At 41.3% G+C, this 144,179-nt stretch overlaps 3 protein-coding genes across 4 annotated transcripts; 1 reads left to right on the top strand and 2 right to left on the bottom strand.

The window, feature by feature from the left end:
* Window positions 1-1,947: 1,947 nt before the first annotated feature.
* Window positions 1,948-39,840, bottom strand: tmem44 (transmembrane protein 44). 2 transcript variants are annotated; one of them, XM_080185666.1, is made up of 11 exons: window positions 39,199-39,840; window positions 33,659-33,785; window positions 30,892-30,985; window positions 27,604-27,755; window positions 24,750-24,836; window positions 23,067-23,237; window positions 20,066-20,209; window positions 15,320-15,424; window positions 12,744-12,920; window positions 5,545-5,577; window positions 1,948-2,972 (listed from the first exon to the last, which is right to left on the bottom strand). In XM_080185666.1, exons 1-11 carry the CDS (start codon window positions 39,381-39,383, stop codon window positions 2,733-2,735), a joined length of 1,515 nt encoding a protein of 504 aa, XP_080041792.1. In that variant the 5' UTR covers window positions 39,384-39,840; the 3' UTR covers window positions 1,948-2,732. The 2 variants fall into 2 exon arrangements, with proteins under 2 accessions (XP_080041792.1, XP_080041794.1); XM_080185668.1 differs by lacking the exon at window positions 5,545-5,577.
* A 1,772-nt stretch (window positions 39,841-41,612) lies between these two features.
* Window positions 41,613-70,364, bottom strand: lsg1 (large 60S subunit nuclear export GTPase 1). The gene is made up of 14 exons (XM_080185669.1): window positions 70,235-70,364; window positions 68,402-68,528; window positions 65,065-65,185; window positions 63,803-63,889; window positions 62,189-62,275; window positions 61,418-61,478; window positions 57,022-57,198; window positions 55,787-56,227; window positions 54,732-54,833; window positions 54,057-54,200; window positions 47,729-47,852; window positions 46,528-46,607; window positions 44,567-44,743; window positions 41,613-43,495 (listed from the first exon to the last, which is right to left on the bottom strand). Exons 1-14 carry the CDS (start codon window positions 70,328-70,330, stop codon window positions 43,316-43,318), a joined length of 2,004 nt encoding a protein of 667 aa, XP_080041795.1. The 5' UTR covers window positions 70,331-70,364; the 3' UTR covers window positions 41,613-43,315.
* A 12,656-nt stretch (window positions 70,365-83,020) lies between these two features.
* Window positions 83,021-87,065, top strand: fam43a (family with sequence similarity 43 member A). Its single transcript, XM_080185670.1, has one exon. It carries the CDS (start codon window positions 83,081-83,083, stop codon window positions 84,146-84,148), a length of 1,068 nt encoding a protein of 355 aa, XP_080041796.1. The 5' UTR covers window positions 83,021-83,080; the 3' UTR covers window positions 84,149-87,065.
* The last annotated feature ends 57,114 nt before the right edge of the window (window positions 87,066-144,179 follow it).

Raw genomic sequence — 144,179 nt, forward strand, 5'->3', positions numbered from 1 at the left:
AACTGCAGCCTAATGTTGCAATATATTGGCTGACCATGACTGGACAAGTAGTGGAAAGCTTACTGGTAATCTATGCTAATTGTGTAACTTTAAATTGAACTCCAATTAGACCTCTTCCGCTATTAGCTTTCTTAGCATTGTTTCTAACATACACCAAGATCTTAAGGTTTAGTTACCTACAAGGAGAGATATGGATTCAGAACTTTTTAAAGTGGAAATTTTACATATGTGCAATGTAATGCTTTAAAAGTATTTAAACATATTAATAAACATAGGGAATGGCAAAGCAAGTACTTTTCACTGATAACCAGCTATAGTTCATAAAGGACTATAGGCATCTCTCTCCATTAGAGAGAATTGGTTATTTATATTTGATAGGGGTACCACTCTGCCAGAATGCAACAATACAAAGAGACAGGTGTCTATGATCTGCCACAGTCAATATGGGGATTGAACCCTCACTATTGAGATTAAACCTGCATCCTTGCCATCATTCCATCTGAGCTCACCTATCCTATCACAGGAAATGAAGACCAAATCAAAATATCAGAAATAGAGGAGATAACAGAACCAAATCAGCAGTGGAGATATTTATTTACCAAGTGGAGCGTCAGAAGTTTTTTCCTAAGGTCGAAGAGTCAATTACGAGGGGACATAGGTTTAAGGTGTGAGGGGCAAGGTTTGAAGATGTACGAGGCAGATTTTTTATACAGAGTGTAGTGGGTGCCTGTAACTTGTTGCCGGGGGAGGTAGTGGAAGCAGATACCGTAGTAACTTTTAAGGGGCGTCTTGACAAGTACATGAATAGGATGGGAATAAAGGGATATGGTCCCCAGAAGGGTAGGGGGTTTTAGTTAAGTCAGGCACATGGTCAGTGCAGGTTTGGAGGACCGAAGGACCTGTTCCTGTGCTGTAATTTTCTTTGTTCTAGTTACTAAAAATCTTATCTATCAATGCATTTCTTGTTCAGGGACCTTGGGTGAGATTTTACAGCCTCGCTCATCCTGAAACCATGAAATCTCATCTAAGGTCAATGGACCTTTCCATGGTCCATCCCTTGCCCACTCCGATTCCCATAGCAAAAGTAAAATTCTGGCCTCATTTCGTATGTCAATATTTTATGTAAACATTTATAATGGTGAAATTCTACCTTAAAATGTTAGCATTTTGGTAGTCACAGGTTTTTAATGATCAATTGAACAATTTTTGAAAATATTTTCATCCGGCAATATGGTCACAATGACTGACATTTTGAATGACTTCAGTTTCAAACGAAAATAAATGCTTGATTTAATAATAGCATGACATGGTGGCTCAGTGGTTAGCACTGCTACCTTACAGCGCCAGGGATCTGGGTTCGATTCCTGGCTTAGGTCACTATCTGTGCGCAGTCTGCATGTTCCCTCCATGTCTACATGGGTTTCCTTTGGGTGCTCTGAATTCCTCCCACAGTCTGAAAGACATGCTGGTTAGATGCATTGGCTATGCTAAATTCTCCTTCAGTGTACCCTAACAGGTGCCTGAGTGTGGTGACTAGGGTTTTTACAGTAACTTCATTGCAGTGTTAATGTATCCTACTTGTGACACTAATAAAAAAAACTTGGCAGTTAAATTGTCTCCTGTCATTTTCTACCTTAATTGATGTTTTTTTTGAAGACCTCAGCCTCTCCGAGAAGTCTAATCTTGGACTTGATATGTTTGTTCCAGCATCCTATCCTCCATGCACACGAAGTATGTACAACTCTCCTGAAATTAGCCTTTAAACCTGGGCAGATGATAAAATACTTCTTGCTTAGAATCTAGCAAAATCTATTTGGGTCATTTTTCAGAATAAGCAAATGGACAAATTTTATCCACATATAATTTGTTGAACTGTTTTTGAAATGGCAAGACTATGTGCATGAGTGAATAATGACCAGAATCATGGAATTACATTCTCAGAGCATCAAATGTCCAAAGATACCATTTAATTGCAATGGAATTCAATTTATTCAATCATTTGAATCAGTGATCCAGATGAGATCACCTGTATGTTATAGGCACTCCTTTGTTGTAAACAGGAAAGAATCCATATCATCATGAACAACACAAATCAGAAATCTGCAGGAAAATGTTTTTTCAGCTGCAAATGCTGTAATCCTGATGGATAAAGAAAAAAAAGATGCAAAAGTACAAAAGACTCAGTGTCTGAAGAAAACGCTTCTGTTAATACTTTAAATAAAACCCTTCATCTGCTTGTTGAGATGAAAGATCACGTCCAAACATTAATTCACAGATAATAACAATTAACCTCAGTATTCTTGGATAAGGGAGGAGGACAATAATCCAGTAAAGGCTTATACTTTTTATTATCCAGTGATCTTGCTTAGAATGTCTATAATTCATTGCTAGATGAGAACAGGATCATGCTCAGTTGTGACATCTTCAAGGTTGAACAGTCAACCAACTCAGAGAGCTGGACCATCCTTCGGAGCAATGTGGCATTTAGAGATTGCAATAAATATACATTGAGCATACACTTTACCAATATTTCTCTCTCAGAAATCAGTCACACAAGAAATATAAAAAGGTTTTTCAAAGATCTGTTTTTGTCTAAATATCAGTCATACATGTCTATTATATTGTACATCATAAGTTAAACACAATAAATCATAATACACATTTTTAACACAGACTTTTATTTAAAAATGTAAAAAAAAGCTTCACATTTACATTAAGAGAATAAAGACTCTTCATCGTCGAGTCCGATTCACTTCTTCCTCATATTGAGCCAAAATTGCCGAGGTTCTTTCTTCAGTCATCATAGTTTCAGTGTCAGAGAGCCAAAAGTCAGCTGTTGATGCACCTGAGGCAATGCTTGTAGGAAAGGATTGCATGTTGATTATTGCAGAATGATCTGAACTATGATTTAAAGTCTGTTCTTGTTGCCTTCTAGTCATTTTCCATTCTTGAGGAATGTCTTCAAAGTCCCACTGTGAACAGGAAAGACAACCATAGTTTAGGAAGCTTTATCAGTAATGTGGTTCTGTTATTTGATATTAGCAGAAAGTATTTTATAAGCCCCTATTGCTTTAATGTTAACGATGTACATATATATTTATTTATAAATTTATTTCTGAAATTTATGGAGCATACAGAGCCCAGTACTTAAAGGGGGAAATTTTAACCAAAAGAAACAATGGACAGGTATGGGTTAGGTGGGGATAAAATCATGTTCAGATTCCCAACACAAGTCCGTCTCCAACCAAGCCATTTAAAGCTGAACGGATGGGTGAGCAACCAGCTCCAGGAAAGCAGGTCCATGCTTGCCATATAATAGTGAGATTGTATTAACTGCTAATTTCCTTTCCAACTTTAATCATGGTCAGCTGGATTTCCCAAGATTACAAATGGGTGAGGGCTCATCAAATCCAGGAATCTCCTCTTCCACCAAGCATCCAACATGGACTCCCATATCCGATTCCACCCAGGATTCTGATCCCCTTCGAGGCCTTTGACCTACCATCACCTCCAGGTTTTTAGGATCGGCATGCTGTTGAGGTTCCACAGCATTTGACATAATCCCGACATCTGGGTTCCCCATTCCTCCCCAACTCTGTCACTATCTTACACATCATTCCTGGTGTATCAAATGAATAAAAATCCTGATCAAGAAGGCCAGATTTAAAACAGACAATATATAAAAAAAAACAGTCAAAATACAATGTCACTACCCATTTACATTAAGGTCAATTTAAAAGTTTTCTGATTAGAGTGCCTAAAGTACTCTGTTTATTTTGTATAGAAGCAGCTATATCTATGTACAAGCTTTTTCAACCAGCCACATTAGTTTAAACTAGAGCAGGAGTGTTCGCTGCTCAATGGTTGAAGGAACAAATAAAATAGTTAGTGTTAAAGCAGTGGAGCTACAGGTACAATTTGAAATTGATGGCACTGATTTTTTTTAACGTGGGAAATAAAACACCACTTCCAAGTTTCCAACCATTCTGAGATGTCAGATTAATCTGGTGGAAATACAAACGGCCAAATGACTGCAGGGACTAATGAATTTAAAATGTCTGTTCATTATTTTCACCTTTTGAACAGACATTCTTCAACAAATAGCCAGACACCTCAATGGTCTGAATTCACTAGCTTCAAAAATAAACTCTACCCAGACTTAATGTAGTTTCATGTGCAATATCAGGTTGCAGTCGTGAGGCACATTTTGTATTTGAAATTAATGTAAAATTCCTCGGTACTTTGTCAAACATATATCAAAAATTGGGAAGCTATAACCAGGGCACATTAATTATGATCGTTATGTGTAAGAGTCAAATATAAAGACTTGATAGGCAAGGGAAATAGTATCGTTGGCTCAAAAACTGCCCTTGTTACATCTTAACTTGAACAAACAAGCTCACTATAAACAGTGGGCTCTGTACTAATAGACTGGACAATTCTTGGACTGAACACAGACCTCGTAAATAAACAAATTGATGGATACTTTCGGACAGCTGCCTTAATTGTGCTTATTTACAGATTTAATTTTGTAAATGTCTCTGGAGAGAATATAATACAAATCAAATGTGGGTCACTGATCAGAAAGTCTAAGGCTCATCAAGCAGTCAAAAATCTTTAGGTAACGAAGTTTCCAGAAGTTTCGCGTTTTGCCTTTTTGTCACCAATAGACGATTTAGAGTTTTTCAACGTTGGTGGGGTTGACTTGAAAGGACTAATTTGATTTACCATTAGCTTTCATACATGTAGTCATCATATGAAACATTTTCAAGCGTGTTTGTACTCGCTGACATTGCAGCACTAATATCTGCATAGACTGAAATGATTCTACATACAAATATTTATAAACTAATATGTGGAACACAATTTTAAATCAAACACATATAAAATGAAAACATGACATACAACTGAATGAAACTGTGCCGAGTATGCCAATCAATGAACAGCCCACAACCCTGATTTTAATGTGCAACAATTTGAAGGGCTGTTATAAGTTGCAGTTGTTAAAAGGTACATTTCTGCCCTGATCCTTTCTAGCTAATAAAGTTATTTGAGCTCAAGTACATTACTTAACAAGATTCCAAATTTAATTTTAATAAAATTCCTGTATATAATCTATTAAAATAGATGAAACATACTAATTCAATTTAAAATTCTGCATTTTGTCTCAGTTGAAACACTAACTTTCACACATTTTTATATTGTAAATCTTGCTGCTGTCATGGTTACAGAGCTAATAGATTTACAATTAACTTGAAGCAATATGGTCAATGCGGGACCACAGAGCAGTATCCCTTTATCTGGGCTGCAAAAATTCTACCCAAAATAATGAGGTTATACACAATAAGAAGAAGTCTGATATCATTAAATTTTTATATTCCCTTGAAATATCTAGCTTTTCCCAAATCAATAATATTTAAAAATGAGACATATTAAAAAATGAATCAACTTTATTTTAAAGTCAAAGGGATGCTTTCTCATGAACAAACAACTGCCCCAGCCCTTTGTTAGATTAGTATCAAGTGAAGTAGCATCAGTTCATACCTGTTCTGAGTTTAAGGCTTCCAAGTACTTTTGCTGCAGAGTAAAAACACAGATCAACAGAACTAAACAACAGTGTTCAACAATTTAACCCAGAATCAGAGTCTCACATTGTCACCGCAGTCCAGTTACTTATTAAAAAATATAAAATCAATACTGTAATTTCAAATGTAAACAATGAAAACAGCTGAAACCAAGTTTACATCACATCTCGAGGGCACAATGAGTTTTCATGCTGACAATCTGGATCAAATATTTTTAGATTTTATCCTCAGGGATACCTGTTCAACCAGCAGAAAACTGCCCATACTTCATCCTTTCGTCAGTAAATTAACAGGTATTTTTAATGAATACACACTCTTCACATAGACTACTGCTCACCAGAAATGCACAGAAATGAGCGGGATGTTAAAACAGAAAACTTGTTCAATTTCTGATGTGCTCTCCTACAATCAAGCCTTGAAGCAATAGCATACAAAGAACAAAGAACAGTACAGCACAGGAACAGGCTCTTTGGCACACAAAGCCTGCACCGATCACCAACCACCTGTATCCCCCTAATCCCCACCTGTTCATCTGTCTATTCCTAGAAGCCTTAAATGTCACTAATGTGTCTGCCTCAACCACCTCATTTGGCAGTGCGTTCCAGGCCCTCACCACACTGAGAAATTTTCCCCACACATCTCTACTGAACCTTCCCCCCAACCCTTACCTTGAACTTCTGCCCCCTTATAATTATCATTTCTGCCCTGAGAAAAAGCTTCCAACTGTTCATCTTATCTATGCCCCTCATAATTTTATAAATTTCTATCAGGTCACCCTTCAATCATCACCTTCTCATGGAAAACAATCCGAATTTATTTAATCCCTCCTCGTAGCCAATACCCTCCATACCAGGCAACATTCCAATAAAACCATTTCTGTACTCCCTCCAAAGCTTCTACGTCCTTCTGGTAGTGTGGCGACCAGAATTGAACACAGTATTCCAAATGTGGCCTAACCAACATTTTATATAACTATAACATAGTTTGCCAACTTTTAAACTCAATGCCCAGCTGATGAAGGCAAGCAGGCCAAATGCTTTGTTCACTGCCTTCTCCATCTGTGTTGCCACTTTTAAGAATCAATGGATCTGTACTCCCAGATCTCTCTGTGTGTCTATGATCCTGATGGTTCTCCCATTTATTTTGTAGCTCCCACCTGAATCAGATCTACCAAGATGCATCATCTCACATTTGTCTCTGCCTAGTTTTCCAGGCTACCTATATCCTGCTGTATTCTCTGACAATCTTCATCACTATCTGCAACTCCACCAATTTTCATATCATCCACAAACTTGCTAATCAAACCAGCTATGTTTTCTTCCAAGTCATTTATGTATATTACAAACAGCAGAGGTCCCAGCACTGACCCCTGCAGAACACCACTAGTTACAGATCTCCATTCAGAAAAACACCCTTCCAACGCTACCCTCAGTCTTCTATGGCTAAGCCAGTTCTGAATCCATCTAGCTAGTTCACCATTGATCCTGTGTGATTTAACCTTTTCACCAGCCTGCCATGAGGGACCTTGTCAAATGCTTTACCAAAGTCCATGTAAACAACATCTACAGCCTTTCCCTCATCAATCGTTTTTGTTACCTCCTCAAAAGCTCAAATTAGTGAGACATGACCACCCTTGTATAAAATCATGCTGTCTGTCGCAAATAAGACCATTCAGTTACAAATGTGTATAGATTCTATCCCTAAGAATCTTTTCCAACAATTTCACTATCACTGACATCATATAATTACTCAGATTATCCTTCCTACCCTTCTTTAATAATGGGACAACATTAGCTAATCTCTGGGACCTCATCTGTGGCCAAGGAAACAAACATTTTTGTTAGAGGCCTAGTAATTTCCTCTCATCTCCTTCAGTGATCTGGGATAGATGCCATCTGGCCCTGGGGATTTGTCTATCTTAATGCTTTTTAATGCACCTAATACTTCTTCCCTTGAAATGATGACTTGCTCTAAAGGGTTTACTTACCCCTCCAAGACATCATCAATCAACGTTTGTAAATACTGATGCAAAGTACTCATTACGGATCTCATCTCATTAAGGAACTAAAGAAGTTCCTTTGGTTCTACTCATAATTTCTACCTCCTCAGTATTATCTCCAATTACTTCACAGCCAATGGTTTGTTTTGAAACTTTAGCACGCCATTTTGTAGGCAAGCTCAAAATTCAGTTCAAACCAATTACAGGAAATAACTGCATAGTTAATAGCTGACCATTTGTGATCAGATGATACATCTACAGGTTTAGATTAAATGCGATTTTATATCACATTTGGCTACATCAAAAGATCAAATAGTATTGAATGAAAATCCTATTTCTTTATGTTATTATAAAAATGTCCATGGGACTTGCTAAGGAGTAGAAATAGCATTTTCCTACTGGCTCTATGAAATTTATCTTCAGATTCTGACCATTTACTGAAGTTCAAGATAACTTGTATTTTAAATCTTTTTATTTGCACGTAAACTTCTGTCATTTCCTCCTTCATCCTAGAAAGATGTTCATCTATTTAACATCATTGCAGGTTCTAAAAATGGTACATTTTTAAGTTGCGGGAGTGTGAAAAGGCAGTTCAGATTTACTGTCTTCAGAGAGTGGTGAATATATGGGTAAGAGGAAATGGGGGATTGACTGTACCAGCAACCAGCACAGTAGAGGAGGAGGCCATTCACCCTACTGTGCCTCCGTTGGTTCATGAACGAGCTATCCAATCAGTCTAGTTCTCCTGTCCTCTCCCCATAGCGCTGCAGCTCTCCACTCATCACCACCCCCCTCCACTAATCCAAATATTTAAGCAATTTCTTTTTTCATGTTATTACTGAAATTGCTTCAAGCACTCTTTCAGCAATCCATCCCAGATCATGTGCAGACAGTATCATCATGGTAATGTTACTAGAATAGCAATCCAGAAGCCCGAACTAATAATGCGCTGGAGACAGGCATTCAAATCCCACCATGGCAGCTGTGGGGACATTTAAAGACTATTAATAAATCTGCAACAAAATAATCCATTTGCTACTCTGTGGCCCACTCACTTAACTGGGTCTTTGCAGGTTCTTCATGTTCTTACGTTATCACCTAGCTTTGAACCATCAACAAACTTGGCTACATTTTCCTGAGTCTCTTCTTCCAAGTCATATATAGACTGCAAACAGCTGAGGCCCCATCACTGATCCTTGGAGCATTCCACTGGCTACAGCCTACCAACTTGAAAATGCCCCATTTATCTGGTTGTTCACCCAACCCGTCCCTGCCGAGAATGCTCTGCAGCCATGACATTCCTACCCTGGCACCAGGGAGCCAAGATACTATCCTAAAGTCACATCTACAGCTGAGAATGTTCTGTTGGATCCCCTACTATTGAATTTTCTATGACTATCTCTTAGCTCTTCTTCCTCCCTGGTTCCTACCCCCCTCCCCTCTTCCTCTCTTCCCCCTCCTCCCCCCCACCCCGCTCCAAACCACGGCTTGGCTATTCACCCTGGAGCATCAGGAAGTAGATGAAGTCCCATAGGTCAGATGTCCCGGAAGACAGACAACGGACGGGTACATTCACCACAAATGCTCCTAGGTGTCTGAGGATTTTAAGCACATGAGCTCCTCCGTAGAGGAGTGGTGAACTTTTTGAGAGGGCCATACGCAGTACCAAATTGAGAGGATGCATGAGCAGCATGCTAACATACACAAAACATAACTCTCTGGAGCACTGACCACTCAATATCGCTGACAGCGCAGCACATGGTTGCCAGCTGCAGTTCCAGTATGCAAGGGCACCACGAAAGTGAAGAGATTGTTGAAGAGCACTGGGGTGGGATGGGGTGAGAGGTCACCCCTCAGGGCACACCAACCTCATCCTTCACCTCCTTGGCTCCTTTGACTAAGGAACTGATCATGCAGCACAGACGTGTGACAGAGATTGCCCCTGCAATAACACAGGTGAAGCAGCCTGTAGATCATGCCATGCACGGGCAGTCAAGAATCATCATTGCTTGATGACAGCAAGGCCTTACAGAGTATGCTACTGGAGGGATGGGGTGGTGGGGATTGGATTTCATAGTGCAAAGGCTGGGGAAAAAAAAAACAAAAGATGCAGGAAATACGCAAGCACATCAGGCACCATTTATGGAGAGAGAAACAGTATGAACGCTTTAGGTCAATGACCTTCCATCAGAACTAACCAAAAATGTTATATCGCCTCTCTCCACACTTGCTGGTGATGTGCCAAGTGTTTCCAATATTTTCTTTTTTATTTCAAATTTGAAGTGTTTTGCTTCTCTGTGTCGGGCAGAGAATATTGTTGGTGGAGACCAGAGTTTCATTCAATGTGAGCATCAATGGGATTCCTTGGTAATTTCATTCTCTAAGGGAAGGGGAGTGACAGAACCATTTGGCATTAGGGCTGATAGCCAATAGGTGAAATGTTGCTGAACCAACATGGCCTGGAGTTGTGTCAGTCTGCTGCTCACCAGGAGGCCTGGGATGGACACAGCAGATTTCCTCCAGTACCAGGGCACTAGATTCCTCTGGACCATCTTTCTTTTCCAAGGAACAGCAGCATTCCAAGTCCTCCTCATCATCCAGTTTCAGTCTTCTTTACATAATGTTGTGCAGCATGCAGCAAATGACCTCAATTCAATACCCTAATTGTTCATACTGGAAGGCAGGATTGGACTGGTCATAGTTGCAGAAACATAACTTTAATCATAAAATAATAGAAACCTACAGAGCATAAGGAGGCTACTCAGCCCATTGAGCCTGCATCAATAACAACCCCACCCTGACCCTATCCCCATAACCCCAGGACCTTGCTGGTCCCGCTGACACTAAAAAGCAATTTACCATGGCCAATTAATATCTTTGGACTGTGGAAGGAAACTGCAGCAACCTGAGAATACCCACACAGACAGGGGAGAATGTGCAGACTCCATACAGACAATAGCCCGAGAGCGGAATTGAACGCAGGTCCCTTGGGCTGTGAGGGAGCAGCGCTATCCACTGTGCCACCCTAAGATGCCAATGTTCTGTTCAATATTGCTTCAAGTTATTAAGTGGCTCTGGTTGTAGTGTCTTGGGTACTGGAGGTGTCAGAAGCCATCTCTTCAAGGGATAAGCTTTACGCCCTGGAGACACTCATAAAAGTCTGACTCTTGGTCTGAAGAAGTCCGGCACCTGGGATACTTGGAGAATAAAGGCATCAAACAGAATTTCGTCAATTGAGTTGGAGGTCCCAACCATGGCCAGAGAAGAAAATCAGCAACATACACAGCTGGCTGGTGGGACTTCCCTCTTAATTTTACCAAGGACAGCTGACAAATAAGCTGCTCCTGGGGTTCTTGCCCTGTTCTACCCATCTAAGTGACATTCATGTCTCTCAAGAGTTCAAACACACATCCTCACAAAGACAAGTCTCTCAGCACCAGCAATTTCAACTTGGTGTCACTACATAAACCACAGAGTTTAAATCTCCTATTTTTAACTCAACTTTTTCACACTGCAATCATTAGCACTAATGGCTCATTGATATGTCACTGCGCTTTTCAACTGAATTAGTGGTATGGTGGCAAGGTGGTTAGCATTGCTGCTTCACAGCGCCAGGGACCCGGGTTCAATTCTGGCCTCAGGTGACTGTCCGTGTGGAGTTTGCACATTCTCCCCGTGTCTGTATGGGTTTCCTCCGGGTGCTCTGGTTTCCTCCCACACTCCAAAGGTGTGCGGGTTAGATTGAGTGACCATGCTAAATTCAGCCTAGTGTCAATGGGATTAGCAGGGTGAATACGTGGGATGATGGGAATAGGGCCTGGGTGGGATTGTGGTCAGTAAAGACTTGATGGGCTGAATGGCCTCCTTCTGCATTGTAGGGATTCTATGATTCTATGAAAATTCCTATTGTTCCCCAGATTCCAAAAGATCTGTACAAGGAGACACAGGTTTCCAGTTCCCCAACCCATCGAAAACTCAAGGTGTCAGGATCTAGTGAGTCTTATCATGGGCGTGATTTTCCAAGTCCATCCTTTGCACCGGTGGGGCGACTGAGAATTTAGCCCAAGAAGTGCATGCAGGCAAACAACACTGTTTCGATCTGCTAATGCCACTGGTTGTACCTAAAAATGGGCACTATCCATCAAAAATTAAACATTATCTCCACAAAGATGAAATGGGGGACAAATGCTGTGTTTTCTTCCAGAATGTTATACAGCCATAATTATTACATTGTGCTGAAAATTAAAACTGTTCCGTTTTTATTTCAGTTAATTCCTTAACAGGAAAAGCATTCTTACTGTCGCAATAAAATAGCATTATTTGAAGTTGAGGTTGAGAGGAACTGGTCTCATTCACAATTGCCAATTTCACCCAAATTGCACAACTAATTTTTAATATGAATTGTTAAATAATCAAATGATCTGTGTGAATTACTGAATATCTGTGTGAATTACTGAATATCTCTGTGCATTACTGAATATATCTGTGTAATACTATTAAACAAATTTGCATCCGAGCATTAAATTCAGAAAATGAGAATAAAATTTTAAAAATCCAAAAGACCCTTTGCAAATTAGATGCAGGCTTATCGGAATCAATTTATAGTTTGGAATATTGCATTTTATTTTTGTTTACTTAGAAAATCGAGCAAATATTGCAACAAATGTGAAAATGTAAAGCTAAGTTAACTGAAGATAAAGTAAAATGACTTAACAGTTCAAGAAGGAATATAAAATGACGCTTGGAGTTACATGACAGTTAGAATTAAAGTTAAACATGATGCTTCAAGGACAAAGCAAGATAGGCAAAATAGTTGGTTATAATTTCATGCTGATGCAAAGCGATGTAGCAAGTTATGCTGGTTAGCTATTAAGGCCAAATAATATAAATTCTACTTAACTATCACTTTCAATATCTCCAACAATCAAGGAAGTTCGAAGTTCACTGATAAAGTAAAACAATATATTGGCTTCCACACACCCTACCAATGAGACTTCCAGCACTAAACTGCCTTCAGCACTTGATAAGATGAATAACTGAACCATGACTGTGGGAAACCTCATCCATAAAAAGATATGTATGTCAAAGGATCAGTGATGATGATTAAGTAGAATTTATTTCTCCAGTGGCCTTAAAATGGGAACACACATGCAGCTTACCTCTAGTTCAGAGTTTATGGAAGTAGCATCTGACGAGCTACACGAGGACACATTTGCATGGATAACCTGTTTTGGAGGGTACATTGGGGGGTCGTGGGCAAACAGGGTATCCACTCTTTTTCCTCTCTCTGTACAAGTCTGTCCATCTCCAGGTAATCTTTTAACACCAAATCCAATCTATAATTACAAATAGGTACAGTATACACAGCTGAAGACCATTGTGAAGACAATGAAAACAAGTAGTCCATATTCATGTAGCATTGGGAGTGCTGACTAGCCAGGGAATTCCTGCAGACCGCACAGGTTAAAAGCTGCTAATAGAACCACCTATTCATAACGGTACAGATCCATTTAACAATCTTAGATAATTCAAATTCTACTAAATAATTTTCAAAACCCACACACAGATGAACAAAGACATTTGTCATTTATTTGAATATGTTGCATTCCAATTCCATTGACACCTGCTACAAAACTCATTAACAATGATCAACCATTAATTGAGTTGGTTAAATAAGACAAAAACAATTTTTGAAAACAAAAACAACACAACATAATGCTTAATAAAAGATTATTGGGATTGAGACAATTCCCAAACAATAGAAAGTAAAGAAAACATGTAGCTATAGTGTACAAAAATAGATGAAAATTTGTTCCATTCCCAGTGTTATCTTGATTATAATGCTATTCATTTATGGAGTCCACATTTACACTTAGAACACAAGTTTCAATAATACAGCAGTAGTGACATACATAATCTTCTGCTACAATTTTTCCTTGTCCAGGGATCTACCAGCAATCTTCTATTCAAGTTAAATTCCAATAACAATATTATTTAAGATTTCTTCTCAACAAACTATATAAACTAATTATAAGCCATAACATATTTTAAATCTCCATGAATGCTTCCATTGAGAAGGACAACGGCAGCAGATGCATAGGAACTCCACTATCTGGTAGATCCCCTCCAAGCCATTCACCATCCAAATTTGGAAATTTAGCCCTGTTCCTTCACTGTCGTTTGATCATAATCTTGGAACACCCTCCCTAATAGCATTGTGGTTGTATCTGCACCACATGGGCTGCAGCAGTTCAAAAAGGCAGCTCACTACCACCTTCCTGAGGGCAATAAATGCTGGCCAGAAAATTCTTCCCTTCATGTTGAATTTGCAGAAATTATAACAATTTAATTACCAAAATTTCTAAGCATTAGCTTCATAACTTATTTGATAGTTTGCTAACACAATTTAACAGATTGTTAATATTCACTATTCAATACTCACTATCAAAACGTAAGGATATGTGATGGTAAAATGCTGTCTGTACTGGACTGACTTTTTCTAGTTCACAAAGATCATTAACATTTCAAGATTTACATACAATTCCTTTTTTTTAAGATTATTCAAAATCAAAATAAATACATTTAATTCTTCAAAAATAGTCAAGACTATAAACACTATAAACAAGACTATAACAAAAGATTGGCCCAGGTTTTTCTGCAGCAGCGAGATTGGCAACTGAAGACTATAAATTTAGTTGTCCAACACACCAAACTAATTTCCACCATATTTTTCCACATTTATAATCTCAAAGAATACTTAGACCTAATGTAAACACTCGCCGTGCCCCAAGTGATTCTACAAATATATTAACAGGATGGTACATTACAACTGAAAAGTGTTTCTTAATCCGAATCTGAAATTTAGTATTCATGTAAAGTGCTACTCCCAACAACCTGGTCTCTTCAGTAGTATGGGTTAGCCTGTTTTCATTTAGAATATATCACAAATTTGAGCAGAGGTATTTTGGGTGACACAGTAGCACAGTGGTTAGTACTGCTGCCTCACAGCTTCAGGGACCCAGGTTTGATTCCGGCTTGGGTCACTGTGCGGAGTCTGCGTGTTCTCCCCCATGTCTGCATGAGTTTCCTCCGCGTGCTCCGGTTTCCTCCTACAGTCTGAAAGACTTGTTGGTCTTGCTAAATTTTCCCTCAGTGTACCTGAACAGGCACCGGAGTGCAGCGACTAGGGGATTTTCACAGTAACTTCATTGCAGTGTTAATGTAAGCCTACTTGTGACACTAATAAATGAACTTTAGCTCTTTCTCTAGCCACAGGTTGAATCATGTATAATCGTGTGATTTTAAAAAATGGAGTTATCAAACGCACCACTGTCAGTCCACCAATGACAGTATTTTTAAATCGAAGTGACAGCTGTGAGAAAGATGGCAAGATTTCAGCAGAATCCCCCTTACCATTGTCTGCAGTTCTGAAAATAACTTTCAACTATTTTCATTATGGAATAATGGCAGAGCAATACAAAAGTCACGGGATAATATGTATTAGTGATGGGATAACATGGATTGGTGATGGCCTAAGTCATCTTTCTCTTTCTTTTGAACTGCTCAAGGATTCCAATTTGATCGATCTGCTATTACAAAGACTCGCCTGTCCTTGAAAATCTGGGCCAATGTCATTACAAGAACATCTCAACCAGAAACAACAAATCGATTGGCTGACAGAAGTCAGTAACTGAAATAGTAATGTTTACGTTTTGGCATTAGTTTATCGTTTTACCTCTTGTACTGGTTCAATGCTTAAGTCCATATAGTGGCCTATTTCCACCATCTTGCGTAAATATCGGTTGTTCTGAGGTATGTTCAGGGGCACCCAATCCGAACTCTAAAAAGCAATAAGTAATATATTTTAATTCCACTGCAACCAATCACCTTGCTGAAATATAATCATTGGACAAGTTAAATCATACCTAAAAGTTACAGAATATCTATTTATATTGCTGAAGTGCAAGTCTGATAACGCAGCAATATATTTTCATGTGAAGACAATGTGTGGTCTGTAAGTGGTGGTTTTCCCATGTGGCTGCTGCCCTTGTCCTAGGTGATAATAATTGTGGATTTTGAAAGAGCATCAAGGCTGAAATGTATCTTACAGATGATGCATACTACAGTCACATGCACAAATTGTAGAGGAGTGATACAAGGGGTACTGATTAAACAGGCTACTTTGTTTTCGATAGTGTTGAGTTTCCTACATGTTGTTGCAGTTGTACTCATCCAGGCAAGTGAAGAATATTCCATCACACTCCTCTGACTTGCGTATTGTAGATAGTAAAACAAAGAACAAAGAAAAGTACAGCAAAGGAACAGAATCCTTCGGCCCTCCAAGCCTGTGTCAATCATGATGCCCTAACTAAACTAAACAAAAACCTTCTGCCCTTATTCAGTCCATATCCCTCTGTTCCCTTCCTAGTCATGTATCCATTCAGATGCCTCTTAAACGTTGCTAAAGTGCTTGCTTCCATCACCTCCTCTGGCACGGTGTTCCAGGCACTCATCACTCTCTGCGTGAAAAATTTCCCCCTCACATCTCTCTAAAACTTTACCCCTCTCACCCTGAACCTGTGCCCCCTTGTACTTTGCGCTTCCACCCTGGGAAAAAGCCTTTGACTATCCATCCTAACAAAGCTGTTGGTTAAAACGAGGTCGGCCACTATCTGAAAATGGAACTGGAGATAACTTTGTAAGCCGAGTGAATCATTTTGTGGCAAAAATAGTTTAAGGGGGCAGAACAGTCGAACTGGACAGCTGGTCTATGAGCAGCTCTAAGAATAAGCAACAGATATTCGACAGAAATTAATAATGGGGATGTTGATTGAGTAAGTTTGAAGGCTGGTGTAACCTGAGAGAACTGTGAAACTGATTATGGAACTAGCACACAGTATGAGACGTTGGAAACAATCCTCAGTGTGCTGTAAGGACATAATAAGGGTACGCACCTCTCCATGGTTTGAACAAAGAACTCTGGATATTACTGAGCATCTTTGTAATAAAGGGGAACTTCAATAGGGCATGGAGGCCTTGACAATAGGAACATAGGAGCAGCAGTAGGCTGTTTGGCCCTTCGAGTCTGCTCTGCCATTCATTATGATCATGGCTGATCTGGATGTGTTCTCAGCTTCACTTTCCTTTCTGCCCCACATAACAACAAACTCCAGGTCCATCCCAAGTAAAGGATACTGTTTGGAAGGACTCTACTGCAACAGAACTTTCCTTTCATCAATATTGAGACTAAAATTCGGCACAATACTCCAGATGTTGCATCATCCAAATCCTGTACAATAAGATTTCATTATTCCTGCACTCTAATCCCCCTACAGTAAAGGCCAGCATGTTTTTTGCCTTCCCAATTCCTTGCTGTATCTGCACGCTAACTTTGTGTTCCTTGTACACCCAAGTCTTTCTGAATCTTCACCCTTTTAATAGTCTGTGTTGCCACTCTTGCTACCAAAGCAACCAATCTCACAATTCCTCACATTATAATCCATCTGTCACCTTTTATCCCCACTTGCCTTTTTACATCCTCCTCACAACTTACCATTTCCAGCATTTTGCATCACTGGTAAAAGTGGATGTATTACTCTCGGTTTCTTCATTTAAATAATTAATGTGGATTGGAAACAGTTGAGACCCCAAAACTAATCTTCACAGCACTCCACTAGTTACAGCTCGCCAACTTGAAAATGTCTCATTTGCTTCTTGTTAACCAACCCTCTATCGGTGCTAATATATTACCCAATTCCATGAGCCTTCATCTTGCATATTAAATTTGTAGCACTTTAACCAATGCCTTTTGGAAATTGACGTACACTGCTTTCACTGACTCCCCCTCATATACCAGACCAGTTACCTCCTCAAAAATCTAATGGATTCGTCAAATATGATTTCCTTCTCGTAAAACCACATTGGATATAGTCAATGATACTATGATTTTATAAATGCTTCTAAGATTTCTTTTATAATACGGTTAAGCATTTTCCCAAAGGCTGAGGTTGGGCTAACTGGCCTAAAGTTCACCATTTTCTCTCCCCTTCCTTTTTTGAGTAGAGGTTCCACAATTGCTAATTTCCAATCCGGTGGGACCATTCTGAAATCCAGTGAAGTTTGAAAAATCACAAATCGTGCATTCAGTATCTCTGCAAATATTTTCTTTGGAATCTTTAAGATGTTAGCCATAAGGGATTTAATCCCTTCGATTTCTACAATACCTTTCCCCTGCTGATAATCCCTTACTTTCCTCATTAATATTTCCTCCTCTAGTCCTCATTATGCTTGGTGTCTTCTATTGTGAAAACTGATGCAAAATACTTGCTCATATTTCTGCCATTTCTTCGTTACCCATGATAATTTCTCTTGTCTCGGTATCTAAGAGACCAACGATTATTTTACTCTTCACTTTCACTTAACCGCTTACTCCAATTCAGTGTTGCGGGGAGTCAGACCCGACAGACACCGTGTGCTTGGCAAAATGCACAACAGAATGGGATGCCAGTTCATCACAGAGCACACACTCGTACACAAACAAACTGAGGGGCAATTTAGCATGGCCAATCAACCTAGCCTGCACATCTTTAGACTGTGGTAGGAAACTGGAGCACTCACAGGGAACTTTTACAGACATCGGGAGAGTGTACAAACTCGGCACAGACCGACATCCGATACCAGAATCAAACCTGGGTCCCTAGAGCTGTGAGGCAGCAGCACTAACTACTGTGTCACTGTGCTGCAAACATTTTAGCTACTCTCCTCCCCTTTTATATATTTGAAGTTCCTACAATCTGTTTTTATATTCTGGTTAGTTTACTCAGATATTCTATTTTACCCCCTTTTTACCCCCTTTTTGCGGCTGTATAGGGCATTAGGGCATTGGTGAGGCCGCAGCTGGAGTACTGTGTGCAGTTTTGGGCGCCGTACTTACGCAAGGATATTTTGGCCTTGGAGGGAGTGCAGAGGAGGTTTACTAGGCTGATACCGGAGTTGAGGGGGTTGAGCTATGAGGAGAGGCTGAATAAACTAGGCTTGTACTCGTTAGAGTTTAGAAGAATGATGGGAGATCTCATTGAGACGTATAAGATGATGAATGGGATGGATAGGATAGAGGTGGAGAGACTCTTCCCGCTCAGAAAGGACAGTAGGACTAGGGGGCACAGCCTCAAGATAAAGGGGTGGCGGTTTAGAACAGAGTTGAGGAGGAACTTCTTCAGTCAAAGGGTGGTGAATCTCTGGAATTCTCTGCCCGTTGAAGTGGTGGAGGCTACCTCGCTAAATATTTTTAAGATGCGGGTTGATGGGTTTTTGATAAGAGAGGGGATTAAGGGTTATGGGGAGAGGGCGGGAATGTGGAACTGAGCCACGACAGATCAGCCATGATCTTATTGAATGGCGGGGCAGGCTCGAAGGGCTAGATGGCCTACTCCTGCTCCTATTTCTTATGTTCTTAATCAACTTTTTGTAACCCTTGCTGCTTTCTGAAGTTTTCCTTATCCTCAGGCTTAAAACTATTCTTTGCAATTATAAGCCTCTTTTTAAAATCTAACACTATCCTTAACTTCCTTTATAAGCCACTGATGGATTTTTCTCACTGATACTTGTTTTTTTTCCCAAATGAAATGTATGGGTATTTTTGTTGTTTCCCATGGTTTATTTCCAGCCATACCTTTTCAGTCTATTTATCCAAGCAACCACACCCAGCTCTCTCCTCATGGCTGTGTGATTGGCTTTGTTTAAATTCAGGTTTCTTGTTTGAGAAGGAAGTATGACACTCTCAACCTTAATATGGAATTCAATTGTATTATCATCACATCTGATCAGGGGACCTTACCAATGAGGCTACTAATTAAACCTGCCTCTTTGCACAATTCTAGATCTAAAATAGGTTTGTCCCACACACAGAGGCCTGGCTCGGAATGAAGCAAACTAATTTCTGTGAGCTCAATCGAAGTGATAGACAACTACTCGAAGGAGGTGACTTCATGACAATTTAGTCAGCGGTCACCACTTTGATCAACTGGATTGAAATATTACTAGATGTAAAACTGATGTAGAATTGGCAACTGATTTTTCATGCAATCTCATATCTTTTTGAAATAAATGAATAATTAACAGAAGTTCAGTTTGATATATTAAAGTAAGTCTATAACACCTTTAACATGCTATAACATTTCCACAGCACCTTAAACACTGATCATTTTGTGACCAAGGTAAAAGCAAAATACTGCGAACACTGGAATCGGAAACAAAAACAGAAAATGCTGGAAAATCTCAACAGGTCTGACAGTGTCTGTGGAGAAAGAATAGAGCTAATATTTTGAGCATTAAGACTTGAAACATTGGCTCTATTCTCTCTCCACAGATGCTGTCAGACCTGATAAGATTTTCCAGCATTTTCTGTTTTTATTTTGTAACTATCGCCTCTAAACAACAGGATGGGAGCAATTACGTTCCTTATTATTGACTTCTATATTACCTGTGTTTCTCCTTGAACAACTTCTTCTTCCATCTCGTGTCCAGGAGATTCCAGCAAAGAGATAGTATCCGATTCTATTACCATCTCCAGACCCCAATGTTGGCGAGTAGATTTATCTTTCAGTAAACATGATAAAAACAGTATCTGGTTGTATGCAGTTAAATAAAAGTGACATTTGAATTTTTTGTGTAAATGGTTTTTTATAGTTATTATTCACCAGTTTGCAGGAGGCCTTGTGACTCACTAGGTGGCGCTTTTGCCTCTGAAGCAGAAGCTCCGAGTTCCAAGTCCTACTTCAGGTCTTGTTGGTCACGGAAGGAATGGGCAACAGGTTGATACTCAACCTGCTAATCCTTCCAACATATCCATGGTAGACAATAAGGGGAGAAATTCCTGGTTAGCCATGCTTAATGCAAAGTCGTGTCCCTCAGACTATACCGCTTTTCTCTTTCTAACCAACAGAAACATATGGCCTGTTTCTGTTGGTTAGTCTGACCATGGGTTACAGATAGAAAGATTCACTCACCCACCCACCACTCTGCAACTGGGTCTGGCTCCTCCCAACTCCCATTCACCCTGTGGTCTGACCCCACCCACCCCCTAATCTGATGTCCGAACCCCCATCCCCATTTATCTTTGAAACTTCCCTTCTCCCTTTCACATTCCCTTTAAGCACCTTCTTCATGGCAACTGGTGCCACAGGAAAGGGACATGTTCTTCCCTCACTGCGCTTCAGTTACACCACGCCGATGCACTTCGCTGCTCCTGTCTCACCCTGCCAGGGTGAGCAAGATTGGGCAACACAGAGGCTTTGGCATTCCGGTGAAGGGAAATCCTTCCGGAGAGGCAATCCACCGGCGATCGCCATTCCGAGGAAGCCACAGCTGCTGTTTAATTGACCAATCAATATTCCACTGGGAATTTTCATGTGACAAAACATGACCCCTTCCACAATGCTGAAGGGTTAGTGTTAGGAAAGGGCCCTGGGAGGAAATCTCAGAAAGGTACTTTACAAATATCTAGCCAGCACTTTTTAAGAAATTACTTGTTATGTGTTGAGATTTTTTTTCAGTGGATGCTAAAACTAATGGTTTGTTATATTACGTGCTTTGGAGAGTGGGTAAGCCCAAACAAACTCAGAATGTTTTTGAGGGCGTCTCCAATTGTGCTTCCTTGTAGGTGACTGGGGGAAGGAGTACTGTATAAACTACAGTGACAGCAACAGGTTCTGCATTCCATTCAGCATGAGCTGCATTTGTACTTCATACACTAAACACTCCCAAGTTGGGTTGTGTCAGAGGTCAAAGTCAGAATAATCATTCCACACATTTCTCAAACATATGATCTAACCACAAAATCAGAAGAATCTGGGGCAATTACATGGAGGGGTATTATTTCATTTATTTAAAAAAAATGATGTACACTATATCTGAAAATAAACAAAGGACCATAACTTCCAGGGTCCCCAGTGTCGGATTTGGGGGGCTGGGGAGTTCCCCTTCACTCCTTCCCAGATAAGCATTTTAACAGCAATTGTCTAGACGTGATAATTTTCCCCCGGCAATTCTGCTGTACTGGGAACTATCCAAAAATGCAAATTAAATCATTAATTTCAGATGGTTCCATTAGGATTATGTTAATACTTACTCTGAAATAAAATATCTTATAACTTCTGCGTCTATTTAAACACACTCCTCCTTCATCAGGTAAGTGGGAGTTCAGAACTCACAATTACCTGATGAAGGAGCAGCGCTCCGAAAGCTTGTGCTACCAAATAAACCTGTTGGCCTTTAACCTGCTGTTGTGAGACTTCTTATTGTGTTTACCCCAGTCCAATGTCGGCATCTCCACATCATGGCTGCCATCTATTTAAACACCCAGGCCGATCTCTCACATCCCCAACCCCACAGGGGACATCCCCACTCTTCACGCCTATGGACTCAAACCTGCCCCTCCCCATGACCCAGTTGGACACCCCCCTGAACCCTGACCCAGCTGGATTATGTCCCACAACCTGACCCAACTAGATCTCCCCAACCCCATGATCTGATCCCCACTCCGTGGACCCGACCCGAATACCAAGCACTGCCACTCATGTATTAGCACCACATCTTCAATTGTCCATTTTCCACATTAAATAGACAAAGTGCGGTTTCCAAATTAACAGAAAGAATCAGGTTGCAACAGGTGGCCACACAGTTCATTTGTTTCTACTGAGAGTTATACCAAAAACCTAAAAACACAACACGATCCTGTTTCATTAGATTATTAAAATATGGCACTTAAACTTTTGGAAGAACAAAATTAATTATAATTTTGGCTAATTTGAAACATCATATTATTGTGTTAAACTAAAAATATCATCAGACCATAAGGTATAGGAGCAGAATTAGGCCATTCCGCCCATCAAGTCTGCTCTGTCATTCAATCACGGCTGATGTAATTCTCATCCCCTTCCTTCTTCCCATAACCCTTGAATCCCCTTATTGATCTAAAACCTATCTCTGTCTTAAAGACACTCATCAGCCTGGCTTCCCTTTGTGGCAATGAGTTCCACAGATCCACCACTCTCTGGTTGAAGAAATTCCTCCTCATCTCAGTTTTAAAGGAGCCTCTCTTCACTCTAAGGTTGTGCCCTCGAGTTCTCATCTCTCTCACTAGTTGAAACATTCTCTCCATGTCCATTTTATCTAGGCCTCTTAGTATTCTTTAAGTTTCAATTAGATCCCCTTTCGTCCTTCTAAACTCCATCAAGTATAGGCTCAGATACCTCAACCGCTCCCGATATGACAAACTCTTCATTCTTGGGATAAATCTTGTGAAGCTCCTCTGGACCCCCTCCAAGGCCAGCACATCCTTCCTTAAGTATGGGATCCAAAACTGCTCACAATATTCCAAATGGAGTCTGACCAAAGATGTGTAATATATCCATTTCTAAGAATGCATTCTCTCTAATATTCCTGGGTCTTAAGAAAAGCTATCAAACACTTGAAAAGGATACAGAAATATCTAGGGCTGCGCCACCAAGAAAGAGAAGCAGCCAGGGTAAAACTTGCAGGATGAACTCGGGAGTTTTCTCATGTGTCAAAATGGCAGCAGCATACAGTACACCTCCCAGAACTGAAAGGATCAGAGCCCATTTCTGGAAACTGCTAGCAATCTTCCCCCTAGACTGTAAATTAGAGAAAAAATATCATAAAACATTTCAAGCTTCAATGAACATAGAACATGGATTAGTACAGCACAGGAACATACCCTTTGGCCTACCATGTTTTGCCAAACATGACATCAAATTAAACTAATCCCTTCTGCCTGTCCTTGGTTCATATCCCTCTATTCCTGTGCTTCTTTACAAGCCTCTTAAACATCCCCATCATATTTGCCCACCCCTGGCAGTGCAATCACTACCACTCTGTGTTAAAAAACTTGCCCCTTACATCGCCTTTGAAATTTCCTCCTTTCACCATAAATGTCTAATGCTAGGATGCATACATTTCAACTCTGGGAAAAAGATTTTGTTACCTTTGCCATCTTTAAACATGACTACTCCAAAACACTCCTACCAACCTCCAAAAACAAGAGGTCACCCAAATTTCTGCTTCCTGTGCCTTTACTTACACCAAAACCCATTCACCCATCATCCATGTGTTTGCTAATCTACACTGACTCTCAGCAATATCCCAATTTTAAAATTCTCATCTTGGTTTTCAAATCCCTCCCTAGCCTTATTCTTCCCTACCTATGCAATCTCTTCCAGTCCCACAATCCACAGTGGTATCTATACCTCTACTGTGGCCCTTTAAGTCTGGCCTCTTTAAGTGTTCCCAATTTTAACTGCTCCACAATTGGCAAGCATGCCTTCAGATGCTAGGACCACAGGCTCCAGAACTCCCTCTCTAAACCGCTCTTTCTTCAGTTAAAACACTCCTTAAAATCTATTGCTTTGATCAAGCCTTTGGTTGTATGCTTTAACATCTCCTTACATGTCTGTGTCAAGTTTTGCTTTATACACATTCCTGTGAAGTACCTTGGAATGTGCCATTAATGGCACTAGATCAATGCAAATTGTCAGTGCTCAGTAGACTGAAACTCAGGCAGGATATACGATGGGGTGACCAATCCATCTAGAATGAACTTCTCAAGTCAGAGAGATTGACCATCCATCAACAAGCATTGACCCAAGTAGCTGCTGGATTCCAAACAGGCAAGCCACTCTCATTGAAACTGGAAGAATCAAGATAATTTTAAATATTGTGGAGAGAGAACAGAGCTAACATTTTGAGTCTGGATGACTGACAGAGAGTAATCCAGATTTGAAATGCTCGTTCTATTCTCTTTCCAGAGCTGCTGTCAGACCTGCTGAGATTTTCCAGCATTTTCTGTTTTTGTTTTCAGATTCCAGCATCCCCATTGATTTGCTTTTTAGCAACTTTAAATATTGACCATGCCCCAACATTGACAGGGAGATATTTGTCTCACAGCAGTTAATTGAACAGATCGGTAAATCACCCTTTACCCTTTCTACCCGAATTATATAAAAAGATACAACAGCCGCCACCTCCTGCACATTAGGGATAGTAAAGATATTGCTTCATAACCAGAGCTATATGCAGAAATTCTAGTATTCATCAGAAATGAGGAGTTTCCTCAGTATTCTTACACTCAGACTGACAGTTCATCTTACCGCCTTTAAAATCAGTGGAAACTTTGATGTCCAGCCAATGAAAACTGCAACCACCCCCAGTGCATAGCCAATGATTTCTGTGTTGTCCTATAAAAACAACAATTTTAAAACTGAATCAAACAATAAACAGTAGTTAGATTCACAGATGAAGATCATGCCATAGCCAAAACTCAAGTAAAATGTTTTCACACGAGTTGCAGACAAACTTCAAAAATATAGAGAAACACCCTCCAGGAAACAACAAAAAGAAACGTGGCCATGTCAGAGATAGTTACTGCTCTGATGAAGGCATATCTGATAATAAACAAAAAAAACTTCCTTCTCATATCAATCTGATATCAGATTCAGAATAAGTGCTGTGAACATAACAAAGTTGGCTTGTCTGTGAATTCATCATAAATCTTGTAGGTCTTACAGAAATCACAATATTAACATTGCAATGATCTAGAAATAAATGTAATCATCTCAGAGGAAATGTCACCTTTTCTATAGTTGGTAGGGAAGAAACTTTCTCTAAAACAAAAGTACAGCCAGACTGAACATTGACAAACATATTGTCATAAAACTCCTAAATATAAGGAGCCAAGGTCCAGGTGATTACATCAACTCTAAAGTTTAAACTCTTGGAGTTTAATGCGGAGAAGTGTGAGGTAATTCACTTTGGCAGGAATAACAGATGTGTAGAGTATAGGGCTAACTGTAGGACTCTGAATAGTGTGGATGAGCAAAGGGATCTAGGTGTATGTGTACATAGATCCCTGAAAGTTGGGAATCAAGTAGATAAGACATATGGTGTCTTGGCGCTTATTGGTAGGGGGATTGAATTTAGGAGCCGCAGCGTCATGTTGCAACTGTACAAAACTCTGGTGCGGCCGCACTTGGAGTATTGTGTGCAGTTCTGGTCCCCACATTATAGGAAGGATGTGGAGGCTTTGGAGAGGGTGCAGAGGAGGTTTACCAGGATGTTGCCTGGTATGGAGGGGAGGTCCTATGAGGAGAGACTGAGGGATTTGAGGTTGTTTTTGTTAGAAAGAAGGTGGCTAAGAGGGGACCTTATTGAAACATATACGATGATTAGAGGTTTAGATAGGGTGGACAGTGATAGCCTTTTTCCTCGGATGGAGAAAGCTAGCACGAGGGGGCATAGCTTTAAATTAAGGGATGGTAGTTATAGGACGGATGTCAGAAGTAGGTTCTTTATCCAGAGGGTGGTGAGGGATTGGAATGCCCTGCCTGCTGCAGTTGTAAATGTGCCTAGTTTGGGGGCGTTTAAGAGATCCGTGGATAGGTTTATGGACGAAAAGGGATTGGTTTAGGTTAGAGGGTCATTGCTTTTTAACTGGTCGGCGCAACATCGTGGGCCGAAGGGCCTGTTCTGCGCTGTAATGTTCTATGTTCTATGAATCTTTTGGAGTGACCATGCCTATCCCTACTGACAAGTTGCTCCATCACACATACATACAAACGCACATATGATGAAGCTGGTTAAACTGCATACGATATGTGATCATATGTACACTCGTTTGATGAACTGCTAAAATAGTTTAACCATTATTAACTACAAATGTTGTTTATTCTTACAATTTAAAAGTCAGCACAATGTTGTCTACTGCCCAGTTTATATAACATGTACCAATTCACACCTGCTGTGAATTTTCAGTCTCCACATAAACAGTGTTTCAGTTTAGTTATGTTCATGGTGAACAACAACCTGGACTTGGGATTCTGAAGTACAAGTGCAATGTTTGCAAGCAATATCCAATTAGAGAGTGTAGTTAACACAGAGTGGACCTGCAACATATAGGGAAACATTAATAAACTTGCAGAAAGGGTGGGTAATTGGTAGATGAACTGCAATGTTTAAATGTAAACAAATTCATTTTGTTCGATAGACAAGGAACTGGGGGATCTCAGCATACAGATAAATATACCATTAAAAATAGCAATGCAGGTGAGTAAGATCAAAAAAGCAAACAAAACACTGGTGGTCATTTCTAGAGGAACAGAATTTAAAAGTAGAGAAGGTATATCAAACTGGTATAGGACTTTCTTTTGGGCCACACTGAACAATTCTGGTCTCCATTTCATAAAAACTATGTAAAGGCACTGGAGAAGGGAGCAAAGAAGATTCACAAGAATGGTACCAGAACCCAGAATGTTTACCTGGTAGGAAATCTGAACAAGGGAAGGCTTTGGTCTCTATAAAAAGAGTGAGGGGGGGATTTAAGATTATGTTAGGATAAACACAGATGTTTTCACCTGCAAGTGGGACAAAACTAGCACTCATAATTGTATGATAGTTACCATTAAATCCAATGGGGAATGCAGGAAAAAATTCTTTACTCAATGAATTAAATACTAGCACAAGGAGTGATTGCATTTAAGGGGAGGCTAAGTGAAAAATATGGGAGAAAGGACTACATTGATCTGTCTGTATAAAGAAAATGGAGAATGGAATATAAACTTTAGCAAGAACCAGCAGTGCTGTAAAAACTTTGTAATCATTAGTAGAGTTTTCTGAGAGCTCATTTTAATCAAATACAAAAAGTGGACCGAGATAACAAATTAGGACATTCATATTGACATGATAGCAAAGACTCATTCATGTGAGATTAATAGAAAACAGAACTTCAAGCCTGGAATAGATAATTTAATATCTCCAAGTACAACAATTGAGGCAATTCAGGTAAATCTGCAAAAGCTGATGGGCTTAATTCACATTAGAAACTGGAAAACTGGACAAGGCCGAAAACACAGGAATTAATTCAAACATTTCTCTGAACTTGTAAATTGTCCCGATTGATTTATGCTTGGGTTAATGAGTAGCTGGTGGGCCACCTCAGTACCATCTTACCTGAAGTAAGGTGGTAAGCAGTTTCCTCCTTGGTCCACGAATATCCACTTGGACGGCAGGAGAAGCCCAGAAATAGTAACTCGTACCCAGTGCGAAAGGTAGGCAAACCATGAACATGGCACTTCTTCTTTTACTTCTATGTCTTAGCTGATCTGATTATATGATACAAACAGTATGACAAATTGGTAGATGTCCTTATACAATTGTATCCCTCAATATAAAATATGAGAAAAAGAAGCATGATGTTGGGTGATGTGCCTCCTGCTTACTGCTTTTTTAGGAGCTCATTTTGATTGCCTTCATGGGCTGGAAACTAATTTCCCAAAATTTGGTTGTCCCTGAATTGGCCTGAGTTTTTCTTTAAAGCAGTGGGGCTTACGATGCTTAATTTGCAACATAAAACAGTACAGGGGCAAGTCTGATAGACTAGCTAGATTTCCCTGTGCATCAATTTTGTATGTTCATAAAGGGTATGTGTATGGTTTGTATATTATGCAAATTTTTTTCTTCATGCTTGGTCAATGGGCCTCGCTGGCTGGCCAGCAGTTACTGCCCATCCCTAGTGGCCCAAAAGCAGTTGAGGGTCAACCACATTGCTATGACTCTGGAGTCACATGTTGGCCAGACCAGGTAAGGATGGCAGATTTTCTTCCCCAAAGGGCATTAGTGAATCAGAGGAGTTTTTCCAACAATCGGCAATGGTTTCATGCTCATCAGTAGATTCTTAATTCCAGATTTTTTTTTAAACTGAGTTCAAGTTCCATCATCTGCCATGGTGGGATTCAAACCTGGATCTCCGGAACATTAGCTGAGTTTCTGGATTAATAGTCTAGCGATAATATCACTAGGCCATAGCATCCCCTAATTACACAACAAAATTAATCGTGATATTAAAACATTTCATAGGGTACAAATGTTCCCCAACATGTTTCTCTCCTTGCTCATCAAAGGTGGAGAATAAGTTTACAAAAAGGGCGGTTGCCCTTAAGTGACTCAAAATAAAAATCAGAAAAAAGGTGTTCAGATTTAATTTTTCAGGATTCAGCATCTCCTACAAAGCCATTATAATTTTCAAATATCATCCTAAATTTCACCTTTTCTAATTGCACACAGCATTCCAATATTAAGTCTATCCCATAACTATACACCGTGGGTGGAATAAAAGATTATTAACAATTTCTTGACAATTACAAGTAAAAGTACTCATTTACAATTGTAAAAGTATGACTATGGAAATGTAATAAACTTTAGCATTTCATAACTTTACAGAGTATGCATTTACTACTGTAGAAATGCTGCATTCTAAAGCAATAGGCTATATGGAAGCTTCAGCCCTTAAGCAAAATGAAACCTAGCCATTAACATCAAAATCCAGAACAATGGTGTATGAATGATCAGTGGAGTGGCAACAACAAAACTGTAGCTGACAAATCCTTCACTTTAGATTCAATCAATCCAATGTTTAGAAGTTTACTCGATGAGTTTTTAAGAAGTGTACAAAACACTGCAATGAAATTTTGCATAACATTCACCTCATCCATTACACGTGGCAGCGATTTCCACATTCCTACCACTCTGGAGTGAAGAGCTTTCTTCTGAGTTATGTTTTGGACATGATGGTGAAAATCATATTCATCACCCCTAGAATTTGACTCCCTCACTAGTGCAAACATTTCTTTTTAACCCCTTAATATTAAATTCCTTACAAATTTAAAGACTCTTATCAAGTCATATCTCAGTTTTCGCTTTACTAAATAGCTGCAACCAGTTCAGTCTTTCCTACTAGTTGCAACCTCTTAATTCTGGCATTAACCTCATGGCGCCAGGGTCCTAGGTTCAATTCCGGCCTTGAGTGACTGTCTGTGTGGAGTTGGCTCATTCTCCCCATGTCTGCGAGGGCTTCCTCTGGGTGCTCCGGGTTTCTCCCACAGACCAACAACGTGCAAGTTAGGTGGGTTGGCCATGCTGAATTGCCCCTTAGTGTCCCAAGATGTGTAAGGTAAATGGATTAGCCATTGTAAATGTGTGGGGTTTCAGGGATATGGCAGGGGAAAGGGCTTGGGTAAGATGTTCAGTCAAAGAGTCAGCGCAGACCTGGTGGGCTAAGTGGCCTCTTTGGCACTGTAGGTAACTCTACGATCAGAAAGACCATCTATTTCCACCTCGGATCATCACCTGTCTCAAGTTCAACACATCTGCTTGTGGAAGTCTCATCCAAGCTTTCCCACTCCAGAATCAACTATTCCAAACACCTTCTGGCCTCTCTCCTAACCTATATAATTTCTTCAGCCCCTACATCCCTGAGAACCCCATGTTATTTCAACAATGGGTTCTTGGCATTCCCTACTATCTTCACCTCACCTTTGGCAGCTGTGATTTCAGCTGTCTGGGCCTAAAGCTCTGGATTTTCTTTCCTAAACCTCTGTGCCTATCAGACCTTGCTTAAACCCTGTCTCTGACAAAATTTTGTTACCCATCCTAATGCCAGTCATCATCTTTGGTTTGGTATCCATTTTGGTCCTATCAGACTTCTACAAAGAACCTTAGCATGTTTTCCTATGTTCAGATCTGGACTTCAACATTTGAGGCACATTCAAAATTACCAATGGAACAAAAACGGGCAGCATAATTTTACCGTATGTGATTTCAAGAAGAGATGGATGGGTAGATGCCAAATTAATATATTGAAATATGAGGTTTATATTTTGGAGAAAGAATAGTTACACTTAAGATGATTAAAAACTTTAAATTGTAGGAGAGACATTGAATTATAAATCTTTAAAGATTGGCAGACAAGTTGTGAAAAGTAAATAAAGGAGTTAAGATTTTATCAATTGGACCACGAAGCAGGAAATAGATGATAGTAACCTAAACACTGGGTATGCAGGAATTACAATATTTAGTTTAAGAAGGATTCAGAGGTTGTGGGGAGGGTGTAGAAGAAATGAATTAAGATAACAGGAAAGATAAGAGAAAATAGGCCCAATTCATTACAGTACACAAGGTTATGAAGAGTTCAAAGTGAGCAATTTGAAACTATGAAAAATTTAGGGAAGAGGCAGGAAAATGAGACCCAGACATTGCAGCTATCTCTGAGAGACAGTGGGAACGGGCTGTGGTCATTTTTGTGTTCTATAATGTATAGACAACCAGGAGAAAAAGCAATAATCACCAATCTATTGATGAACGGATTTAAATTTCTATCATAGCAGAACAATAAACAATTTGATAAAAGTGGTCAACAATGCAGGCAACGTAATCATAATGCTATTCTGGATTTTTTTCTACCTGTTTTCGATCTGGATCTTGAACCACAAACAGGAAATAGGATGAATACAAACTGGAGAATATCCACTGCTGCCATGTAAGCTGCTGTGAAAACCTGAAAACAGACAAAGATATCAAATGTGTATTCCTCACTGTTGATTTCTATCCAAAAAAGAAATGCCTAAAGCTTTGTAAGTGACAAAACCATGTGAAGTGACCAAGCTTGCATAATGGTAAAATCTTTCCAATTTAGTTTGGCTAACCTTTTAAAGATGTTTTTGCCACCAGAGTGGAAATGGCACACACAGAGATTCCCTACATTCACAGTTATGGCATCAATCAGAATTACAGGATGAGAATGGGTGGATTGGTCATGGTAAATTGCTCCTTATTGTCCAAGATGTCTCAGGTTTAGGGGGATTAGCAGGGTAAGTATATGGGGTTATAGGGATAGGGCAGATGGTGAAGCTGGGTGGGATGCTGAGTCAGTGCAGACTTGTTGTGCTGAATGGCTTCCATCTGCATTGTAGGGATTCGAGAAACACTGAAAACAGTGCAATGGGTACTCATGCCAAACTTAACATTGTAAACCTGAAAAACGTCATTCTGAATATTCTAACAATGTTATTGTGCCACTGGGTTAATATCAAAGCTTTACTGTCTGTCGAAGTCTGCAACTCACAACAGATAAAAATATAACAAATTGTTGGCATCCAAGGTGTTTCCTTTATGGAAAGGATATTTTGATTTGAATCAGGGAGCAAAAAAAGCCTTTTTAGTACCTGACTATATCAGGAATTAACTCCCAATACAGAAAATCAAAATGTTTTAAATTCTCCCATTTTAATACCAGCAACACAATGGTCATCATTTTTTACAGCTTTTACCAGTAATTAAGGCCTTGTGACCATTTTTCTATGTCCAGTGGTGTACACCACAGCAACAAGCAAGACTCCCTATTCAGATTTAATTAGTAACCAATGCCATTCTCTTTCATCACCTTGACCTATCCAAGACCAAAGCTAACAGTTTAATACACATCCACATCATTATGGGAACCTACTATTTCAACACTCTTCTTCCACAAAGAACTCAGTCAAGATGTAGGGACCGATGTCCCCACTTATAAAAATGCCCCCATTCCAATTACACTCATCATTGTCAAGCTCCATTGGTTCCGCACACCCAAGAAAATACATTTTAACATCCTCAATTTTAAATCTATTCCTTCTCTATTCTATCCTAATTCAGCAATTGCCTCCAGTGCTCCGGCAGCACGTCATCATTATTCTGTTCCACTATCAATAATTTTGCTCCTACAGCCACTGCACTGCTGTCTTCTCCAAATCCCTCTGCAGCCTTGCAAAAACACTTCTCGACAATTGTACTTTTGTTCCTCCTCGCTCACATCTTGGTATCAACATTGTTTCACACAAGACACTCCAAGATGTCTTCACAAAGGAAGCAGCTCCAACAGGAAAATTTCTGCATTATGTAAATCACTTCCGATAGACATTTTAGTTGAAAGATATTGGTAAATGTTACTAATATCTTGTACTCCCCCACCCGCCACCAAGATTTTGTTCCATGCAAGTCAAATATTATACTGCTTTCTATCTGTATTGCGTCCAATTGTCATGTGTAAATTAATGATACGTTTTAACACAGGTTCAATATTCTGACAGGGTTATGTTACAGACAGAGGGGATTATTTAAATCTGGCTAATTTCTCTCCTCATCACCTATCTATAAACAGAAAGATGATTGTGATTTGTTTTCCCAACCCCCCAGTTTTGCTGTGATCCAATTTTTTATTAATAATCCCACAGTAAATTCAAGATAGGCTGAACTCAAAGAGTTAGTTTATTTGCGCACACCCAAAATGCAGGCGGGAGGGTTGCAATGTTTTATAATTTAAAAAAAATACAGGGTAAGGTCTTAGTGCCTCACAATAATATTGCCAGCTACCCAAGTGGACAGGAGAACATGGTAGACAGCACAAATGATATGTCATGCAATAGCTTTACAAAAGTATAATTGTGCCCGTGGCATACTAGCCTATTCATGTCCATACATAACAGGCAGATTTTTGTTTTTGGCAGACACAGATAAGCTTATGGAGGCTCTCTACTCGCTGAAAACACAAGTTTGAATTGATGCAAAAAGTCCAAACTTGTACATTTTACATACATAAGGAAGTTATTATGGTTGTAAAAGATGCATTGTGTATTACCATACTAAATTATATTTAGCTTAAATCCAAAACAAACAATGTAGTAATGTATGATTTCTCACTGATTAAATAAAAAGCATTCAATGTTATGCAATATTTACTTAAGATGAATAATGCACGTATAAGGCATTTGAACAAATCATTTCTGTACTTCAGTATCCAAAACATGTAACAGAATGTAACAGGGCTGGAACATTCAAAAGATGAAATGAGTAAGTTTTAGATAACAAGATGGCTCAGGAAAACTCAAACAGTCGACAGAACCAGAGGAGGAAATGATGGATGAATTGATGAGGATCCATAAATAATTAGATTTTCAAAAGTAAACAAGATGAAAATAAAATCAATCATGGCTGGTACAAAATCAGAAAAAGGGAAAATTAAACAATAGTGATGCTGATTCTGTGGAAATTAGGGAACAAGGAAACAAAGCCTTTTGAGAAACTAGCAAGTTAAAAGCTGGCATGAGGGCCAATGAGAAATTCTGACTCTTGGTTCCTGGTAATAAGAAACCAACTGCAGTATAATGAGATTCATTGAACCATAACCACTAACCTGAATGCTCAGTTGCTTTGCTAGAAGTGCCCCAAACATGTTGCATATATTCCCCAGAAAAGCGTAGACGTTACAAGGCAAAGATTCTTCTCTCCAAGTTCTCCGTTTGCAACGGAAATAAAAGAGTCTGAAAACAAAAGTGAACAAAGGGAATATTGAATCAACAACACTGATCTTTCTGAGAATCAGGGCTGAATTTTGACTGCCAAAATGCAAAAGTTAAAAGCTTATTTATTAGTCACAAGTAGGTTTGTATTAACACTGCAATGAAGTTACTGTGAAATTCCCCTAGTCGCCACACTCCTGCGCCTGTTCAGATACACTGAGGGAGAATTTAGCATGGCCAACTCACCTAACCTGCACATCTTTGGACTGTGAGAGGAAACCGGAGCACCAATAGAAACCCATGCAGACACGGAGAGAATGTGCAAATTCCACACAGACAGTGAGTGACCCAAGCCAGGAATTGAACCCGGGTCCCTGGCACTATGAGGCAGCAGCACTAACCATTGTGCCGCAAGTTGATTATGGTCATATCAGGGTTAAAGTACAAAGAAATCTGGATCCAGATCCAAACCTGCACACCTCCAGTCTGAACTGAAGTGGAACAAGGAGTGGCTGACTAATCTGCTGGCAAGAAGCGGGCTGATTATTTAAATGTTAGGATGAAAACAAACAGCTTAATTGCACCAAATTTCCTAAGCTCAACAAAAATGGGTGTATGTGTGAGTTTAATGTTTTTAAGTCACTACTTGTGAGTCAGGAAGATCGGGAGTTTTTTTCTCCAGTTCCAACCAAGTACCCAGTAGACAGTTTTCCTGCAATCTGTCAGCTTCGCCCAGTCCTGACCATTATTGGACCGCCCCTTCCCCACCCCCTCCAATTGCCATTATGCACACCACCTGCCCTCCCCCACTGCTTTTGATTCTTTGAAGCAGGTTTCCTGTCCAAAAGAGCTATAGCTGGTCAGGCAATGGTAGAAACCCTAGAGAAAAGAGCAGGCCTCCTTTTAAATATTACAGCTCATTTGGGAAACCTATCCTTTTGGGATTCCTGACTTGACTATAGCCTTTGTTCACTTCTGGGCTAGAATCAGGCCTTTGATTCAGAAATAAAATCACAAGCAGATTAATCACAAAAAGTAAGAAGTCTGTAACCCTTTAAACCAGGCCTTTTAAAAAAATATATCACACAGAGAAATAACTTCGCAATTCCTGTAAAGGTTTTGGGAGATGAGTTTAAGTAGCTGTCATGGTCACTCAGATTATAACCAGAATGCTCTCTAAAAATTCTTTCTGATATATCCATAGTCATTAAATGGAGAGTCAACCACTCTGTTCAGTCCTCTGGTTAACATTTCACTTTATAGCTAATTAGAATTAATTAACAGCAAATTGATTGAATAATTACCATAGATCGTTGCCAACATACATCTACCAAATGATACGAAATGTGAAGCCATAAAACAGATCAAGCTGTGCAGAGCTTAAACATGGGTGTGTTACAGGATATCCTGGCAAAAGACAATGTAATATTTTTGACTAAATCATTTTCTTGCCATAGGACACAAGGCTCATAGGACACAACTGTCATTTAGTACACGCATGATGGTAACAGAACCCAGAATTTCTCCATTCCCTCATAATATTTGGCTTCATGGAAAAGATATGCACACATAACAGCAGAAGCTGTAACAGACACAACATTAACAATATAAACCTGAGTGGCAAAATTCAGATGCTGAACTCCATTTACACCAGACCTGGACGTCAGGATTAATGGTTTGCTGCAAACAGAAATCAGTAACTATTTGCAGTTTGCCTACATAACAGCAATGATTGAACTTCAAAAGCAATGCAATGATTGGTTGTACAACACTTTGGGAGATTGTGGGACAAGCACTATATCATTCTTAATTTAGTTTACATGTTGTTAAATGTCTCTCAAATTTTTAAGCACAGTTACTCTTACCGGTGGTTTAAGTGAGGAAAAAAATGTTGGTTTGTTACTAGAGTATTCTCATATTTTCCAATAATTTGCAAACATATTTAACTGGCAAATAGACTTCAGATTATGAGGTTATATTGAGGTTATCCGAGACTCAAAAAGAGCAGATTGTTATTTAAATGGAAAGGCAGATTGCAGAATATTGTGGCACAGAGGGATTTAGGTGCACTCATACATGACTCATAAGAAGTTAGCATGCAAATAATTAGGAAGACAAATGGAATGTTGGCCATTATTGCAAGGGGGCCATTATTGGCAATTGGAGGGGGTGGGGAAGGGGCGGTCCAATAATGGTCAGGACTGGGCGAAGCTGACAGATTGCAGGAATACTGTCTACTGGGTTGGAACTGGAGAAAAAAACTCCCAATCTTCCTGACTCACAAGTAGTGACTTAAAAACATTAAAAAAGTGCAGATTGCAGAACATTGTGGCACAGAGGGATTTAGGTGCACTCATACATGACTCATAAGAAGTTAACATGCAAATAATTAGGAAGACAAATGGAATGTTGGCCATTATTGCAAGGGGCTGGTGTATGACAGCAGAGAAGTCTTGTTAAAACTATAGAAGGCGTTGGCAAGGCAACACCTAGAGAACTGTCTACAGTTTTTGTCTCTTATATAAAGAAGGCATATACTTACATTGGAGCCAGTTTAGGGAAGATTTACTAGACTGATTCCTGAGATGAAGTGCCTGTGTTGTGAGGAAAGGCTGAGCAGTTTGGGCCCATACTTGTTGGCGTTTAGAAGAACGAGAGGTGATCTTATTGAAACATGTTTCCAAGGGGGCTTGATAAGGCAGATGATGAGAGGACGTTTCCACTTATGGGGGAAATCTAGAACTAGGGGGCACAATTTCAGAATAAGGGGGTGTCCATTAAGATGGATCAAGGAAGAATTTCTTCTCTTGGAGGGTTGTTAATCTTTGGAATTCTAAGCAGCAGTGAGGTTGGGGCATTGCGCAAACTGAGTGAGAGAAATTATGATCTCCAAGGACTGAAGAATAATGGGGCAAGCAGGAAAGTTGAGACCACAATCAGGTTTGTGAAATTTAGTAATATAGCCCGATTTGTCAAAATAGAAGAGGAGTTATATATGTACAGAATGCCTAACAAGATCTATTGATTATTTTTGAAGTACAATTATTGTTGTGTTACAGAGAAATGTAGATACTCTAATGAAAAAAATGTCTTGCAATCAGCAAATGAATACAATCAGAAATCTGTTTTTTTTTTAAGTGAAAAGCATTCATCTGGATACCAGATCTACTTGCTTTTCAAATAGTTCCATGTGATATCTTAACACCCAAATAGCCAAGACATTGGTTAAGCACCTATCTGAAAGATGTACCCAGGGACAGGCTAATTCATCCAAAACAACATGGCATTATTTAGGACTCCCACAGAAAATAGGAGACATCGAGGAAATATTCATTCAAGGTGGCACTCAGGAAAATTCCCAGTTTTCTACTTGGCCAATCTCTGTCTGTACTTTCAATAGGAATTCAGGGGCCAGTCGAGATGATTTTCTCAAGTTTATAATGGGGCTTGATTCGCTTTCAAAAGTTAAAACTCTTTAGTTGAAATCTTTAAAAAAGTGCTGGAAATACATAGCAGAAAACCTCTCAAATCTTCTGAATTCCATAGGTGAGGTGAAAGTCATTGCCCTTGCCATCACGGCAGCACTTGACTGAGTGTCGCATCTCGGACCCCTAGCAAAACTGGAGTCAATGGGAATCAGGGGGAAAAGATCTCCACAAGTTGGAGTCATACTGGCACAATGGATGATGGTTGTAATGGTTGGAGATCAATCACTTCAGTTCCAAGACATCTCTACAGGACTCCCTCGTCAGAGTACCGTAGGCCCAAGAATCTTCAGTTGCTTAATCAATGACCTTCCTTCCATCATAAGGTCAAAAATGGAGATATTTGTTGATGACTGTACATTGTTCAGCACCATTCACAATTTCTCAGATATTGAAACAGTCCAAGTCTAATTGCAGCAAGATCAGGTTTGGGCCAACAAATGGCAACTAACATCATGCTATACAAATGCCAGGCAATGACCAATTCCAACAAGAAAAAAACAAACAATTTTCCCTTACATTCAATGACATTATCATCACTAAATCCCCCACTATCAACATCTGGGCAGTAACAACTGACCAGAAACTGAAATGGACCAGCCACAGGACAGCAAATCAGAGGCTAGGAATTCAGCAGCAATTAATTCACTTCCTGACTCCCCAGAGTCTGTCCGAGGAGCAAGTCATGGAATATTCTTCACTTCTCTGGATGTGTGCAGTTCTAACAGCACTCAAGAAGATTGACACTATCTGGGACAAAGGACCCCACTTGATTTGTACCCATCCACAAACAGTCACTCCTCCACCATCAATGAACAGTGTATATCATCTACAAGATGTGCTGCAGGGACTCAACAATGTTCCTTAAGCAGCACAGTCCAAATCCACGAACACTACCATCTAGAAGGGCAAAGGCAACAGACACTGAAGTTATCACCACCTGGTGAAGTTCCCCTCCACGCCACTCACCATCTGGATTTGGAAATATATTGCCTTTCTTTCAGTGTCGCTGGGTCAAAATCCTGGATCTCCCTTCCTAACCTACACCTACGTCCTAACCTATATGTACCTACACCACATGGACTGCAGCAGTTCAAGAAGGTGGCTCACCACAACCTTCTTAAGGGCAATTAGGAAAAGATGGCCTAGCCCGTGATGCCCACATTCCATGAATGAATTAAAAAAACTGATACATGATCCCATCTTAGCTTGACAGACTTGCCAAGTACTTTCAGCATTATTTGTTTTTAATATCAAAATGTTTGGCCTGTAACTAATTGTTGACTTTTCTTGTTACAATTGTAAGTAGAAACAAAAATAGATGCTTAAGTTTAAATTTTTAAAATTTATTTATTAGTGTCACAAGTCGGTTTACATTAACACCACAATGAGGTTACTGTGAAAATCCCCTAGTCGCTACACTCTGGCACCTGTTTGGGTACACAGAGGGAGAATTTAACATGGCCAATGCACCTAACCCACGCGTATTCAGACTGCAGGAGGAAACCGGAGTACCCAGAGGAAACCCACGCAGACACGGGAGAACGTGCAGACTCTGCACAGTAAGTGACCCAAGCTGGGAATCGAACCCAGGTCCCTGGCGCTGTGAGGTAGCAGTGCTAACCACTGTGCCACAATGAAGCCCCTCCTGCCAGTGCCCCTATCTTTCCCAGGCTCAATTCATTTCGTAAGCTCTGAAATGCGTGCTCTCTGATCTGGCTGCTGGATTATGCATATATTTATTAACTCTTGACTACACCAGCCTATTGTACTGAGCCACACAGTAACTCCATTTCTTATCCAGTATGGAGCACTCTTGGAGCTATGATATTCCTCTCCTTCCTCACTCTGGAGATGGAGGTAAATGAGAATGGCAAAAGGCTTTAGAAAATTCTCCCTTCCTGTTTACTTGGTTACTAATTCAGAAGTGAAATGTTAGATACACTTACACAATGTGAGTGATGACCCAGAATAGCAGTGATAAAAGCCAGACTGCGAAGGAAATGCAAACTTTCTCCTGTATGAAGCAGTTGATCCAGTAATTCCAGTTCCATAGGGGAGATGATGCCGTCGGCGTCCCACTGCCCTGAGTTGTTCCTGCTGTCTGCTGCTCGCTGTCGGCGGCTGATCCCATCCCCACTCCAGGAAATTCCTTCGCTCAGAAAGTCATTGCCCTCAACGTGAGCAGCTCTCATTCACCACACCTTCCTCAATCCGCCTTCAGAATAAAACCCAACCTCTGAGCACAGGCCAATGTGGATTGTTCAAATGGCCTAACTGGGTACAGAGTGGCCCCCCAGGTTGACGCTGAGCTGGTTTAATTGCCACGGCTCGCTCGCTGGGGAGTTACCGCCGCCTCTTCCTGGTGACTCGGAGCTTTCCTCAAGGCAACTTGTGGAGGCGCAGAGTGAGTACCGAGCACTGGGCACAGCATTTCCTCGCTGCAAAACCCCCCTCCCACCTCTATCACTGCCCAAATCACAAAGCAACCATCCTAATGCTGCCCGTACAAAACACCCCCTCCACTCAACAGTCCCTTCCACTCTGAACAAACTTCTCCACTGAAAACGGGCAAGTTCCGGGAAGAAACCAGGCGCTTAATCAAAGCTCTTAAAGGCACCTCCCAGTTCAAACATCCTTCCAAATTTTCAACTTGTAATCTTCCACCCCCACTTTGTTTCTGGAAGGTAATCAGCAAGGAATCTTCCTGCGCTTCACCCAAGAGACTGACTCCTGTTATTGCAACCACACTTCGAAGGGGGTAAGAAACAGTATAATCGAGTATGGGAGACCATTCGGCCCACATGGTTCTGTGCCAGTTTTTCTCAAAGTAGTAACAATTACTTCCAATATAGTAAAAGCAAATAACTGCAGATACTGGAATCTGAAACAAAAATAGAAAATGCTGGAAAATCTCAACAGTCTGACAGCTGTGGGCAGAGAAAAGAGCCAGGGTGACTCTTAGTCAGGGCTGCTCCCAATTTTTTTTTGTTCTTCTCAAAGGTTTATCGAATTGCCTTTTGGAGTGCATTAATCAGGCACCACATTCTTGACTTTAACAACGATGCATTGTATATTTTTTTCTCGCAATCACCCCTCGTTCTTTTGCCAAATATCGTAAAACTGATTGCTGATCTTTCAGTTCCTGGCATAGATCCTCCTTATTTACTCCACCAAAAGCCTTCAAAGTTTTGAAAACTTGTACCAAATCTCGTCTCAACCTTCTCTACTCCAAGGAAAACAGCGCCAGTTTCTCTGGTCATTTCCAATAACTGAAGACTTTCATTCCTGATATCAGTCTAGGATATATCTGCCCTCTCTCTGAATCCTTGACATCTGTACTATGCCCAAAAATTGCCACAGTAGCCCAGCTGGGGACTAATTCATATTTTATTTCTATTTAGCATAACTTCTTTTCTTTCATACTTCACAGTATTTATAAAGCCACGGATTCCAGGTCTTTTACCAGCCTTCTCAACTCGTTCTGTTATCTTCAAAGACTTGAGAATGGAAACTTCCAAATATTGCTGTTTCTGCCCCCCTCCCATTACAATAATTGTATTCTCTCTTTTCAATCTTCCAACCAAAAAAACCCTTTTTGAATTAAATTTCATCTGCCATCATATAATCACAGCATGATAGGACAGTATGCTGCCTCAGTGCCAGGGACCCAGGTTCAACTCCTGCCTCAGGTCACTGTCTGTGTGGAGTTTGCACATTCTCAAGTCTGCATGGATTTCCTCTGGGTGCTCCAATTTCCTCCCAGAATCCAAAGAGGTGTGGGTTGGTTATGGTAGTGTTGGGGGAATTAGCAAATTGGTAAATATGAGGGGTTACAGAAATAGAGCCCGGGTGGAATTGTGGTGGTGCCGACTTGGTGGACCAATTGGCCTCCCTCTGCAGTGTAGGGATTCTATGCAATACAGGAAATCATTCAGTCCATCATGCCCCTGAGTGTTATCCAATAAATCTGACTCATGTCCTTTCCCCATAACCCAGCAAAATTTCCCATGAGCACTTATTCACTCCATGCTCACAGCTCAGGAAGTATCATATTTTTTGAAATACCGGTCACACTTTCCCAGAGTAGAAATTAATTACTAGGACTACTATCCTGCAGTCTAGAACACAAAAAATGCACCACTAATATAATTAAGCTAACAAACAAGAATAGGAATAAAATCTGGAACCTTTCATGATTTTTTATCTTTTAATCAATAATGTGAAGATTTTAGGAACTAAATGATCCAGGAAAGTAATCTTGAGAATTTTGAATTTAAAAATTGAATTCACAATCCAAATGCTGGAGAAATGAAATTTGCTCAGTTCCAACTGAAGGAAAAGATATAAGACTCCACTAGTCTGATATTGATTTGTCAAAGCTTCTTTCACTGTAATTTTCTGTTTATTTAATAGGAAACCACAAACCTAAGTTGAATGCAGCATTCTAACCAATTAAATATGAACACTGTAAAATAAACATCGTAGAAATCAATCATGGCTAAATGATGCAATGCTTGTATTTTTGTATTACAAATAAGTCAGGAATCATATTGCACTTCAGCGACTGCAAGTGAACTAACAATATACCACCAATATTTCTATTCATTCATGGGATGTGAGCATCACTGGCTAGGCCAGCATTACTACCCATCCCTAATTGTCCTTGAGGAGGGAGTGGTAAGCTGCCTTTTTGAGCCACTGCTATCCATGTGGTTCAGGAGAGAGGTCCAGGATTTTTGATCCAGTGACAGTGAAAGAATGGTGCTAGATTTTCCAAATTCAGAAATATATTGTAAATATCTAGACTAAAGACTATACAAGGCATAAATACTAAACACACAAGAAGCAAAATAACTACAGTTCAGCTTCACATAGCTACTTTTCCAACCAAGAGTCATATAGTGCATTCAAACCAAAGACGGTGATGCTCCTGTGCCTTTTTCAGCATACACAATTAGCAAGTTTCAGTTAATAATAATTATTTAACAACTATATCGTTTGTGGGGTTTCACAAATCTGCATCATCACAATTTCCTACTTCCACCACAGCAGCGAAACTCAACTAAACCCAGCCTTAGCTCATCAGCCACTGAAACCGTTACCCACGTTTTTATTACTGCTAGGCTTGATGATTCTAATACTGTTCTGGCCTGCTTCCCATGTTCATCTAAGAACCAAATAGAGTTTTTTAAGGTTATGTGGATATTGTGTTGCCTCTCGAGGTGAAGAGCATAATCAGAGACCATACAATATAGTCGCTAAGAAATCCAATTGTGAATTTACGAGGTGTCAGGAAGTTCGAGTACAGCATAAACTCCATATGGGCAAGTTGGGCCTAACTTGTCTGTGTCTGTACTGCATGTCTTATGTAATTCTTGGTAAACTCTACTGCCCATATCTTAACTTGCTCCAAGCTTTACCCATGATCCTTACCCTCACTAACCTTTACTGGCTCCCCATTTGATAATGCCTCAATTTTGAAATTCTCATCCTTGTTTTCTGGACCAGCCACATAAATACAGTGGCTACAAGAGCAAGTAAATATCAACCAAATCTGACATTCAATAGCATGAACTCCAAAATATCTTACTCATCCAGCACAGCCAGTTTAAGAAGTAGTGAAACTCCATTCCATTACTAATTGCAAAATATGGAGATTAGGTCTTCTTCAGCGCTTTTTACACTGCAAGTGTACGTAACCATTTTTAAGAAGATATTTCATATATCAAACACAGGTCAAAATAACAGAAGCCAAGTGATACATGCACATTTATTTTGTATTCTTTACTGCTGTATTCAACAGCAGGATCATATATTCACACCTTTGGAAAAGATTTAAAAAACAATATTGTAACAAATTCTGCATAGAAGATAGATTGGAAATTCCAAGTGAATCACAATGAATTACTTCAAGATGAATTTCATAAGGTTGTCTCTTTTATTCAGCATGTATTGTATAACACATTACTTTTCCTCATGACATGCTGCATATTCTCCAATTATCTAACGTCCATGTTATGTTCAGCTAATTAGGGTAAGTACCCAAATGATAGCAAGTGAAGTTCACCCATCCAGGTGTTTACAAAGTCTCCGTAATTTTTCCTTCTTGTTCCTGTTGCCATGCCTTTTCCATGGTTTTGCTGTTACATTTTCCACACTTGTTCCAGTCATCGGTGTTGGGTTAATGCCAAACTTTAATCCCATTGCTGTTTGAACTCCTTTTGTCAAAGCACGTATGTTCTCCTTTTACAAGCACACAATATATATCTTATTAGTCAATTTCAAGAATTTTGAGAATGTAACCAAAACTGGTTCAATTTACACGACTAAAGCGCTGTCACACAAAGATGAAGAATAAAGTCCAAGTTTGAGGATTTCATTGATGAAAGGATCCTGCAAATGGGGAACCAAGCACCTCAATCTTGAAACCATCTTAATCTGGTTACAGTAAAACTTGCAAGGAGATATTTTTTAAAGTCAGAACTACATGAAACATATCAGTTCTGTAGGTGGCAATCTGGGTACTTAGTCAGAAAAGGTTTTAAATTCTAACTTTTTCTGGGTAATTATTGGTATAAGACACAGTATGGTGGTTTAGTGGTTAACAACATTGCCTCACAGCTCCAGGGACCTGGACTGCATTCTAGTCTTGGGTGTTTGTGTGCATTTTGCATGTTCTCCCCCATATCTTCGTGTGTTTTGCCAGGTGTTCACACCCCAAAGATGTGCAAGATGGATTACCCATGGTGTGCGCATGTGCCCTCTGATGGAGCATATTCCAGCAGCTCCTTCAGCCAAACTGGTGCCAAATGTCATGCTTTGCACTTCTTTGGACCCCATTAAGACCGGGAAGGGGTTCTGAAGGGCATCCTAGAATGCCCATTTATATATTCTGCCCAATCATGCTCCACGGAGAGGTTACTCCAGTGACCCACTGGCACGTACCCATTGTCTCTCGAGACAGGCCAAGTATTGGTATAGTTCTGGTGGAACCATCTGAAATTAGTGATTTTAAATTACATTTTTGGATGGTTCCCAGCGCAAGGTCACTATCCTGGGGAAGTTGGCAGTTCTGAGCAATTACCATGCAAACTCATTTTTGGGAATTTTTGAGGATTCCTTGGTTCATCATTGGGTTCAACACTGGAGCCCAATATAAACAGTGCTTTGTCAAAATGTAAGGAACATGCAAATCATTTGATCAACAAGCTCAGAATCATTTCTTGCATTTTTGTTTTTACTCACATCAGGCTCTTGGCAATTGAAATCCATTCCACATTCATGGTATGCATCATATTTGCTGTATTTTCTTACCTGATGAAAGAAGTTTTTGTCCACATAATTTTCAATTTGTTTCACTTTAGGTTGTTTCCCTTTGAGCTGTGTACCATTTTCATCACCTAAAACAGCACATTCTTCTACTTTAGAATGCTGGTATTGGAAAAGAGCAGGATCAATGCCTGGTGGAGAGTGGCAGTACAACAGCTTGCCCTGGAATTTAAAGCAGAAAAAGTAGAAAATTTCTTCATATTTGGTTAGACTTTACTGCCAGATGCAAAACGACTGCTGTATTTGGTGACATATCAAAAGCAAATAATTTCACATGAAGCACATTTGGAGATTTGAGATGTGGCAAGGAAAACCATTCTCTTTTTGGATGACCATTTGCCAACTATCATACTTCTTGTGTAGCCTTCATTTCAGAATTAAACCACGATGAGAACTGAACACTTCTGTAGAAATTTAAGCTTTGGAAAAATTTTCCATCATTGCAAACAGACAAGAATGGGATTACAAAATATAATTATGTGCAACTTAATGCTCAGTAGGTTTTAACCTAACTCATGACCGCTACCATCCTGAAGGACAATGGCAGCAGACACATGGGAACATCACAACTTGGAAGTTCCCCTCCAAGTCACTCACCGTCCTGACTTTGAAATATATCACCGTTCCTTCACTGTTACTGGGTCAAAATTCTGCAACTCCCTCCCTAATAGCACTGTGGGTATACCTACACCTCAGGACTGCAACAGTTCAAAAAGGCAGCTCACCAGCACATCTTCTCAAAGGCAATTCAGGATGGGAAGTAAGTGCTGGCCTAGCCAGCAAAGTCCACATCCCGTAAATACATTTTTAAAACTCTCTGGAAAATTGGGGAATAACAGTGGCACAGTGGTTAGCACTGCTGCCTCAGGGCCAGGGACCAACTGGAACCAATTCCAGCCTCGGGTACTTGTCTGTGTGGAGTTTGCACATTCTCCTTGTGTCTGCATGGGTTTCCTCCAGGTGCTCTGATTTCCTCCCACAGTCTAAAGACAAGGAGGTTAGGTTGAATGGCCAAGCTAAATTGTCACTTAGTGTCGGGGGACTTGCAGGATTAACACGTGGGGCTACAGGCTGGGTGGGATTGCGATTGGTGCGGACTTGATGGGCAGAATGGCCTCCTCCTGCACTGTAGGGATTCTATGAATTATACTTCACTTCAATTAGAAGCAAGTTAAAATTACTTTCAAATTGTTCTTTTCCAAATGTAAGTCCAGTAATGACTGAATACATTTCCACCATCTTTTCAGGCAGTGATTTCCAGATCAAGTTACTTCACATCACAATTTCCCCCCCCCCACCTCATCTTACCCCCGACTTTTTTAAATTACCTTAAATCTGTCCTCCTGCCATTGGAAGTAGATTCTTTTTATTTACTTCATCAAAATCACTCAATTTTGAACACCTCTTTCAACCTTATTACAATGTCCTTCTGACTTCAAAGATCAGTCTACATAAACTCCCAGGTGTTGCTGCGTCTACATACCCTTTAAAACAGTACATTTAATTTATATTGCACCCCTCATTTTTCCTTCAAAAATGCACAATTTCACACGTCTGTGCATTAAATTCCATCAACCCATTCCTTCAGTATTGCATCGCCTGAAGTCTGTTACCATCCTCCTCACTGTTTACTACATTTCCAAGCTTTGTGTCACCTGCTAACATTAAATTCTGTAATAACCAAGTCCAGGTTGTTATCTTTATGAAAAATTAGTCTTAATACTGATTCCTGGAGAAATATATTTCCTCTAAATCTAATAACCCTGTTCATCAGTCCACTTAACAGTTCAACTAGTTTTGCAACTTAGTGTGCAAGAAAATACCCAGTAAACTAGGCATGATCATCTCAGCACTTTTTTTTTTACAATATGACAGCAAAAGTAGATCCATTTGCATGTATTCATTCATGACTGTAAACATTAACACTATACAGTCAGTTTACTTACTGTCACATAATCTTTCAAGATATAACGAGCTGCTCTAGGTTGATCTGGTTGTCCATGGGCAGTCATGAAACCTCTCATGTCTGTAAGATAGTAATATGTTGTTTAATGGAATGACTGAATTCTTTATTGGACTTTTCCTGTATTAGGAGTATTATGCTCTTAATAACATTACACTCCAGCCTAATTAAGATGTCCAACTAAAATAAAAATGTTTCGAGAATATGGCATTTAAGTGTTGACAATATTTTTAGCCAAGAGACTTGATTAAATTCTCTTCTCCCTTCAGGTAGAATAGAGAAGACGAACGGCACCCAGGAACTCAGTATGTAAATCTATGGTTCAAGAGGCAGGTCTGAGTTTATTATATGACAACCTCAACAGTAATACATTCTCTTTTCCCTCAAATGAGACATTGGGAGGTACGAGGTCGTTATTAAGAAAATGAAGTGGTAACTTGAGCTTACTCACATTCTACAGCAAAACAAGGTACAGTCTTTACGTATAAACAAAAAAAAAATGATTAGTACAAAGGACAAGTTCATTAGTATTAGAAATAAGAGTCACGTTAATAATTTGGGTACAGGTTTTTTGTTAGAACTAGAAATGAGTCCCTCAGCAGCACAGAGCCAAATCATAAGAGGAAAGAACGGGCAGAAGTCAAGAATATACTGTTTTAGGAGCAGAGATTTTGGGAATGAGGCCAATATGAGAAATTTCAATTGTGCCCACAAATGTGATTCTAGTCTATGACTCATCACTTAAATTTTAACTCATGACCTCTCAGTCTACTCACATACATACATAGCACATGTTGTACATAGCATGCACTGACCTTTACAATCAGTTCCTGATTTGAAAGTGGGAAGCATGGGGAATGAGAAAAATATTTCCCACAAAGGGAAATGGAATGGCATCAAATACTGATAAGTAGCCCCACTCTTGCATTTTCCCTAATAGTCTATTGCAGATGAGGCAGCACCCTGTCCCAAACCTTTCAGTGAAAGAAAATGAACAAAGGGGATGTTCAAAAGGGTGCAACAAATATAAATAAATATTTCAAAATTCTAGAAGATATGGCTTTCTGCTAAATTAAAATCAAGACTACTAATAGTCTTATAAAGCCAGACAATGAGTTAAAGTGATCATTTTCCACAATATAAATGCAACGTGAATAAAAATTGAAAATTTATTGCATACTTACATCCATAGGCATTTAATAATTCCTCAGAAGTAGGTTGCCTGTCTGGATCTTCATCCTCTCTGGGTCGGATGATGTTAATTCCATATGTGTTTTCCAAAACATGTCTTGGAATATGCTGGCAGACGTAGCCCGATTAAGGAACTCAATGTACACATGATTTAAAAATTGATGGGAATAGCTACAACCCACAAAATGTAGCAAGGCACTTTGGCAATTATTTTAACCAATTTAAAAACAAATATATAGGTAATGGGGGTGGGCGGGGAGAGAGAATTCAGTGCAGTGGGAATGATTTACACTTTAGGGTTTACAAACACCCATTTTTTCAAAGGTTTTTCTTTCACAGCAGCGATCAGGCCTCAAAAGATCTATCCATCGGGCCACATCCACCACTAGAAACAGAGGTGATTTAAAGGGACCTCACAGCTGTTTCCACATTTCCCATACTCCATAGTAGTCATTGCTGCCTCAGAGCTCACAAACCCAAAATCTCATCTCGTGACTCCCAGTTTGGAAAGCCCTGATATACTGTCTGCACAATAAAGGCTGCAGATAAAGTAAAAATATTTTTAAAAGTTTGTGCTCACTGCTATTAACCAAATTAAAGCCAAACCTTTCTGTGAAGGATTTATTTTCAGTTCTGGCTGCTTAAATCAACAGCTCTAAGCGTCAAACTACAAAGTCATTAATGTATAATGCTTAGTCAGGTCCACTCTGACTTGCAGCCAAAAAGAAAGTTGGCAGGCTTTTGAAAAATAAAATGGGTTCAGTATTGCTTCTTTATCAGAATGGTGCTAAAGGGTCAACACCCAAATTATTGAGCTGTATTTTCCCTATGGTAATGTTGATGTTCTGCTACGTCAATCCAATAATTTCTATTTGTGTAATTACATCAGAAACAGAAGTGTTTCAGTGTAATAGGCAAAAGTTTAATAAATTTTAATTGTAGTAGATAACTCATACTTGCACTTCAAAACGAACTATGTGACAGCTGAGTATAATGATCACTTAGTTTCTGAAGACTGGCAATACTGACATTTTATTCATTTGAATAGGATAGGTAAAAGGTAACATCATTTTGACAAGGGTTTATTATTTGAGAGGTTTCCTATGCTGCTCAAGTATAGTTCCATACTTTTTAAAGCATTATCAGGAAATTACCTTGTTCCCTCACAAAACGTAATGAGCGACAACAGCAGTAACATCATTTGGAGGGTCTGGAGATGTTATCACCAAGTTTTGTTGCAGGACAGGGGGTGAGAATTCCCATTAAACCAAAAGTAAACAATGAAAGCATTAAAGTACTCGAGCAATATTAATTTTCCATATTAATTTTCCCTCATGACATTTCACAACTAGCCTGTAAGATGTAAACTTGTCCAAACTAGATTTCTTGCCATCAATGGCTCACAGCTACATAAACAGAACTCTTACTTCCATTTCTTGAGTGATGTTGTCAATTGCATGAAAATAAATATACAGAGATAGAAATAAATGAACTTTTATTGCATTATTATACAGCAGGTAAGAGAAGGCTAAGTCTATCCTGGCGTTAGAAACAACTTAATTTGAGTCACTGGATTTTTAAATCATCAACATATACCAATCAGGATAGCCGGACACAGACAATTACAGTGACCATCAAGTGATCTTTGACATCCATTGTCTGAACAGAGTTCTTTGGACTTGCTAGTGATTCTGCAAAGACTTTATTTGAAAAGGTTTTATGACAATAAGAAACTCATTTACCACAGTAAAATTTCTAACATTAGCATATAGCGGAAGTAGAAGGTGCAAGTTAATTAAAAATGCCAGCTAACCAAGATGCAGGACAAGGTACACTATTTCATCCAATCTGAAAACTCCTGATATCATCTAGTTAGTGGCTGGGTGATCTTGCAGTATTGTGGATGATAAGGTGTTGCAAGAGCTGCAGGAGCACTTGAGTGAGTGGTGCTGAGGGAACATGGTGTTGCAGAACACCAGGAGAGTGAGACCAGAGTGAGGGCAGACTGCTGATAGCTACTAATGAGTTTCACAACTACGAAAGATTGTGACTGTTGGGGAGTGGTGAACATAACCACGGAGTAAATGTGTTGGTGCCAGTTTCTGAAGGAAGAGATACATCTTCAATCATAAAATGCATAATGACTTGTTATTAATTGTTTTGATGGATAGTCTGATGACAAGACTGACATGACCAATATTATTAGAATTTACATGAACATCTCTAGGTGTAAAATCAGAAATAGTAAATGAACCTATTGTGTAAGGCATGCTTTTTCGTTATACACTCTGTCATACTTCACTTTAGAAGAAGAAATTGTCTGTAGGAATTGGCCTTTGCATTGAGCACTAGAAAAATCTGAAGAAACTCAAATTATAGCAATAGTTGTCCCATTGAAGTATTTTTGTATTATTCCTGTGAACACATTTATTGTATGAAATCGCTATTGTATGTTAGTCCATGTTGAGTTGGAATCCTCCTTTAGGACTTATTGGTTTGGAGCACTGATCTATGTAAGGATACACTTCACTGCCAAATGTAAACTAATCCATGATTACATTGACATTCATAGCAAAATACAAACTAGAAGGAGTAGGCCATTCAGTCTGTCGAGGCTGCTTTGCCATTCATTTTGATCATGGCTGATCAAATTCAATATCCTGATCCCCACTTCCCCCCCAAGTCAATGGTGTTAACATCATTGAATCCCCCACCGTCAACATTATTGGGGTTACCACTGATGAGAAATTCAACTGGACTCACCACATAAACATAGTGGCTACAAAAGGAGGTCAGAGGCTGGGAATACTGCAGTAAGGGACGCGCCTCCCCATACCCCAAAGCCTGTCCATCATCTACAAGACACAAGTCAGGAGTGTGATGGAATACTCTCCATTTGTCTGGAATTATGCAGCTCCAACAATACTCAAGAAGCTTGACACCATCCAGGACAAAGCCCATGTGATTGCTACCCCTTCCACAAACATTCACTCCCTCCACCACCGATGCTCAGTAGCAGCAGTGTGTACTATCTACAAGATGCACTGCAGCAACTCACCAAAGATCCTTAGACAAACACAACCAATTCCAGCTAGAAGGACAAGGGCAACAGAAACATGGGGACAATATCACCTATAAGTTTCTCTCCCCCAAAACACCCAACATCCTGACATGGAAACGTACCACTGTTCCTTTGCTGTTGCTGGATCAAAATCCTGGAACTAGCTCCCTAACAGCATTTTGTGTCAACCCACAGCATGTGATTCAAGAAGGCAGTTCACCACCACCTTTGAGGGCAACTAGGGTTGGGCCATAAATGCTGGCCAGCCAGTGACACTCATGTCCCACGAATGAATAAAAAAAAGTGCAAGAAATGCAGTTATTAACGGATAAAGCAAAAATGCAGTTTTCCAAATTTTCTTTAGTGGGGAACCCCATCACTTCCAAATCAAAAGAATCACTTCTTTCAATCACTGAAGATTACTAATGTGCATAAAGCATTTACACACTCTTCAAAAGTGGTGAAATCAGGAATTATAGGTATCACATCTCTCAATTATAAAAAAAACAAATGAGACATAACTACTGAGAAGGAAAAGACAAGGCAATTATTTCAGAAATCTAATTTATATTGCTCGAGAAAAGCAGAATTTTAGGAACAGAGAGAATATGCCTCATCCTTTTGAAAAAGTTGGACTGGCACTTAAAAGAACCCAACACCTATGGTTTCCATTTCAATTAGTTATGAGAATAGAGTCTAAAGCAGCACAGATCTGTTCCTCCTGTTTCGCTCTCATTGTTCAACCCATTGTTGTGAGGGAGGAGAGGAAGAAACTATTGAAAGTCACACACTTACTCAAGATGATAAAAGGAAATGTCTCATCTGATTACAATAGCCTGAGCTCAGGAAGCACCTTAGAAGAAGGCAACAACATTTCGAGATTTTGAACATCCAGCCTCCAATTTTTATGGAGTGGAATCACTCCAGAGCATCATGGCTGAGATCAGAAACTCACGATGAACAATCAGCATTGTGTCTGTTCCCATAGTACGGTCACAAAGTAGTGATCCAAAAAATAAAGTCCTCATCCAACATTTCTACTTTTACCAGCTCTCTCAGCTTTGCTCTTCACTTCATGTTGCACACCACAATTTAATTTGCAACTGTTCATGAACAATATCTCACTGCAGAACTACAATCAACATGTCCATTCCTATATTCTTCAGTATTCCAGGTCAATTTCTGAGGGGCTATGATCACCATTAACTGTACATTTTACAGAGTAAAGCATTTTTCCACAATATACAATTCATATTTTAGTACAGCTTGATTTTTCTGGATGTATGATGACCAAACAGTCAGTGCCCACTGTCATTACTCTGCCAAACTAACAGCAACGTCTGGTGGCTGCACATGTGAAGTTAAGTGTCACAATACCCCGTTTCTCCATTGAGAGCACTGCTGAAGTCCTCACAGTTGAAGATCAATTATAAATCGCTGAAGTGATATGAACATCCAGTTTTTGTATGTCGAAAAATCGTTAAACCTTGTTAAATGCAGTGTAACCAAGTTTTTGATGGTGAGCCACTTATAATTATTGCTGAAACACCTCACTGGCTGTAAAAAGCTAAATCTTATATTTGCGGAATATCAAATTTTTCTGTTCCACGATAAATTTTTAGAAGATTTTTTAAAAAAGTTAATGACATTTCATCTTCCAACTTAACCCCATATAGATGTTCCAGCTTGTTTAGTTTTGTGAAATTATTAGAGCTCATGCTAAGCCTGTCTGTTACTTCTCAGAAATTCTATAATGATGGCTGCTTAGCCTGCTTAATGAAACTTGTTGGAAACTAGACTCTCCCTATAGCTGGTAAGATCAAATAAAAGGTTAGCAAAGATGAAATCCAGGTCACAGAGTTCATTAGGACTCTGTGGGCAGCTTTCTTCAAGCTTTGCTGCTGACTGCAAAATCTTGTAAAAAGTCTGACAACACCAGGTTTTAGTCCAACCTATTTGTTTGATAATATACTCACAAGCTTTCGGGGTTAGTCCCTTCGTCAGGTGAATGGAGAGTTCTGGCCTCAGACAGAGCATATAAAGCACAGACAGTTTAGAGATTACTGATTAGAATGCGAATCCTTACACCTAACCTGCTGTTCAAGACCTGAAGTGGCTGATAATGTGAGTGGAAGGAGCACTGATCACAGTTTAAAGAGATGTGTATTGTCTCCAGACAGTACAGTAAGTGAGGTTTTGCAAACCCAGGCAAGTCACGGGGGTTACAGATAGTGCAACATGAACCCAAGATCCCTGTTGAGACCATCCTCATGTGTACATTATCAGCCACTTCAGGTCTTGAACAGCAGGTTAGGTGTAAGGATTCGCATTCTAATCAGTAATCTCTAAACTGTCTGTGCTTTATATGCTCTGTCTGAGGCCAGAACTCTCCATTCACCTGACGAAGGGACTAACCCCGAAAGCTTGTGAGTATATTATCAAATAAATAGGTTGGACTAAAACCTGGTGTTGTCAGACTTTTTACTGTGTTTACGCCAGTCCAACGCCGGCATACCCACATCATGCAAAATCTTGGCCAGCATTATCAGCATTAAAGGAACAAATACAAGAATATTTTCCTCAATCCTCAGACCTTATTCAAAAATTTATTAACATCTTCAATACACTGAAATCAAGTTTAATTAGGCAAAGATGATTTGGGAAAGACTTATACACACAGCATCTCACATACTTTAAAGACAAAGGTACAGTGTTAAGGTAAATGGACTCTAAAAATACTGAGGGGGAGGGGAAGAATCTATTCAAATTCCTTTGCCAGTGCTCATCTTTCTCCTCCAACATAAATAAATAAGCTAAGGATACTTCCTTTTTGGTGAAAGCTATTGTTTTTGTCAGCTGAAACGCAGTCTCATGGAAACTATAGATGTTACATATCAAGTATGAAAAGATATACTTAAACTATCAATTGGGTGATTAGGATGAGTTCAATGCCCATCCAGCAACACACGTAAATTAATTCCCTCTGTTTGCACGTATAAAAAATGTTCAAGCACAATATTTTGCCAGCTAAGAGCCCCCATTACACAAGCCTGTGAGGTTGCAGTTTTAACTAAAAAGAAAGCTCTTCTCAGAAAAGGGAAAGGGGAATATATCTGGTTATTTCTTGTTAAAATTCTTCCCAAGTATATTGGTCCCTTTAATAATACTGTTTGCAAAAGACAGAATATTATTTCTTGGTTAATATATTAATACTTAGTAAATTCAACAAATTTGGATATTAAACTTTCTAGAAAGGATATTAAGGAAACTGGTGGTACATGATCTCTCATCTGGTCTATGGGTAATATTCCACTGCAGACCATTTCTGCTTTGGTCGAGACAAAGGATGGCATCACAAGGCCCGGACAGTCACACAAGCATAAACCTGGCTCCACGTACAGTGTCTGAAAGAAAATTATTCAGTGGAAATTTGCCGAACCCTTTAAGCTTGGATTCAGGATACTACCCAAATGTTTGATACATTAACTGCTCATACTTAGTCAGAAAACTATTTAATTACAAATATAATTACACATCTGCATTGTTTCAGAAAAGTTGCCGTTCACTCCAAATGTATGCAGCCTTGACAGATGGATTGAAAATTACCCCCCCCAAGATGGTTATAAAGCTACTCATCGAATCAAGATAGCATCAGTTCAATTCTTTGTGGACACAAGTCCACTTTAACATTTTTAGCAAACATACATGCACAGCAGCAAATCTTACAACTGAAAATGTCACAATGGTGCATTCAGCATCTTCTAAAGCATAGATAAGAGGAGCTTTACTCTGCATTTAACGTGTATTATAACTGATCTAGAAATGCTTATGTTAATTTTGACATGAAAAGATATCGAATTTCCAATCTTCACTATTGCTTAGAATCATTCAGTAAATAAATTCAACTGAGCACTAAAGCTTATCAACAAAGTTACCTGAAAATGTTTTGTATGGCCTGGAGTTGCAGATACAGAAACTTTTTTGTTTTGAAGAATGGTATTGATTGTTGAACTTTTGCCTACGTTTGGATAGCCTACCTATTAAACACAAAACACAAATATCAATACGAACAATGCAGTAATCAAACATTCCCAATTTACATTATACATCTCCCAAATGGAAGCACATTGAAATGTACAATGGATCATTATGTATTAAAAAAAGACAGTTGACTACTGAAAGTAGATGCTTAAAAGATACCTAGTATGCAAGTTTGCATTATAGAGATTGAGGCAAATGCCTAGAAAAAAAACCAGCTGAATACATCAAACTTCAACATTGCAGGTCTTAGACTGACTTCAACTAAACTGAGGCACCCATCAGAGAATGGAATTATAACAGCCAGCATTTGGAATGTGACTATTAATAATGGATTTAAAATAAAATACTATTAATACTTGAAAAAAACATTGTTTGCCAATATTAACAATTTTATTCCACAGCTTTTTGTAAAGCTACCCACTGAATAGTTGAAATTCTGTGCACATGCACTGACTTCATTTGACCCATCAGCTAACTCCCAAGTAGCTGGCTTTACCAGGTATCTATCCCCTTCCCGACACTACACATTCTTCAAAAAGCTATATAATTGACACTGAACATATTTTCCAACTTAAATTAGCCACCCACCCTGGTTACCTCGTGACCTACCCTGAATAACCAAATTCCTGATGTTCCCACCTCATCAACTGGAAGGCAGTCTGTTTTATTTTACTTTTGCCCAGTCTCTTTTTTATCTCGAGAGCTCTGTTCCATTTTTCCTTCAAGCAACAAATAAATATATATTTAAAACAAAAAGGAGAATTAAAAAAGTACGAAAATAGAAACAGAGGAATAAATGTATAAATTGAAGTAGGAAATTAAAATAATTTCTAGAAAGGAAAGAAAAAAATGAAACAGGATCTGAAATGCCATCTGGACGGACTAAATGCTACCGCCCCCTTGCCTGTCATGTTACAAACAATAACCAGAACAAAGTTCCTTCACTCACTAATCCCACTGTGATTTCATCGTCTTTCACACGATTTCCTTTGTGCAAAGTTTTAAAAATTTCCAATAGTTCATTGCGCTGCATCAAATGGCTCGAGTTACTGATGCAATTTTTTGCAAACTGTGTTGCATTGGAGCTTGAAGTACATGCAGTCCTGTCATTATCATTGCTGTCCACACAGCTATCAGTGGAGGTAAGATTTATATTAGTAAGGTCAGTCAAGGTCTCAATATCAGACTGGCTTATATTATTTTTCTTCTCATCTTCCGAACATGTTTCCCAAAATTCATCATCTTCGCAATCTTCATATTCTGCAGAGTCATCTTCATCTGTGTCACAAGTAGGCCACAAGTCTTCAGTATCAGAATGACTGCAAGGTTTGCTGGAGTTTTCTGCATCCCTTTCACTCTCTTTACTTCTCTCTCTTTCTGGTTCTTCTCCCTAAATATTATGAAATCAGAAGCATTTAGGGTGGAACATTACATTAAAGGCTAACTGCATAAAACAGTACTGAGATCAAGTTTTTTAGCCCAATGAAATACCCATGTTTAATAGAAGATAATATTAAAACAAGATGTGGAGTGGGCACAGTAAGAAGTCTCACAACAGGTTAAAGTCCAACAGTTTTACTTGAAATCATGAGCTTTCGGAGCACTGCTTCTTCCTCAGGTGACACCACTCACCTGAGGAAGGAGGAAGCTCCGAAAGCTCGTAATGATGTAAGTGAGGTGGTAAGCAAAGAATGATTTTCATACATCAATAGAATAAAAAACTTGATTGTCAATAAATCTGAAGGCTGTGATACAATAGTTAGGATACAAGAGGGATGATATTCAGGTGGCACGGTGGTTAGCACCGCTGCCTTCAACTCCAGGGACCTGGGTTCGATTCCCAGCTTGGGTCACTGCTTGGAGTTTCTTCCGGGTGCTCTGGTTTCCTCCCACAGTCCAAAGATGCACAGGTTAGATGAATTGGCTAAATTGCCCCTTAGTATTCTGGAATGTGTTGTCAAAGAGATTAACAGGGTAAATATGTAGGGGTTTCAGAGACAGGGCTTGAGTGGGATTGTTGCCGGTACAGATTCAATGGGTTGAACAGCCTTCTTCTGCACTGGAAAGTATCTATGATTTCTATGTTTGTTGAGCTAAATGCTCTCCATTCATTATTATATCTCTCATTCATTTTCTTACATTCCTCTTTCATAAGCATTAAATTAAATTCCATTAATACCTTACCTTTGCTTCGGCATCTAATCTTTTCCCTTCTGCAGTGGCTGACCAGAAGACGACCCGCAAACCTTCTTTGTCAAAATACCTTGCCCAAGCTTTACGCTGCTCACATGTCAAGAGATCAGCTTTATTCAGAAGGATCATGTTGTCTTTATCCTTCTGGACCTCCTTCACATAGCACTCCTAGGAACAGGTATCACAAAGTTTGGAAAAAAATAAATGAAATTAACAATTAAAACAGGCTGTGTCAGGAGATTTCAATACACAAGGATGAATAGCACCATTGTGGCTTTTATAACTTATCACTTAATATAACATGTACGGATGTTTTTTTAAAAATTGCACATCCCTCTCTGCTTGTGATCACTAATCGATTCACTCTCCTTACGTTTTTTCTTTCATTCTGAATATTTTTCTGTTTATGTTGTATTGTCTAAAAAGTGCAAGTAAAATATTCCCACATCTTACAGAGAGTACAGTTTCTCAGTCTGGAATCAAACACTACAACCTGTTAGACCAGTAAAAGGTTGAAGCCAGTGCTCTATGAGATTAGAGATAAGGGCTGCAACCTGAGTGCTGAGAGCTGCTGGAAGTGTAGAGTATTGCTGGAGCACCAGCAGACCTGGAGAGGCAACTGAGGCTTGAACTCAAAGTGAAGGGGCTGCAGCTGAAAGCAAAGAGTAACTGCCAAGCCAGCTGGATGGGATGTGATCTCTAAGGGTAGCTTTTTTTTAAAATAGCTGCATTGAGCCAGAAAACAATTGGGATTGTACCAGATCAGCAGAGACAGCTGCAGATGGTGCTGAATCATAGAATTGTTAGTGTAGAAGGCCAATTGATTCATCACGTCCACACCAACTCTCTGAACGAGCACCTCATCCAATGCCACAATGTTTCAATTGACCCTGCCGCCATCACACACTCAGACAGCACATTCCAAATCCTGCAAGAAAAATCTTTCATCTCAATTTTGCTTAATTTACTGATTACTTTTAGTTTGTGCCATCTCATTCTTAAACTTTTCACGAGATCCCTCATGACTTTGAGAGCAACGATCTTGAAAGTTGTATGGAATGTGATTTTGAATGATAATCTTTCTTGGAATGCAAGATGGAATAATAAAAACAGAAAGTATGCAATGAAAATAAGTAGAGAAGCAAGAAAAAATGCACTGTTTTCAATTTACCAAGAATGTGGCAAATGCCAATAAGATGTAGTAATTCAATGAAGTTAATTATCTAAGCTTTACAATAATATGGTTTTAATGCATTTTAAACAGGAAGATTTCCAAGTGTAGTCTTCAGACGAATCCAATTCCTTATGGGTGCAACTCATTAGGAAGGAGCTGATAGGCCTGGGTCTGAGTTCAAATCCCACCACGGAGACGGTGGAATCTGAATTCAATAAGTATCTGAAGACCACAAAACCATTGCTGACTATTGCAAAACCCATCTGGTTCAATTAGGAAATCTGCAACCTCACTTGATTTGAGAGTCCAGACCCACAACAATGTCTTATTGACTTTTAAATGCCTTCTTTAGGACAGAAGGGCAACTGTACAGGAGGGGTGGGAAGAATTTGAATGGGAGGGGAACTAGTGTCTTAGTGGGGAGGTTAGCTGGGGTGGTTAGGAATGGTTTAAACTAATAGGGAGGGGGGGGGGGTGGGGATGTGGCTGGGAGAGAGTCGGGTGAAAGGAAAATTATCAGGGAGAAGGAGGTTCCGAGGGACACTCGTGGGTTGAACTGTGTCTGTTTCAATGCTAGGAGTGTGACAGGGAAAACGGATGAGCTTAGGGCCTTGATGTTTGTGAGGAAGTTAGATGTGGTGGCTGTAACGGAGACGTGGTTACGGGAAGGGCAGGACTGGCAGCTGAATGTTCCTGGGTACAAGTGTTTTAGGTGTGACAGAGGAGGGTTGAAGAGAGGTGGAGGGGTGGCACTGTTAGTAAAGGAGAACATCACAGTAGTGCAGAGGGAGGACAATATGGAAGAGATAGGGATTGAGTCACTGTGGGTGGAGCTGAGAAATAAAAAGGGAGAGATTACGTTGCTAGGGGTGTACTATAGGCCACCCAACAGCCCGAGGTCAGTGGAGGAAGGCATTTGCAGGGGCATTTTGGATAGGTGCGGGAAGAATAGGGTGGTTGTAGTGGGTGACTTTAATCTACCTGGAGTGAATTGGAGGGGGCCTAGAGCTGGGGGTACGGAGGGAGAGGAGTTTGTGAAATGTGTTTTGGAAGGGTCTCTAGAGCAGTATGTAACTAGCCCGACTAGGGGAGGGGCTATACTGGATTTAGTGTTGGGTAATGAGCCAGGGCAGGTGGTTGAGGTAGAGGTAGGCGAACATGTGGCTAACAGTGACCACAAGTCCGTCTACTTTAGGATACAAAATGGAAAGGGATGAGTGCCGGCCGAACGGGAGTGTGCTGAACTGGGGAAAGGCGAGCTATAGCAGGATTAGGAGGGAGTTGCAGGACACTGATTGGAAGGGACTGTTAGCTGGAAAGTCCACGGTTGGCTTTTAATGGCAAAATGAAATGGTTGCAGGGGAGGTATGTTCCGGTTAAGCGGAAGGATGGGAAAGGTAGGATTAGAGAGCTGTGGATTACAGGGGGTATTGAAGACTTGGTCAGGAAGAAGAGGGGGGCGTATGTTAGGTCGAAACAACTGGGTACGGAGAGTGAGCTGGAGGAATATAGAGAGAGTAGGAGGGAGCTAAAAAGGGGGATTAGAAGGGCGAAGAGAGGGCATGAAATGGCTTTGGCTGGTAGGATTAAGGAAAATCCAAAGGCATTTTATTCCTGTATTAGGAGCAATAGAGTAATTAGAGGGAAAATTGGTCCTCTTAGGGACAAAAACGGTTGCATGGGTTTCCTCCCACACCCCAAAGATGTGCTCTTAGGCTGATTGGTTTACCAAATTGACACTATTCTCCCCTGAATCTGGCTAAGTTAGGGGTTCCGTTCGTAGACACGCAGGGTAGAATAGGTGTAGGGTGATGCGGCGGCGCAGGCTCGTTGGGCCGAAGGGCCTGTTTCCCGTGCTGTGTTGTTCTTTGTTTGTTCTTTGTTCAATGGCTTAGCGAGCCGCTCAGTTGTATTAAACCTCTACAAAGTCTACCAAAGGGAACATAAACAGATGAACCACTTTGTATCGACTGAGCCACCAGAGACAACAACTGCAAATCCAGCCTTGTCAATCCTGCAAAGTCATCCTTATTAACACCTGGGGCTTGAGCCAAAATTGGGAGAGCTGTTTCACAGACTAGTCAAGCAACAGCCTGACAGAATCTCCCAGTTACAAGCAACATCATTCCTGGGTATGTTCAGTCTCACCAGCAGACCTAGAGGTGGTGACACAGTCGAATACCATCGGGGGGAGTTGCCCCGTGAATCCTCCACGTCAACTCTGGACCCCACAGGCATCAGGTCAAATATGAGTATGGTAACCTCCAGCTGTTACCACATACCTCACCCCCTCAGCTAATGCATCAGTATTTTCTGCAAGTGGTGTTGAACATGGGTGGTCTATCACCAAGAGTGGCTCGACAGCATTATCACAGATCTAGGTGGCCAAGTCCTAAAAGACATAGCAGCTAACTGGTGAGGGAACCAACAAGATGGAAAAATGTGTCCAAAAAAAAAAAAGCTGAACTCCAGAGGTGAGGTGAGAATGACTGTCAATGACATCAAGGCACATTATGGAGCCCTAGTAAAACTAGAGTCAATGAAAATCAGGGGGGGGGAAACCCTCGCAGGCTGGAATCATAGCTAGCATAAAGGATGATGGTTGTGGCTCAGTTATCTCATCTTCAGAGTCCCTTAGCTTCTCTGGATTTGCTTCCTTGTCCATTACTCCATGGTATGGCTTCCCTTTTTCTAGCAGAGCTGAGAGCCATTCACTCGCTAGCTTCCTTGCGCCAACTGCTTTTTGCATTCAATTAAATGCACTGAAAAAGGTTCAGTTAAACACATTCAAAAAGGTTTTTTCTTAAAGGGGGCCTCTGGTTGCTAAGCAACTGCTCATTCTTTCCTGTTATAAACACACTCATCACAATAGTTTGAACTGAAACCAAAAACCCCCATACGTGCAACCACTTTTGTTTAACATGAATCCAACTAGACTATTCCTTTCCTCCACAAAAAACACTAAATTCTCACTTAAATCTGTGTCTTACCTCTAAAATGTAGCAATTTAAACATAGGTCACTTAAAACTCTCTGCTTCCTGACAACATTTCAAGTGAAGCAATATAACTACACCGCTATCTGTAGCTGGGTTTTACAAGGACTATTATGCTTTTGGTCTCAATTTGAAACAATATCTGTATTGTAAATTGAGATGAAACTGTTTACTACTGCCAAAAAACAAGCAAGAATCAATAATCAAATTTTTACTCACCAAGTCTTCACACCGAAAAAGCAGTGGGTTTCTAGCATCAACAATCTGAACAATGATATCACTGCAGAAACAAAATGAAGAATCAAGTGGTACAACATTACATACAAATTCCAAGTTTACAACCACACTGTACACCAACCAGCTGTACCTATGAAATTCATAATGATCTTTTGTAACTAACTTTGACAACATGCATTCAATACCTATCCCTAACATCACGCAACTCACACGAGGAGTTCAGTCTCAGCTGGGAAACTTGAAGACGGTGTCAAGCAGAGTTACACCAGAATAAAGTACACAATACCAGTGAGAGCTTTCCATGTTACATATTATCAGGGAGAAAAATACAGCTTACAACTATTGTATACTTCACTTTCATCACACCTGGGGGGTGGGGGGGGACATAAAATGCCCAAGATCTACCAAAACAGCTTTCTGATTCCAACAGAATTCATATTCCCTAAATAACAAAGTAGGGATTACTACACAACACATAGCAATAAATTTAGAGTTCAATTCAAATTTAACAAAATTCACAACGGTAGAAACACACAGCAAAACTAAAATACATTCAAAACAAATATCCATCCAATTTAAAATATTCTGCTTAGAATTCCGAGTTTTTGAAAGTAATAATATCTGGATATACTGGAAGTGAGTCCCTATAAGTGCAGAAGGAGGTCATTCAGCCCATCGAGCATACACCACCAACAACAATCCCACCCAGTTCTTATCTGCGTAACACCAGGTAGTTGCCCTACTAGTCCATACCTTCTCTCAATTACTCTCCAGAGTTGGCGCCAAAAGTCCAAATTCCTTTCAAATGGAGTCAGGATCAAGTTCTTGTCTTCCTCCAGCCTGGACACAAAGTGATAATAATAAGTGAATGTGTTCAAAAATAGTTATTAAAATTTTTAGGTTATTCTTGGAAGATATAATGCAAAACAAATGCATTTTTCCACAAATTCAACATATATATCAATAAAAGTGGTGCCAAAACACTATGACTATGACTTTTACCAATTAAATTCAAGAAGTCTGGAAGTTGGCTCATTGTCACGATCATTTAACTCAAATAGGAGGACTACACCAAGCAAAGTTTTCATATGGAGGAAATTTCATACGTGCTTATAACTTGAAAGCAACATAGCAGTATAGTGGCTTTCATGTTAACATTTGTACACCAGATAACAGCAAAAGGGACAGAGACCTGTGACAATAGGACACTATTACTTCTTAGAGTTTACTACTATTTCACTGCAGTTTTGGATCAGCAGAAGTTACACCTAAAATGGGCAGGTGCTTCTTGACATGGTGCTGCCATTTTTATGCCTTTTGCAGTATTTTCCTCACCCTCATATCAAGTCCATAAAACTTCCAAATCTTGTTCATATACTACAGGTATTCAGGGTTGTTTGGAATTAATTGCAAGTGAAAGTTTGTTTAGCAGCAAAGTAAGATCTTTGTTTAAGACCTTTGTTCAGTAAACCAGCTGTCATCTTCATTCCAGGAAGCTTTCCCTTTCTGCCTTAAACAAAGCTTTAAAGAAAGTTTTAAGACTTTTCTTTTCGTTTGAGAGATTTTTGGAAGAGGTTGTGAGATGCTAGACTACAGTGATATTCTGTACCCATTTACTAATACCCCAACCCTCATATACACCATTTCACTAAGGTTTCATTCAATTTTCAGTCAAAGGTACAGAGAGAAATCAGGAAAATCATGGCACAAATTCCAAATATACATTTATAAAGGAGTATATATTTTTCTGCTTAAAATTTCAAGATTCTAAGTTCAAATCAATACAGTAATTGAAACAAAATGGTCTTTAGTTATTCAAAAGTTATTTAAGTTTTTTAAAATTTATTTATTAGTGTCACAACTAGGCTTACACTCATACTGCAATGAAGTTACTTAGAAAACCCCGAGTCGCCACACTCCGACACCTATTCGGGCACACTGAGGGAGAACTTAGCATGGTCAATTCACCTAGCCTGCACATCTTTAGACTGTGGGAGAAAACCAGAGTACCTGGAGGAAACTCAGGCAGACATAGGGAGAAAGTGCAAACTCCACACAGACAGTGACCCAAGCCCGGAATCAAAGTTGGGTCCCTGGCACTGTGAGGCAGCAGTATTATTGTCCAATTAGAAAGTCCACCGAATCTGACATGGAATTAATGTTGTTAAATGTTTAAAAAAGACAACAGGACACTAGTAATTAACAGTCACCATCGTGTATTTCAAGTACTTGGATATCAGAAGTAGTGAGACTGGTAGTTTTCAGGTTTAAGTAATTTTCATATACAAAGTTAGTATTTAACTTATTAAAACTTCTAATCACAATCACATCAGCCAAATTACAGTTAGTACAATCTACAACACTCACTGAGCCAGCTGTCGTCTCCATTCCAGGAAGCTTTCCCTTTCTGCCTGTTGCAGCTCTTCAGGCGCTGTATTTTCATCCCAATGAGGTCTACATACAAGGCAATCAATTAAGAGAGGATCAAAATAGAACTTCAACAACTTTTAATTTGGCCAACTACATGCATGATTTGAGTGGTAAATTTTGTAAAACTCTACTGAATAGAGCAATCAAGCACTCTTGGGAAATGCAGGTCTGAAAATCAATCAGCCATAATTCATGATTTTCCACAGGTGTCAACATAGCTCAGCAAGGAAAGGAGTAATTAGACGAGATGGTCTTGATGTCAGATAAGATACGGGCAACAGAATTTGATACGTCAAGTTTTCAGAGACGTGAGGATGGGAGGCAACTTGTGAGCATTGGAATAACTTGAGTTTGGAAAGGATAAAGGAATGAGGATTTCAAAAGCAGAATGCTGAGGCTGAGATAATGTTATGCAGGTATGCATGATAGTTGATATTGGTCAGATTGGAAGAAATTAAAACTAATGTAAAACTGGATGTTTGACATTCAAGGTTTCATTCAATGTATGAAACTGATCTTAGATCTGCAGATGATGTTGTCAAGCTGAAGATTGGCTTAACACCAGAAAACCGAAGGAGTGGAAAAAGAAGCTATTTTTAATTTAAAGCAATAATAAAATTAATTTTACATTTGACTAAAATTTCAGTAAAATAAAGTTTATTACACAAACACTACATTTTAGTTTAAATCAATATTATTTAAAGGTTTTTATAATACATAAGTTAATATTTGTACACCTTAAATCAGTTAAGATCTTATGAAGTATATCATCCTTATTGAAGCAAAATCAATATTGCAATCAAAAACACAATACTCTGCAAATTCAAAAGCTTAAAAATATCACAACGAATACAAAAAATAAACATTAAAGTATTAAAAAGCAACTATTTAAAAGACCTGGAAGTAAACATTACTTAAATGAACATGACCGCAAAGGAGGGCTGTATCCACTCTATTGGGACATAAGCATAAAGGTAATTTTAATACTGAAACATTAACAATCTGTCAGAAAACAGAGCAAAAAATCACTTCAGGTGCATTTTGAAACAGGATTGTTGAGAGGAAAGGATACAAGGGTCAAAGGAAAAATTGATTGGAAGAAGAAATTAAACCAAACTTTTAAAATAATTTCTGTTCTATTTTTGATTATTTTCACAAATCAAAATCTCTCAAGGATAAATATTTGAACACCTGCCCACCTTCTGGGAATGCACAGAAATTGCTTATTTTCTTCTTGGAGCTTCTTAATTTTTTTACTTTCCTCAGTTGTCAGCAAACCACTTCTGTCCTCAGCAGAAATAATCTTAACATTCAGCTTCTCTATCAAGAGATAAATTTAAACTTTCAGTTGAAATGCATGTTAAAACTGCTCTCAGATAAGCATCACCAGGCCATCAACAAAACAATAATTTGCATAAACACTGCTGCTTCAATCAAGTACAAGTACACAGCAATGATAAATGAATAGCACAACTGCCACAAAATGCTGATGTAGAAAAAGAATTCTTACATACTGTATTACATAAGAACATAAGAAATAGGAGCAGGAGTAGGCCATCTAGCCCTTCGAGCCTGCCCCGCCATTCAATAAGATCATGGCTGATCTGTCGTGGCTCAGTTCCACCTTCCCGCCCTCTCCCCATAACCCTTAATCCCCTCTCTTATCAAAAACCCATCAACCCGCATCTTAAAAATATTTAGCGAGGCAGCCTCCACCACTTCAACGGGCAGAGAATTCCAGAGTTTCACCACCCTTTGAGTGAAGAAGTTCCTCCTCAACTCCGTTCTAAACCGCCCCCCCCCCTTTATCTTGAGGCTGTGCCCCCTAGTCCTACTGTCTTTTTTGAGCGGGAAGAGTCTCTCCACCTCTATCCTACCCATCCCATTCATCATCTTATACGTCTCAATGAGATCTCCCCTCATTCTTCTAAACTCCAACGAGTACAAGCCTAGTTTATTCAGCCTCTCCTCATAGCTCAACCCCCTCAACTCCGGTATCAGCCTAGTAAACCTCCTCTGCACTCCCTCCAAGGCCAAAATATCTTTGTGCAGGTGCGGCGCCCAAAACTGCACACAGTACTCCAGCTGCGGCCTCACCAATGCCCCATACAGCTGCAGCAAGACCTCCCTACTTTTATATTCAATCCCCCTCGCGATGAAGGCCAGCATCCCATTCGCCTTCCTGACCACCTGCTGCACCTGCAAGCTGGGTTTTTGCGACTCATGCACAAGGACCCCGAGGTCCCTCTGCACCGTCGCCTGCTGCAGTTTTTCGCCACGTAAGTAATAGTCCTTCCTACCATTATTCCTACCAAAGTGGACCACCTCACACTTGCCAACATTAAATTCCATTTGCCAGTTCCTGGCCCATTCGCCCAGCCTATCTAGATCCTTCTGCAGACTCTCCACACCCTCCGCACAATTTGCCGTTCCCCCAATCTTGGTGTCATCAGCAAATTTCGACACCCTACACTCGGTTTACCTACAAAATCACATCAAAAATCATACATCTAGATGCACGGTTAACAAAACCCTCCCTTTTGTCACTCATTTAATCACATTCTTGTTCAAACACTAGCGGATTGCACATAGTACTTGCAGAAAATTTGGGGCAAAGCATATTTTCCTGAAATGCATTAATAAAGCTGCAAGAATTGAACCAGGATTAAAACCAATTTTATGAAGATTCACCTCGTGGTAGCAAGTTCTGGATGAGGTAATGGGAACAGTATGTAGAAAAAAATCTCTTTTCCCAGAGAAAGACATGCAGCCTGTCAAAAGCACTGGCGAAAGCTTACAAGCTGGGTAATCATGGCAGTAAAAGCATTTTAACAAGGCAAAAGGAGCATAAAGACTTTTAAGGTGGAAAGCAGATCCCATAAAGTCGGAGAAGTGACGAGAACAGTTTGCAGAATCAGAAAGAGTCTAAACATATTAATAAACTGTTTATTTGACCAGAGACAAAGCACTTAACCAAGGGAGGAAGGAACGTAGAACAGTTGATCCAAAATTATCTGAAAGTCAGGAATGTTAACAATACACAGAAGTACAAGCCTGTGAGAAGTATGTTTCTACTCTTAGTGTTAATGCCTATTAAAAAGCAGAATTACATCTATAAATTGGGCAGAAGAAAATGAAAAAAAATGAAGAAAATGCATCTTAATTGGAGGGAGAGAACATAGGACAACACATAAATGGAACTGGTCATGGATTTGTCTGTTAACAAGAATTAATAAGAAATGATGAAATGTAATCTACCTAACAACAGGGTGACTCTGTCTGACAATAACAGTAACTCACATTCAAAGAGGTTGATGACGATCATCCTTTTCCCAGTAATGAGATTAGCAAATATCTAGATAAGATCAGATATAAATAGCCCCACCATTAGGAAGTAGTTTACCGAGATGAGGGGTCAGGGGAGCATACAGCTGTTTGTCAAGGAATGTAGGAGAGACAGACAGTCTAATTTACAGAGAACAGAATCAAAGACAGCCTGGGATACAGTTTGGTTTATTGTCACATGCATCAGTATACAGCAAGATGTATTGTTTCTTGCACGTTACATAGACAAAGCATACTGTTCGGAGAGAAGGAAAAGAGACAATGCAGAATGTAGTGTTACAGTCATAGCTAGTATGTAGAGAAAAGTCAACTGAACGCGAGGTAGGATTATTCAAAACTCTGATGGCAGCAGGGAAGAAGCTGTTCTTTAGTCGATTGATACATGTCCTCAGACTTTTGCATCTTTTTCCTGATGGAAGAAAGTATGTCTGGGGTGCTTGGGGTCCTTAATTATGCTGGATAAAAGCAAATTACTGTTGGTGCTGGAACCTGAAACCAAAAGAGAAAATGCTGGAACGTCTCAGCTGAGGCTTTCCAGTGTTTTCTCTTTGGGTCCTTAATTATACAGGCTGCTTTTCCAAGGCAGCAGGAACTAATTGTCAACTCCTGCAGAAGCAGATGGGCCAGTTTATTGTCTCACTGCAAGCCAGCTAACAGCAAACATCCTTTGTAAAGTCTAACAGCTAAATTAATGAAGAAATCTTCGTAAACACAGTTTAGCTATCTTTGGTTAACTGGGGAAAGATGCTTCTCAGACTGGATCATCCTCCTGGCATTGTGTGGTAACTATAAGCGGGATTTGACTTGAATTTTTGTTTAAGGTGGATGTTGTTTCAGGAATGGGGAAATCTTACTACGTTCAGGTATCAGGGATATAATTTGGAACACGGGGTTATTTCTAGAGAAAACTGTGTATATATGTATTACTCTGGGGTTTACATCCTTATAGCATTATAGTTCTGTTCATTTGTATTTATCTTTGCTTTCATTTAATAAACAGCCTTTGTAATTGGTACACTAATGGGCTGTTTATTCTTGTTTCATGTGACTCCTCACACCATTTCAAAAACAAAACAATATTATACACCACGAACTGGTGTCTCACTTTTGAGATGCCCTCACAGATAACATCAGCGCAATTTGTGATAAACTCCATGTTTAGAGTTCTGAATTAAATTCAACATGTCTTACCAGCTACGAACTCTGTGCCTGCCAATTCTGCAGTTGCCAGGAATTCATCTAAAGTACTTTGCTCTGTTACCGATTGTAGGTTGAGCCGACCCCAATTATATCCATCATTCAGCTCACTTGTATGAAGCTACACAATAGAAGAATTAGATTCAATTATTAAAACATCATCAATAACAACATTGAGTCAAGGTGAGCATACAGGAATTTGAGAGATAGTTTCTTTGGATTACTGGTAACAAAATCGTAAGTGCAAGTATAAAGCATGCTTCCCTGCTTACACTTACGCTAACTTTTCCACGAATAAAAGCTCAGAACTAGTCCAGGTTACCTTAAATTCAAAAATTGCCATAAGTACAATTCTAAAACACAAGTTTGAAAATCACAATGCCCCAATACATTATAAATAATACACTGCATTATCAAAAATCCAGGCACAAATTATTTTTTCTGGACAACAACTTGCTATAGTGTCTTGAAATATGGCAAAACAGTGCAATGGCCATCGAGGCATAAACAAACAGAATTATACGTCATACAAGGAGATATTAGGTGACCAAAAGCTTGGTTAAAGACAGGAATCCGAAAGCAGCCCTCAAAGGATTAGAGGGAGATGGAAGTGTAAAGAAATTCAGGGAAAAGGTTCCAGAACATAGAGCCTAGACAGTGATGGCCAGAAATAGGAAGAGAGGATTATGACAGGGATTTAAACACAAAGGTGAGAGCGTTAAAATAAAGACACTGGGAGACTCAAGAAAGCATTAGGCAGCAAGGAAATGCGTGATGAATGAACAGGATTTGGTATAAGAAGGACAATGGGGTGCAGTGCTTTGCTCCAGTTTCTGAACCATGAGACATCATTGATCACCAGGATAGTTGAACCTGGATGCAAGGAAGTCACAGATGAGTGCTTGAGGAGCAGATGGATAGAAGTCATGCACATGGAAGGTGGCAGTCTTGATGAATCATAGAATCCTCAAGTGCAGATAGAGACCATTCAGCCCATCAAATCTGCACTGGCAACAACTCCACCTAGACCCTAACCCCATAAACCCTTGTATTTACCCTGCTAAGTGGGGCAAATGGGATCAAAAGTTATGGGAAAAAGTAGGATTACGCTATTGAGTTGGACGATCAGCTATGATTGCAATAAATGGCAGAGCAGGCTAAAGGGCCAAATGGCCTCCTCCTGCTCCTATCCCATATGTTTCTACATTTAATCCTCTGACAATAAGGATCAATTTACCGTGGCCGGTCAATGTAACACGCACGTTTCTGAGCTGTTGTAGTCATGATGTGGAGATGCCAGCACTGGACTGGAGCAAGCACAGTAAGAAATCTCACAACCCTCCCGCTTACAGAACAGGACTCCCACTCACTTAACAAAGGAGCAGCGCTCCGAAAGCTAGTGGCTTTTGCTACCAAACAAACCTGCTGGACTTTAACCTGGTGTTGTGAGACTTCTTACTGTGGGAGGAAACCAGAACACAGGGGGAACCTGCAAACTCCACACCATACCGAGAGTCGGAATTGAGCCCGGGACTGTGAGGCAGCCGAGCTGATACTGTGTTAACTGTCCAACCTGAGACAATGGCACCCCGCCCCCACTCTCTCATTCAGGGGAATGAAACTGGTCTGATGGAGCTAGAGGCCGAAGATCAAACGTCTGAGGAAATATCGAGCTATCCAAATAGTCTGACAGCAGAACTGAGAGAGATGATGGACGAGGGTGAGCGTGGGGAGAGGGGTGACTGTGTGCGGGGTGGGGGGGTGAGAATTGGGGGGGAAAGTGCGGGGAGGCTACCCAGGGGAGGAGGTGAGTGTGAGGCCGCTCACCCAGCAGTCCGTTTTCCGCAGCCTCCTCCCGGCCTGGTTCTTGTCTCTGATCAGCGCTCGGCCCAGGCCGCCGCCGCCACCTTTCCTCTTGCCCATCACCCCGGCTCTGCGCAACCGCAGCGGCTCGTGGCCGCGTTCCCCCCCTCCCACGTGACGTGGTGACGGGCTATGCAAACAAATGCTTCCGGCGGCTCCAGCAGCTCCGACACAAAGGTTCCGGCTGCTCGGTTCGCAGTCCCTCAGCAAAGTGCTCCCTTCTCCAGCCTTTCAAATTCCTTTCTCCTCTGTCAGTTTGTTCTGTCTTAAAGAAATATTATCAGGAAATTTCAAATTGAATCAGTATGTTCCTGTTCAGAAAGTTCTGCAGGGATGTTTGGGTGGATCACATTACTTGATGCAATACAAATGTCTCTTTGCAGGGTTAAAATCATAATGAATTGTTGGGCAGCTCGAGGGTGGGTAGAGAAATAGACCATTCATTGTCTGATCTGTATATAGATTTCCTCATCTTAGATTCATATCCTTTGATATCCTGACCTCAGAAAAAAATGACTCAATCTTGAAAACATCAAATCAATCAACGCCCACAAGCTTTAGGGCGAGGAGTCCAGATTTTTCACTGTGCAACGAGTGTTCACTGACTTTACAATGGATTTCTTTAAAGTTAGTGTCCCCAATTTCTGCTGATTTCCACCATCACGCCTGTTTCGACCTTATCAAATCTCTTTAATATTTTGAACAGTACAGCCTATTGATCCATGGTTCGCAAGCAATCTGTCCAGTTGTAGTGGTTTACAAATGATGTGACTGCAGAAAGATATTCATAGAAACATAAAAGTAGGAGCTGGAAAAGGCCATTCAGCCCTTCAAGACTACTCTACTATTCATTACAATCATGGCTGATCATCTAACTCAGTAGCCTGTTCCCACATTTCCCCCATGTCCTTTGATCCCTTTAACCCCAATGGCACAGTGGTTAGCACTGCTGCCTCACAGTGCCAGGGATCCGGGTTCAATTCATCAGCTTGAATTGAACTGATGAATTCATCAGTGTGGTATTTGCATGTTCTCCCTGTGTCTGCGTGGGTTGCCCCGGGTGCTCTGGTTCCCTTTCACAGTCCAAAAGACGTGCTGGTTAAGTGTATTGGCCATGCTAAATTCTCCCTCAATATACCAGAACAGGTGCCGGAGTGTGAGGGTTTTCACAGTAACTCAAACTTAATTTCACATGCTTTTTTTTTAATGTGCGATTTTGTCAAAAGACTTCTGAAAGTCCTGATAACCCTCATCCATTGCCCCACATCAACTCTATGATCCACATCTTCAAAGAATTCCAGTAGGCAAGCATAATTTCCCTTTCGTTAATCTAGCTGATTCTGTTGGATTCTACCACTGTTTTCCAATAAACACTTAATGTTCAGCCTTACAAGCCTTTGAACCTCTTCATGAAACCTACTGAACAAAGCATACAACATGATGGCAGTTAATGAAAGCCAGAACTCCAGAGATGCTGGTGAAGGAGTCCAGAATCTGAGACACTAAAGGAACAGCATCCTGACCTGAATGGAATGCACCTGAACCGAAGACACATGTGGAGATCATAAAAGGAAGTTCCACTGCAGATGTGGAGGCCGAAGGGCAGAATAAAAATCCATTGTGCAACCAAAGGGCAACAGCCAAGCACATGGAGGTCCATTGTGAATCCCCATCAGTTCAGTCAAAGAACCTAGTAAGGATGAGCAAACATTGAGTACCATGGCTCTCTGTAAAAATCAAGTCAGAACAGTCCGTTTCACTGATCACTTTAACACAATTTTTAAGGCTGGTAATAAGATAAAGTTTTTAAAATTCAATCAAAGTCAGGTATCACCTATAATTAAAATACACCAAAAACATTCTAAAGGGCCCTAAGCTTTGATTTCAAGAATCACTACAGAAAACCCCTCGAGTTTGAATGGAGCGTAGGAAGAAGTGAAAAAAGTTACTGCAGGACCATCTTAAAAAATGCAACAGCATTTAACGTTGTTTTACCCCAAGCTAAAATGTGACCATGGGTGACAATTCAATCCTACCAGATCAATTTGAGCTGACCCAAAGGCCAAAGTTGGGCATGTTGGAGAAGACATTTTCTTAATTTACCAGAGCGCATGGGGATTAAAATAGGAAATCAGATCAAGTCCAAATTAATATGTTTTTAGACTCGTTTGGAGAATTTGCAGATGGCATAATCCTAATGCATGGCATTGATCGACTTTCAGCTAGTTTTGATGAAATATTAAAAGCCTTTGATAAATATTTTAATTTTGAAATTGTGGAGTGCACGGAGCTTAGAAAAGAGCATCCCCAATGAAGCAATGCAAGATAAAGAGACAATACCAGGCAAACTACATGAGAACGGCAGACCACGCCAGCACATGCAGAAGACAGAAAGTCTTAGAAATAGATCTTCTTGATGATGCCAATACATTACCCAAATTTCAACAGCAGGTGGCAGTAACAGCTGATTCTGACTGAAGGCAAAGCCTGAGCACGTTCCAAGCTGCGAACGGACAATGAAGCCACAAGGAGCACAATTACCAAACTGAAACAAGCTAAGACTCTGCAGGATCTAGACCTGTCTAACAGTGAATCCGAGATGAAGGACAAGGACGATGATCTGCTGCAGGTGGAGAAATAAAAGACAGAAATAGGATCGACAAATGTTCATATCAAAACTGAATTACAGGACTTGAAACACAAGATTCAAGCAGGATTTGTAGCTTTGAACATGCATGATAACCTGAAGCGTTCAATTAACCGAACTGTTCAAGATCTGCACAGTCAACTTTGTGAGACTCACTATGTTACAGGGAGACGTCAAAAGAAACACAGAGGCTGAATGTTGAGAAGATTAGAATCATTAAGAATCTACGCAGTGTGAAGACTCAGTACATAACAGTTCTGAAGGGAGGCAGGATAGGCTGGGTTTTTTTCTATAGAGCCTAGAGGCTGAGGGGACATGTCATTGAGGTGTATAAATTTATGAGGGATAAAGGTACAGTATATAGGAAGAAACCTTTCCCCTTGATAGAGGGGTCAGTAACCAAGGGACATAAATTTACGGTAAGGAGTAGGAGATTTAGAAAGGATTTGAGGAAAAGTTTTTTCACCCAGAAGGTGTTGGGAATCTGGAATTCCCTGTCCAAAAGGGTGGTAGACATTCAAGAAGCATTTAGATGGGCACTTGAAACACGATTGCAAACAAAGTGCTGGAAAATGGGATAAAAATAGGTAGGTGGTTGATAGCTGGCACAGACACGATGGGCCAAAGGGACTCTTTGGCTGTAAAACTATGACTCCATATCTCCAAAAGAAGAAAGTAGCAACTCTGAATTTCATTATTGCCAAACCGAACAGAGAATTGGCAGAACTCAACAAGAAGTACAGCCAAGCAGAACAGCAGACAGAAAATATACTCAATTAAATTGCTGCCTTAAAAAAATTTTAGAAGATTCGATACAAGTCCCTGGAAAAATATGAGGAGTTTAAAAAAGTGTTGGAGATTACTTCAGAAAAAACTTCACTAGAACTATCAGTAGTGACAAAACAATGCATGGAAGTGCAGAGTGATCAGATGAGCCGAGCTGTGTAAGAAATGAACAGTTGAAAAAAATAGCTAATTGTCCTTCATGATTAAATGTAAAAAGAATGCATAACAGTCCAATAGCATGGATAAATGAAAATGCTTTAAACAGTAAGATTGAGGAACAGCAGAACAAAACTGAGGATACTCTGTTAAATGACAAGATAATCCAAGAGGAAACAATTGAGCTTTGCAAAGAAAAGAGTTTCACGTGCTCTGAAGATTCCTCAGGTCAAAACTTATTCCTCTGGAAAAATTATGGAGAAGCAACCTGAATTTAATGCTACTCTGATAGAGCTGAAGAGCCAATTCACAGAGAAGATGTGGCAAAGTTTGATGTTTCAGGAGAAAGCCAAGAGGTAAGAGGTAAGCAGAGCTGAAGAAAACAGTCAGAGAGTTGGGAGGAAATTTGGAAAAACATTACTGGCAGAATTTTTCGGCTGAGCTTGCTCTGAAACTGGAAAATCCTGTCTGAGGTCAAGAGACATTTCCATGTTCTGCTCCTCACCCACTATGGACAGAATGGGAAAATGGGAAAATTTGCCACTACATTTCCAAAGAGATTACTGAAGAAATGGAAAGCAAATTTGAAAATTAAATGGACGTGAGGGTGAGCACCTGGATAAAGTGATGAGGAAGTATGCAGAGGTCAAACAGCAAAGTGGAAGAGTACAGGAGGAAAGTGCTAGCCTGCAATCAGGCATTGAGTGAGGGATTATGGTTACAGTAGATTCCTGTTAAAAGTGTTTGAGACAATGAAAACATTGCTGAATAACAGAGTTCGGGAACTGCAGGAGGAAAAGGAGAAGCTGAAGATTTCAGTGTGTAGGAGCAATAGACAGATTAAAACTTGCAGCTCTAATTCAACAATCAAAAAATAGAGTTCCTACCACTTATGCCACATACCCAATTGAAAGCTGAAGTTCTCACAAAGGAGTGTAATGACACTCAGAACCAATTAGCAGAAGTAAGCTTACAGAACGAGAGCTTGGAGGATAGTATGAGGGAACCAGGCTTGGCTAAAGAAAAACTGTTCAGTGCAGAAAACCAATATTCACGGATGAAAGGTGATTTTTTATTTAAAATGTAAAATAACACCTGATGAGAGCACTGAAATGATGCTTAAAGGAAGTAGAACACTTGAAAGAGGACTTGAAACACCTAAATTATAAACATGCACAAACATTAATAAGTCTTCAATTAGAACTCGGTAAACTTCAAGAGCAGGATGCGCTCGCTCCAAGTCCAGAAAATCCTGCCCAAGGTCAATGGATCTTTTCATGGTCCATGTCCTACCCACCTTGATGGATGAGATGGCAAAATTCCACCTCTGGTATCAGATGTCTATTAAGTATCATGACAAATTCCTGGAGCAGAAGAAGGAATTATGGATGAATCAGAACAATTAGTTGAATGCAGCTTGAACAACCAACACCCAAGAAATGGTGGCAACTCGATCCAATCTGAAGAACATGATAGAGGAGATCAGCAGTACATAAAACCAACCCAGACTTTAAAAGCAGGCAAAGAAAATTCTACGAAATGGATTGTGGATTACTGAATGAACAAGTCTAAGGAGCAGTCAATGATCATGGAATAAAGATTCTGAAAGAAACTGAATTGAGAAACAGGTGGAAATGAAGATTCCGTTTTTATACAGGACTCTTTTGCTGTACAGGCTGCTTCCAGGAACACACACTAAGAAAACATCTACTTCTGCAGAAGGACCATCAACACCATGAAAGACACTCTTTATCTGAAAGTTGCCGGTCTTCCAGTGAATGGACCGAATTTGCAGCCTGCCACATTCCAAGGTTCAGGACTGAATGCTGAGAGATGCACTAAAGCTAAATGGGAACAGCCATGTGAATAGCCACTGTCTAAGGCCTTTCAACCATAGTACACATAGGGACAAGAAATTGTGTGAAACCCTTTGGACCATATGTTTGACATGAAACGAAGACTGCAAATATGAACTGTAATTGTAAGTGTATGAAGTACCTCAGAGTACACACACCATACGGTGTGTTAAAATAAATTGATATGGTTTTCATTTTATGCAATGTCAACTTTGAACTGATATCCAAAATATTTTTACAAATTTTATGAATAAAATATATTTTTGAAAAGAAATGGAGTGTGGGGAAGAGATCAAAAATAATGACTTTAGTCTTCTCAATGTTTAATTGAAATGATAATCTATACACAAATCGTTTCACCTGCCATCCCTGACAGCACAAAACTCGCAGTGGATAGGAGATGAAAACAGATTCTGAATTCATACTTCATGTTCTTCGGGTGTGCTCACCCCTATTGAACTGTACTCTCTCAATCGGCTACTATCTTAAGTATATAGAATAACTTCATCTGACTGTCAGAATCATCAAGTAGATTGAGCCGTAAAATGGGATCATGGAATGGTTACAGCACAGGAGGCCACTCAACTCACCATGTTCATGCTGGCTCTCTGTAAGAACACCCAAATGAATCCCACAACACTACCATTTCCCTATAGCCCTGCAAATTTTTTTTTGTTCAGGTGCTTCTCTGATTTCCTCTTGAAAGCTCCACTGTTTCCGCTTCCACACACTCTAAGCTAGTACATTCCAGATCCTAAACACTAGTTGCACTAAAAGGATTCCTTCACATCACTGTTGATTCCTTTGCCAATTACCTTGAATTGATATCCTTTGGTTCTCAATCCTTCCGCTGAAGGGAACTGTTTCTCTCCATCTAATCAGTTAAGACAACTCATTATTTTGAACTCCTCCATCAAATCCCCACCCCCCATGTTCTCCTCTCTAAGGCGCACAGTACCAATTTCTCTAATCCATCCATGTTAGTGAAGTCCTTCATTTGTGGCACTATTGTTGTAAATATTTTTTGCACTCTTTCTAAAGCCTTCGCATTCTTTCTCAATCATGGTGCAAGCTGAACGAGTGTTTTATGAAGGTTCACAATAACTTCTTTGCTTTTGTACTCTATGCCTTTATTTGTAATGTCCAGGATCCCTGATTACTTTTTGACCGCTTTCTGCTCTACTGCCTTCAATGATTTGTGCACAAATACCCCAGGTCTGTCTGTTCTTGTACCCAAACCCCCTTCAAAATTGTGCCATTTTACATTGCACCTCCTTGTTCCTTCTACCAAAGTGCATCACTTCACACTTCTGTACATTAAATTTCATCTGTCACATGTCCACCCATTCCACCAGCCTATGATCCTTGTGAAGTCTATCACTATGCCCCTCACAGGTCACAATACTTCCAGGTTTTTGGGGCATCTGGAAATTTTGAATCTGTGCCCAATGTACCTATGTTTAGGCCATTAAGAAAGATCAAGAAAAGGAGTGGTCCTAATACTGACTGCTGCAAAATTTGACTATATACATACCTCTTGTCCTTTTATTTTTACTTTATTTTACTGTTTTGTTCATAAAATAATTGTTCACAACTATTGTTTCCTGTCATTCCATACTGCCACTTTTATTCCACTAATTCCTACTTAGCTGACAAGCCAACTACATAACACTTTATCAAATGCCTTTTGGAAGCCTGTGTATTACAAAATTGCATTGTGCTCACCAACCCTCCCCATTATCTGACCAAAAAAACTCAATCAAGTTAGTTAAACACGGGTTTCCTTTAACAAATCTATGCTGGCTTTCCATAATGAATCCACACTTGTTCAAGTCATTATTAATTTGGTCCTGGATTATCAGAAAGATTTTCCAACCACCATTGTTGAAATAACTGTTGGGGTTATCCTTACGCACTTACTTGGACAAGGATGTGACATTTGAAATTCTCCACCTTTTCTGTATTAATGGAGGATTGGAAGATTATGGTTAGATCCTCTACAATTTCCACCATTATTTTTCTCCCATCTAGTTTTTGTGGCTTCTCAACTTTGAATGCAGACAATTTCTCCGATACCTCCGCCTCATCGATTTTTAGCCCATCCAGTATGTTATCATCCTTGGCCAGAACCTAAATTGTTGGTAAGATCTGGGTTGAACTAATTCGGTGGTACAGTCGTTAACACTGCTGCCTCACACAGCCAGGGACCCGAGTTCAATTCCCAGCTTGGGTCACTGTGTGGAGTTTGCACATTCTCCCCATGTCTGTGTGGGTTTCCTCCAGGCGCTCTGGTTTCCTCCCACAGTCTGAAAGACGTGCTGGTTAGATGCATTGACCCAAACAGGCGCTGGAGTGTGACAACTAGAGGAATTTCACAATAACTTAATTGCAGTGTTAATGTCAGCCTTACTTGTGACTAATTAAATAAAACTCAGTTAAAGTAAAGTTTATTTAACTAAACAAAGTTTGAGAATCAAGACACTCACTGAATGAATAAAGTCAAAAGATTCCAAGGGTTTACAACAATGACTGTGCTTTAAAAATACTTCATTGGCTGTGAAACACTTTGGGGCATTTTCTTGTCAAAAAAAAAGGCCATTTATAAATGCAAATTATTTCTTATTTTTGGAAGCCAATGATAATTACATAATTAGCAGGTTTGTGAATAATAAAATGAAATATTTTAAGGGCAAATTTGTTGATAAAGGACAGCTTGATCTAAACATAGTGCTGGAAATTCTACTTTGATGATTTAAAAGCTGTTTATTTCAGACTCAGCATGATTTGCATAGAATCTGAAACAGGTGAAAATGATTTTAACAGCTCTTTGTGTGCTATTACCCTCATTAACAAGCTGCATATTCTTTTAAATGTGGTCCTCATTATTATGTATGTTCAGATTCTTAAAAATATCTAAATGGATCAGGTTAGCATAAAATGACAAACTGCACCAAATTGCCATTTAATTCACTCACCTAATTGCTCAAAATAGGAATTACACATTACTTCTGTTTACCATCTTTTGACATGCACCTCAATCACACCAGCTATCATAATGACTAAACAGGTCCACAGTTTGAAGAGTCTGCAAAATGTAAATAAATGATTGAAGGCGTCAACAGGTGGCGCTCTTTCACCACATCCTAAGTGTTCAGAAACTAGTGTTAAGCCATTGGTATATCCTCCTTCTCCTTTCCGATATAAACCGAACAATAAATCATTTAACTTCACACACCGATCTTTCTTATTGATTGTAGATCTGGCAACTCTGGAGATTTGTATGGTCAGATGTCTTCAATCAGCAGAAGATGCAATATACAATAACGGTGAAAATAAAAGTCAATACAATAAACTCATAGAATCACAGAATGGTTACAGCACAGAAAGAGGCCAATCAGTCTGTCATATCTGTGTTGGCTCTCCAAAGCAGCAATTCATCCAGTGCCAATCCTTGTAGCCTTGTCCACTCTTGCTTTTCAAGTAATAGTCCAATTCTCACTTGAATGTTTCGACTGAACCTGTCTCCATCACATTCTCAGGCAGTATATTCCAGATCTTAACCAAGCATGTTACTGTTGCTTCTTTTGTTAATTATCTTATATCCTCTGATTCTTGATCCTTCCAATAATGGGAACAGTTTTTTTCCAATCTACTCCAGAATCCACATGATTTTGAATACCTCAATCAAATCTCCGCTCACTCTTCTCTTCTCCAAGGAGAACAGTGCCAAGCTTTCTAACCTACTTATGTAATGCCTAGAACCATGCTCATGAATTTTTTCTGCACCCTGTCTAATGTCTTCACATCCTTCCTAATATATGGTTCTCAGGAATGGATATCGTACTCCTCTTTAGATCAAATCCATATCTTATATAGATTTAACACAACTTCCTTGCTTTTGTACTGTATGCTCCTGTTGATAAAGTCCAGGATGTTGTCTACTTTATTTATTACACTCTCAATCTGTCATGCCACTTTCAGAGATTTATGTACATAAACACCCAGTTTCTTTTGCTCCTGCACTCTCTTTATAACTATATCCTTTATATTCTATTGTCTTTCTTTGTTCTTCCAACCAAAATGAATCACTTCACACTTTGTGTTAAATTCCATATGCTTGTTGTTTGCCATCCCACTAACCTATTCATGTTCTTTTGAAGTTCTACTATTCTTCTCACAGTTCATAATATTTTAAAGTTTTGTATCATCCACAAATTTTGACGTTGTGTCCTGTACACCAAGGTCCAGGGGATTACAGAACACGTGGAAAGCATTAACAGGATTGGACAAAGCTGTTAGTTTATTGGTTTATGAAAGGCAAAGAGGCAAAGAACAGGGATCCTAACATGGATCTGCAGAGGATACCATTGCAAACACTCCACCAGTCCAAAAAACGTTTGCAAACCACCACTCTTTACTTCGTGTCACCCAGCCAATTTTGTAATAATGTTGCTACTGTCCCTTTTATCCCTTGAGCTCTAACTTTGCTCACAAATCTGTCGTATCTTTTATGAAATGCCTTTTGGAAGTCCATGTACACCACATCAGCAGCATTACCCTCATCAACCTTCCCTGTTACTTCATTAAAAAAAAAACTCAAGCTAGTTAGCTAAACACAATTTTCTCCTAGCAATCCTGTGCTAGCTTTCTCCTGTTTTGTGTGAAGTAAAAGAACAGATGTCTTCATCAGAGGATCGATGTTGTAATGAAGGCTGCCATTCGGAGATGTCAGGGGTAAGTTTTTCACTCAGAGGGTGGTGGGTGCGTGGAATCGGCTGCCGGCAGTGGTAGTGGAGGCGGATTTGATAGGGTCTTTTAAGACACTTTTGGATAAGTACATGGGACTTAGTAAGATAGAGGTTTATAGGTAAGCCTAGTAGGTAGGGACATGTTCGGCGCAACTTGTGGACTGAATGGCCTGTTTGTGCTGTAGTTTTTTTCTATGTTCTATCAATGGAGCTATAGATTTATCTGCAAGTTTACTGTTATTCGATTGCAGTAGAAATAGTTCAGTTCAAAATGTTGTTCAATAAAAATAAAATTGATTTGTTGCCAATTTCCGAATATTGTCACAAAAAAATCAATAATTCTGAAGAATATCTGAAAAATATATCTGAGGAAGCAGCGAGAGAGAGAACCCCCTTTCACATGCATCTTCATAGAATAAGCAACTGGTAAGAGAAAATTCAACGAAAGTAATACTGGCTGGAATTTTAACACAGTAAAAAGTCTGACAACACCAGGTTTTAGTCCAACCGATTTATTTGATAATAGACTCACAAGCTTTCGGGGTTAGTCCCTTCGTCAGGTGAATGGAGAGTTCTGGCCTCAGACAGAGCATATAAAGCACAGACAGTTTAGAGATTACTGATTAGAATGCGAATCCTTACACCTAACCTGCTGTTCAAGACCTGAAGTGGCTGACAATGTGAGTGGAAGGAGCACTGATCACAGATTAAAGAGATGTGTATTGTCTCCAGACAGTACAGTGAGTGAGGTTTTGCAAACCCAGGCAGGTCACAGGGGTTACAGATAGTGCGTCGCACTATTGTCAGCCACTTCAAGTCTTGAACAGCAGGTTAGGTGTAAGGATTCGCATTCCAATCAGTAATCTCTAAACTGTCTGTGCTTTATATGCTCTGTGAGGCCAGAACTCTCCATTCACCTGACGAAGGGACTAACCCCGAAAGCTTGTGAGTCTATTATCAAATAAATCGGTTGGACTAAAACCTGGTGTTGTCAGACTTTTTACTGTGTTTATGCCAGTCCAACGCCGGCATACCCACATCATGGAATTTTAACACCACGCCCACCTCCGCTCGCAGAACAGAATTCGCCATTGGCCTTGGGCGGGATTTTATGAGCCTTGCCCGAGCAAGGTTTGTGTCATTGTGTCTGAAAACCAGATTCGTAAAAGCAGAATATTGCGGCACAGTGGCCTCACAGTTCCAGGGACCCATGACCAATTCCCAGCTTGGGTGACTGCGCAGGATCACCCTGTGTGGGTTTTCTCCAGGTGCTGTGGTTTCCTCCCACAATCTGATAGGTGTACTGGTTAGGTGCCTTGACCATGCTAAATTCTCCCTCAGTATACCCGAACAGGCGCCAGAATGTGGCGACTACGGGCTCTTCACAGCAACTTCATTGCAGTGCTAATGTGAGCCTTCTTGTGACTTAAACTGAGCTCCCACTTTTCGTAAACCTTATCGGTCTAATACATCTCAAATCTTCTAAAGCCACTTTGTGCAATAGTCGCATCAACGATGGTCCCTTTTCTTCGCTTCTTCTCTGAAGTCAGTGACTCAAGTCGGAATTCCGCAGACAGTGAGTTCTCCGGCAGCCTGTTACTGTGTTTACCCCAGTCCAACGCCGGCACATCCACATCATGACTGTTTGTTTGAACCAGAGGGAGCGGCTGCCGATAAGAGTTCCTGACTGCAGGCGGCAGTGCAGACACAATTCTTGAGCTTGACATCTCATCTTCAGCAGAGCTCATTGGAAAGAGATCAGGACGAAAACGGCTCATCCCGTGCATGGTTTACAGCGATGCAGCGTTTGATTGTTGCTGCTCCGGGCGAACTCAGCTCAACTTGTCCATCTCACTGCTTCTCACTCCCTCGAACCTCGAGCTGTATTTCCCCACTGTTAACCCATTCCCCATTCCTGTGCAACCTGGTATCTGAATGCATGAAAACCACCTCCCCGTTTTAGCCCAGATTAGGACTACAGCAATTTTTTAAAAAAATGACAATTTAAATTCCAATTAATCCTACCCCCATTCAAACATTTCCTCTTGTCTTGGGTCCCGGGCAAGATCTCCGGTTCTATTTAATGGTCGGTGATTTAGATTTAGGGACATAATTAAGAAGGTTTGCAGATAATACAAAACTCTGTATAGTCGATAGTAAGAAAGAAAGCTGTGGAGTGGAGGGTGATATCAAGTAACTGGGGTAGATGGATAGAGCAGTGACAAATGGAACTCAGTTCAGTGAAATGGAAGGTAATGCATTGGGGAGGGAAAATGTCATGTTCACAGTGTTTAAGGGGTTTTAATTGGTTAACTGAGTTCTATCCTCTCTCTCTAAGGGAATATTTCATTGCGATAACTTCCTATAAGTGAGTCGGTGTGGCTCCTCCCCGTTCCAGTGACTGGATGGTTCACTCCAGTCTATATTTACATCTCTCAGCCCGGGACTGTATCAACTTAAACACGAGTCAGTGTCAGCAACATGAGAAGTACAGGAGGGCTGGAGGCAGTGAGCCCAGGGCGAGCCCGGACAGAGACAAGGATGGGGTGGCGGGTGGCGGGGGGCGGCGCAGATTTCCCCAACATTTTAACCGTCTAAAATCTTACCCGTCTCAGCGATGTTACCCTGGAAGAAAAATAAATTTGACTTGATCGAAAAGCAGCAGCCGAAGCAGCTGGGTTACTCGGTGGCTCTGAACTGTAACACCATCACTTCCTTCACCCGTGCCTGTCCAGACGTGGTGACCGAGGGGGCCCTCAACCGGGTGTGCAGCATGTTCAAATCCAGGAGGAAGAAGATCAGGATCACCGGGGAAGACCCCACCTACACCGTCCTGTACCTGGGCAATGCCACCACCATCCAGTCCAAGGGGGAAGGCTGCGCCGAGGTGGCCGTCACCAAAATCTGGTCCAAGAGCGAGCAGGGCAAGAACGGCACCAAGATGAAGCTGACCATCAGCTCGCAGGGGATCCGCATGGTCCATGTGGACGGCAAGGCGAAGAGACCGGGCCACCTCTACCTCCTGCACCGGATCACCTACTGCGTGGCGGAGCCCAGCTCGCCCCGGATCTTCGCCTGGATCTACCGGCACGAACTCAAGCACAAGGCGGTCATGCTGCGCTGCCACGCCGTGCTGGTGTCCAAAGCCGAGAAGGCGAAGGCCATGGCGCTGCTCCTCTACCAGACCTCCAGCAACGCCCTGGCCGAGTTCAAGCGGCTGAAGCGGCGCGACGACGCCCGGCACCAGCAGCAGAGGCTGATCGGCGAGCAGACCATCCCGCTGGTGCCGCTGCGGAAGCTGCTGAACGGCCAGTGCAGCTACAAGCCGCCGGTGGAGAGGAGCCGCAGCGCCCCCAAGCTGGGCTCCATCACCGAGGACCTGCTGGGCGAGGAGGAGGAGGAGAGAGCCGAGCTGGAGCTCAGCCTGGAGTACGAGGACATCCTGGAGGGAGCCGAGCCCTCGGGCAGGAGCCAGCAGCGAGACCTGTCCGAGATCATCACCAACCTGGGGGAGCTCAGCATCGGCAACGACGTCCAGTCGCTGAGGGCTGACCTGAGGGTCACCAGGTTACTGTCCGGGGAGAGTACCAGCAGCGAGTCCTCCTTGGGCAGTGGGGCCAGTGACCAGGAGCCAGTGCCCGCCACCGATGGCACCGAGGAGGGGGACTTGCAAGGGATGGGATAACTCTACCATTGCTTCAGGTTTACTTTGCAATCGGCCTCCCTTCACACCACCGACTGTCGGTGCAGCCACCCCTCCTCCTCCTCCTCCTCCCCAACCCAGAACCTCCCCGTTACACTAACTAGATGCTAAAAGAGGGAGAATAACTGCGAGCAATTTGAGGAACGCACAGAACAGACTTTTAACCACCTCCCGGCTCTCTCATTTATGTCAACTCAATTGGCTCTCTCGATCAATCATTAAGTGAGGGGATTTAATGCGTAAAGGGGAGGTTGCGATTTGTGCGAGGCGTTTTGTTCCCTGTTTACAATGAACTCCCTAAGAGGAGGTGGCGACACTTGTCGCTTGGGACACGCTGACCAGCTCCTCCCCCCCCCCTCCCTTCACTGCAATCGCACCATGGCTGCTATTGACCATTTTAGCATCAATCTCCCTCACCCTTCCGTCCCCTCTCCAACCCCCAACTCAACCCAACACAAGTGCAGCTTTTAAAAAGACGGGAAGCAAAGTTCCACCAGTGTTATACCAGTGCAGTGCTCTGTGGTGTGACTGGCTGACGGGATAGAACTAAATGGGTCGCTGTTATCAAAGGTCCAACCAGGCTTGGATAGAGTCAGTTGCTGACCTTGACTGTACAATTTTATAACGCCAAGCTGTGGCAAATACATCTCTCCAAAGCACCCACACCAGGGAATGTACCATGTGAATCTGATCAACCACACTTCATTTTGAGAACTTCTAAATGTCCTTTGGTGTGAAAACTGCCTCTCTTTTGCTGTTTCTCAAAATCCCATTTTGTGGGGCTACATCCATGGGGCCTGAAGTAGATCCAGCAAGGCAATATCGTGCAGCCATCTGAAGCCTGACTTAGCCCTTGCATATTGAGAGGCCATTATGCTTGTTTAATAATCCTGTTCTGAAATTGGTCAAGAACTGGGCCGAGTTTGAACTGCGGAAGTTCTTCAGTTTTAGCTGAACTATTGTTACATAAGCAACACTCCTTGAAGGGACCCATGTAGGTCGCGAATGTCAAGGCAAGCAAACTTGTTTTCAGTTACCTTAATGAGGAACAGGAGTGTAACTCCTCCACAACAGTACTGGGAGATTCTATCTCATCACTTTGCCCCATCCTTTTCAGCTCCACCCTTGGATCAAATGGAAAGCAGCACCTGACTGTAGAGCTGGCCAAACCTGCTCTGGCCCAGGCTGTTGAGCCATATCATGATGCTCAGTTGTCACTTGCAGATCACTAGTTTTGTGAGTAATGAGATCCAAGGACTAATTACAGGTGAATCTTCTGCTTTCTTCTTGGAGCTTGTGTTACATTCACATTACATGTCCTGTGTCCAGGCGCAAACCAATTTTTCCCCAAAGATTATGTTTGAGCCTTTATAGTAGCTATACCCAGTGTAATGCCGTTTTGTTATTTTCATTTACAATGGTCTTATTTGTTCAAGAAACTCATAACAACAATTCAATTTATTTTCCATCAGTTCTGTTTTTCAAGTTTGTTTCTTTCTTTATTCAGTTCTTCATGTTTAACTTTATTGCCCTTCATAATGGTTTGCTCCTTTTAAAATATTAGTGAGTTTTTTTTCATATTTCCTTGTCTTTCATCTATTTTCCCTTAAGTGCTGATGGAAGAAATTGCTGGCTTGTGTTTTCAAAATCTCAAGCTTCCCTCAGGTACAAACAGAAGTTATACATTAAGAAGCATGTTCTTGCTTTTCTTATTTGGAAACAATTTGTTTTGAGACTACTGGCGAGTCCCAGTAAAGGCTATTTATTTGATTTAAAATGGGAATTCTGAAATATCTTGAACGATATTTGGTGTAAAATGCACTTTTAGTCGACTGAACAAAATGTTTATACACATTAAAGCTTCTTACCCAATCCACCCACATAGATTTGAGAAATCCAGAATAAAGTTTAACATCAAAAGGTAAGCCAAATCATGCCTTTTGAAAGATTACACCTCTGGTACCTTATACAGGCTTTGTATATGAACAATTATAAATCTAAAGCTATGAGATATTCTATATTATAGTATCTCAGTCTAAACATAAGGGTCAGCACTGTGAAAAATAACTACTGCACTGTTAGGAACTTTTGCCATTTAGATTACCGACTCGACAAAATTATTTCGGTGGTCAAAGTTATTGGGTTGAAACACAAATTTATTTTGACAGAGGTACACTATGGCGGTTAGATGAACTTCGGATGAGGCTGAGAGTCACACTGACGCTACTAAAGTATGTAACGCCTCCTTAACAGATTGTTGAGGTAATGTTGACTCTGGGTGATAGTGTAAGATGGCCAAAAATGAATCAGCTTTTAATTGGCTGTAAAATCAATGGAAATCAAAATTTGAAAAGATGTAAGTCAGGGTGCCAATTTGTTATCATCTGTTTTACACTTTCAACTTCATCAGAGTGTGTTAAGATAAGCTGAAACAATATATATTACATTACAATTGACATCAGATTTGATTGGATAAGTTCCCATCAGTGTATAGAATGGATTCATTACATTTGTCATTTCTCATTATGGAATGGATGCAGTTTCTCACATTCAGTTAAATACCCTGGTTATTTGTCTTAAATTAAGTATTTGTTTACAATCCCTTGATGAGTCACAGAATTTATTCTTGCCTGTTACACTCTGTGGTTTGTATATTGCACTGTTGTGATTTCTTAATCAGTGTTTTATTGTTGTAAATAGTTTTGTCATCAGATATAATATCATTTCTTTGCTGTGCAAAAGAAAGATGCAGCAAGTATTGGATGTCCTGACTGTACTGTACATACTAAATGTAAATCTGTACAAGCAAGATAGATGTTATTTTTTAAATATTTGATGAAGAAGTGTCCATAATTTTTTTGTTGGCACAAACTGAAACAATAAAGTCAATGTAAAAGTGGCTTGTACTGTAATTTTAAAGCATAGAATCAGTGTGCACGATTCTATCAAGATGTAAGAATAATAACCTCAGCATGTACCATTCAACTCTAAAGTAAGAATTAGATTTGCAAGCTAAATTTCACAAGCTTACATATGCACCCATGGTTATTTCTTATGGACCTCTTCTAAGCTCAGGGCCCAAAGATCCTTTGATCTTAAAAAAATGTGTACTTAAAACAGCTGGGAATGTTAGCCAAATACAAATGGAAGCGATTTATGCCATCCACATGTTTTTATTAATGATTAGTTTTGGTGTTGATGATATCAGAATCTTTGCCTATCATGAATTTATACAATGTCTGAAAAACATACCCCAGGAATGTGATATTGTGCCTAGCTGAGTGACAAAACTTTACAAAAGGTTTTATTGTACTTGTAAAAATCAATAGCAGTGTTATAGAGATCAATAGGGTGCAAGTTGAACTTGTTTCCTAACACTCCAAGTAGTGATCGATATGTTTTAGTTATTTTAATCTGCATTCAAATAATTTTACATGATACGTTTGATGAAAAGCATGCTTAATTGAAAATCACATCTTCAGCTTTTTGAAATCTTTCAGGCAAAACATGGCTGCTCACATTAACTAGTTAAATGTAGCTTATCGTGACTCAGCCCAGCCTACAGTATGGGCACTTAAAGTATTCTGTCAATTGGATCACCGGTCAAAAGTGGCATCCAGATACACACAGATTAATTCGTGAGACCTCAAAGTCTGAAAAAAAATAGGATTAAAGATAATAGCTCATTCATGCTTCATGTCACGGTAACAGATGGTACTTCAAACTCAACAATTTAGTTCTGAGAAAACATGCCATCAGTGTTTTTACAAGTATTTAAAGTGTTTTTGTGCACTAGCAATGTGTGCACTCAAACCTCTTTGTTTCTGCAGTGGTTTAGTGGGTTATGTATGTGAGTTCTCTGATCTTCACAATGGTCTACCTCAAGGCTTAGATGTCAGAATATTTTGTACCAAACACATTCAGGAGATAAGCACAATGCTCATGTTAAGCAGCACAAAGGGAAGGGAAGTGGAGACAATGATTCATTTGCTAATTCCCCTTTTTCTTTTCCAGTATGGAGAAGGATGTGCCTTTTGTTGAATGTTTCCTTACAAAGGTAACGTGGAGGATGTAGACTCAGTCCTATATTGTACATTCCTGTAACATTTCCCGTACATGTTATGCATTTTTCAGTCAGGTTTGGTGAAATCTGCATCCGAGCTCAAAGCAATGAAAATATTTATTTTAATTAATGTGCCAAGTCTGGCTGTTTGCCGCAGCTTTTGACCTTTCAGAGACAATAACATCACCCTCACCAAGAATGATGCCAAAGTGAAATGTGCAATTTCACATGATGACCTAAATTTGATTTACTCCCAGGCAAGTATAAAAATGCTCGATTGTACAATGTCAAGACTTTGAATTACAAAACTTTTTTGTTGTTTTGACAGAGGACATTATCAGCTAACCTTCTGTTTGGTTGACCAGATAAAACCACCCTGGCCTCTTGCTGCCTCTGTTAGGAGGGACATCAACTCACTGAGACAGTTTCCCACAGAAAAGCTGCCTTGAGTTAATATTTGCTTCATTATTTCCCCAAACCCCGAATATACACATTCTATCTTTGTGTTCTATTTAGCAAAATTTATTCTCTAGCTAATGGTACAAACGAAGAAAATGGCATTTGAGAGTGAAATTAATTGCAACAGAATTATATTTAGCTAAAAAAACTGAGACAGGGATCTAAACATTTAAAAAAAATATATACTAAATAGATACTTATGAACAAATTTAAAAATTAAAGATCAAAGCTTTTGTCAATTCAATTCCAAAGAATGGCTCATTACCCCCAAATGAGGAACAGCGGGCAATTTTCACTTCCATTACACTTAAATTTTGACTTTGTTTTTCTCTCGTAAACATTTGATAACCATTAGATTCTCAATATTTAAGCACATTAAAGACAATGTAGATTAGTCTTGAGGAAGTTTAACATTCTGCCAAAGCTTTAATTTGTTTTTTTTGCCCATGACCATGAAATCAATTTGACCTTGAAAAAATTTGAGTCCGATACAGATGTTTCCCATTCAGTCTATAGAAATTCTTGTTAAGTGCAAGGTGTCGCTTTAAATATTGTTCTGGTGTCCACTTCACACCATTCATCAGATATCAGTGCTGTTAATTCCTCCTAAAAGCAAGCAAAATTTTTCCATCAAGAGGGCTCATAGCTGAAATTGCTCCTATTAGGAATTCAGCTTTCTAAATACTCTTAAACACAGTATTGGAGGATGGGTTCACTTGCTTTTATAGAGGGAGTTTCAGTATCAGGACTCCTTTTAAAAATGCAACATAAATAGAATTATACTGAGTTCAATTATTTTTAAGAGATTCATTGAGAAACAATAATCAACAAAAAATCAGTAGGCATTTCGAGTAGCTTCAGTTAATTAAAGAGAGCCAGCATGAATTTATAAAAGGCAGAACGTGCTTGACTAATCGTTTTGATTTTTTTTTCAGAAGGGTCATGTTGTGGATGTTATCCATATTGATTTTAAGGAAGTCTTTGACAAAGTACCGCATAAAAGGCAAGTTAACAAATTTGAGACTCTTGTAATATAGGAAGGATTAAAAATTAGTCTCAGGACTGTAAACAGTAAGTCTTGATAATTTCCTTTGAGACTGGAGGATGGTAGACAGTGGTGTTTGCCAAGATCAGTGCTTGTGTATAATATATATAAATAACTTGGGTATTGGAATCCTCCTCCTTAAAGTATCATGCCCTAAGAGGACAATGGTAACCACAGACATCCATTAGAATGCTCTATCATTATGCTTGGCAAATTATTGCACTAGTTTGCCATTGCTTTCTGCCATATGGTTGAGCAGGAAGCTCACCCACTCTTAGCATTTAAAGGCTGATAGCTTGTTTGGCCAAATTATGAACACACCTTCCATGGCTGCCATGTCCTGAAGTGGGACTTGAATCCAGAGCTTCTGACTCAGAGGTAGGATGCCCCCACTGTGCTACAAGACCTCCTTCATCGATATCGGGATACAAAATAAATTTCCAAAATGGTTGATAATTCCATACGTGGAGGTGTGGTTGACAGAATGTTGCCAATAGACTGCAACAAGACATGGATAGGCTAGCAGAATGGGCAGACAAGTGGGAGATAGAATTTAATGCAGAAAAGTGTCAGGTGATGCACTTTGACAGAAAGGATAAGGAGTGGCATTATAGACTAAATGGCACAGTTATAAAGGGACAGAGGATCCTGGGGTTCATGTGCATATATCTTTGAAGGCAGCAGGACATATTGAGATAGCAGTTAGTAAAACATATGGGATTGCAGGCTTCATAACAAAAGCAGGGAAGTTACGCTGAAACTGTGTAAAGCTCTGGTTTTGGCCACAACTAGAGTATTGAGTAAACTTCTGGTCACCGCTTTTTGGAAGCATGTGAAGGGTCCGAGAGACATTGCAGAAGAGATTTACCAGAATAGGCCATTCTAGTTATAGGGGTAAGTTGGAGAAGTTGGGGCTGTTCTTAGTGTGAAAGAGATTGAGGGGAATTTGATGTGTAAGCAATCGTGACATTCTTAGATAAGATAGAGAAGGAAGAGTTGTTCCCATTCACTGATGGTGCAAGGAGTAGGGAACATAGGTTTAAGATTTTGGCAAAAGGCGCAGAGGAGATGTAAGGAGGAATATTTTTATACAGCAAATGGTAATGACTGGAACTCACTGCCTACAAGGCTGGTTGAAGCAGAGACAATGAATAATTTCAAAAGAAATTGGATGGATGTTTGTCAAATTAAACATATAAGGTTATGGGGATACAGAGCAGAAATGATTGCTGCACACAGAACCGTCATGGACTCTATGAACAGAATGTCCTATTTCTGTGTTTGATGACTCTTTCACTTTTGGAATAATAAATGCAGGCAACAACAGCACGAGGACTCAATGGAAGAAGTTACGGAGCCCATCAGCATGAGAGAACTGAATTAACACTGATAGATGAAGTTATTAACCTGGCGTACTTCCACAATATAAACATGTCTACTTTGTGTTTATTCAGCACCCTCACACTGTTGGGATTTAGAATTTCTCACTACTTAGTTCCCTTGAATGTATCATTAGGGGTTAGTGTTTGAATTCAAGGAGGCGATTTTCCAACCTCGTCACACCTGGTGTAGCTCACACCGATCTGGGAAAATAGTGTGTGAGCCTAGAAAATGGCTGCGTGCCCAGCGCTGAACAGTTTGCATTCAGCCTGGTTGGTTTCTCATGGTGCAAACCAGATCACCCCAAAAGCAGTGTGAGGCTGACTAGTATATTTAAAGTAAAATTTCAATATGCATAGCCCATTCGATTCCCCGCTCACAGCATCTTCCAACCTTCGGGCACAGTGCGAGAACAACGAGAATCGCTACTGCTCTCCACAAGCAGAGACCTGGCACGATGGCCACACCAGGTGCTTGGAGGCCAGTGAAGCCACTAAGTTGTCAGGGAATATGACTGGGCAGTGCCCATCTGGCAGCACCCACCTGCCACACTGACAGTACCCACCGGGTATCTCGGCAGTGCTACCAAGCATTGTGGCAGTGCCTGTTGGGCATTGCCAGTGTGCCAGGAGTCAGGCCAAGGGAATGGAGCCTCACTGGGGGTTATAACAGGAGGCTATGATGAGGGGGACTGTGTAGGTGGGGCCATGTGGGTGGGGGAGGTCATGCAGGAGTGAAAGGGTCATGATGTGGGGCATGTCGGGGATCAGATAGGAAGACGGATTGGGAGGACCCAGATGCTGTTGACTCTCATTGGGCAAGGAATGGGGGAACATACATGCCACAGCCGAATGAGAGGGGGAGTGGCTTGGGAGGTTCTTGATGCCTATGGAGGGAGGCAGAGTGTCTCCCAGTGCACTGTGAGATTCGGGCGCCTTTACAAAATGACACCCAAGCCCTCTGAAGCCAGGCTCACCAGCGTGTTTAGATTCCAACCCCTACCCAGTACCAGCGTGCACCTCGCCACTCTCCCATAAAGTGCCTGAGTATGAGACAATTGCTGTCAGAAGCACGTCTGAGAGATTGGCACAGGCCGCTTCGATATTCTTGCCGTGGCGACACTTTAGGAAAATTCTGCCCAATATATTCACAAAACAGCTGAAATAAATCACAAGAAAGGTAGATATTGAGAATTAATTAAATTCACTTTAAGTAGTGGGAGAATTGCTCAATTAAGGATTGTAAAAAGTTATACTGCAATAACAGCAGCAAAAGGGACATAGACAACTGACTTGTGGAAGAATAATACCATAAATGACACATTCAAAGTTCTGTGTTGCAATCTTCCAGTGAGTTATTACCAAAAGTGTCTTCTGTTTTTTATTTCTTTTGGACTGCTACCAAATATATTCTAACAGTCATGTGTACATTCTTAAAATTCTTCATATGACCCCACAAATCAAACTGATCTGATTGCTTTAATATGTTTTATCCATTGTCATAATACAGTTTTACTTGCAGGAAATAGTCTCCCAGGATTTTCTTAATAGAAAAGCTATACATTGCAGAATCCATTTTGTTGTCTGATTTCCTTGGACAGATCTTGTTAACAGACTTTGTAAGTAAAATCCCTCAATCCTGGATCCATTCTGGTAAATCTCCTATGGTTTGTGATCAAAGCTACTTATTTCTCCTTATGTTTCCATGTAACCCATTCTAGAAATAACCCAGGGTCACCAGACGGTGAGTGCAACTTTTGTCAGCATAAATTCAAGGGTGAAGTCTGGCATTACTGATTATATTCGTTCTGACACTGAAACAGCAAGGAACATTGTTAACTTGCACATAAATGAGATGTAAATGTGATATGCACTTTTTGCACAGCTAATTGCCAGAAGGAGCACTGAGAGGAATAGAAACTGTATGTAAAACAAAGGGATAATAATTTCTCTCACCCAGTAATTTTTTTAAACTGTCCACCCCTTCCCTATTGAACATAGACACCTGGTTATAAAAGAGTCTGCAGGAAAATGTGCAAAATGGCTTGATGGCTGAGCTATCATACTATATTCATTTAAGTTGTATTATGCTACATGAAATAATTCTCAGTTCATTGGAGCAAAATGAATGATCATGGATCAGAGCACAGGCAAATTCAAGGCCTTCCCCTTATCTGCACGCAGTCCATTAAAGTAGGGAGAATCAGAAGTCCTCTTCCACCCCATCCAATTAGTGTAGGTTGAACCATAATGAACAACCTCACTATTTCTGAACTAATACCAATGACAGAATGACACATTGATAACATTCCTGCAGAGCTCAGGAACATACAGCAACGTTCATATAATTTTAGAGATTTGCTAAGTCATTACACACTATGATAACATATCTCTGATACTGTGGAGAATTGCAACATATACGCAGGTATTCTTGTTCTTAGCCTTTTCACTCCCTGATGGAGCATTGGCCATGGACAAAATTCTCTCCATCTAACCCTGATTTGGGCAAAACTCTCTGATTGGCACCATGTAAAGCCCTCAGCTGTCATCTCTTTTTCTGTATCTTACCTCCATGTGTTTCTTGGTTTACCTTGCTTCCTCTTTCCTTGCGGGTCCAATGTGAAAGCTTGCTGTGGAATGTTATTCTGTAGTTTCCTCAAAATATGGCCTATTCAATTTCACTATTGCCTTTTGAAAGATCATTGAGTCTTGTTTTGTCTCCTCCCAAAGCCGAATATTATTGATAGTATTTGGACAGCGCATCCTAAGGATCCTTCTAAGGCCACTGTTGGTGAAGGATTGGATTTTCATCAATACTGTTTGGGTGGTCTTTCATGTTTGAAAACCATAATGGAGGGCAGACTTCATGTTGGAGTTGAAGATTTTTAACTCTGTGGTCTTGAAGATCTCTCTTGATTCCTAGTTGTTGGAGAGAGTGATAAATGCTGTCCTAACCTTCCCAATTCTGATCTTTACATCATCGCCTGTCCCACTAGTAGCACTTACAACACTATCAGATATGTAAAAAATGTTGCTTAATTGAGCCCAGCATTCCTTATCTTAATGGAGTTGTTACTTCTGATGTTTATTCACATTATCTTTATTTTCTCTATATTGATGTTAAGGCTGAGTTTGGCTGATATTTACATCAAGTGACAGGTTTTATACTGGACTCCTGAGGAAAGTAAGGGAGAAATAAAGGATACCATCAGATTGGAAGGCAGGCTATGTGGTGAAGTTTCCAAAGAAGGGTGACCTCAGTCTTTGCAACAAATATTGTGGGATAATTTTGTTCTCCGTACATGGGGAAGTGCTGACCTGCATCATATGGATAGAATGAAAGAGGCAGTAGATGATGTTTCAAGAGACAACCGGGCAGGATTTTGCCAAGCAAGATCATGTGTGGATCAGATAGAAGTCCTATGAATTGTAATTGAAAAATCATTGGAATGGAACTCATGAATCCACATTAATTTTGTAGACTATGAGAAGACATTTGACAGCATGACCAAAACACTTTGTGGATGCGATAGTGAGCTATGGCATTCCAGGGAAAATAATCTCCCTCGTGAAGAATATCTTTGAGAAAATGAGCTGTCAAGACTTGCATAGAGGAGCCTTTGATAAATTTAACGTACAAACTGGCATGAGACAAAGCTTTTTTAATGTCACTATCCCTATTTTTCTTGTGATTGATTGGATTTTGAGACAAGCAACATCAGGCAGAAGAAATGATATACACTGGACCCTCACAGAACAACCAAAAGATTTAGACTTTGTGGATAACTTGGCTTTATTATCACACAGCCACATACAGATGCAAGATACACAGGTACAGCTACCATTTATCAGAGCTGGCTGCCAGAATTGTCACTCTTAAATTCATACTATCTGTTCCATTTGATCATGGGTATCATGAAAAGACAGCATGATTATGTACAATAGCTCAACAATAATATGTTGAGTTAGCTGGTTCAGAATTACAGGAGTAAGAAATATTTTATGCCATAACATGGAATGGACAAAAAATAATCTAATGATCTGTACAAATGGCTTGCTAATGAAAATGATGTAGTTTTTACTTTTAAAATTTATATTCTGAAATTACCGCAACACAGATTCTGCTTTGATTGAATATTAACGGCTAAATCATATCATTGGCCATTCATTGTGTCAAAGCAAAGCTTAAAAAAACACAAAAGCAATATCACACTGTGTAATAACTAGTTGGAATTGCTAGGTTTTGCTTGTCGTTTATAAGCACGACTCTTATTTTAGCTGACATTGTTCTGCTGCAAACTCAGCACTGCAAGGTAGGCTGCTTAAATCAGCAAATTAGCTTGCGGGAGAACCGCAAGGATTCTAATTCAGGAAAAGGGGGCTACGGTTCATAGCAGAAAATGAGCTGATGCTGATTAGTACATTTCCTATCACTTATCACAATGCAGCTATCGTGGTGCCAGTTCTATGGAGTACAATAAATAAAAATCATCTTTCAAGGCCATTATCTCTAACCCTCTGAGCGAGTCTATAATGAACAGTTAAGGTGCGGCTCCAACACCGATGCCTCTGCTTTTTGTCATTCCGATTGGTCTTTAATATGTTTTTAATACATAAATTGGCTTTTTAACAGTTACAAATAAATTAACAGCTTACAGTTGGCATTTGATTAACCTGACTGAAACTTCGGTTGATAGAGTTCCACAGATCAATTGTTCTGAGCGGGTCTGTGCTGATCCTGACTGGAATTTTGATCAGGGTAAAAGGGTGTTTTTGTCAATAATTTCAGAGCTGCAATCTAGAAATGACAGCTTATTAAACAAAACAGGCTGAACTCACGATCTACTGCAACCCTTAATGTAATGGTGTTTTATTTGTCTCAGTGGTGCACTCCACGGCTCTGTGGAGCAGAGTTTATTTCTGACTAGTGCTGATCCAATCTTGTCACTATAGTAACAGCTTATCCTCTTCCAATCTGTTATCATTACCGTACTATCTTTCTGATGGGATACTGATGTCCTTTGGAAGAGGTACCAGATTTTGACTTATGTTACACTGCATTCATGTCTACCACAACCTGGCGGAACAAATTCCTCCTTTAAAGGTCATCAGCACTCCTTTAGGAGTTTTGCGGCACGTCCAGTTTCTGGGACAGCCTGCTGTGAAAGCTCAATTTCATAGCCAAGGACCACCCCCCACCCCCGCCCCTTCTCCCCGGTCTCACACTAACCACTGGGAACGTAATCAATTACAACATGAGAAGTCATACGACACCAGGTTATAGTCCAACAGGTTTATTTGAAATCCTCTGTGACTATAACCTGGTGTCGTGTGACCTTTCATCTTATCCATCCCAGCTCAAAATCGGCATCTCCACGCAACATGAACACTCTTAAATACATTTCATGCTTGTCCTTTTTTGCCTGTAATTTTCTCCCCTCCCCATTCTGCTTGAAGGTGTTGACACTTTGCTTTTTACTAGTCCAGAGCGACCCATGGAGCCACCCACGTTGGCACAGTGGTTAGCACTGCTGCTTCACAGTGCCAGAGACCCGGGTTTGATTCCTGGCTTGGGAGTTTGCCCATTCTCCCTGTGTCTGCCTGAGTTTCCTCTGGGTGTTCTGGTTTCCTCCCACATTCCAAAGCTGTGCAGGTTAGGTGAATTAGCCATGCTAAATTCTCCCTCAGTGTACCCAAACAGGCACCGGAATGTAGCAACTGGGGGATTTTCACAGTAATTTCATTACAGTATGAATGTAAGCATACTTGTGACTAATAAATAAACTTTACACTAGCCCTTCGACCACCAGTTCACCTGGTTTCCTGGCCAATATGTATCCCTCAACCCATGTTATTGAAACAGGCTACCTGGTCAGGTATCACGTTGTTGTTTGTGAGACTCTGCTATATGCACTCACTAGTTGTGCTTTTCCCCACGTTAAAGTTGCAACTACACCTCAAAACTATTGAACTGCCTGTGAAGCTTTTTAGGATGTTATGAGATCATAAATGACACTGCATAACTTTAAAACCTTACCTTTGTTGCCTCATGCCCCCTTCTATATCATTGAAAGAAACTGATGAAGAGAAATAGGTTTAACATGGAATTCTCAGTACCCGTCCTCTATGCGGAGCTGTTATCATTAATAATTACCTCCTGTCCATGTGAGTGATTGAGACAGAGGAGTAATTTTGTATTCTCACAAATATATGCTGAGGAGCCAGATAATTCCTTAACACTCTTGATAGCATCTGTCTGGGGTTTACCTCCTACCATAGACCTAGAAATGAGTATTCTGTGAGTCAGCTTGTCAAATGCTCCTTACATCAACATGTTTAGGTTACATTACATTTTAGATCAAGCCTCAGTTAGGATACCTGCAATTCACTGAATAAACGAATGAATCCTTTCTTGATAACTTATCAGAGTTATCAGCGGCACAGTGGCACAGTTGTTAGCACAGCTGCCTCACAGCGCCAGGGATCTGGGTTCCACTCCCAGCTTGGGTCACTGTCTGTGCGAAGTTTGCATGATCTCCCTATGCCTGCATGGATTTCCTCTGGGTGATCCAGTTTCCTCCAACACTCCAAAGGTGGATTGGCCAAGCTAAATTGCCCTTTAGTGTCAGGAGGACTAGCTAGGGCAAATGCATGGGGTTACGGGGATAGGGCCTGGATGGGTTTGTGGTTGGTGCAGATTTGATGGGCCGAATGGTCTCCTTCTGCACTGTAGGTTTCTATGAAGACTAAAAACAATTGATCATACACTTAAAGACTGCTTGATTGTTACGAAATCAAAACTTAGGGGTGGGGTTAATTACAGAAATGCTTAGCAGATATGAAAATATGTAATTTGAGTTACCCAGCAGTCTAAGTCAGAAATCATTGCTGGACCGAGTTACTCAGGAGTGTCTGTTGTGGCTTATTTGGCAGCATTCTCTCCTTTGAGGGTTTGAGGGTTCACACTCCACACCGAGCTTTGAACTCAAAAGTGAGGCTGAATCGACAGTAAAGAACTGAGAGAGTGTTACACTATTGCAAGTGTCATTTTTTTCAGATGAGATGTGAAACTCAAGTCCTGTCTGTCTACTAAACTGGACATAGTAGATCATAATAGATCCTACGAGCTGGATTTTGTGGGGCCAATTGAAGTCTCATCCGTTGGTCAGAGAATCAGTTGAAATACCCCTGCAATTGAACTCCACTGCAGCTGAAGTTCCACCCTCAAGAGTTGTTGGCTGATCAAAGCCGGGCAGCTACTTGTTGCCAACGGGACTTGTGGAAGCAGGAGGCAATGAATGCGCTGATTTGAGGCCCAGGATCAATGAGGGATCCCAGGCTAACTGAGGTGGGATGAGAATTGCAAGGTGGGGGAGGTGGGAGAAGAGGCAAGTGCAGAGGGAAATGGCTTTCAGTGGTCACAATCTGCCAGTCCTTTGATCAGTCACAGAGTGCCTGATAATGAGGGATCTCCTCCTCCCAGTAGGCCGTCAATCTTCCAAGGACATGGGAAAGCCATGCAGTTCCCAGTGAATCCCAGGGGCACCATTAAGTTGAGGTGGCCTCAGAGCTAATAGACCAGCTTCTCCAACCTCGCCTGTGGCTGTGATTCTCCAGTCCCACTGCTGTGAATGGAGATTTGGCTGAGGGTTCTCATTGGCTGCAACAGTGGGACGTGCGAGACTCGAGAATTCCGGTCAACGGGTGTCAATTGGTTCACTAATGAACCTGAATGACATCCCATCATCAGTGGCTGGGCATCACTGTTAGCCTCTTCCACTCTTAGTCAGGGCAAGGTTCACTCACTACGGGGGGTCTGACATGAGGCATCCCTGTGATTAAACAGGTCCTGCCACAATGGTTTCCACCATGATAGAACATAAGAACATAAGAACATAAGAAATAGGAGCAGGAGTAGGCCATCTAGCCCTTCGAGCCTGCCCCGCCATTCAATAAGATCATGGCTGATCTGTCGCTGCTCAGTTCCACTTTCCCGCCCTCTCCCCATAACCCTTAATCCCCTCTCCTATCAAAAACCCATCAACCCGCGTCTTAAAAATATTTAGCGAGGCAGCCTCCACCACTTCAACGGGCAGAGAATTCCAGAGATTCACCACCCTTTGAGTGAAGAAGTTCCTCCTCAACTCCGTTCTAAACCGCCCCCCTTTTATCTTGAGGCTGTGCCCCCTAGTCCTATTGTCTTTTTTGAGCGGGAAGAGTCTTTCCACCTCTATCCTATCCATCCCATTCATCATCTTATACGTCTCAATGAGATCTCCTCTCATTCTTCTAAACTCTAACGAGTACAAGCCCAGTTTATTCAGCCTCTCCTCATAGCTCAACCCCCTCAACTCCGGTATCAGCCTAGTAAACCTCCTCTGCACTCACTCCAAGGCCAAAATATCTTTGCGCAGGTGCGGCGCCCAAAAATGCACACAGTACTCCAGTTGCGGCCTCACCAATGCCCTATACAGCTGCAGCAAGACCTCCCTACTTTTATATTCAATCCCCTTCGCTATGAAGGCCAGCATCCCATTTGCCTTCCTGACCACCTGCTGCACCTGCAAGCTGGGTTTTTGCGACTCATGCACAAGGACCCCGAGGTCCCTCTGCACCGTCGCCTGCTGCAGTTTTTCGCCCCGTAAGTAATAGTCCTTCCTACCATTCTTCCTACCAAAGTGGACCACCTCACACTTGCCAACATTAAATTCCATTTGCCATTTCCTGCATTAAATAGGCTGCATTAAATCCAGAAAATGTAACTATTTTAAAAAGAGGAGGGGAGCTCTTAAAGTTCTGGCCAATTTTACCCCTCAACCAACATCACTAAAACATTAAGCCATTATTGGGCGGGTGCCTGTGAGATATAAGTCTGCACATATTGGCTGCTGAGTTTTCTAAGCAATGAGTACGCCTCATATGTTCTTCATTGGCTGTAAAGCACATTGAGTTATGTGGTCATGAAAGGTGCTATATAAATGCAAGTCATTCTTCCATTCATTAACAAACGCTGAGTATTAGATCTAGTAGTGCTCAGAGTCAAAGGTTATTACTGTTGTTGTTAGTTTAATGCTAAATCCTTAGATATTTGACAGTTAACAGCATTATCAGCACCCACTCAGTGCTCACAGCAGTAATTTCTCTATGTGTTTCCCTGTTGTCTGCAGTCAAAGTGCACCTTCCTTTTAAGAGTTCTTGGCTGCCGTTAAGTGGCATCGGAGACTGGTCTCCAAGCAGGTAACAGCATAGATATCATAGCTGCATGCCAGACCCATGATACCAAGCAAGCAGCATAAACAATATGTGTTGCCTGAGACACTAAGAGGCATGTGCAGACTGCACACTGCTCCTTGCGTGCCCATTTTTGGGCACAAATGAACTTCTGGGCCACAATCATTACTGGAATTTGATTAACCACTAATGTTGTAACATCTTAAAAAAAGTTTGGCAGATGAGACCGAGCTTCTTTATCCTGAGGTTATGCTGGGATTTCTTATTAACCTCTTTCTAGATAATTGTAGAATACATCTCTAATCACACCTTCTGGGAGCTTCGCTGTACGCAGAGTCAAACTAATGGACCGATAGTTTCCTGGTTCTGACTTACTGCCCTTTTTAAATATTCTATGTCCATCCATTGGAATAATCACTGACCTTAGCATGATGTTAAATATATGAGCCAATGGTTTTCTTTCTGCAGCCCTCATTAGTTTCAGCCTCCCAGCTGATATGTTTTAACAGTCCTCGATCTAACAAGGGCTATTTCCATGCTTCTTTTTTCCCTAGTGCTTCCTCGCCCATCTTATTTGGGTCAGCACAATGCTGCTCTTCACTCTTCTCCAGTCACTCACTCCTCTTCATATCCTGATGCATTTAGTTCTGTAGCTACTGCACCTTTCTGTCTGGCCTTAGATCTTCTTCTTTTCCTTCTTCATGGCAGTCCCATTTTTATCACTTCCCTCATCACATTTCCTCTCTCACAACAGATGAACAGATTCATTTCTGTCTCTTCTTGACTATTCCCTTTGAAGCTCCCACAATCTTCCCCGGTGTACCTGTTCCAGATTTTATCCTTTTTCGTTACTGCATACATCCATATCAGCATCCACATCTCATTGGTATCCAGTCGCTGTTCCTCTCTCATTGATGCTGCCCATTCTACACTTTAACCAGACCAGTCTCACATCTGTCTGATGGATTCTTCTCTTCAGTTCCAGCGATACCTTTCTATCATAACACTTCACTGCATGTCTTCTAACCACTCCAACCAGAGCTAACCCATTGCTTAATTTTTACTTCTATAGTCCCAGCTTCTGCCACCATTGACCGCAGGCCAATGAAGCGACATTCTCCAAGTCTCCACCCCAACTTGACATCTTCACTCTGAATCCTCTTCGTTAAACTCAAACTGACAGTCTATAAATTGGGTCTTTGGTTGACTGATCTTCATATCTCTGTGTTCCAGTGATTTCCTCCAGTTCTCCAGGTACTCAGTCATGTTCTCATCATTTCCACCACGTGGCTCAATATCATCTGTAAACATCATTGACTGCAACACTTTCCATTTCACTAGCTCAGTTGGAATATCCATGACCATCAGGAAAAGACTCTTTTTACGCCTACATTTTAATCACATTAGATCTATATAACAACATAGATTATATTGATGAACTAATATCATCTTCAGTAGTGAAGATCAATGGAAAGGAACCATTTTATAACCTCATCCATAACTTAAAACTATACCAACATCTCTCCTGAAGGATCACTGTACAGTCCTCGATGGCTGTCTGTCGCCTAATGGAGCTAAAAGCCCTGCTATCAATGCGAAACATGTCTGCTATCATCTTCTGAGTCTGATACCTATTCTCTTGAGGATTGTCTATCTTGATAAAGAACCTCTTTTAGTTCAAATTGTCTTTGGCAATTTATCCATTTGGACTCTGCCATGGAGTAATTTTCATCTTACATAATGCACATGAGGGGGACAGGGGTCATGGAGTAACTAAGGTCTGTACTTGGCTTTGATTCCATCCAGTGCATTAAAAAGTGTTAAGGATGTGGGATTTTTCTATATGACACTTTTGGGTGAAGTTACTCATCCATGAAAGGTGCTTGTAGGTTAAGGATTGGAGCCTGGAGGGCTCATAATATTTTGGATAGGGTTAACTTTGTAAGCACTTTTTAAAAATTCTGATGATACTTAGGGTTAGTTTTCCAGAGCTCAGGAAGCGGTTCCGATTATGCCCCACTCCAGGACTTGAATACATTATCTATGTCGGCACTTTATGCAATACTGAGGGAGTGCTTTCAGGTGAGCTGTTGAAATGTGCAGCTTTAGTTCCTTTGGAATTTTTGGGGATAAATTGTAGGACTAGAGGACTATAAAAGTAGAAGGAATAAAAGAGAAATGAGGATGCAGATGGGGGCAGTGAAGATAATTCACAATAGAATTGACGGATAAACTGCCTACCTGTAAATATATCTGAATTTTGTTTCAAAGCTTTAATACAAATGCATTTTTATTTCAGATTCAGGACAGCCAATGCCTGTGGGCTGGCTCTTGGTAATGACACTACTGTTTATAATGCATCTGTAATTCTGAAGCCAAAGAAGCAGATTTAAAATTGTTAGCAGATATCAATTTTCCTGCATCCAAACACCACTATAAAGAAGTAGCTGGCTGATACATATATCACCTGAGTCCTCTCCTTTCATCATTGGGACTTGAGTCTGATTTCAGTTATGACTTAAAAGATGAAAGCTTTTTCTCTTTGATGATACAACAGTTCTAACTAGAATTGATTTTAGTAGTCTCTGCTTTATTCAGAGTCAGGACTAGTTTCTTTATGCCAACATTAGCCCTGTCTTCTGCTCACATACTTCTGGCACAGATCATTGTCCACTAGGAGCACAAATTGTGAACTTTAGCACAACTTTTGCTTCCCATCCATTAAAATTAATAATGCAGCAACTGAGCTGTGCTGTCTGACTTGTGGAGTGCTTGGCGGCACAGAAGCGATTTTATTTTTCTGCCCCGCTACTTCCAGTTCTGCAATGAAGTTTCTTTCAGGAAATCTCCCTTTGTGTCTTCACTTCTGTTTTTTCAGTGAGGCTGGAATGTTGCTCCTTTGGTTTCCCAGCTTTTGGATTTCTGCTCCAGTTTCTTTGAGGTTCTGGGTTTTTCCATTCACTGCCACCGTGTGGTATGTCCAGTAGATCTCACAAAAAGATTCTGAGTCTTGTATGGTTGACCATTGAGTATTTATTGGTTACACATAACAATGTACAGGGTATATAGCCCAAGCTTTTAGCCAACTCCACTTCTGCCCAAGTCTTTGCCCATTAACAACTAACCACAATCTCAGGTTGTGTATCTCATTATATCACACTGTGTGTGGTACTGTTTCCCAGTGATAGGAATAACTTATGATCTCATACTAAAGGCATCTCTAGATAGTAGTGATTACAATATGACTGAATTTTACATCTTGTTTGAAAAGTAGAATAATGGGTCCAAGACTAGTATTTTAAACTTCAATAAGAGCAACTATGTGTGCATGAAAGCTGAATTAGCTGAAGTGAACTGGGATACTAGGCTGGAGGATAAATTAATAGAGGAGCAATAGCAGACAGTCGAGGGGATATTTCAGGATATTCAGAATAAACATATTCCTCCTATAAAGAAAAATTCTAAGAAGACCCACCACCACCTGTTATTAATTAAAGAAGTTAAGGAAAGCATCACAATTATGAGAAAGCATATACTGTACAAAAATGAATAGCAGGTCAGACGGTTGATCAGAATATAAAGGATGGCAGAGAATGCCCAAAAAGAAATTTGAGTGTGAGAGGAAGCTAGCTAGAAATATAAAAATGGATAGCAAGAGTTTCTACAGAAATTTAAAAAGGAAAAGAATAAGTCAAATGAGTTTTGGTCCTCTGGAGAGCAAGAAAAGGGAATTAATAGTGGATAATGAGGAAATGGCAGATAGAGTGGACAAATATTTTTCTTTTGAATTCACCATAGAGAAAACAAGAAACATTCCAGTAGCAGCTATAAATAGGAAAATGGAAGGGAGAGAAGAATTTGGTGAAATTACAATCACTGGGGAAATGTAATGAGCAAACTGATGGAGCCACAGCTAATCAATCTCCAGATTCTGATGGACTTCATCCTAGGATCTTAAAAGAGCTACATAATGAAGTAGCAGATTAATTTCAGTTCATTTTCCAAAATTCGCTAGATTCTGGAAAGGTTGCATAAGAGTATAAAGTAGCAAATGTGACTCCTCTATTCAAGAAGAAAGGGAAGCAGTAAACAGGAAACTATAGGCCAGTTAGCTGAAGATCTGTTGTGGAGAAGATGTTACATTTGATCATTAAGGAAGTTATAACTGGGCTCAACATAAACTCAAGGCATTCAGGGAGACTCAGACTGGTTTTGTGAAAGGGAAATCATGTTTAGTCAAATTATTGGAATTCCTTGAAGGAGTAACATGCTCTGCGGATAGAGGAGAACCTATAGATGTACTATACTTGGATTTCCAGAAGGCACTTGATAAGGTACCACGTCAAAGATTATTGTGGAAAAATAAAAGCTCATGGTGTGGGGAATATCATATTAGCCTGGATAAAGATTGGCTGGCAGAAAGCAGAGAGCATGCCTAAATGATTCTTTGCCTGGCTGGCAGATGTGATAAGCAGAGTCTGACAGTGGTCTGTGCTGGGGCCTCAACTTTTTAGAATTTACATCAATGACTTAGTTGAGAAGAGTGAAGGCGTGGTAGCTAAATTTTCAGATGACACAAAGATAGGTAGTAAAGTATGTCATGAAGAGAGCATAAAGAGGCTGCAGATGAATGTAGATTGAGTGAGTGGACAAAAATTTGACAGAGAGTATAATGTGGGAAAATGTGAACAATTAATAAAGAAAGTTAATGGAATACAATCCTTTATTATTATAGACATTGAACATAAAAGTAAAGATGTTATGCCTCTGTTACAAAGGGCACTGGTGTTACATCTCAAATACTGAGACTTCTGATCTTTGACTGCTGATTAAGGTAAGCATCAGAGTTTGTCACACTTTGCTTTCAATTTTTTTCCAATTCTTAATTTGTATTAAAAGTAGAAGTGGGGTAATATCTGAGTGTGTGGGGTGGAATTTGGTGCTCTGCAGTCTTTTTTGGATGTCGGTACAGCAATTATTTTATCAATCACTTCTGGGAGGGTGTTCTAGAAAGAGGAGGAAGTGATGGGATGATGTCATCTGTAAGACTCCCTGCTGGGTCTATCACTCTTAACCAATACCATGCTCACCAATACAAAGTAAGTGTGCTCAGATCAGGAACGGATCAAAGAACAAAAGAGAACAAAGAACAACCCAGCACGGGAAACAGGCCCTTCGGCCCAACGAGCCCGCGCCGCCGCATCACCCTACACCTATTCTACCCTGCGTGTCTATGAATGGAACCCCTAACTTAGCCAGATTCAGGGGAGAGTAGTGTCAATTTGCTAAAACCAATCAGCCTAAGAGCGCATCTTTGGGGTGTGGGAGGAAACCGGAGCGCCCGGAGGAAACCCACGCAACCACAGGGAGAATGCACAAACTCCCACGGACGCAGGCCCAAATCCATGTATCTGCACAGCCAGCAGTGCTAGTCACCGAGCTGTTGCGGTGCCCGTCTACCAGTCCAGGATCAAGCACACACACTGACACGAAGTACTAGGCCACTCCCGGAACCTCCAAGAGCAGCCCACGCACGACCCACCGTGTGCATGCCCCTCGTTTGACAACGAGGTGGACCTCCACCTGCGGAATAAAAAGACAAAAACGTTAACTTACAAGTCTGCATTTCCGATGTCTCCCGAGGTTCTGACCTTATTTAATAGCCCCTACTATAACCCTCCATCCTCGTTTCACTCATGTGTCTGTCTAACTGAACCTTAAACGAGTCCAACGTTCCTGCCTCCACCACCCTACTCGGTAGCACGTTCCATACTCCCACAACTCTCTGTGTAAAGAACCTTCCTCTCACATCCAAATTATACCTCTCCCCCCTCACCCTTAAATCCTGGCAGAGTGGGAACCCACTTTCCTTTCAAAGCCCGATTATCCAAAGGCAATTGATCACAGGGTAATCAATTGCCACTGGGGGAAAAACATTAAAAAAATTTACAGGATGAGGCTGTCTCTGTCTAGGCCAGTATTTATTGCCCATCCCTAATTGCCCTTGAGAAAGTGATGGTGAGCTGCCTTCTTGAACCACAGCAGTTTCCTAACCATAGAAACACTGCAGTTGGGGAGTTCTCCTCTTTGGGTCTATCACCTGCTTCTAACCATAGAAACCATTTGGCCCATCGAGTCTGCACAATTCCTCCCAGGCCCGACCCCCACATATTTACCCACTAATCCCTCTGACCTATGCATCTCAGGACACTAAGGGGCAATTTTAGCATGGACAATTAACCTAACCCGCACATCTTTGGACAGTGGGAGGAAACCGGAGCACCCGGAGGAAACCCACGCACACACAAGAAGAATGTGCAAACTCCACCCAGACAGTGACCCGAGCCGGGAATCGAACCCAGGTTCCTGGAGCTGTGAAGCAGTAGTGCTAACCGCTGTGCTACCTTCTATTTAAAATGTTTTTGAAGAAGTTTGGTTGGCAAAGCTGCTGCAAGACAACTCTCGCTGAGAGGCAGATACAGCTGTTGCACCAAAACAAAGGCATGGAAACCTGCCAAAGTATGCTAATGATCCTGACCACGGGATTTTGCCAGGAGGCTGCAATCAACTAAGTAGGAGGAACAAGATTCCAGGAAGGTCGTGTGGGCGGAAAGATCTAAACATTTCACGGGGGGCTGGCAGGACTATTCCTGCTCCACAGGCCCCGCAAAGAGATGTGAGAAAAGTTTGCCTGCTGGAGGTCCTTCATCTTTCCAAGAAATCAGACCCAGATTTTTAAAGCAGGATTCGTTGGCTTTGGATGCACAGTTTTATTGTAGTTGGCAAGATCCAGATGGCTTTAAGAACAGGGGAACTAACCCAACAATTTGAACTGTACACTTTATCTTTGCTCCTCAGTTTCAAGTTTTCATTCTTCCTGCTCAGTGCAAACTCGTAACCAAGGTCTGTGGTATGCAGAAAAGGGAATGTAAGGGGAGAGGTGGTGCAAGCCAACAGATACCTCAGTCACAGAGAGATCATTGCTTGAATAACTCACTAACTGGTTAATTGGCAAGTGGATGGACACCTACTGAAATCAGGTGTCCATCAGCAATGGAATGAAAATGCACTAAAATAAAATAATGTATTGGTCGACTGTACTGATTATCCGTTTAAGGGCAACACAGCCAAGAAGGATCACCTGGCTTGGGTAACCAATTGGGACTGGGTAATCACCCCAGGTTTGAGCTCTCTTAGCCAGGAAGACATAAGAACATAAGAACATAAGAAATAGGAGCAGGAGTAGGCCATCTAGCCCTTCGAGCCTGCCCTGCCATTCAATAAGATCATGGCTGATCTGTCGCTGCTTAGTTCCACTTTCCCGCCCTCTCCCCATAACCCTTAATCCCCTCTCTTATCAAAAACCCATCAACCCGCGTCTTAAAAATATTTAGCGAGGCAGCCTCCACCACCTCAACGGGCAGAGAATTCCAGAGATTCACCACCCTTTGAGTGAAGAAGTTCCTCCTCAACTCCGTTCTAAACCGCCCCCCCTTTATCTTGAGGCTGTGCCCCCTAGTCCTACTGTCTTTTTTGAGCGGGAAGAGTCTCTCCACCTCTATCCTATCCATCCCATTCATCATCTTATACGTCTCAATGAGATCTCCCCTCATTCTTCTAAACTCCAACGAGTACAAGCCCAGTTTATTCAGCCTCTCCTCATAGCTCAACCCCCTCAACTCCGGTATCAGCCTAGTAAACCTCCTCTGCACTCCCTCCAAGGCCAAAATATCTTTGCGCAGGTGCGGCGCCCAAAACTGCACACAGTACTCCAGCTGCGGCCTCACCAATGCCCTATACAGCTGCAGCAAGACCTCCCTACTTTTATATTCAATCCCCCTCGCTATGAAGGCCAGCATCCCATTTGCCTTCCTGACCACCTGCTGCACCTGCAGGCTGGGTTTTTGCGACTCATGCACAAGGACCCCGAGGTCCCTCTGCACCGTCGCCTGTTGCAGTTTTTAGCCCCGTAAGTAATAGTCCTTCCTACCATTCTTCCTACCAAAGTGGACCACTTCACACTTGTCAACATTAAATTCCATTTGCCATTTCCTGGCCCATTCGCCCAGCCTATCTAGATCCTTCTGCAGACTGTCACCACCCTCCGCACAATTTGCCGTTCCCCCAATCTTGGTGTCATCAGCAAATTTCGACACCCTACACTCAGTTCCCTCCTCCAGATCATCTATATAAATGGTAAAAAGCTGAGGCCCCAGCACCGACCCCTGGGGCACTCCACTAGTCACCATCCGCCAATCCGAATAGCTCCCGTTGACCCCCACTCTCTGCCTCCTATTTGACAACCAATCCTCTATCCACGCTAACACCCTACCCCCAACTCCATGTCCCTCGACCTTCTGCAATAACCTCTTGTGAGGTACTTTGTCAAACGCCTTCTGAAAATCTAGAAAGACCACATCCACCGGCTCTCCTCTATCCACCGCACTAGACACATCCTCATAGAACTCCAGTAAATTTGTCAGACACGACTTCCCTTTAATGAAACCGTGCTGCGTCTGCTCTATCAAGCAATTCCCTTCAAGATGCCTTGCAATTTCCTCCTTAATGACGATTCTGACATTTTACCTACCACAGACGTTAAACTAACTGGCCTATAATTCCCCGCCTTTTGCCTGGCACCCTTCTTAAACAACGGCGTAACATTAGCCGTTTTCCAATCATCCGGCACTTCCCCGGAATCCAGCGACGTCTGGAAAATAACCACCAAGGCATCCACTATCACCTCCGCCATTTCTTTCAGAACCCTCGGATGCATTCCATCCGGTCCTGGGGACTTGTCCACAATCAGCCCCTCCAGTCTGTCGAGCACCGCCTCTCTAGTAACAGTAATGTCATTAAGACCCTCCAGTCCTACCACCTTTCCATCGCTAACACCTGGCAAATTATTCACATCCTCCTCCGTGAAGACAGAAACAAAAAAGTTATTCAATACCTTAGCCATATCCCCATCCCCTACCACTAGGTCCCCTTTCTCATCCTCTAAAGGACCAACATTCACCCTAGCCAGCCTCTTCCTTTTTATATATTTATAAAAACTCTTGCTATCCTTTTTTATATTAAGCGCTAGCCCAGCTTCATAGTTTCTCCTACCCTTCTTTATTAACTTCTTTGTCAATCTTTGTTGACATTTAAACCTCTCCCAATCCTCTTCTCGCCCACTACTTTTAGCTACTCTAAATTCCTCCGCTTTTAATTTAACACTTTCCTTCACCTCCTTCGTTATCCACGGCTTATTACCTCTCCTCCTACTATCCTTTTTGACCATCGGAATAAATTTCTGCTGAGCATCAAGAAAGATTTCCTTAAAGATCCTCCACTGCTCCTCAGCAGACCCTCCCTCCAACGCGCTCCCCCAGTCCACATTCGCCAATTCTTCTCTCATCCTACCGTACTCCCCTCTATTCAAACAAAGGACGCGTGTCCGGGAACCCACTTTCTCCTCCTCCATCTGCAACAGAAACTCCACCATACAATGATCACTCTCCCCAAGAGGATCCTTCACCACAAGGTCCCTAATTCTACCCGCCTCATTACATAGCACCAGATCCAAGATAGCTCGCTCCCTCGTCGGCTCCAACACACACTGTTCGAGGAAACTATCCCGGCAGCATTCCAAGAACTCTTCCTCGAGCCCCCCGCGTCCAACATGGGTCGACCAATCAATATGCAGATTGAAATCCCCCATAACTACGGCCGTCCCATTCCTGCACGCCACACTTATTTGCGCGTTAACAGCCCGCCCCACCTCCAGACCATTATTCGGGGGCCTATAGACGACACCCACCAGCGTCTTCCTCCCTTTGCTGTTCCTAATCTCCACCCACAACGATTCCACCCTCTGCTCCTTGGCTCCAATATCATCCCTTGCTACCACCGTGATGCTATCCTTAATCAGCAGAGCTACGCACCCCCCTTTTCCCTCCTGCCTATCCTTTCTAAACACTTGTTAGCCCTGTACATTCAGCTCCCAGTCCCTGTCACCTTGCAGCCACGTCTCTGTAATGGCCACCAGATCGTATCCATTTGTGTCGATCTGCGCCACCAGCTCATCCACTTTATTCCGAATGCTTCGTGCATTCAGATAAAGTGCTTTCATCCCAGCCTTCACCTGGACCCTATTTGCCGTAACGCCACCAACCATACTCATGCCCCCTACTCCCTCTATTACTGGGACATCCTCGAGATAGGACAATGTGATCGGCGCATTCTTGGTGGGCCAATGGGCCTGTTCCTGTGTTGTATTGGTCTTTGTTCTTTGTTGAAAGACATATTTTCCCCCAAGGTTATTACCATCTGATCATGATGTCATTGGGCCTAGCAAGCCAGAGACGGTGGGTGGGATTTTCTGGCCAAGCTCTCCCCGCCCTCAGACCAGAAAATCCCACCCGAGGTCAATGGATCTTTGCATGGTCCATGCCCCACCTGCGACAATTCCTGTGGCAGGCGGAATGAGAAAATTCTGCCCGGTGATTTCAAATTCCATTGAATGCAATTCTTAAAGCAGTAAATACAATAAATAAATGCTTTAAACAGTTCTACAAAGAACAAAGTGCTTTAAACTTATTTTAAACAGGTTTTTAACAGGTAAAATCTTAGCTCTCTCTCTGCTCCTTCACTCGTCTGCTCCAGCTTTTCATACTCCCTCCCCAGATCCTCAGTCTGCATTTTGCTTACGTTGCCGGCACCCACATGTACCACAATGACCGGATTCTCACCCTCCCACTCCAGGTTCCTCTGCAGCCCAGCTGCGACATCCCGTACCCGAGCACCAGGCAGACAACACACCCTTCTGTGCACTTTGTCATTGTGACAAAGGACAGTGTCAATACCCTTCACCCCACTATCCCCAATCACTACTACGTTCCTTTTCCCCCTCTCTTTGCCTATGTCCTGCTGCATCACTGTACCGTGTGCAGTTTGCTTACCAACCTCATCTGCCTCGTTCTCGTCCAGCCTGGAAGCAAGAACCTCAAACCTGTTATGCAGATTAAGAGGCTGAGGCCTCCGCTCCTCACCCCCCTTCCTCCTCCCAGCAGCCCCCTCTTGTCCCTGACCCTTAGAGTTAGCCAGTCTAGGGGGGGGTGGATGTCACTTGCATCCCATTGACAATGGCACCCTCTCTCCCCTTGATGAGCCTCAGTGTCTGTAGCTCAGAGGCCAGCTCATCCACCTTGAGCTAGCTTTAGCCATGTGGCTGCTGAACAATTGTAATAAATCCTTTTTGTGTTTATTAAAGGAGCCTCTGAAAGCTCATCTTTACATCTGGCGATAAGGATAAATTATCCTATTACTGCCTCTGGCCCGACATCTGTGAGTATCCTGTTTTAATCAAAGTCTGCGAAAGAGAAGTACTCATCTGAATGCCTCTTTAGGCAAATGGACCCATTAGAGATATTAAGGTATTGCCAGACCCTGAGTATTGTAGAATCAAAAAAGGTTCATAAGCAACATGACCTCAAGAAAGAGGCATTGGCAGGCCTTAAAGCAGCAACAAAGACCTCAGAAAGCAGGTGATAGACCCAAAGAGGAGAAAAAAACTTCAGTAGGGAGACAATAAAAGCCCCAAAAAAGAGGGCGAAAGACAGACCCCCAGATAGAGGGCAACTCTTAAAAAAGATCCATAGTCAGAAAAGACCTCAAAGAGAAGACAAAAGAAGATGCCAGAAGGAGAGCAATCTAAGACCCCAGAAAGAGGGCAAAGAAACACCCCAGAGGGAGGTCAATGAGGCCCTGATGTTAAAATTTCTGCTGCAATGGATGGTTTGCTTACTCAACTTCCCAACCATAGGACCAAAAACCACTCAGAGTTAAAATCAGGGCCATTGTTTGAGACTTGTTAACCCATCTTTTCTCTTAGTAGAGGATCATAGAATCCCTACAGTGCAGAAGGAGGCCATTTGGCCCATTGAGTCCTCGCTGACCACAATCCCAATCAGGCCCTATTCCCGCAGCCCCACATATTTACCCTGCTAATCCCCCTGACACTAGGGTCAATTTAGCATTGCCAATCAATCTAACCTGCACATCTTTGGATGTGGGAGAAAACTGGCAGACCGGAAGGAAACCCATGCAGACACAGGAAGAATGTGCAAACTCCACACAGACAGTGACCGGAGGCCGGAATTGCACCCAGGACCCTGCAGTGCTAGCCACTGTGCCACTGCGCCGCCTGCTTTTTTTCCTTCTGTTGGGGTAAAAGGATGTTTATCAATCTGCTGTGTATTTCCGACATTTCCACTTGCTAATTCAATTCTGAACGATGTACGTCATAAATGTTTTAAACATGAATACAACATTTGCTTCACAGTATCATTATCAAGAGTCAAAGCCTAAAGAGGAGCATTTTGATGATACCTCGAGGCAAAGCAATATTTCAACATCAAACACTCCCAATGACAACTGCCAGCCACTGTATACGCTAGCAGAGTCCTCAGCCACTCTGTACAAGTCAATCAATTTGCAGATCTATTCCAGTTATCAGGGAAAGTTGGGTAACTAGAAAATTATGGTGAGAATTTCAATGAAAAGTTGCATTTGTGATGTTAATTTTCAGGACTTAACTTGATGTCATGGAATGGCTGATATAGAAACTCAATTGGACTCACCACGTAAACACATTGACTACAAGAGCAGTTCAGAGGCTAGGAATATTGTGGGAGTAACTCATCTCCTGATTCCCAAAACCTATTCACCATCAACAAAGCACAAGTCAGGAGTGTTATGGAATATTGTCCATTTGCCTGGATGGGTGCAGCTCCAACAACACTCAAAAGCTTGACGTTATTTAGGACAAAGCAGCCTGCTTGATTGGCACCACATCTACAAATATTCAATCTCTCCATCACCAATGCTCAGTAGCAGCAGTGTGTACTATCTACAGGGTGCATTGGCAGCAATTCACCAAAGATCCTTAGACAACGCCTTCCAAACCCACAACCACTTCCATCTAGAAGGACAAGGACAGCAGATAAATGGGAACACCGCCACTTGCAAGTTCTCCTCCAAGCCACTCACCGTCCTGACTTGGAAATATATCACCATTCCTTCGCAATCACTGGGTCAAATTCCTGAATTTCCCTCCTTTATGGCAATGCACAGAACATGGCCTGCAGTGATTCAAGAAAGTGGCTCACCAGCACCTTCTCAAGGGCAACTAGGAATGGACAATAAATGCTGGCCAGCCAGCGATGCCCATGTCCCACAAATGAATAAATACAAAAAAATACACACTAGTGTTGTCAGAAACACACAGTAGGGCTAAACGGGTGGGCTTGGAATTAGAGCATTCATCCAAAATAAAATGCCAGCCCATCTCATCCAGCCACATCATTGTGGCTAATTTCAGGTGATGTTGATAACACTGTACCTCCTGGAGAAAACCTGAGCCATCAGAGACACTGGGACTACCAACCATGTTTGGGGCTACAACATAACAGCAGCACTCTAATCTTAAACCAGACCCATTCCTATCCTGCTTCACATATCTGCTGAATAAAAAGGGAAGTAGGACCAATACTCACAGTGCAAGGAGTTAAAAAGAATTTTAAAAATAATGAGGTTATAGTTGATATCAAGTCAATCCAAATGGCATACAAGAGATTTTTCAGCAGTCTACCCTTCAGGCATCCAACACTTTTACTCTTCCTTGCTGCATTTCACCCTGAAGGAGAGGCTCATTGAAGTTGTCTCCTGTCCTTTTCTGTCTTCTTCCAGTGTCCTGTTTCATTCCTTCGGACCCGTAGTTATTCCTCTAGTTAGTTTAAAACTGCAGGGGACATGATTACACAGCCCAGTATGCCACACACTCTCCCACTGAGGCTGTAATGACTTTAATAAGGCCCATGAGTTGGGCCTGCTGGAATATGAACTCCCTAACTGAGACGTGTTGAGGCTGCCCAATCAGTGAGCTCTACATATAATATGACGTGCCTGGGTCACTGGCATTCGGGGTGAATACCCTGCACTGGGAAGTTCCTGCCTGAGTATTGCAACCATTGTAAATAAATCGGTTTTGGTGAAGGAACACTGGCCCCTCAGAAGTTATTTCAGTGGCAATCTTCAGTGAATCTCTGCTTCTTAAAACCTCCAATCCTTATCTTCAAACTGCCTCAATGCACCACCCTCCTTTTTTATGACAAATTTATGCTAATGGATCGCCAGTCAACATTTAAATTATCTGACCCAGCAGAGTCAGTGCTGGGTAACATCAATGACAAGGGCACCAATTTATTGTCCATGCCGAATTATTCTTGAGAATATAACGGTCAGCCATCTTTTTGATTACAATTGGGTGGCTTGCTTGTCCATTTCGGAGGGTATTTAAAAGTGAGCCATAGTAGGCCATAATGGGCCAGAACTATTAAGGATGGGAGATTTTCTTCCCTGCAGGAAATTAGTGAACGTGATGGATTTTTATGATAAACTAATAGTTTTGTAGCCGTCGTTATTGATGCTAGAATTTTATTTCCAATTTATTTCAATAACTGAATTGAAATTCCCCAGCTGCTGTGATACGATTTGAACACATATCTCCAGACTCATGAGTCTAGCCCTCCGAATTACTAGCCCAGTGACATAACCACCATGCTACCATTAATGAGCAAGCTACTGTCAAAACAATGAGGAGCTTGCATTCGAATTCATGTTACTTTTTTGTTAAAATTTAAAATAGCAAAATGATAGGCTTTTGAACTTAAAGAACTCCTCTCCCACATTTGACAAGAAAGTAAAATAAAGATTCACCACAACAGCCCCTGAAACAGTAGCACAAAGGCAAATCTTGTCTGTCAACAAAACCTCTAAAACTACAAAAAAGGATTTACACCAATTCAACGATACAGATGATCAAGAAATCGTTCAGTGTTTTAGAACTTTCAAATCAATTATTAATTAATGAGGTTAGCTATTCCAATAAGCATGCCTATAGTGGCTTCTTGTCACAACATGGCTTCTATTGTGGCAGCCACGTCAGACCAAGATTGTTTCAAGTTATAATTTCCATGGTGTTTTTTTCACTAGTTGCAGTGGTAACCCAGATCTTCATCCCTCGGAGTGTTTTAGTATGTATGAGCTTCTATTTTTAGCTGCAGCTTTCTGCAGCTAGAGTGTGGTGTTACAATTACTGCAGACTCCAGTGTCAAAAAGTACTGCAGAAAAAGTAAAACCTGCAGTCAATTGCCTCCATTTCCACAACAACTTCAACAACAACCCATTTTTCAAAAGCGCCTTTAATATGTTTCACAGAGATGTTACTAAATGAAATTTGACATTGAGCCGCACAAGGCAATACTGGGCCGCTTCAGGTGGGCTTTAAGGAATGTTTGACAGGAGGAAAGAAGGATAAAAAAATGCAGGAAAATTTGGAGAGGGAATTTCTGAGCTTACGACATGGTTTCCGGCCATGCTATCCTCAAGACTGGAAAATTGTGCCCGAGATCATTGGATCTTTGCATGGTCCTGTCTCTCCCGCTATGATTCTCATGGGAAAATTTTGCCCTATGTGTTTGAGCTGCCAATCACAGAATCACAGAATCCATACAGTGCAGAAGGAGGCCATTTGGCCCATTGAGTCTGCACTGACCACAGTCCCACCCAAACCCATCCTGTAATCCCACGTATTTATCCTGCAACTCCCCTGACATTAAAGGGCAATTCACCATGGCCAATAAACCTAACCTACACGTCTTTGGAGAGAGGGGAGAAACCGGGGCATCCAGAGGAAACCCATGAGGACACAGGGAGAACGTGGAAACTCCACATAGATCCGAGGTGACCCAAGGCTTGAATTGAACCCGGGTCGCTGGCACTGTGAAACGGCAAAGCTAACCACTGTGGAGCCATTAAAATCGAGATTGCACAAGTGGTCAGAATTGGAGAAGCGCAGATATCATGGAGATTTGTAGTTGCTGAGGGAGATTATAGACATTGGAAGGGTTGAGGTAATGGAGGGATTTAAAAACAAGGATGAGAATTTTAATAAAAAAAAGGAAATGCTGGAAAAAATTCACCAGGTCTGGCAGCATCAGTGGAGAGAGAAGCAAAGTTAACATTTCCAGTGCACGTGACTCTTCTTCAAGTAAACAAGATGATGGGCAAACAGCACTTGGTGCAAGTTAAGAATGGCCTGTACAGTTTTGGATGAGCTCTGGTTCATGGAGGGTAGAATGTGGGAGATCACACAGGAGTGCATTAGATTAACCAGTGGTTCCCAAACTTTTATATGTCATGGTACACCTCGATACTATAAAAATCTTTTGAGGCACACCTTTTTGGGGTGATTTTCAGTTTGGGTTTGCCACCATAGAGAATATCAATGAGGGCAGAATATCTGGAGACAATCAGGAAATCTGAAATCCCAATTTTTACCGCGCATGTGTGATTGTTAAAAATCTGATTCCCACCATAATAATGCTAAGCACTGATAATTTCACTTCCAGCTATTGCAAAACCTGGGCCAATGACTTGGAAAAATGTAAATAATCCAATATAAATGCCAACTGTATAAAGGGAATCTTAATTTCCTGAAAAACACAGTCACAAATAATTTATCCAGTTCATACAGCTTTTATATTTTGTAACGGTCATCAACATGAATGTTGACTATTTCTCTCCACTGTGCTGCCTGATTATCTGAGTGTAATGACCCAGGAAGCTCCACTGGAAAGGAACATAGTTTATTACAGAATGCAATGTAAAACCACCACCATGTTGTACACACACTGGTCCCTGCCTGGGACTACAGTTCAGCAGGCCCAGTCCTGGGCCTTCCTTATAGAAGGCTTAGGGAATGAGTTCCAGCTGGGAAGGGCACTGCATCTCACCAGGGAAACTCATACTCAAATCATGGGGATTATCACACTGAGTTTTTCCAGCATTTTTTCTTCTTATGTCAAATTTCTAGCATCTACAGTATTCTGCTCATGTACTAATATTTTGAGAACTCAGGTAGAAAAACAAAGTATGAGGTAAAAAAACAGAAACATAATTAAAAAGAGGCGAAAGCTGAAGTTCTGGACGGAAGTCTCAGCATAATGCTAATCTCCTATTAGACATCAGCTCAACGTAACTATAGATACAAGTTATTGGCATGATTTCAATGTTGTGATTTTTCGGAACAGCATATACTATTCTTGTGCCTCTGTCTATCTCACTTCTCCCAGGGCTTTGCACCCTTTTTGAGTCTTCGCATTTTGCATGGGCGCATGGGGCCTTTGCCTTCAGCTCCAAATTCCTTTGGTCACGTGCATGGGCCTAGCCAATATAAAAAATCTAAATCGCATATGTGTGGCCTTTTGCCAGCCAATATGCACGGGAGGCCTGAGGTTTGTCGGTTCTTGGAGATACTAACCACAGATTAAGGTGAAGGTTAGTTTTAATTTCATTACATAAAGTTTTAATCATTTTGAATCTTTTATCGTGGCACTCCTTGTGGTCTTCAATGCACATGCACATTAGTTGGGAACCACTGGATTAATCAAATGTTGAGATAACAAAGCTGCTCAGAGTTTCAAAGCCAGGTGAGCTAATGTAGCGTGGAGAAGTGTGATATTAAACAGGTGGAAACAGGCAGTCTCAGTGTCAAATATAACACAAAGATTGAGAAGAGTTTGGTTAGGTCTCTCTGAATCATGGGTCCAGGTGTCTAAATTGCTAGTTCAGTAACATAACCATTATGCTACAGTTACTGACCAAACTACTGACAAAGCAATGGGCAATCATTTACATTTATCTTATTTTTTAGTGAAAATTTAAAGCAGCATATTATTAACTGTTGAACTTGAGTAACTCTTCCTATCTGAGTTGACAATGAAGCAAAAGTACACAATTACCATGGCAGTCTCTGAAACAACAATGCAGATCTCGTTTGCCAACAAAACCTGATACCATTATAAAGCTGATAGATTCAATGATATAGACGATCAGGAAATGATGTGGAGGTGCTGGCATTGGATTGGAATAGGCACAGTAAGAAGTCTCACAACACCAGGTTAAAATCCAACAGGTTTATTTGGTAGCACAAGCTTTCTGAGTGCTGCCCCTTCATCAGGTGAGTGGAGAATTGAGTTCACAAACAGGGCATATATAGACACAGACTCAATTACAAGATAATGGTTTGAATGGGAGTCTTAATAGGTAATCAAGTCCTTACAGGTGCAGACAATGCGAGTGGAGAGACGGTTAAGTACAGGTTAAAGAGATGTGTATTGTCTCCAGCCAGGATAGTTAGTGAGCTTTTGCAAGCCCACGTTAGTCATGGGGGTTACAGGTAGTGTGATATGAACCCAAGATCTCGGTTGAGGCCATTCTCATGTGTGGAACTTGGCTATTAGTTTTTACTCGGCAATTCTGTGTTCTGTGGCTTGAAGGCTGCCTTGGAGAATGAAAACAATACAAGAAGCATGATCCTGGGCCAGAAGAAATGCAAAAGGAAAGTTTAAACATTTAAAATTGTGATTTTCTTCTGAGGCAGCAGGGGCAGAAGTGCTCCTTCATGTTCACAAGAAGAACCTGAACTGCTCCTGCGGTGCCTGGACTATCCCCCTATTGATCTTGGCAATGACAACCCATGCCCTGAGCCTTTAATCTTGAACCTCAGAAATGCCTTCACTGCTATCCCCAATTGTTACTCAGAGTCTTCACTGCTATCCCCAATTGTTACTCAGAGCCTTCACTGCTATCCCCAATTGTGTTATTGCAGAAGGTAAGGGGGCATGGAGTTGGGGGTAGGGTGTTAGCGTGGATAGAGGACTGGTTGTCAAATAGGAGGCAGAGAGTGGGGGTCAATGGGTGCTATTCGGATTGGCGGATAGTGACTAGTGGAGTGCCCCAGGGGTCGGTGCTGGGGCCTCAGCTATTTACCATTTATATAGATGATCTGGAGGAGGGAACCGAGTGTATGGTGTCGAAATTTGCTGATGACACCAAAATTGGTGGAAAGGCAAATTGTGCGGAGGGTGGTGAGAGTCTACAGAAGGATCTAGATAGGCTGGGCGAATGGGCCAGGAAATGGCAGATGGAATTTAATGTTGGCAAGTGCGAGGTGGTCCACTTTGGTAGGAATAATGGTAGGAAGGATTATTACTTACGTGGAGAAAAACTGCAGCAGGTGACGGTGCAAAGGGACCTCGGGGTCCTTCTGCATGAGTCGCAAAAACCCAGCCTGCAGGTGCAGCAGGTGGTCAGGAAGGCTAATGGGATGCTGGCCTTCATCGCAAGGGGGATTGAATATAAAAGTAGGGAGGTCTTGCTGCGGCTGTATAGGGCATTGGTGAGGCCGCAGCTGGAGTACTGTGTGCAGTTTTGGGCGCCGTACTTACGCAAGGATATTTTGGCCTTGGAGGGAGTGCAGAGGAGGTTTACTAGGCTGATGCCGGAGTTGAGGGGGTTGAGCTATGAGGACAGGCTGAATAAACTAGGCTTGTACTCGTTAGAGTTTAGAAGAATGAGGGGAGATCTCATTGAGACGTATAAGATGATGAATGGGATGGATAGGATAGAGGTGGAGAGACTCTTCCCACTCAGAAAGGATAGTAGGACTAGGGGGCACAGCCTCAAGATAAAGGGGGGGCGGTTTGGAACGGAGTTGAGGAGGAACTTCTTCACTCAAAGGGTGGTGAATCTCTGGAATTCTCTGCCCGTTGAAGTGGTGGAGGCTGCCTCGCTAAATATTTTTAAGACACGGGTTGATGGGTTTTTGATAAGAGAGGGGATTAAGGGTTATGGGGAGAGGGCGGGAATGTGGAACTGAGCCAAGACAGATCAGCCATGATCTTATTGAATGGCGGGGCAGGCTTGAAGGGCTGGTTGGCCTACTCCTGCTCCTATTTCTTATGTTCTTATGTTCACTGCTATCCTCAATTGTTACTCAGAGCCTTCACTGCTATCCCCAATTGTTACTCAGAGCCTTCACTGCTTTCCCCAATTGTTACTCGGAGCCTTCACTGCTTTCCCCAATTGTTACTCAGAGCCTTCACTGCTATCCCCAATTGTTACTCAGAGCCTTCACTGCTATCCCCAATTGTTACTCGGAGCCTTCACTGCTATCCCCAATTGTTACTCAGAGCCTTCACTGCTATCCCCAATTGTTACTCAGAGCCTTCACTGCTACCCCCAATTGTTACTCGGAGCCTTCGCTGCTATCCCCATTTGTTACTCAGAGCCTTCACTGCTATCCCCAATTGTTACTCAGAGCCTTCACTGCTATCCCCAATTGTTACTCAGAGCCTTCACTGCAATCCCCAATTGTTACTCAGAGCCTTCACTGCTATCCCCAATTGTTACTCAGAGCCTTCACTGCTGTCCCTAATTGTTACTCAAAGCCTTCACTGCTATCCCCAATTGTTACTCAGAGCCTTCACTGCAATCCCCAATTGTTACTCAGAGCCTTCACTGCTATCCCCAATTGTTACTCAGAGCCTTCACTGCTATCCCCAATTGCTACACAGAGCCTTCACTGCTATCCCCAATTGTCACTCAGAGCCTTCACTGCTATCCCCATTTGTTACTCAGGGCCTTCACTGCTATCCCCAATTGTTGCTCAGAGCCTTCACTGCTGGGAAATAAGGAAGGGCAGGTGACAAAAGTGTTAGTGAGGAATCACTTTGGGACCAATGACCATAATTACATTAGTTTAAGATAACTATGGAGAATGATAGGTCTGGCCCAAAAGTTTAAATTCTAAATTGGGGCAAAGCCAATTTTGATGGTATCAGGCAGGAACTTTCAAAAGTTAATTGGGGAAGTCTGTTGGCAGGCAAAGGGACATCTGGCAAGTGGGAGACTTTTAAAAATGTATTAACCAGGGTTCAAGTAAGCACATTTCTCTTAAAGTGAAGGGCAAGGCTGGTAGAAGTGGGGAACCAGGATGATTCAGGATATTGAGACCCTGGTTAAGAAGAAGAAGGAGGCACATGACATGCATACGCAGCTGGGATCAAGTGAATCTCTTGAAGAGTATAGAGGGTGTAGGAGTAGAGCGGAGAGAGAAACCAGGAGGGCAAAAAGAAAGCATGAGATAGCTTTAGCAGATAAGGCAAAGGAGAATCCAAAGAGCTTCTACAAATACATAAAGGGCAAAAGAGTAACTAGGGAAAGGGAAGAGCCTCTTAAGGATCAACAAGGTCATCTCTGTGCGGACTCACAAGAGATGGTTGAGATCTTAAATGAATATTTCTCATCAGTATTCATTGTTGAGAAAGGCATGGATGTTATGGAACTTGGGGAAATAAATAATGATGGCTTGAGGAGTGTACAGAGTGTACAGGAGGTGCTGGAAGTCTTAAAGAGCACCAAGGTAGATAAATCCCCAGAACTTAATGAGGTGTATCCCTGGACATGTAGGGAGCCTAGGGAGGAAATTGTAGGTCCCCAGCAGAGATATTTGAATCATTGATAGCCACAGATGAGGTGCCTGAAGACTGGAGAGTGGCAAATGTCATGCCTTTGTTTAAAAAGGGCTGCAGGATAAAGCCTGGGAACTACAGGCCGATGAGCCTCACATCTATCGTGGATAAATTGTTAGAAGGTATTCTGAGAGACAGGATCTACAGACATTTAGAGGCAAGGACTGATAAGGGACAGTTAGCATGGCTTTGTGAGTGGAAAATCATGTCTCACAAATTTGATTGAGTTTTTTGAAGGGATAACCAAGGTCGATGAGGCCAATGCAGTTGATGTTGCCTATGTGGACTTTAGCAAGGCCTTTGACAAGGTACCACATAGTAGGTTGTTACATAAGGTTAAATCTCTCAGGACTCAGGATGAGGCAGCCAAATGGATGCAAAATTGGCTTGATGACAGAAGCCAATTGTTTTTCAAACTGGAGGCCTGTGACCAGCGGTGTGCCTCAGGGATCGGTGCTGGATCCACTGTTATTTGTCATTTATATTAATAACTTGGATGAGAATATAGGAGGCATGGTTAGTAAGTTTGCAGATGACACCAAGATTAGCGGCACGGTGGACAGTAAAGAAGGTTATCGAGGATTGCAGTGGGATCTTGATCAGTTGGGCCAATAGGTTGACGATTGGCAGATGGAGTTTAATTTAGATAAATGCATTTTGGTAGATCAAACCACTGCAGAACTTACTCAGTTAATGGTAGGGAGTGTTATAGAACAAACAGATCTAGGGGTACAGGTTCATAGCTCCTTGAAAATGGAGTCACAGGTAGACAGAATAGTGAAGAAGGCATTCGGCATGCTTGGTTTCATTGATCAAAACATTGAATACAGAAGTTGGGACGTCTTGGTGAAGCTGTACAAGACATTGGTAAGGCCACACTTGGATTACTGTGTACAGTTCAGGTCATCCTATTATAGAAAGGATATTATTAAATTAGAAAGAGTGCAGAAAAAATTTACTAGGAAGGTACCGGGACTTGATGGTTTGAGTTATAAGGAGAGGGTGGATAGACTGGGACTTTTTTCACTGGTGTGTAGGAGGCTGAGGGGTGATCTTATAAAGGGGTATAAAATAATGAAGGGCACAGACTAGCTAGTCAATATTTTTTCCAAAGGTAGGGGAGTCTAAAACTAGAGAGCACAGGTTTAAGGTGAGAGGGGAGAGATACAACAAGGTCCAGAGGGGCAATCTTTTCACAGAGAGTGGTGTGTTTCTGGAACGAGTTGCCAGAGGTAATAATAGAAGTGGGTACAACTTTGTCTTTTAAAAAATGTTTAGACAGTTGCATAGGTAAGATGGATACAGAGAGATATGGGCCAAATGTGGGCAATTGGGATTAGCTTAGTGGTTAAAAACATACGGATGGCATGGACAAGTTGGGCCGAAGGGACTCGCTCTATGCTGTAAACCTCCATGACTCTATCCCCAAATGTTACTCAGAGCCCCCATCTTGCCTTTATTGATAGCAAAGTGAATGAGCGTCAAAGTACATCCAGGGAATGCTTGAGATTAATTTCTCGCAACAATTTGACTTGTTGCTGGTTTACATATGAAACAAAGCCAAAAGTACAACCTAACTCACCCCTTTCCTGGAAGCCTGCGCACGGCCCTGCTATTGACCCAGCATTGCTAGTCATGGAAAAAACAGCACCAGATGTACAAATACCGTCTGAATGACACCCAAAGTACTAATCACTTCTTCCTGTGCAGGATATTCATTGTACTGAAACACCACTTGTTTACAAGTCTGTCGCGTGTTGAACTTAAATCAGCTGGAAGTATTTTTTTTTAAAAAAAGCATGCCAACTTGCAAGCAGATTTATTACATCTGCAGAACATTAAAAACCTTACTAAGATGTAAACACTAGTTGGGAATTTCAGGAGCTTGAGGGAACAAGCTGGAAGCTACGGAGCGGGTGAAAAATCTGATTGCAAGATGGGGGGAGGTGGAAAGGGAGGGTGTGCTGGGGGATGAGATAGGGCAGGGAGCAGGAGTAGGGCTTCTCACTGCTTTCCTGTTGCACATTGCATTTTTACCAACATTGGGCAATGTGGCACACAGACACCCACGCTGAGGCCAAATGAGGCCCTTAATTGGTCAATTAAAGGCTTTTTAATGGCCCCTTCTCATGCATTGTTGGTATTTTACTGGTGTTGGGTGGAATCCTGATTGGGCACCCTATAGGCTTTGGAGGCCCACATCCCAGCCACCCGTGTGGAAACAGCCTTTAGAATCATAGAATCCTTACAATACAGAAGGACGCCGTTTGTAGCCCTTATTTACTCTACCAATCTCCCTGACACTAGGGTCAATTTAGAATGGCCAATCAACCTAACCCACGCATCTTTGGACTGAGGGAGGAAATCAGAGCACCCGGAGGAAACCAACGCACACGGTGGGAGAACCTGCAAACTCCACACAGACAGTGATCCGAGGCTGGAACTGAACCTGGGTCCCTGGCATTGTGAGGCAGCAATGCTAACCAATGTGCCACCATGCCACCTCACCACGTACACCAACTGGCCCCAGCGACCTTGGCCCTGGCTTATTTAGGTTCTGGGGAGCTCCTCCATGGTTGTTGGTACTGTCTGGTTGCAGCCCCTACAATCATTACCTCTCCTCATGGCACTGCTGGGACTGGATAGTTGCCATTTCCCAATTGGTTGGCAGGTCTTGAGAGCAGGATCTCATCTCTGAGAGCGGGGGCCCTGAAGGCAGGACGTTAATTGCCCACTGTTCATAAAACCAGGTCAGGGTTCAACCTGACTGTCTGTCTCTCATCTGTAGATACGTCTGTGCCCAGGTATCCTGGAGATACCTGGTAAGTTATCCAACAGTACACTTGAAACCTTCTATAACCGGTGAGTGTGGGTGCTACAAGGGCTGGGGTGCTTCAGTTCCCCTGGACTATTAGTTTAATTTAGTAAGTTTTCTTTAAAGTTTCTGAATTTTGTTACTGTGCCCTTTGTTTGCTGGTGAATTTGTTTTATTCTTCTGCTCTAAAAAATATCAAGAGAAACTCTATCCATGCCCTATGGGAATAGAATATGTAATCAGTATTGGAAATTATTTTAATTTGAAGTGAGAAGCTTCCTCTAAAGTTTTTTTTTACAGCGGGGTAATAATGCCCCTTTCAATTGAGGTGCTTATTTGGTTATGGGTTCCACAAAGAGGGGAAAATTGGTTTGGGCTGAGGCAAAGTTGCCCTCGTCTTTTCGGTAAGAAGTCACACCACATCAGATTAAAGTCCAACGGGTTTATTTGGAATCACGAGCTTTCGGAGCGTTACTCCTTCATCAGGTGAATGGTAAAATTGGTTTGGGCCTATAGCTGAGGCAAAGTTGCTCTCATCTTTCTGGTCAGTGGATGGAGCCACTCCAACCCCATGAAATCCCAACCACTGCATACAAATCTGCATTTTGTACAGGTCTGTTACAACAAGATCTGATCACATTAAAAATAGCCAGGAGTATCTGCGTCGTCTAAAGTAAGAAACGTTATCTACTAAATGCAGCCATTATCATTGGTTGCTTTTAACATTGTGTGAACCAGAAGGGCTAAGTAAAGAATTTAAAATTTATAGGCCTAATCAAAGATTCCAGTCAGAGTTCTCCGTACTTGCATGTCCCTCTACTGCTGCCATTGAGAACCGAGAATTTTGCATTCAGCTAAATTTGTGTTCGCAGCAGTGGAACTGGAGAATCCCAGCTTCAGGTGTGTTGGAGAATCTGGCCCTCCAATTCTATTCCAATTCCCTTCCCACACATGGTGGTGAACTAAGGTAGACTTTTCTGTGTTTTCATAGCCAGCAATTCCCAGAACAGATGATCAGTCTGTCACCAGAGACTTATAACCTGAAGGTGATACTCCATGTTTTTTGCATATTTGTCCGTGGGATGTGGGCGTGGTTAGCTGGGCCGACATTTATTGCCCATCCCTGAGGGCATTTAATAGTGCTGCGGCTCCGAAGTCACACATAGGTCAGACCAGGTAAAGACGACAGATTTCCTTCCCTAAAGGACATTAGCAAACCAGATGGGTTTTTCCAACAGTCGGCAATGCTTTCATGATCATCACTTTTAGTTGCAGATTATTGCAGACATATCTTTAATTGCAGGCTACTGATCACAGAACTCTCTCTGTGTACTGTTTGGAAGATGAAACATCAGCATATCCCATCCTGCTCCATGGAATGGACTCTGGACTGGAAGATGACCTTGGAAGCCTCTGAGGCAAAGAGTAAGGTTTGCTGGCCCTTCACCTCCTGGAAATCCTCCTTGACATCGACCCTCATCGATTGCAGCCTGAGCAGATTCTGCCTGCTTTTCTGGAGCCAGGACATTTTCCCCTATCTCTCTCTTACTTCTGAACACCTTTGAGAATGAAAAACCTCTTGGTGTTCCCCTTGATTGCTTCCCACCAGAGCAATAGGGTCTCAAAGAGGGGTTCCATGATTCTCCAAACTTTGAAATCCTTTTTGAGTTTCTCAATGCTTTCTGGTGACAATAGTTTCACACTCAGCTTGCCTGTTCCCCTGCCAAACCTCTGGGGAGCAGTGGTCAGAGCAGAACACTGGTTTGACATCGATGGACCTGACTGTGAAAGCTTTGGACACAAACAGAAAGTCTATTCTCGAGTGGAATGGCCCATCTGACTGTGACTGGTTAAGTCTTTCATTGGCTATTAAGTGTTGGGGTGTGACTGGAACCCAGAGTTTCGGGCTTGGCGGCAGTGACACTACCCATTGTGTCTGTGAATGTACATATTATTTCTGTGCATGGTAGCTTATTTAAACCACAGTGAATCAAATAGTTTTGCTCTATTTGGTGACATTAATTCTGTATATTAGATACAGAAATTTTAGCACACTAATAAATTCCAAAGAAGCAGGTTTGCATCATCAACACAGCCAGAACTAATTTGAATGAACTGTTTTTTTTTGCTACAAAACCATTCTAATACTGTTATAAAATAGAAAATGATTTAAGAGCACACAGAAGACAAAGATTTGATTGCAACTTACTTCAATTAATTCAGCCTTGAAGATAACATGTACAGGCATTTATCCCGTCTGGATGAAACTATAGAATTTTAATGTTACATCTGAAGAGATTTTTATCTCTTACTTTTCTCTCAGGGCAGGGCAGTATCTAACAAATGGAAGAACTTATTTGTGCCCTTAACAGTGGTCTTATGCATCAAGGTGTGGGGTTCCATTGTGAAGATTTGTCATATTGTTCAATTTAAATTGTTAAACGGAGGTTTCAATAGTGATATGCCATTAGACTCATAAATTCTTGGATTGTAGCGAATTATTGGTGTCCCTGTTCAATCTATTCCGATCTCTCTTCAATTACACTTTGACTTGTACAATTCTCCACAGACTTCATCAGGTCAAGAAGAAGGGAAGGAAGAGTGAATACTAACTTATTGTGCAGGAAAAGATGAAGAAGAGCCAGGAAATTATTGCTTGGAGGTCAGTGTCAGGGGAAAGTGGAGAATAAAGGTTGAGTGTTAGATTTCCTTCTGGTCGAATTTCTAGAGAAATGTGTTAGAATTGAAGTTCCACCCACGATTGTGATCCACAGTGTAATTTTTCTGGACCTGGTCAATTTTTATACTGATAGAGGAAGGACACTCTAAGCTTTATTTGTGAGCTCTGTTGGTAGCTTCGGGGTGATTGGAGGATGGGCGAAGGGATGGGAGAAGGTGGGTCCAACACTGCTGCAGCATATAAAGGGCTGGCAATTGTCTGAAATAAACAAAGCGAAGGAACCATGTTAGAAAGTGCTGCTACAGTGTTTAAAGGCTCCAGGTTTTGTTGGCCCAAATACAGGTTTTGTTGGCCCAAATTAGGAAAAGAGGACCCGAAATATTTGGAATAGAAGGAAGGAGGTCGGCCAAAGGCACATGATACAGACCCAATGGAGAGATACGGTCTTGTTACTCAGCATCCACTCCATCAGTACAGCAAATGAGGTTTCAAGAATTCAATCCTAACCAATATATTGTTAAATATCGTCTAGAACTTTACCATGAGCATCCAGGAGGTCCCACAAGACCCTTCATACAACATTTCATTTCCTGCAAGTATTCCTAATCTCCAAACCTGAAACGAAGGGAGGAAGTGAAAGCCTTATTTGATGACCTGTCTTGATATCTCCATTGTATACAAGTGTGGTGTCCACTTGGGCTTGTTCCTGGACTTCCCCGTCCTCTGCTATCCCTCTGCACTACAGTCAGGGTTAGTGTGTAGAATTGGTAAAGATGAAAAGTCTGTAAAAGCTGAATGTTGCAGATGCTAGAAATCTGAAACACAAACAAAAAATGCTGGCAGTACTCGGCAAACCTGTCAGCATCTGTACTGAGAGAAACAGAGTTTAAACATTTCAGGTCGATGACCTTTCATCAGAATGTAAGTCTGATAGCTTCACAAGTGATGTTAAACCTATTAGAAAGGTTTAAATTAATGGACTGTTCATTTTGTATAGCTGGCTGCTGGCAGCAGGGGAGGGAATTTGATCATTTTACATTAATGAAGCTGCTCTTCTAAACAAGCTGTTTCAAAACAGCAACAAGATTGGCATTGACCTGACAGTGTGGAAGATTGCCCAGGTACATCCTATCCATTAATGCATGTGAAGAATCAATGCTGGCTAATTACTGCCCTATCGGTCTCCTCTCAGTCATCCATGGACTGGTAGAAGGAGTCAGTCAGAAAACCATTAAGAAACACCCACTTACCAGTCAGCTAAATGAGCAAGAGCTGAATGTCAGTGGAGAGGTGAGTAGCTGCCCTCAATATCAAGGCAGCATTCACCTGAACATAGCGTCGAGGAGATATCAGAATGGATGTTAATGGGGGTCAAATTTTCCAATGACTGGAGTTATATTTGAGAAAAGAAATTATTTTGGTTGCCAAAATTCAAACATTGTAGCCTGAGAACATTACTGAAGCATTCATGGCCCAACCATCCTCGCTTGCTTCTTCATTGACCAAGGTCAAGAGTGGTGATAATACCTCCATTTTCAACTCCATTTACAACACTGATTACAAACCTAGTGTATAAATATACAGGCTTTTGTTGATAAAGAAAACAGCAGGTAATGACCACCTTGAAATAAGAGACAGTCCAGTCAATTCCCTTTCACTTTCAAGGTACTGCTGTTAACGTTCCGAGGAGCGCCAATGACTAGAAACTTAACTGGCTCAATTAAAATTGCTCCGATTACGTACCGACCCTGGTGGCGGTTGACTGTTTCCAATTTTAATCAAATCCTGTTTTTAGAAAGTTACTAGTGCTAATTGTATTTAAATGGAACCAACTGAATTACATGATGTTTGTCAAAATAAAGTTAACCAGCTTTAAACTTAAAACTCTTTCCAGGCATTTGGTTTAGTATAACAAACCAAAAGACAGGAGTTGACTCAAATTGATTTAAACTAACTTCTGAGTATTCAATCATTTAGGTACCAAACTCATAAATTTACAACAGTTGCAACAGTTTAATTCTCACGTTTCAACTCTTAACTTTAACTCTTTAACTGAAAATTAATACTACCCGGTTTCTTGAGTGAACTGGCCAGATCTGTTCCTGATGTAGACTCTTCCTGTGGTTCCTTTGTCTTCTCTGAAGATGTTCCTTCTGGGCATACCTGCGATGCTGGGTCTCAAGTTTTCATTGGAGACAAAGGCTAAAACATCATTGTTTATTCCCAAACTTTCTCAAACTTCCAGAAAGTTCTCTGGCACTCAGCCAATTTATCACCAGAAACTGATCACAGTGTTTGATCATGGCGAACGGAGTTACTCATAAACAACTCCCAAATTTTTCACCCCCCAAGCTGCATGTAAATTACATAGCCTCCCATATATGGTAACAACAACTCTGACATGTCTAGCATAGTCCAAACAAGTATCATTTTTTGGTCAGCACAGGATGTGTAGGCCATAGCTCATAGGCCAGGTCACGACTCACTACAGCATTTTAACCAGCATCTGTGTTTAATTATAACTTGACAGAAGTTCCCAGCAGGGTTGACACTCGTTGTCACAATTGCTTGTACAACTAACATTGTTGTTATTCTTAATCAGTGTTGTAGCCAGCCTAACCACCATAAAAGCTGAAAATAATTTCTATATTGTTTTCTTTAAAAATGTGTCTTCATTAACTTTCAGAGCTTGATTTTCCTCATCAACATTAAACATGATGGGGGAATTTTCTCAGAATCATAGCAGGCAGACAGAAAATTGGATGAATCATGAAGAGGTCCGTTGACCTCAGGCAGAAATTTCCGGTCATGAGGTATTTGCAGCTGGAAAATCCCACCTGATGTCTGTCTGTACACTTAGGTTGGAATTTTGTGCTCCCATTCAAAACAGGCGGGTTCAGTGATGGGAGCAGAAAATATCATGATGGCTGCAGTTATGTTTTACATCAGTGTAAACACATGACGCAATTGTCCCTGTTCCCCGTCAGTGATGGGATGCATTTCCTAATGTTCAATGTTGGGAACACCATTATAATAAATTAACACATGTTTATTAGGCCCCCACATCAGAATCGGCCACCACCAACCATCAAAAAGTCCAACCACAGTGGCATGATGGCAGAATGTCCGAATTGTGAGAAGTCTTCAAAAGCAGACACCTGGCAAGCAGATCTTTCAGGGGAGTTCAGGTCAGTGCAGCGATCAGGGCCCAGGAACTACCCGGGCAACCCCTGGCACTGCCCAGTTTTCACCCGCCAGGGGCTGCTGAGGGGCTGCTGGGGTGATTCCAGGGTTAACTAATTTGATCACTGTGTGCTAGAGCAGCCTTTAAAAGTGACATCTGGTCCTTGCATTTCTAAGCTGATGGCAGGGTGGGCAGATCAGTGGCCATCCCAATTGTGAAATATCACGGGACCCGATCCTTGAAGTTTTTTTCGAAGTATTGCACCTTATGGAGGAGGAAGCTTTGATGCTGCTGTTCCCGCTTGCTGGAGGTCTTTGTCGACTGCTGGGAAAATCTTGCCCTCAGTGTGTTATTCCAACAGGAGTCTCACCCACCAGCTGCAATAGAGGTGGGAGGCCTTTCTTGCTTCTTTTAGGGAAGGCCTCCTTTCTCAGTTTTCACTCAGGCACTTATCAGGCCAATGCCTCTGGCCTTCTCCAGGATCACGGACCCCAGAGGATGAAAGTCTCACCCACTGATAGTTGCTAGCCAATCTTTAATTATACACTTAAGTTCCCCTGGGATTTCTGATCAGAGTGATTGGCAGAGCAGCAGGCCATCCACTGGCACTCTCACCCCCTAGTCCCCCACCCAATTAAATGCCCCCAGCCACTAAACTCACCATGGTTTTCTTTAAATCCATTCATGAGATGTGGGTGCACTGGCTAGACTAGCATATATTGCCCATCACTAATTGCCCTGGAGAAGTTGGTGGTGAGCTGCTTTCTTAAATCGCTGCAGTCCATGTGGTGTAGGTTCACCCACAGTGCTGTTAAAGAGGGAGTTCCAGGATTTGACCTAGAAGGAACAGCAATATACTTCCAAGTCGGGATACTGAGTGCCTTAGAGGGGAAACTCCAGGTGGTGGTATTCCCATGTGTCTGCTGCCCTTGTACTTCAAGATGGTAGTGGTTTTGCATTTGGATGTGTTGCCTAAGGAGGCTTGGCATTAAATTCCTCTCTTAGTTTTTCTATCAGGTGCAATACCTGGAAATCCACTCAATTAAATTTTAATGCAAGGATGCACCAGCTTGAGTCCTTTCCTTTGTAGACTGAGAAGTGTTGGCAGACAGTCAGAAAATGTGATTGTTTAAATGGTATACTTTAATTTTCATACTCTCAAGTGATTGATTTTTTTCTTGACTTTATAAGTAAGTCATTTTTCCTGTGCTGAAATATAATTTACCTTGCATCAGACAAGGTAATCATCTTTTACTACAGGGAGTATGATTGATTCAAATAGTCATTGGGGAAGGTGGCCAGATTACAAAGCATATCGTTGTGCCAGTAAGTCAATGGCACAGTGTTGTGGAATTCATTCTCATTCCTGACTTTTCCCTATATTGAAAACCCTTGATTTCAGGTGGATTTTAAGTGGAGTATGAACAGTTTAAGACATGTCCTTACACAGAAGCTAGATGCAAGAGTAGGCCATTTGGCTCTTCACACCTGGTCCACCGTTCATTATGATCATGGCTGATCATCAAATTCAATAGCCTGATTCCCCCCCCCCACTTCCTCCATAATTCCTTGATCCTTTTAGCCCCAAAAGCTATATCTGATTTCCTCTTGAAATCATACAATGTTTGGCCTCAACAACTTTCAATGCTAGTGAATGCCACACATTCACCACTCTCTGGGTGAAGAAAATTCTCATCACCTCAGTCCTAAAAGGTTTACCCCTTATCCTCAAACTATGGCCCCTAGTTCTGGATTCCGCCACTATTGAAAACATGCTTTCTGAATCTACACTGTCTAACCCTGTTAGAATTTTATAAATTTCTATGAGATCCCCTCAGTTTTCTAAAATCCAATTGTGATGTTAATGTACCTTTAAATCATGCTCTCTGTAGCTCACAACTGTAGCTAATGTCATTGTTGTTGAGCTGTCTATGAGGCGTCCTTTTATTTTTCCTTAAGTAGGCTTAAATAGGGGGTTTTTATTATAAAATACTTCGGAGTTTCTGACCTGAACCAGAACACAATAAATACAATCATATGGCAGACCTGCCATCCCAGGAATCAGCCTGGTAAACCTCCGCTGCACTCCTATGGTGGTACAGTGATTAGCACTGCTGCCTCACAGAGCCAGGGGCCCGGGTTCAATTGCGGCCTCAGGTGACTTGTCAGTGTGGAGTTTGCATGTTCTCCTCGTGTCTTGTGTGGGTTTCCTTTTGGTGCTCCAATTTCCTCCCACAGTCCACAGATGTGCAGGTTAGGTGGATTGGCCATGCCAAATGTTCCCTTAGTGTCAGGGAAGTTAGTGGGATTACAGGGATGGGGTAGGATTGTTCTTTGTGCAGGCTTGATGGGCTGAAGGACCTCCTCCTACACAGTTGGGATTCTATGATTCTAAAAGACAGGAAAAAAATTGAAGAATTTGTAATTTTGGATCCCTCTCACACATCTACTAACCTCCAACACATGAGTGTCACTCAGAGGAAGCTGGTTTCCCAAAATCTACTTCCCCATTCTCAGTCAGGAATGGTGCATCGTCCCACGTTCTGAAATTTCTTTTCTAAAGCCCTCCTCAAAATCCAGATTTGTCTGGATTTTATGCCCCACGCATCAATGATGGAGTAGTTAAAATTGGCGTGTATAAGGGAATTGGTGGTGCGCAGAGATCTCGGAAATTTATTGATCTGGAGGAGGTTTCAAAGATAGGGAAGGTTGCTAGAGAGATGGGTAATTAATAGTGCGGAAGAAGATCTTAGGTTACAGGAAGATGTGGATGGGTTATTCAGATGGGCAAATCAGTGACAGCTGGAACATAATCCTGAAAAGTGGGAGGCAAAATTTCAGCTTTATTCTATAAGCAGTTGGTATGTCTGGTGGGAATGCAACTCTGACGCTGGGAGAACTGGATAATTACTCATTTTAGCTTTGCAAGTGGGTATGTTAAATAGAGTTAATGGGCTTTTGTTTACTTAAGTTCTCCTGGGATTTCTGATTGGAGTGATATGATGATGTGGTTTATGTGCAGATCTGGATCTGTAGTAAGGAAAAAGAACTTTTACAGAAGGCAGTTTAGTTTGCAGCCTCATTGAAGTTAGGAAGATTGAAATTAGGAGGACTTCTGGAAGTCTATCTCCCTCTGAAAGCTTTAAGACTATCTACACTTATTGTAGCAAGTATATTTATGGTTGCTAATTGTATTTAAAGTGGCATTTAAGTCTGTAAGAAGCATGTTTCTTACTTGGAACAGAAAGAGTGATAAGTTAGCATTTAAAGTTATTTCCTTTTCATTTTTAAATATTGTGCAACTTTTATTGGTTAAGTTGTTTCATTTGTTAGAGTTGTAATTAAATTGTGGTTACTAAATAAAGCTTGTTTCATTAAAAAATCACTACCTTGTCAGTGGAATCATTCCTGGAATGAAATATCCTTTCCTCACATTTATGCCAAAATAGAAAAATTGTTGGGATCTAGTCGGGCTTCAGAATATACCTTGGGGATCTGGTGTGGGATCCCAGCATCAGTTATCTAATTATAACGGGGAATTGTGAACAATCTGACATTCACTGATGACATATGGTGTATTAAATCAGTTAAATTATGGCACTGTGACAAAACATGAGCAGGAAAAGTAGAAGTTTAAATTGCTCAATGATTAAATTTTAAACTATGACAATGATTAGAATGACACAAGACATTGTAAGGGATACAGAAACTGAATAATAAATATTTTGGTCTCAAACTATCTTGGAAAGGGAGGCAAATCTGTGAATTTCTATTAGCCAAACTACTCTTTCTAAACTTGCCCCAGTTTTGGGTCAGTCTTGACTCTATGGACCCTCATTGCCCAACTGTACCTCCGCTGCCTTCCGCCTGCAGTTCAACAACCCAAACCCATGGTGAAATCCCTGGATGAAGGTTGAGCAAGGTTGCTCCATGGAGAATTCCCACCTCCTGGAGGCTGCTTCATGGAGGAGCTATGTGGATGAAGCTTCACCCACCCTGTTCTGCACATAGTGATCCAGGGTCCGGTACCTGGAGACCTCCATCTTCTGCTTGGGTGTCTCAAGCTGACAAAAGCCTTCTGTATTAAATCCCAACTTTTGCATGCCAGACATCCAGACGTGTTCTGGAATGTTGTGTTCTCCTGTTGGCATCCAGAGAATCGGACGTGCGGGATAAGATTCTGGTGGGGCTTTTATCAACATTTCATTAGTGAGGTGTGAATTGACTTTGCACTGGCCTCTGGCAGGAATTGTGACCTGCCATGCTACAATCTCCGAAGCCCTACCCCTGTGGGCCTCAGTCCTGTGGCAGCCTTTGCACACTTTCATACATGCATGAAAATTCCGAGGTCCATCAGGCATTTAGGTTCCCAATCTCTACCTTCAACTCCAAAGTATGTTCACTTTCATAAGTCCAAGCACAATGGAAGATGGTTGTGATTGTTGGATATCAATCATCTTAGTGCCGGGACATCACTCAGGGTAATGCCCTCGGCCCAACTGCCTTCACCTGCTTCTCCAGTGACCTTTCCTCCAGCAAAAGGTCAGAAGTGAGGATGTTCTCTGATTATCGTGCAGTGTTCGGTGTCATTTATAACTTCTCAGATGATGAAGTGGTCTGCGTTCCAGTGCAGCAAGACCTGTTCAACATTCAGGCTGTGCTGAAAAGTGGTAAATAACATCCGCACCACAGAAGTACCAAGTAAAGAGCAATAACCATCTTCAACAAAGAATCTAAGTAACTCTCTTTGACATTCAATGTCATTACCATCACTGAATTGTCCACCATTAAGATCCTGGATAAATAAAAGCAATATACTACGGATACTGGAAATCTGAAATAAAAACAGAATATATTGCATAAACTCAGCAGGTCAGGTAGCATCTGTGGAGAGAGAAACAGAGTTAATATTTATGATATTGACTTGAAACATTAATTCTGTCTCACTCTCCACAGATGTTGCCTGATCACTTGATCCAACATATTCTGTCAATGTCCTGTAGTGCATATTGACAGAAATTTAACTGGACCAGCCACATAAATACGATGGTCATATGAGCAGATCAGAGGCTCAGAATTCAGTTCCAACAGCATTCAGGGATCTCAACATCATATAAGACAAAGCAGCCCGCTTGATTGGCACCCTACCCACCAGCTTAAACATTCACTCCTTCCTCCATTGGCACACAACGCCAGCAGATGCACTGCAGCAACTCGTCCAGGCTCCTTTGACAACATCTTTGGAATCCACAATTGCTACCATGCAGAAGGGCAAGGGCTGCATGTGCATGGGAACTCGATCACTTGTAAATTTCCCTCTAAATCACTCACCATCCAGACTTGGCACTATATTGTCGTTCCTTCATTATTATTAAATCAACATCCTAGAATTCACTCCCTACATCAGAAGCACTGCATCATTTCAAAAAGGTAGCTCACTACCACCTTCTCAGGACAACAAGGGGTGGGCAATAAACAGTTGCCTTATTAGCAATACCCAAATCACATGAACAAATTTTAAAAAGGCATCTTAGGCTCAATTCTACCAGTAATCCAGCGTTGGGTTAAGAATGCTTGGTCTGAACTTTAGTTAGCTGGGAATTTTGATGAGTGAAATTCACTTACAAATGTCTAATGTACCCACATGACTAATAAATAAGAACATCCACATAAAATTAGTGCTACAACAGATCTTATGAGTATGGCAAGCATTCACATATGACGTTCACTCATGAAAAGTTCTACAATGTTGAGTCACTGAAGGTGATAATTGATCAAGTTTTGATGATTCTTCTTACTTCTTTTGTGGTAAAGGTCACGTGTCCTGTAAATTATAATGTTTGTCTACTCCACTATATTTAAGCATAAAATAAACTGGTTCATCATTGTTGTAATGCTAGTTCAGTGAGTAATACATCAAAATGGAATAATTTATCATTCATGAAGACATAACTGGATTTGAACATGCAATTGCCAAAATGAACTCTTGTGGCCTCAATATTTCTGTGACTGGTTCTGCTATGTTTCTGGTCAATGGTAACCTCCTGAATGTTGATGGTGGGAGAATTGAGTGATTTTAATGCTGTTAAATGCAAAAGAAAGGTGGTAAGATTCTTTCTTGTTAGAAGTGGCCATTGGATAGAGTTTGGCACTATTGTGGCCTGTATATTGTCAGCTCAAGCCTGAATGATAAGCAGGTCTTTCTGCATATGGGCATGGACTGCTTCATTATCTTAGGAGATGATGCTGATCATTAGCACATATTCCCACTTTTAACTTTGTGAGGGAGTGAAGGTTGTGTGAAGCGGTGCAAGTCTTCCTTTAAGAGGGTAAAGTATTCTGACCCCAGGGTTGGACAAGAAGGAACGGGGAGTGATGTTCATTGTGTTCAATCATTCATCCTATAGAAGACTTCTGGCAGCAATATTCTGCAGTTCTGGGTGAGTGGTTGGTGTCACTGTGTGCCATCTACCTCCAAGAGGCATTAGTGATAACTCTGGAAGATTTGATGTCACTGATGTCCAGGAATCTGCTCTCCCTACCTTCACTGCCTCTTGGAGAGTTTGGAATCTGAATGTGTAAAGTTTTGTAGGGTTTTTTTTAAGCTTGGTGCAATGCTGTGCTTCCCTCTGGACACAGATTGTGCCTGACTGCTCACAATGATAACAGTATGATAAAAGGCTGCTAAGTCATGCAGCAATGTTATTCGAGAGTGGAATTTGTCTCGTTCCGGTTGGTCTGCTAGACTGTTGCTGAGTTGCTTTTTTAAAAACCGCACACAAAATTTCAGGTTGTTCAGTTGCTTACGTAGTTTTGCATAGATTTTACTATTGCCTACGCTCCTTGAATGCAAATAAATAAACAAAAGAAGGTCATGTGGAACTCTTCCTGGAATATCTGACAACACTTCCAGCTGCTAGTATGCATAAATGATGGAGGGATCAGAGATTCCAGCAAAATATGAAGTTCCTGCCCGAGAAGGTTTCACTTCCTAAATCGTAGGACATTGTATCAATGTAAAATATAGATAAGACCATTTCTTCAGGCATTTTATTACACATTTCAATGTTAATAGGTCAGGTGGCTGGTTGTGGAGGAAATGCAGAAGATTCTTAACCTGGCTCTGGGAAAAAGCAATCCGATTTTAGGCCCAAAAGAGCAAAGACATTTTGGGCTTAGTTGAGTTATTTTTACACAATGTCTAAATTTTTTCAATATTTTGTGTTGCTGCTGGAAATCCCCCACCACAAGCTCTCTGCTCTTCATTAACATAGCCTTGTTCCATTACACCAAGGCAGCCCCATGAGGATTTCCTAAATAAACCCTTGTTCTGAAGGGCAGTAAATTCATGCCTTAAATTGGACGTGCAACAGGGACCAAAGTCATATTTCTGGTGTTTCATGGTTCTTTTTTAAAGCACTATTTGGTCAAGTAATTTTATCTCTTACATTTCTAATAGGACAATAGTCCTATTATTTTGTAACTTTACTGACCCAGTAATCCAGGGGCCTGGACGATTGCCTCAGAGGTGTTCCAACCCCACCACAACAGTTTAAAGGGGAGGGATTTAAATTGATTTGATTAATTATTTTGATATTAAATGCTAATTTCATTAATAATAGTGATAAATCGCGACAAAGGTTGTAAAAACTCATCTGTTTTGGGAACCAAATCTGTTGTCTTTACTTGCTCCAGCCTGTATGTGACTGAGACCCATAGCAATGTTGATGACTCTTAACTGCTCTCTGAAATGCTATAGCAAGCCATTCAGTTGTGGATGGCTCAAGGACAAATAAGAATAGGGGATAAATACCGGCCTCATCAAATGTGCTGATATTCCCAGAAGAAATATATAACTATATATAAATAATATATAAGTATATATATTTATTGTTGAAAAAATTCTGACTGAGCCATTAGGAAGAATGGCTTTGCTGTTCAGTAATGTCAGGATCAGGATTACAGAGTCGATGATGTTCAAAGTTTCTGTTAATAATGATCAAAAACTGATCCTCGGGCTACGCTTTAACAAGAGGCAGGCTGGATAGCTAGCACCCAGGGGGAAAGTTGGCTGAAACCAACATCTTCTATGCAAAGCCGTCTTGCAGCCAAAATATGCTGCGGGTGGGCTATTAATTGACAGTAGGAATTCTGCCTCTCATTAGGGAGAAAGTCTTGCCCTTGGCAGCTGCCAGCCAATTGAACTGGGCTTAAGCTCAAGCAGTCAGAGTAGTGACAGGAGCTTGGTAGTGGATGCTGCCAGGACTGCAACAAGTCCCAAGAAGAAGACCTAATGGATCCTAGAGTGAAATAATCCAAGGTATTGGGTGGGGAGGGTTTAGATAGTTTTGGGAGGAGGCAGCAGGGTGGGATTTGGAGAGCAGGCAGGTAGGAAAGAAGCAGAGATATTATGTTAGGAGAGGCTGCCATTCATGTGCAAAAGGCACCCTTTGAAGATAGTACTCTCCTTCCTTCGCACCATTTTAAAATCCTTTTCCAAAAGCAGCCTGTCCACTTCCACCCTCTTGCCCATGGCAGCCATATTAAGGCATGGGCAGCATTTATCACGGTCAAATGGTTCATTAACAAGCAACAATTGGTCAATAAAAAGCTCAATTGGTCCTTAATTATTTATTTACATATGACAGGGAGGGCTGTTGATTTCAATGCCTTCCCACCTACCACATTACGGGAATCAGTTTGAGGGTGGATGGGCTATCACCCTATTTCATGGGCTCCCCTACCCATTGAAAACTCACCTGGTGGTGGGGGGAGGGGAGAGGAGGGCACATAAAATCCAGCCGCCTAATCTCATCCTGTGGAGAGCTCCCAGATTTAGCTGTGTGATATTTTATATTCCCTTGGTCTGTCTTTAAGACTTGTTTTGAATGAGGCCACCCAGTTTCTCAATGGACTTATGTCAAGTAAAGATGAATTGAAGGCACACAAAAATCATTACATACCAGTGAAATTACATGTCAAATCTCACCTGGTTGATTTAAAGCCCAATTTACTTCCTACCTGTGCAAGAACAAAGTTGCGAACTGCTGCATGCATTTTGAAAGTTGGGTCACACAATTGGGTTCCTTATGGCCCATAGCTTCAGTGCTGTCAGTTTGGCACTAACATGGCAGCCGGTTAATCCACGCACACTTTCAGCCAAATGCCAAGTTGCTGAGAGTCAGAGCATGAGTTAGGAGCATACACCAGAAGTATACAGAGCAGGTAAATTGTGATGTCAGTCAACACTGATTTAATGCCAGCTATGCCATTTTAGACCATACCATGCCATAAAAGGGGGGCGGTTTAGAACGGATTTGAGGAGGAACTTCTTCACTCAAAGGGTGGTGAATCTCTGGAATTCTCTGCCTGTTGAAGTGGTGGAGGCTGCCTCGCTAAATATTTTTAAGACGCGGGTTGATGGGTTTTTGATAGGAGAGGGGATTAAGGGTTATGGGGAGAGGGCGGGAAAGTGGAACTGAGCAGCGACAGATCAGCCATGATCTTATTGAATGGCGGGGCAGGCTCGAAGGGCTGGATGGCCTACTCCTGCTCCTATTTCTTATGTTCTTATGTTCTTATGCCAACTAACTTACTCTTAACTTTACACAGCTGTAAATGTATTCTGTAGCAGGAAGACCCCTCCTCCCCACCCTCCAACAGTGCTGTTTAAAAGGATCATGAACAACTTAGAGATTAGTTGCTTGATTTAAATTTAAATTTAAGGAAGAGGTGTTTTTGAGAAGTTTGTGAAGTCTGCAGGGAGTGGTTCAGCATTCAGAGGCTGCCTCGGATGTGACTCACAACACCAGGTTAAAGTCCAACAGGTTTATTTGGTAGCAAAAGCCACATTCGGGGATCACGTAACTGTTTATAAATAAACCTGTTGGACCTTAACCTGGTGTTGTGAGGCTTCTTACTGTGTTTACCCCAGTCCCCCCATCTCCACATCTTGATTGTGACTGCCAGGGTTCTGTCATGGATACTATTATATATGAGATCTAATTGTGGACTATAAAGAGACCAGAGGTAAGTAGGCGTAAACTAACTGGAACGGTTTATTTAAATGTTGTATCTGTAGTACTGTCAGTACCAGGGTGGAGCTTGTACCCCAGCTCACCTGACCCATTCTCTTAAAGGGGCATGCATCCAATGTACATAACAGATGCCACAGTTGTAATTGCCCAGTATGAGAAGGAGACACAGAGGCAGCAAATCTTCTCTCAGAGGGGGGAGGAGAAAAGGGAAAACTCTTCACAGGAGGCCTCACACACTTTCGATCTTTCATGATTACTCACCTGCACACAGAAGTGGCGTGTTCACTGTCTGTGCTTTGCGTAAGAGGTGCTTACAGAACTCTACTGTCTTTTGCAAACAGATCCACATCCTCAGAGCAGGGCAGGGAATGCACTGCCAGTGGCTGTGAATGTGACAGTGGCCCTGAGTTTCTTCATGGTGGGATCGTTCCAGGCAAGAGCAGGTGGTACCTCAGGCATCTCTCAGTTTGCTGTTTGTCCACTTTTGCAATAGTGAAATGACTCCACCTCTGCCCTCTCAAAGCATGCTGCGGGGGAATGAAAAATCCAACCCATTGGTGCATCCAGCAGGTCTTCCTCTTGGAGTCAAGTGTGGCTGGGAGAATGAAGACAGGCAACATAGAGGAGGAGGAGATAATAAAAAAGGGCACAGTAAGAAATCTCACAACACCAGGTTAAAGTCCAACAGGTTTATTTGGTATCATGAGCTTTCGGAGTGCTGCTCTGGATTAGGGAAGAACCTTTCTGTCAGTAACTATGAAGATGACCATAACCATGAACATGTGTCCAGCTCCTACAGATGCTGGAGATATTATCACCGCCCTGCATTTTGCAGTGCACTATTGTATTAAGGAAAGTCATTGAGGCTGTCCTTTCAAAGCAGGATAACAATCTCATGCTTGCTAACCAGAGGAGGCAGGCGAAATGAAAAGCAGGTTTTACAAGAAATGCAGCCTTTTCCATGGTGCAGCATGCCATTAACTGCATACATGTTTCTTTGGACTGCATGTCAACTCTGTCATGTAACGAGACTGAGAGGGACTTCATTCCCTTCATGTACAGCTGCTGGGTGACCAGAGGCAATACTTCATGCAGGTCAATGCCTGGTATCTTGGTGGCATGATGTGGAGATGCTGGCGTTGGACTAGGGTAAACTCAGTAAGAAGTTTCACAACACCAGGTTAAAATCCAAAGGTTATTGCTATGAGACTTCTTACTATCTTGGTGGCAGTCGTGATACCTTTATTCCACAACAGTCTACCATGCCAAATTAATTCAACCACGACAAAAAGGTGATTACTGGGTAACAGAGACTATCCATTGTTGGCAGAGTTTATGATTCTGGTTACACACATGTGCACAGCATGAATACAACAAGCTTGGGACAGCCGCCGCAAAGGCACAATGGGGAAAGCCTTTCATCCAAGGCAGATTGAGGGGTCTGTAAAAAGCCCTCAGACTGCGTAACTGCGTGCAACTCTGTAAAAACAACACACAGTGAAATGGGACAAATGTATATGGTTTGTTGAAGAACTGAACTGGAATGTATGTAATGCCTTGGAACTGAGAACTGTAAACTATTGAAGATAAGGAAATTGTAAATATGGCTGTTTTCTGCACTTCGTAATGATTGAAAAATTTATTTCCGCAATGGTTTATTTCAGAGTATTTATGAATAAAGTATATTTCTGAAATTTAACAAAAATAATGAGACCGTTCTCCTGCAAGAATTGTAAGAGAACAGACCGTTGGCATGGTGTTGTTGCCTGCACCATTCTGAAAGACCCCTGGAGTACTGAGTTGAGCAATCTTGAAGAAACAGCTCTGCCCCAACCATCAAGTGAGAAGCTAAGGAGCAGCAGCAGAAGGGGGAGAAGCAGGAAGAAGAAGACGGTGAGGCAGAAGAAAAAGTAGCAGAAAGGAGTTTGCAATTGAGATCATCTCTTTCTGTTGGACAGTGTGTAAAAATCATCTCAGGTACCAGTAATTTCAACCCCAATTCCCCATTCACCATGTGCCTCGCCTTTCCTCTCTAACTGAGCACCATCACGAGACAAAGATAAAATACACAATCCAAAACAAATTTACAAATTACACCCAGGTCCCCAGAAAATTACCCTGGGTCTCAGAATTACTAGTCCAGTGATAATGCCACTATTTTACTGCCTCCCCAGTACATAACAACTTAAACTAATCATCCTTGCGCATTCTCTTGCTTTCCATGTGACATTGCCCGCGCTGGTGTTCCTGTTCTACCCCAACGGTTGCAGCATGGTTGTTGGAAGATTGCTCATTTTCAGTGGAAGAGACTATCAGTGGCCTCATGATGTAGCTGCAGCTTCAGACTGTCCCATCACAATGTCAACAGCAGCAGCCTGGGCTGTCTGGTTGACTGGCAACAAGAAAGGCGCAGACAGCTGTGGCATTATGAATGTTGTCATCCTGTGCCTCAGCATGTAATCTGCTGGAGGACAGATTACTGGATTTAAGTGTACCACAAATTCCTTTGAATACAGCTACCAACAGCTATGATGGCGACAGTCTGAACTTACAACACTCAGACTCCTGAGAGAAGCTGACAACAAAGACACCAAACATTGAATCATGCTTTATTCTACAAGTGTGTTAATGGAGTTGGCCACTGCCCCAAGCTCGGTACAAAACCTTGTGCCAAACTCCTTCATACTCCATGATGTTATCTGGCAGGCATTTCATTGCGCATATCACACAGCCTTCTTCTGTAGCCTGGTCCATCAAAGTCCACATCTGAATCTTCTGCAGCAGAAAATGTGTGCAACCTCACCCTCTGATGAGCTAATACCTGTACTATTCATTCCCTCTACATCGACTGTGAGTAACAGGTAAAGATGCTGTTAACACATATATCTGTACGCCATAGAGAAATAGCTTAAAGTCAGGTAGACTGGATATAGCCAGGCACATTGATAACCCACATTATGGAAACAACTGTGAGTTTAGTCACAAACATAGGGCATAAGATTCGCTGCTGCTAACAGAGCAATAGTTAGGGATAGTAAAAAGACTGCCTGTGGTGTAGATTCGCATTCTAATCAGTAATCTCTAAACTGTCTGTGCTTTATATGCTCTGTCTGAGGCCAGAACTCTCCATTCACCTGACGAAGGGGCTAACCCCGAAAGCTTGTGAGTATATTATCAAATAAATAGGTTGGACTAAAACCTGGTGTTGTCAGACTTTTTACTGTGTAGAAATAACACCAGAGGTGTGGTGTGCAGTGAAGCATACACCACATCTTGAAGGAATGTACGAGGTCCAAGTTACAAAAAGCAAATGGTCTGCAAGATGTGTTGTTTCTACAACTAAGCATAAAAGGGGGAAAAAGGTCACTGAGATAGTCGGGACAGCAGTGATTAAGTTGGCAAAGGATTGATTACCGCCAATCTGAACTGGACATGTAACAGTGTTGGATAAGATGGATGAGTTTGCTAATGCACTCTTGTGATAACAGGAGACATTGTTAGATGGGGAGTAGAGGGGATGGAAACTTGGGGCACCTCGAGCCAAAAGGGGAATGACAACACATAGATGGGACAGGGACCACCAATTAGGGGAGAACAACACATTGCAAAGCCATTACAATGCTTGTAAAAAAGTATAAAAATGTGCTGCAAATCGATGTAAGGTGTGCCTATTTTATTGGACGCCCAGTCTTGCAAGA

This window comes from Carcharhinus amblyrhynchos, chromosome 3, assembly GCF_965287045.1.
Source record: "Carcharhinus amblyrhynchos chromosome 3, sCarAmb.v2.hapA, whole genome shotgun sequence".
Lineage (NCBI taxonomy): Eukaryota > Metazoa > Chordata > Chondrichthyes > Carcharhiniformes > Carcharhinidae > Carcharhinus > Carcharhinus amblyrhynchos.

Bases quoted from the DNA above. Each gene is read 5' to 3' on its own strand.
- tmem44 (XM_080185666.1), bottom strand. From the start codon at position 39,383: ATGGGATCAGCCGCCGACAGCGAGCAGCAGACAGCAGGAACAACTCAG. The intron at 27,756-30,891 runs GTAGAAAAAAAT...TCATATAATCAG, and splicing joins AAGATCCAGATCGAAAACAG to ATCAGCTAAGACATAGAAGT. The intron at 24,837-27,603 runs GTAAGATGGTAC...TTGTTTTTATAG, and splicing joins TGCTTACCACCTTACTTCAG to GACAACACAGAAATCATTGG.
- lsg1 (XM_080185669.1), bottom strand. From the start codon at position 70,330: ATGGGCAAGAGGAAAGGTGGCGGCGGCGGCCTGGGCCGAGCGCTGATC. The intron at 56,228-57,021 runs GTAAGGTATTAA...CATAATATTTAG, and splicing joins GATTAGATGCCGAAGCAAAG to GGAGAAGAACCAGAAAGAGA. The intron at 54,201-54,731 runs GTAACTTTGTTG...ATTTTCTTTCAG, and splicing joins GCCATACAAAACATTTTCAG to ACACTGTACGTGGAGCCAGG.
- fam43a (XM_080185670.1), top strand. From the start codon at position 83,081: ATGTTACCCTGGAAGAAAAATAAATTTGACTTGATCGAAAAGCAGCAG.